The following is a 144,179-nucleotide window of genomic DNA, read 5'->3' on the forward strand; positions in this document are numbered from 1 at the left end:
CCCAACCCTAGCTAAAATCAGCTGACCTGGGACCTCCCTCAGTGCAACATCAGTTGGTGCCTTGACCTATGTAAACTTTCAGGGAGTTTTTTTTTAACCTTTTTCTGATAAATCTACTTGTTAAGATCCATGTAGCTGAAGCTTCCAAGTAGCTGAAAGATAATTTCTGAGTGCGGGAAAAACTAAGATGTGGCTTTGTCAATCTGTGGGAGAAATTAGTACATCCTCTCTTACTGATAGAGGGGTTTAAAATAATGAAAGGGTTTGATCGGGTAGATGTAAAGGTGATGTCTCTACTTGCAGGGTAGACCAGAACTAGGGGCCATAAATAGAAGATAGTCACTAATAAACCTAATAGGAATTCAGGAGAAACTTCATTACCCAGAGTGGTGACAATATGGAATTTACTCCCACATGGAGGGATTGAGGTGAATAGCATAGATATCTTTAACTGGAAAGCTAGATAAACACATGAGAGAAAGCGATAGAAGGGTATGTTGATAGGATTAGATGAAGAGAGCTGGGAGGAGGCTCGTGTGGAGCATAAACACCAGAATGGACTTGTTGGGCTGAATGGCCTGCTTCTGTGCTGTAAATACTTAGCAATACCCAACTGACAGCTCTTGCCCAGGGCAATTTCTAACTAACCCACAGGATTGAGGGTGCAATTGCTGGCTTCTTTTTGTTGATTATTCCCCTCCCCTCCTGAAAGTAGTATTTCTTGATCAGCTGTAGTTCTACAAGTGGCTGGGCCAGCATTTATTGCCCTTCCCCAATTGCCCTTGAGAAGGTGGTGGTGAGCCGCCTTCTTGAATCACTGCAGTCCGTGTAGTGTAGGTACACTCACTGTGCTGTTAGGGAGGAAATTGAGGATGTTCATCCAGTGACAGTGAAGGGACAGCAATATATTTCCAAGTCAGGATGGTGAGTGACTTGGAGAGGAACTTCCAGGTGGTGGTGTTCCTATCTATCTGCTGCCCTTGTCCTTCTAGATGGTAGTGGTCGTGGATTTTGAAGGTGCTGTTGAAGGAACCTTGGTGAATCCCTGCAGTGTATCTTGTAGATGGTACACACTGCTGCCACTTTGTGTCGGTGGTGGAGGGAATGAATGTTTAAGGTGGTGGATGGGATGCCAATCAAGTGGACTACTTTGTCCTGAATGGCATCAAGCTTCTTGAATGTTATTGGAGCTGCACTCATCCAGGCAAATGGAGAGTTTTCTACTGCACTCCTGACTTGTGCCTTGGGGAGTCAGGAAGCGAGTTACTCTGTGAAGAGTTCCCAGCTTCTGACCTGCTTGTTAGCCATAGTATTTATATGGCTGGCTCAGTTCAGTTTCTGGTCAAAGGTGAAGCATTTATTAATAAGCTGGACATTAGGGGTTGATTAATCACCTTTGGTTAGTTTTAGCAGATGGATAAATCTAGTTTCCTTCTTAGTATGAGGTAGGGGGACAAGTGGGGTTGTGGGGACAAATATCCAGACTGGGCTTTTCCCCTCAAAGTTTAATGTGTGTGGTGTGCTAAAGAGGAACATGTGACTTGTTAGGCCCCAGCTTCCTCACACCTGAAAGAAGGTGTGCGATGGTGAGAGATTGCAGGGGGACAATATAACAAAAAAAACATTTACAACCCACAAATCCCATCAGAATTGCTGCTCATTTTCTTAAAAACATGTCTTCGTGCCCATAAACAAAGATGATGGACAGCCAGTAATTCCTAAACAATGCAGTAAGGTTTTGCAAAGTTTCTGGTGTTTTATGAAGTAAATCACCTGCCTGCTTTGGGCCCTATTTACCGCTTAAAGGGGGCAGGCTTCATTCCTGACAGCTGTAAAAAGGGCACTGGCTCATCTGCTGCTGTGTAGTTACACTGTGACTGTGCATTCTGGCAAGGTTTCCTTTTTTGTGTTTAGCACAGCCACACTGTCAACCCAAGTTCAAGTTTCCAAACAGAGAAATCTAATCTACATTGTGCCCCTGTTTAAAACATTTTTTTTTCAATGGGTGTGGGGGGGGTGGGGGGTGGGGGCAGGGATGCTTTGCGGATTAAAGCCTCTTGCTGCACCTTACAAAATCAATTAAAATGTCTGGTGTCAACAGCAAAAGCAATGGACCGGATAAGAAGGTGAACCTGGAGGCTGGTCGATGTCGGTGTACAGTAGTTGCCAATTGGTGCCCACCTGCTTAAGTCCAGTATTGCTGTGTGAATTAGCACCTTCCCTTGTTTAACATTTGACATTAGCGGCTCCCGAGATTTGAATCTTCTATGCTTTTGTCGATGTCTGTCCGATCGAGCCGTTCCTGGCTGCCATGGATTCCTTCCTTTTACGGTAAGCGCTTTGGAAAAAGCCAAGCTGTGGGGCAAAGAAGTGACAAGAAAGGGTTAACCTGAAGGGGACTCGTTCAGGTCACAGAATTAATGTTTTAAGTTTCAGCCTATCCCACCCTCTCCTGCTCACCTCCATTATAAACAGCGGTCTTTAGTTTAATGGCCCTTTGCCTGGAGACTCAAGGGGAGAATTTTCTGATTACAAAGGGTTGACCATTCAGTCCCTCAAACCCCATTGAATTAGATCACTGCAGATCTGTAACTTCATTCCGTTGACTTCCCTCAGTCCTGTAACCCTTAATACCCTTACCTATCAAATAGCAATCTTACTTTTGAAATTTTCATTTGACCTCAGCTCAACAACTTTTTGGGGGAGCGAGTTCCAGATTTCCACTCCCCTTTATGTGATGAAGTGCTTCCTGATATCACCCTGAACCACTTTGCCCCAAGGTGAAAGCTATGGCCCCTTGTTCTGGTCTCCTCGTTAGAGGAAATATTTCCTCTCTATCGACTCTATTAACCATCTTAAACATCTCAATCAACTTGCCTTTAATCTTCTGTAACTCAAGGGAATATAAGTCTAGCTTATATGTAACCTGTTCTCACAATTTAACTCTTTTAGCCCCAGTATCTTTCAGCATTGCCAAAGATGAACACCTCCTGCCTGTGACACCAATGCCCTCCCTGATATTTTGGTTTATTGGTATCACTGGTCTATACGATGTGTGGTCTCGATATAACCCACTCAATTTTCATTGGAGGCAGTCAACTGCAAATAAAACTTTCATTTACACATGTAATGAAGTAATATACTGAATGTGTAACAAAAACAGAATTACCTGGAAAAACTCAGCAGGTCTGTACGCTTTTGTCACAATCCCTGCCCTCCCCACTGGAAATCCATTAGTGGCTGAATGCATAAACTTGTCTGCAATGCTCAAAGGTATATTATTCAATATTCAAGTGGCATTAGAATACTGGACTTACCTTCCATAAAGCTAGAGTTAGCAGTGCAAGCAAAAGAAGCCCTCCTAACAAACTTCCGATTATAATCCAGATGGACACCTCTGACTCGTACTGCTTGGTCATTTGAAGTGTAATCTGTAAAAAGAGGTACAAGCATATTATGACGGTTTCCATGACAGTATCTTGTCCTTTCCATCAACAGGGGGTTTCCCTTTTCCATACTGCATTGACTTCCCTATTCTCATCTTTGTTTTTTGTCATATCTCCTCACAGTCTTGCCCCGCCTTATCTGGAGGATTTTCTCTTGCTTATCTCTCAGCTTGTACCCCTTTGCTCCTCAAGCGGAACTAAAGCTTGTTCCTAGCTCTCTCCACTTGACCAGAGAAGTCTAATCCTTCAATCACTACATGATTGGGGTTTGGAACTTTACACTGCTTTTGGATGCTAAGAAACTATTTCTCTGGTGGCAGAATCAAGATCAAGGGGACCTGATCTTAAATTAGAGCTAGGCTATTCAGGGGTGAAATCAGCCAGCAAATGTCCTGCATAAAGTTTGGTAGAAATTAGGAATTTTCGTCTCTGAAAGGTGGGGGATGCTGGGGGTCAAATGGAGCTTCCAATACTGAGGTCAATAGACTTTGTTAAGCAACAGTATCAAGAGACACAGAGCAAAGGTGTAATGGGATTAATATCCTGGAACGATCAGATGAAAATTGACTGATTAGATAACCTTTCTTTCATTCTTTCATGGGATGCAAGAGTCACTGGGAACAGTTAAGAGTCTGGAGTCACATGTAGGCCAGACCAGGGAAGGACGGAAGATTCCCTTCCAGAAGGACATTAGTGACCATATTGCCTTTTGTGGGAAATTGGCTGCCACATTTCCTACATACGAACATACAAATTAGAAGCAGGAGTAGGCCATTCGGCCCCTCAAGCCTGCTCCACCATTCAATAAAATCACAGCTGACCTGATTGTGGCCTCAACTCCACATACCACCCTACCTGATAACTTTAGATTCTTGATGGACAAGTAAGGTGATCTACCTCTACCTTAAAAAATATTCAATGACCCTGTCTCAGTCTCTGGGGATGAGAGTTCCAATGACTCGTGTCCCTCTGAGAGAAAAAGATTCTCTGCATCTCCACCTTAATTGGGAGAATTATTTTTCAACTGTGTCTCCTAGTTCATGTCTCTCCCACAAGGAAATCTCCCACATTACAACAGTGTCTACACTTCAGGAAAAAAAGGTACTTCATTGATTGTAAAGCACTTTGGGATGTATCGAGATTGTGAAAGGTGCTGTAGAAATGTACGTTCTTTAATTTCCTGTGATTAGGCCAATTTCATGCATTTGAGGTAATGTTGAGATATCCACTAGAGGTCAGCACTGCACCACCTGAAACCATGTCAGTAGAATGGAGATGGAAGTGGGCAGTAATACTGGAAATGGGGTGTGGGGAGTTGCAATATCATTACTTTGGGAATTCCATGGATTATTAAAACTTAATTTCCTTCCTTGGGCTTGTCTAAACGCAAGTCGAGGAAAGGTACTTGTTTAACCTAAAGGCAGGATATTAAAAAACAAAAAATTGTTACAGACAGGTCTCCTTTTCAAATGGAAGTGATGTATTAAAGATATGACTGAGAGTGAAGGTGCAGGTCAGCAGATGTGGTTGTCATTTTATCATATTCTGGCGGACGCATTGTGAAGAGGGTGCTGGGCAGATGGTAGATTGGAAATGCCTGTGACACACTTGTTGATGGAGTAATTGTGCTCCCAGAAGTAATACCTCGGAATGGGTGTGGGAAATTACCAGCTGCCTTAGGATGTAATTTAGGGTCAGACCCATCTGTTGGTTCAATGTCCAGTGACTGCTCCACGCCTGCCCATTGCGTATCTGACGCCTGCTCTTCCTGGGACGCCCTGCCAACACTCAGGGTGCTCACTTTGGCTTCAACTGCACCCTCTTTTTCCTTTCCTGCGCCATTGTACTCTCACTGCCCTTTCGCAGCGAGAATGATGAACATGGGGCTCAGCAGTTAGCAAACGGAGGCAGAGGAGATGGACCCGGAGGCCCCCAGCATCACAGATGCCAGTCTTCAGCGAATCCTATTCACTCCACGTGATATCAAGAAAATAGCTGAAGACACTGGGTACTGCAAAGGCTGTGGGCCCTGACAATATTCCAGCCGAAGACCTGTGCTCCAGACCTTGCCGTGCCTCTAGCCAGGCTGTTCCAGCACAGCCACAACACTGGCATCTACCCGGCTGTGTGGAAAATTGCCCAGGTATGTCCTGTACACAAAAAGCAGAACAAATCCAACCCAGCCAATTACCGCCCTATCAGTCTACTCTTGATCATTAGTGAAGTAATGGAAGGGGTCATCAACAGTTCACTCCCTCTACCACCGACACACAGTGGTAGCAGTGTGTACCATCTACAAGATGCACTGCACGAATTCACCAAGGCTCCTTAAACAGCACCTTCCAAACCAACGACCACTACCATCTAGAAGGACAAGGGCAGCAGATAGATGGAACACCAGCACCTGGGAGTTCTCCTCCAAGTCACTTACCATCCTGACTTGGAAATATATTGCTGTTCCTTCATTGTCCTAGGTCAAAATCCTGGAACTTCCTTCCTAACAGCACTGTGGGTGTATCTACACCACATAGACTGCAGTGGCTCAAGAAGGCAGCTCAACACCACCTTCTTGAGGGCAACTAGGGATGGGCAATAAATGCTGGCCCAGCCAGAGAAGTCCACATCCCATGAATGAATGAAATAAAAAACCCTGGAGGCAAGCGAATATTGTTCTTCATTCTGAGATCAGCTAAGCCCACACTGACAGCGGAACCTGCCACTCTTTGTGGCTAGGCACAATATTGGCCAACGATTCCCATTCCTTATATCTTCTCATCGTTCTTTGAGCCCATCATATCTGTGCTGTTCCTTTGGTAGAATTATCCAATTAGTCCTATTCCCCCTGCTCTTTCCCCATACCCCTGCAAAATCTTTCCATCCAAGTATTAACCTACATCCAGTTTCTTGCATTGGGTTGCCAACCCTGCATTCCTGGAGGTTTTGTCACATGACTGCCTCCCTCCAATTGCCCTGCCCCCTTGCTACCATCATCGGTCATGTAACATGTCCATCCTCACCTTCCCAGGCCAATTGGAAAGCAAACAAACCCAACAAAAAGTCCTTGCCTGTCAATCAAATATCACTTTTTATGACTAATAAACCAAAATGTTGAAAGAGAAACAATGGTTTTGAATTGCCCCCCTATGATTTTCCTCCTGAGTTGTCCTGATGATTAAAGTTCAATTACTGGAGACTCCAGGACATTCCTGGCAGGTTGGCAACCTCCGCTGTGGCTATGAGATGAACCTCGGGCCGTTCCCCTCCCTCCTGTTGCTGAGGAGCAGCCGAATATTGGTCAGCTCCACACCTCGAGAGTCCAGGCCGAGACCAGGACCTCGCTACACGTTTTCCATGAGTGTTTGTAGAGAGAAAGCTGATTCACTCACCTGCCGGCTCCTTGCTTCCTTCTTTATAAACATGGCATTGGGCTCCCGAATGTCAATTGTTGCTGTGGTTATGAGGAGCAGTGACTTAAACTTGAGCTGAAAATAAAACAACACAGAAAAATTCAACATTGGAAAGAAAATGAGGCCAGTTTTCATTCTGCTCCTCCTCACCCTCCCCCCTCCCCCGGCTCCTCCCCCTCTCCCCTCCCCCTAGCTCCTCCCCCTCTCCCCTCCCCCTAGTTCCTCACCCTCCCCCCTCCCCCGGCTCCTCCCCCTCTCCCCTCCCCCTAGCTCCTCACCCTCCCCCCTCCCCTGGCTCCTCCCCCTCTCCCCTCCCCCTAGCTCCTCCCCCTCTCCCCTCCCCCTAGCTCCTCCCCCTCCCCCTCCCCTGGCTCCTCCCCCTCTCCCCTCCCCCTCTCCCCTCCCCCTCCCCCCTCCCCTGGCTCCTCACCCTCCCTTCTCCCCGGCCCCTCCCCCTCCCCCTTCCCCTCCCCCTAGCTCCTCCCCCTCCCCCTCCCCCTCCCACTCCCCTAGCTCCTCACCCTCCCCCCTCCCCCGGCTCCTCACCCTCTCCCCTCCCCCGGCTCCTCACCCTCCCCCGGCTCCTCACCCTCCCCCGGCTCCTCACCCTCCCCCGGCTCCTCACCCTCCCCCGGCTCCTCACCCTCCCCCGGCTCCTCACCCTCTCCCCTCCCCCAGCTCCTCACCCTCCCCTGGCTCCTCCCCCTCCCCCCTCCCCCAGCTCCTCACCCTGTCCCCTCCACACCCCCTAGCTCCTCGTCCACAAGATGTGTGTTTTCCCCTTCAAGTACGTTTCCAATATGCTTTTGAAAAAGTATGAGGGAGGAGCTGGAAAAAGAATTGCCTGACTCTCACACTGAAGACAGCAGAAGGTCACAAAGAAGACTTGGTCAATGCACGTGTTTTAATAACTCATCATCTGTACCATCTTGCAGGCTGACAATTCCAGGCAGCCCCTTAAATATAATATTTAATATTTATCCTGTTTAAAGCTATTGTTCCCTGAGTAAGGAAGGAAAGCTCATATTGAGTTAATTTGATAAATTCCACTGATTTTAGCTTCAGTGTTGCAGATGTAAACTGAACTTAAAGCGGTTTCCCTATCAGTTTTGATGATATTTCAGGATTGTGGCTTTTATCATGAAGCCTGTTTTTCTTAAACAGCAATAATGATACCTCACTTTCAAAGAAATTGTATGTCGTGTTGTCTCATTTGGGATGAAGCAATGCTGAAGGCATTTGGAATTGTAAATGAAACCCAGACTTCGTTAACCCCTCTGCAACTCATCCTGAAATTAGATTGCCTGAAGATTCTGCGTGAAACCCCAATGATTTTATGTTTTGATATTTAGAAAGCAGGGTGAAGGTTCAGATCTTGTCAGTTCAATTGGTAACTCCCCTGCCACAGGGTTTGAGACCCAATCCTGAGACATGAGCACCAAATCCAAGCTGACTTCACCGAGGGAATACTGCAACATCTGTGGTGTTGCCTTTGGAATGAAATGTTAAACTGAGGCCCACTCTCTGCCCACTCAGGTATGTGTAAAGGAAATACTTTCATTTATATACCACTTTCCCCCATCTCAGGGCACCCTAAAGCACTTCACAACTCATTTCCTCTTCTCCCATTTTGATTGGTCACAAGTTGGGGATGTTTTCCCTATTCAGGGGCTCTTTGAGGACATCCCTAAAATGTTTCCACCTTCCTCCTGGGAATCTCCTTCCATGACGGAGTTCGAGTCGAGCATTTGCTTCAGGAACAAAAACAAAAATAGCTGGAAAAGCTCAGCAGGTCTGACAGCATCTGCGGAGAGGAACACAGTTACCGTTTCGAGTTCGTATGACTCTTCATCTGATGAAGAGTCATGCAGACTCGAAACGTTAACTGTGTTCCTCTCCGCAGATGCTGTCAGACCTGCTGAGTTTTTCCAGCTATTTTTGTTTTTGTTTCAGATTTCCAGCATCCACAGTATTTTGCTTTTATTAGTTGCTTCAGGAACCTGATGTCAGGCATATGAATGACATGTCCCCCACAGTGAAGCTTTTTTTAAGTGATTAGCACCTCAATGCTGGGCATGTTGGTTTGGGAGAAGATGCTTCTGTTGAACCACCTTTCTCTCCACAGGATTTGGAGGATCTTGCGAAGGCAGCACTGGTGGCAATTCTCCAGTCCTTTGAGGTGTCCAAGTCTCCAAAACATCTAAGAGCATGGGGCATCACTGCTATCTGGTAAACCATGACCCTGGGCTTGGGTTTGAAATCCTAATCCTCAAGTACTCTTTCAAATACCCTGGCTTGTGATCGATCAAAATGGAGAAGGTTCATTCAGGAAGGCAGCGAATGTGTCGAGAAATTTCATTGGGAACATGCAAAGATAAAGCTGGAGAGAGTGCACATCTCACCTACCCGACCCTTCAAACACCACCTGCCCCACATGTGGTGGGGTCTGCAGATCACACATTGGACTTAGTAGTCAGCTCGGAACCCACTGAACCAGCGTGGAAGCAAGTCATCCTCGACCCCCAAGGGGCTGTCTAAGACAAGACAACTAATTCATTTGAGAATTGAGGTAATTGCTGTAATGTGGGAAAAATGGCAGCCATTTTGTGCACAGCAAGATCCCACAAACAGCAACCAGCTAATCTATTTTATTCGTGACGCCAGTTGGGGAATTGAGCAAGATACCAGAGAGAACTCTCCTGCTCTTTTTCCAAATGGTGCTGTGAGATCTTTTATTTCTATCTGAGAGTGCAAAAGGGGCCTCAATTTCATGTCTTATCCAAAGGATGGCACCTCCAGCAGTGCAGCCCTCCATCAGCACTACATTGGGAGCATCAGTCTGTATCTTGTGGTCATGTCTCTTAGAACCCCTATCCTTCTGAATCAGATGTGACAAAGCTTTGCCAATGAGCCAGAGCGAACACAGGCAAGTGGGACAGATATTACCTATTACAAAAGAAGATGTTTCTAATCGAAGAGCGTGAAGAAGATAATCTTTAAAACTGATTTAAGTTTTGGATGAATCTGGACTGTATAGAGACTTAAAGAGCTCACTTCATTTATTATGGAGGTAGATCATGCACTTACTGCCATCAGTGAATCAGTCAAGAGTCTTCCAGAGATGTGAATGGTATATTCTTCACTAGTTTTAAAATTCTTCACATCACACATTAGGAGGGTGAACTTAGAGTTGCTGGCATCCTGTCAGATAACAAGTACTCAAGGTTAAAACTTACCAAGTTAACATAGAATGTAGGAAATGCATCAATAGAGACTAGAGGTGGAGTGGCAATAAGTAGTCTCCAGATCCAGACTTTGAAGATCATTTATTAACAGGAAATTGAGACAGCTCAAACTGATTACAGACTTTTGGATACTGGTTATGATTCTGGCACGAATTCATTATAAATTTATTTACAAGGAGAAAAAGAGAGAGAGCTTTTTTTTTTGGTGAATGATCTTGTCTCATCCCAGGTTTTTATTTTTGGCTTCTCTCCCCTTCCATTTTATATCCCTTTCTGAGCTCCTGAAGGTCACTGACTCATGTCCGGGTGCAATTCCAGAGGAAACAGGATAACTGCTAGTTACTATGGCCAACCAGACATCCTTCATCTGTCGAGTCAGATGTTCAGCCTTGCAAGACATCACCACCACCATCCTTAATTGAACTCCACACATGCACACACACACCCAACCACACACACCCACCCAGCCACAGACACACACACCCAACCACACACACACACCCAAACACACACACACACCCAAACAGGCACACACACACCCACACAGGCACACACACACCCACACAGGCACACACACACCCACACCCAACCACACACACACACACCCAAACAGGCACACACACACACATACCCAGCCCCACACACACACACCCACCAAGCCACATACCCACAAACACATACGCACACCCACAAACACATGCGCACACCCACTCAGCCACACACACACATATGCAAACACCCACACCCTCACCCAACAACCCACACCCACACCCCTGAAACACAGACACACACACACACACACACAATTACACACACAAACTCACACATACGCACGCTTTGAAAAGTGTCATAGAATTCTGAACTCCTCCAGCACAGAAGGAGGCCATTTGGCCTGTCCTACCTGTGCCAGCTCTTTGAAAGATCTAATCAACTAGCCCCCCGCCCCCCATCCCCCATCTCCTCTGCCGTTTACCCATAGCCTCATTTTTTTTTCCTTTTCAAGTATTTGTCCAATTCCCTTTTGAAAATTACTTGTGAATCTGCTTCCACCACCCGAGCAGGCAGCACATTCCAGACCATAACAACATGCTGTATCTAAACAACATCCTAGCTGCTTCTTTGGCTGCACAGCAAACAGGCAGGATCCCTGGTTGAGTTTTCTTCTCAATAATCTGTGGTTTGAGACTTAAAGCTAATTCTAGCAACATGATTAGTGGAGTTTTATTGCAGGATCTTAGCAAAAGAATTTCACTGCTTACTCTTGAATTATTGCTTGACCCCCTCCATGGTGCAGAATTGTGGGGTGTGGTTTATGCTGAGGCATTGTATGGTCGCTCACAGACTATTGGTTATAATTAAAGGTTTCTGACTCAGTTTGTCCCTGTCCCTGTTTGGATTGCTCACTGGAGTGAAGGATCCCTATATCATTATTGGATATACATTAGCAAATTAGGAGGTTGAAGGGCAGACAGATGGAACATTTTACACGATAAAGGGTAATAGATTAATTCAGTAAGTTACCAGTGAACGTCATTAGAGGGGGAATGGAGGGAGAAACAGCCAGCAGGAGTGGATTCAAGATGCAATTAAATGTGTTCCTGGTGAGACAAATGACCAAAGGATATGGTGAGAAGGTGCAACTGATAAATCAAGAAGTGTTTGGCAGCAGGGCACATGCAGGGTTACGAGGAGAAGGTAGGGGAATGGGACTAGGTGCGTTACTCATTCAGATAGCTGGTGCAGACATGACGGGCTGAATGGCCTCCTTCTGTGCTGTAACAATTCTGTTTCTGGCTGCTCATAAATTCCTTTCCCTGAAAATTCTTATTCTTGAAAAATTCTTGAAAATGCTGATATCACCCTGTGGGATAACATTTTATCAGGATTATCGCCTATGTTAAAGAGGTGGAGGGAGGAATTTCAGATGAACGTACTAAGCATTCCTAGACTACAACAACCATTATACTTACACAGTGCCACTAATGTAGCAAAACATGCACAGATGCTTCCGAGGAGAGCTATCAGACAGAATATTCCACAAAGAAATGTCACACCCTATGCTTAATTCTGTAGCTATCTTCCAGGTCCTTGTCTATCATTAATTAACTGTTCTCATTGAGGGGTCATTTCAACTGTCCTCAGCACCCAGGGGTGGGATGTTGGCCAGTGCTCCTGATCCCTGCTGGAGGGCGGGTTGTGTTGGCATGAGATTGCAATGGTGGGATGACACTGGGAGAAAACGCTAGTAATAGGCATGTGGGCGATGGCTGGAGGGCAAGGATGGGGACCCCCCCAACAAGGGTCAGTGCCTCCGGGAGAGGAGTTGGAGTGTGGGGCAAGATAACCTGAACAAAGGAAATACACGGCAGAAGGATTAGAAAAGAAATTGTTTGCAGAATGTTCCTCTTTATGAATAGATGAAGGACCCTGGCTGAGATCAAAGCTTCCGACTTCAAACAGCTTCTTATTCACATTAAAGTTCTGATTTCACGAAACAACAAAGCCTTGTTACCAGCTTCTCATAGTGTCTCAGATCTTCTGCGAAAACTGCTTCTATGGGAGGCTGCCACTGCTGCATTTCTGAGTGACCGGTCACACTGCACTGGATCCCATCTTTCTGCAAAGCATCGGACACAGCAGCAACGTAAATACATAAAGGAGTGCAAGTGTCAAAACACTGTCATCGCCAGTAATAACAATCCATTGTATAGTGGCAAAATCATTCAGGTTGGAGAGGTTGACCATCGAGTGCTACAGTTAAGAAGTTTAGAAGAGATGTGCGAAACACGTTTGAGTCTGAGGAGGTGTTTTAATAGCAGGCAGAGAAGCACTAAAGTGGAGGCGATCAGAAAGAGGAGACCAGAGAATGGGTCACAAATGGCTGAGGCAAATCAGTACAGATGGGAAGCTAGATGAGTACACAAGAGAGAAAGGAATGGGAAGATATGCTGATAGGATCAGATATAGTAAGATGGAGGAGATTTAGGTGCAGCATTAATACCAACATAGATCTGATGGGCCAAATGACCTGTTTCTATGTTTTAAATCCTGTGTAGACAGAATGCCATAAGACATAGGAGCAGAAATTAGGCCATTCGGCCCATCGAGTCTGCTCCACCAAGGCTAATGCCAGTCTTTTTTTACCTTCCTGAACCCAAACTGTTGTCAGGGTCACCATCTGCTTATAGGAGTTACTAGGAAGCTCCTGAACAGTTTTTGTGCCATTGGCTATTGTCAACTGGGTTGAGAACATCTCAACCTGGTTCGCACACGACCAATCACAGCTCACCATCCTGGGCAAGGTTTGAACATGAGGTGAAAAGGCAGGACACACTGCACCACCCAGTGAAAACAGTTTGCAAAATACTCAGTTTAGGAAGTGGATTGTCACCAAGATTCCTCCTCCTGGTCAGTAGTTAATGACTCAGTTGGGCATTTGGATGTCAGTTGAGATCAGGGCCGTGAGACTGTGAGGCCCCAGTTGCTGAATGGCATGCTGACACTCACTGCTCAGATTGAAATAATAGCCAGTGGTCTATTATTCTCAGAGGAAGTGTACCACATTGAATCAATCCCTTCAGGAAACAAGGAGCAGAATTGGCAAGAAAAAGAAAAATAAAGCTTTAACATTATCAACACATAAGAATGTTGAATCTTATTGCAGGATACTGGCAGATAAAATGTAAAACACACCACATTAAAGGAAGAATATATCATCTGAATAACATTTATAGAGGAGAGTGTCACTATCAGGATCTCTCTCCTAGAAAGGGCATTTAACCATCGGCACCAGCCTCATTCACAGAAAGCGGCACAACACAGATCCATTGGGCTGAAGGGCCTTTTTCTTTGCTGTAAATATTAGGTTGCTATCAGGACCATTCTCATGGAGCAAGTCTCATCACCAGGAAGCCTATTCTCCCTCTCAGTGTATTACCATCAAGACCCCAAACTTTGAAAGGAGTGCTACCATCAGCACCATTCCCATAGATGGAATGTCACTAGTGGGATCCATCTTGTAGAGAGAGATGTCACCATTAGGGCCCCTCTTATTATTGTACTGTCACTCTCAGGAACCCCTTTGGGCTCGGCACCTCTGCTTTTTGTACTCACCGGACTGGTGGAGTTGTTGGTCAGGACCAAGAGGAGGTTGTTGCCTTTGGTCAGTGTCGGAATGGTCACTTTGACCAGCAAGTGGCCAACAGTGAATTGCCCCAGATTCTGAAGCTGCGATTAAACCGAGATGAAAACATGAGAGGTTATAGAAACAGGAAGTGGCCAATAAGCTCAATAAACTCATCCGATTTTCATTGACAAACTCACCTTCTCACTTATTCAAAAATACATCGCACAGTCTCTTAAATCCATCTTCTCTTTCCTAATCTGGGGCAATCGTACCAATTTTATCTCTTTCAGTGGCAACAAGGCTGAGAGCAGCTATCCCCATATAGATTGAGCATTGACCCTGGGCTAACCCTAGTCTATATAACTTAGTATGAGAGTATTTTTGAGGGTATACTCCAACTTGGCTTCGTTTGCAACATTCTTAAATTGGAGTTGGAAGATTTATGGGTTCATGCCCCAGTTGAGCCTGTGCTCTGAGTGTGTGTCACTTTTACCTGCAGGTGTAAAGAATCCCATGAGTACTACACTGAAGAATAGCAGAGACTAAAAACAGATTAAGGATTCATTTGTATGTTTGTAGGATCTCACTATTGCTATTGGTTGCTGCTTTTCTATGGTGCATTACATGGACTGGATGGGCCGAACAACCTCCTTCTGAACCGTAATGAATCTACATGGTTTTGCAGTGCTTTCGCACCTCCTGAGGATGTGATAATTTGCTATAGCCGTCTATCAACATACCTAAGCACAACCTTTCTCTAGGGCAACTAGGGATGGGAAAAAAACGTTGGCCTTACCAGCAAAGACCTATGAATGAATAGAAAACATAGCCTAGGCTGATGCTCCAGTGCAGTAATGAAGGAGTGCTGCACTGTCTGAGGTGCCGTCTTCTGGCTGAGATGTTAAACAGAGGCCCATCTGGTGCACGCCAAAGATCCAATGGCACGATTTTGGAGAAGAGCAGGGGAATTCTTCCTGGTATCCTGACCAATATTTATCCCTTAACTAACACCACAAATGACCAAATCTGGTCATTACCATTTTGCTGTTTGCGGGAGCTTGCTGTGCTCAAATTGGCTGCCATGTTTCCTACATTACAACAGTGATTACACTTTAAAAGTACTTCATTGGGCTCTTGGTCCTTTGGGATGACCTGAGGTTGTGAAAGTTGTGAATGGAATGCAAGTCCTACTCTCTCATGTTAATCAGCCACTGAGGAAGTCTATGCATTCAGAACATCAGTAGGTGCAGAGCTGAATGAGGATTACAGAACAAATTTGACAGTAAATCTGCACTTAGACCCAGGTTATCTGAGTACAATCTTTGTGGAACTTTGAGTTTATGTGCTGCACCTGGTTTGAATTCATTAAATCCCATTCATGTACCAGTTGTCTCCAGCTGCCCCCTACTTTATCTTATTTGACCCATAAAGGAATATTTAATTACAATGATTAAGAAATACAATTTGACTTTTAAAGTTTCATATTCTGAAGATAAAAATATGAAAGTTGATCTGAAGGGCATGTTAATACCAGATGGAATCTTTAGACTCCAGAATCCATTCCAATCTCTGTAGTCCCCCTTCTGTTTCCATCAAAGCAGCAGAGAGGACTTTGCCAGAATTTCCATGCAGGCTCCTTGGGATATAGTGTGGAAATTCCATTCTGGTTCCTTAGGGATATGCTGCCAGAATTTCTGGAAAGGGCAACTTTGTTGGAAATTCCATACAGATTCCTCAACATGTATTGTCTGTGTTTCCATACAGGTTGCTCAGGATACTGTGCCAGGATTAACTCACACAAACCCTGGCTGGAATCTCCATACAGATTCTCTGGCATATCACTGCCACAGACACAGTTTAAGACTTCCTGGGGCCCTGGACACCAATTATACCTGGGGCTCCCCTGCACCACCTGCCTCCACCCTCTCACGTTAAAATGCAAGTGTGCAGTACAATGTGTGAAGAGAGAGGTCTGTTGAATATTTACACATTGTGTGAATAATAGAGCAAATTGTATCACAGTGCATTATGCTGATCTAGCAGGTGTCTGCAGTTTCTCTGCTAAATAGTAGTGATCCAAAGAGACTTGGAGGGTCTAGGTGCACAGATTATTAAAATGTCATGAACAGGTACAGAAAATATTCAAAAAGGATATGGAATGCTGGCCATTATACACAGAGCACCAGAGTACAAGGGGCTCGAGGTACTGCTTCAGCTTACACAAAGTCCTGGTTAGACCACACCAGGAGCCACTGTGAGCAGTTCTGGATAGTAACACGTTAGGAAAGATATAATGACCTTGGAGGGAGTAGACTCATCAGGATATTATCTGGACTTCAAGAGTTAAGTTACGAGGGGAGAGGAAACAAACTAGGGTTGTATTCCCTGGCATCTAGATGGTTAAGGGGTGATTTGATTGAAATTTCCAGGATATTAAAGGGAACAGATAGGGTTGACAGAGAGAAACTGTTTTTGCTCGTTGACAGGAAAGGACTAAAGGACATAGGCCCAGAACTTCCATTCCACGGGTGGGGGTCTTCATACCCCAGAGGTCCACTGGGAGACCCTCTGGAAGACTCCATGCAAGGACTGAGGAGGAATTTCCCAGAAAGTTGAAAATTCCAATAGGCAATTACCTTGCACTTGGAACCATCCAATACAGTGATTTAAATCAGGGACTTCGGATGGTTCTGACTCCTTTAGCAGAATAGTTACCCAGGAAAAGTTAGAAGGATTAAAATCACTTCTAACTCCTATGTAACTATAGTACAGATTGTACCCCATCCCCCTGACCACCCTCTGGACCTCCCCCAACTCCTGACCACCCTCTCCACCCCTCCCCTCACTACCCTCCCAACCCTCCAATTACCCTTCCCACCCCTGACTACCCCAACCCCTTGACTATCCTCCTGAACCTCCCCCCACTCCTGACTACACACACACCCCCAACTACCCTCCGCCCACCACACCCCTTGGCTACCCCCCTCCCTGACCACCTGACCATGACCCCAAAGAGGGTGGCCCAACCACCCTAACCCCTGACCCACAGACTAAGGTAAGTAAAAAAGAGAGTGGCAATCTGATGGTGATTACCAATCCACAGAAGTTCTGGCCCATAGTCTAAAGATTAGAGTCAGGCCTTTCAAGAGTGAAATTAAGAAACACATCTTCATACAAAGGACAGTGAAATTTACAACTTTCCCCCATAATTGGCAATTGATTTTAGATTAATTGTTAATTTTAAAATTTGAGATTGATAGGTTTTTATTTGCTCAAGATATTAAGGGATATGGGGCAAATGTGGGTACGGAGCTGGGTCACAAGTCAGTCAGGATCTAATTGAATGACGGAACAACCTCGAGGGGCTAAATGGCCTCCTCCTGTTCTTACTGTGGTCAGTTTTAGAGGCTGCGTCCTGGGCCTGTGTGTTAGAAACTTCTGACAGTGCAATGACTAACCCTTATAAACTCACAGCCACGCAGATAGCAATCTATTCCACTTTGCAGCTCTAACCTTTTGTAAAAGTTCCACTTCTTGCACACAAGGCTCCCACAGTTGGTTTAATAGAGTTAATGATTAAGACAGTGTCTAAGGCTAAATTCATCAATCCTGTGTCTACCTGAAGAGAGCATGAACTATTGAATTGCAACTACTGTGCTATCTGTAGCCTTCCCTCTAAACTGGACTTCCTTTAGCTTGCTACCCCCATTAGCACCAAAAGGAACTGATGAATTTGCTTTATTGTCTCCAACTTCTGTCACAGGCTCCCTCTCTCCTCAATAATGGCCAGTGCTTCCATGATCTCTGCTACCTTGATCCTTCTTAGCTGGAAACACCTGGTCTAACAAACTCTTCCGCCGCCTCCATTCTCAGGTATTGAGACCATCTCAACACCTCAACAACAATTCTTTGCCTGGGTCTTCAGCTAGGAGTCAACAGTGTCGGTGTGGGACTGGAGTCACATAAAGGCCAGGCCAGGTACGAATAGGATTCCTTCCCTAAAGGGTATCATTGAATCAGTTGGGCTTCAAGACAATCTAACAGCTCATTGTCAATTGACTGATACTGGCTGTTTATTGACGGCTTTTTTTGTAACAATTCAAATTCTCAAACTACCCAAGGAAAGATTTGAACTCACATTCCCTGAATTATTAGACCAGGCCCTGATTACTAATCCAGTAATGTAACCACTAAGCTACAGTACCCAGAGTCATAATCTCTTCCTGGAAACAGTTTACTTGCAAAAGTCTGGAAATAAGGTGGTTTTATTGGAATATGGACCACATCGGAAGATCCTGGATACAATCCCCAATTTGGGCTGTTTGGTCTCAGTTCCCTCGGGCCCAGGCTGATGCTTCTCCTCCCGATCATTGTCAAATGATTCCTGCTAGAATTTGCACGTGAGATAAAAAAGGACCTGCAATTATATAGCACTTTTCATGACACCAGATATCTCAAAACGCTTTACGGACAGTGAAGTGCTTTTTCAAGTGCAGTCATTGTTATAATGTAGAAAACGCAGCAGCCAATGTGCACACAGCAAACTCCCACAAACAGCAATGTGTTTGGCCTGAGGATACCATGGAGAACTTCCCTGCTCTTCTTCAAAAGAGTTCCATGGGATCTCTTACATCCACCTGAGCAGGCAGATCAGGCCTTGGTTTAACATCTCACCTGAAAGACAGCATCTCCCATAGTGCAGCACTCCCGCTTACCACACTGGAGTGTCAGCTGCAATTGTTGCAATCAAGTCCTAGAGTGAGTACAAAGAACCTTATAACTTAGAGGTGAGTGTGCTATCCACTGAGCCATGGCTGAATGTATGGACATATGTGACAAGACCTGACTTGAATGTGATGCTGCCACCATTGCATACTTGGATGATTATCACTGGCATGAGCTTCCAGCACCAGTGGAACTACACTCCAGCCTTCCAGGGAGCATGGGATGCAAATGCAGAGAGAAACAATCTGGCAATAAGAAAAAATAAACAGAAAGGATCTTACCTTAAATGTGAAGTTAAATGAAGGATCGAGACCTCCATTTGCCTCCAGCTCATCGACTGATTTCAAGTCGTAACGTTCGGGACTGGAATCCCTGTCACAATGAAGTCAGTTCATTAAATATGCCAGCTGAAACTCTTCTCAAAATACAGGAAGAATCACACACCATGCTTAGAAAACTGAAAATCAAGAAACTGGGTCAATAATTTAATAATCTGAAGTGCCTGAGAATCGCAGAAGCTTCACTCTCAATTTAAATCCAGCTCTTTGGATCTGCTCCTTCTACCAATCAAATCCAACTCTTTGGATCTACTCCTTCTACCAATCAAATCCAACTCTTTGGATCTACTCCTTCTACCAATCAAATCCAGCTCTTTGGATCTACTCCTTCTACCAATCAAATCCAACTCTTTGGATCTACTCCTTCTACCAATCAAATCCAGCTCTTTGGATCTACTCCTTCTGCCAATCAAATCCAACTCTTTAGATCTACTCCTTCTACCAATCAAATCCAACTCTTTGGATCTGCTCCTTCTACCAATCAAATCCAACTCTTTGGATCCACTCCTTCTACCAAGCAAATCCAACTCTTTGGTACTCCTGGCAATCAGATACAAAATATTGTATCCACCCCTTCCACCAGTCAGATACAGCTCATTGGGATTTTGTTCTAGCCTGTATCTTTCAGTTTTTTTAACCCTCATGGGCCCGAATCTTCCGAGCAGCAGCAATGATGGTCGGATTCTGCTACACTTAAAAATTCTTCCGACCCGATGTTGCTGCGCTTTTCTACCGGGGTCTTCTGTGCCCAGCTTTCTCAGAAATCAGCAGCCTAGCGTCTATCAGGCGTGCAGTAGAGTCGTGGGAAGACAAAAAAACACCCTCTTTTTACAGCTCTGGTTGCCATGTGGTAAGTTTAACGGTCCAGTTTGAATGTTGATGAATGCGCGAGCAAATGGGTGAGTGAATGGTTAGGTGGTGAGGTGGGTAAGCAGGTATGTTGGTGGGGTAGGTGGGTGAGGTAGATAGGTGGGTGAGTGGGTAGAGGGTATTTGGGTGAGATGGGCATGTGGGTGAGGTAGGTAAGGAGGTAGGTGGGTGAGTGGGTAGTTGGGTGTGGGGGTAGTCAGGCCAGGGAGTAGCCAGCTAGGCGGAATGGTAGTCGGGGGGGGTGGGGGAGGGGTAGTTGAGTCAGGTTGGAGGGGGTTGGGTCCAGTCATGGGGTAGTCAGGGGTCAGGTGGGTAGTCAAGGGGTCATTTGCGTAGTTACCTAAATGTTAGACTAGATGTTTTACTGCCTATAATTTCCTATGTAACAATTCAGGTAAGTACTAAGGAACTACCCCACGTCTCCGACTCCAACTCAGAGTTGGAGATATTTGTGGAGGGTCCTGGGGAGCAAGGGGATTGCCCATTGGAAGTTGGAACTTCCTGGGCAATTCCCTTGGAGGTTCATGCTTAGGGACTTCCACAGGGTCCTGACACACATCCTCTGTCATACGTCTCATGAAAAAACTGGACATGGTCATTTACAATGGAAAATACTTGACACAAAACTGTGGCAAAAACGTCACTACAGGAAGTAAATTTTTGTGTACAGAAGTTATGCATAATCCCATAATTTAAAATAAATGATAGACTTACCTTGGTTTATAACAACAACAACAACTTGTGTTTTAAGTAGCGCCTTTAACACAGAAAAAGACTCCAAGGTCCAGCACAGGCAAAAATGGATGTCACACCAAAGGAGGAGATATTAGGATGAGTGGCTAAAATGTTAATCGAAGGAAAATGATAAAGGAGGAGAAGAAGTTGGAGATAGAGACAGAGAGGGAATTCTAGAGTTTAGGCCGAGGCTACCAGTTGCAGCTAATTTGGCATATTGAGTGATCAGTTAAAGAAGCTGACCTGTCCTACTAGAGTATTTAGAATGAAGAAAGGTGAAACCTCCCTGTACCTTGTGAGGAGGAGATCTGCTTCATATTGCACAGGAACATACAGATGATAGGTGTTGTCATGAAGCGTCTCTTCTGCTTCTTCACTGTCACTGAATGAGATAAATATGTATAAATATATGTTGGATAACCGTGGACAACCTGCCTAATTCCTGTCATAGTAAAACCCAACAGAGGTTCATGGTACAATAGGCATTTAAATAGGAATACATAGGATATATAGCACAGAACAGGTCCATTTGGCCCAACCAGTCTATGCTGGTGTTTAAGCTTTTTTGGAGCCTCCTCCCATCTTTCCTCATCCAAATCCATCATCATATCCCGCTATTCCCTTCTCCCGCATATATTTGTCTAGCCTCCCCTTACAAAACATCCATATTATTCACCTCAAATGCTCCCCCTGCAACTCTCTGGCCTTAACAATGACGTTAACAACTTCAGGCCTCAACTTTAGCTCTCATTTTCTCTCTGGCAGGATGTGCTGATGATGTGGGATGGGTGTCTGGACATTTCTTTGGATGGGGTAAAGGAGTGAGTTGTTGATTGTTGGAGTGCAGACTGTCACTCCTGAACAGCGTGCTGAAGAGCTGTTCAAACCTTTGGTGTCGTCCTGCCTTTTCCATCTCCCAGGGTCCTGTTACTATGGCCTTTTCAAGGCCACAGTCACAATTGATGCCTTGGTTGAGTTCCGCTCTTGGCAATGCTGCAAGGTGTTGCACCATGACAGGTCGCAGGGTTCTCACTTCAGGCAGTGGGTCCAATTTCAACCACACCAATGTGGAGGCAGTGCCACTATGTCAAACTGAGGCCAGGATCAAGGACCTTTTCATTTGCCATCAGGAAGCTGGGATAACTCTGCCTTCTAATATCGCTCCTTGTTTCACAGCAAAGCAGCATTAAATCCAGGTTTAGTCCCCTTCCCGCAGCTAGAGAAAGGGAAAAAGAATGACTTGCATTGCTAAGGAGCCTCTCAATATTGAAGGCCGTCCCAGAGCACTTATAGCCAATGAACTACTTTTTGAAGTGTAGCCACTGTTGTGAATAAATGCTGATGCCAATATATGCGCAAGTCACCATAAACAGCAATGTGCAAATGACCAGATAATCTGTTTGTGATGTTGGTTGAAGGATAACTATTGGTTAGGAAAAAAGGCAGATCTCTCCTGCTCTTCTTTGAAATAGTGCTATAGGATCTTTTACATCCACTTGAAGATGGGGCCTCAGTTTAACGTATCATTTGAAAGACAACACATATGAACATATGAACTAGGAGCAGGAGTACACCACTCGGCCCTCCTTCTCTGCTATCCAATAAGCTCATGGCTGACCTGATTGTGACCTCCTGCCTGCCCCTGATAAGCTTTCACCTACTTGTTAATCAAGAATCTATCTAGATCTGCTTTTATGACACCGCCGATGGTAAAGGCTGAGCTGTTCAAGTCCCAGAGGGAAATTTGAAACAACTGATATAATCTATCTTTGCAATTTGTAATTTCGAGATGCAACTTTGAACTCAGTAGGAATAAGACCACTGAGTCGCGTGGTTTTTATATAAAACTAAATTAAACATTTATTAATTTAGCAACACGTTAAACACATACACATGGCTACAAATTAGTACTATAATAACTTTTTAACAAATCCCCAAATTAAGCACTCCCAAGTAACTCTCCACTAAGACAACAGTAACCCATAAATGTTAAATAGACACCAGGCAAAGCACATTTGACCTTATGAATTCCAAATGAGGTTTCTTTGCAAGTTGGTTGGAGGTGTACAGGCTGGCTAGGTCTTAAGTACCTCTACCTTACACACACAAACTCCTTTCTTTATATACCTAGCTTTCCCTTTGAATGTAAATTTTCCATTGTATCACTAGGTTTTTTGAACTTCAGCTCTTCTAATGATAAAACCCGTTTCATAGCACCAATTTTATTAGTAAACTGAAAAAATAAACACATTGTTTGGCTTCTTCTAGCTAGGTGCAAGATTTTACCCCCAGTCTTGAATGGGTTTATTCAACAAATGCAAATGAACACTTTAGCTTACTGTTCTCCTTACTGTTCACCCAATTAACATCTCAAAACCACTATACATCAAAGCACCCAGACTAGCTGGTTTTAATCCAATTAAGACACACAAACATACACCTGAACGCAGACTCCACTAGAATTCTATTTTAAAATATAATTTCCAATAACATTATACAAATTAATATCTCTTCATGACACTGCCTTAAAAATATTCAAAGACCCTGCTTCCACTGCCTTTTGAGGAAGAGAGTTCCAAAGACTCAACACCCTCTGAGAGAAAACATTTCTCCTCATCTCTGTCTTAAATGAGTGACCCCTTATTTTTAAACAGTGACCCCTATTTCTAGATTCTCCCACAAGAGGAAACATCCTCTCCACATCCACTCTGTCAATACTCCTCAGGATCTTAAAGATTTCTGTGGCCTCTTACTCTTCTAAACTCCAGTGGGAACAAGCCTAACCTGTCCAACCTTTCCTCATAAGACAACCCGCCCATTCCTGATATTAGTCCAGTAAACCTTCTCTCAACTGCTTCTAAATTATTTATATTTACTTTCCTTAAGTAAGGAGACCAATACTGTACACAGTACTCCAGATGTGGTCTCACCAGTGTCCTGTACAACTGAAGCATAACCTCCCGTCTTTTTATTCAATTCCCCTCACAATAAACGATAATATCCTATTAGCTTTTCTAATTACTTGCTGTACCTGCATACTAACCTTTTGTGATTCATACACTTGGACACCCAGGTCCCTCTGAATCTTAGAGGTCTGCAATCTTTCAACATTTAGATGCTTTTTTATTCTTCCTGCCAACATGGACAATTTCGGATTTGCCCACATTGTATTGCATTTGGTCATTGCCCATTTGCTTAACTTGTCTATGTCACTTTGTAGCCTCCTTACGTCCTCTTCACAACTTACTTTCTTGCCTATCTTTGTGTCATCAGCACATTTAGCAACCATACCATCTGTCCCATCATCCAAGTCATTTATATAAATTATAAATAGTTGAGGCCCCAGCACTGATCCCTGTGACACAAATGACAAACATTTGTTACATCTTGCCAACCAGAAAAAGACCCATTTATGGCTACCCTCTGTTTCCTGTTAGCTAGCCAATCTTCTATCCATGCCAATATATTACCCCCTATACCATGAGCTTTTATTTTCCACAGTAACCTTTGATGTGGCACCTTATCAAATGCCTTCTGGAAATCTAAGTAAAGTACATCCACTGGTTCCCCTTTATTCACGGCACATGTGCCTTCAAAGAACTCCAATAAATTGATTAAACATGATTTCCCTTTTACAAAACCATGTTCACTTTGCCTGATTGCCTTAAACTTTTCTAAGTGCCCTGCTATAACATCTTTAATAATAACTTCTAACATTTTCCCTATAATAGATGTAAAGCTAACTGGTCTGTAGTTTCCTGCTTTTTGTCTCCCTCCCTTTTTGAATAAAGTTACTTTTGCTATTTTCCAATCTATTGGAATCTTCCCCAAATCTAGGGAATTTTGGAAAATGAAAACCAACTCATTAACTATTCCAATAGCCACCTCTTTTATGACCCTAGGATGAAATCCATCAGGTCCTGGGGATTTATCAGCCCACAGCTCCAGCAATTTGCTGAATATCACTTCCCAGGTGATTGTAATTTTCTTCAGTTCCTCCGTCCCTTCTATTTCCTGATCTACAGCTATTTCTCAAATGTTACTTTTATCCTTTATAGTGAAGACCGAAGCAAAATACTTGTTCAATTCATCTCCTTACTTTCCATTGTTAATTCCCCAGACTCACTTTGTTTAAATATCTATAGAAACTCTTACTTTCTGTCTTTATATTTCCAGCTAGCTTACTCTCATACTCTAATTTTTCCCTCTCCTTATTAATCTTTTCGCACCTTCAATATTGCAGCATTCGCTTGGTATTGCACTGGATTATGTGCTCAAGTCTCTGGGGTGAGACTTGAATCCACAACCCTGTAACTCAAAGGCAAGAGTGTTACCTACTGAGCCACAGCATTCAGGTGTGTGATGGAATGCTCTCCATTTGCCTGGATGAGTGCAGCTCCAACAACACTCAGAGCAGCCCACTTTATAGACACCCCATCCAACACCTAAAACATTCACTCCCTCCACCACTGATGCACAGTGGCAGCAGCGTGTACCATCTACCAAATGCACTGCAGCAATTCGCCAAGACTCCTTCGACAGTACCTCCCAAACACTCAACCTTGGCCACTTAGAAGGACAAGGGCAGCAGAAGCATGGGAACACCACCACCTTCAAGTTCCCTTCCAAGTCAGACACCGTCCTGACTTGGAAATATATTGGCGTTCCTTCACTGTCGCTAGGTCAAAATCCTGGAACTCCCTTCCTAACAGCACTGTCGGTGTACCTACACCACATGGACTGCAGTGGTTCAAGAAGGTGACTCACCACCACCTTCTCAAGGGGAATAAGGGAATATGAGGTGGATAATAAATGCTGGCCTAGCCAGGGATGCCCACATACTTTAAATGAATAAAATAAAATGACAGGTCATGAATGGAGACACAAATGGAGCAGTCTGCCAAAGGCCACCACAGGCAAAGAGGAAGCTGATTGTTGATTTGAACTAGTACTGCCAAATACTTCAGAGTATGTGTGGTTGTGTGTGTGTGTGTATATGGACCAGGACTGTAACTGACATACACAGGCCAAGGAATACTAGATGCTGATGTTCAAATATTCCTGAAGTGTTCATAATATTGGACAGTTATACAAGGATTCCAACAAATTGCATTTATATAAAGTGAAGGCTTTCTTTAAAATGTTAGCATTATTATTAGTTTTAATTTTATTTTTGAGAGTGTATTACCTGCTGACAGTCAGGCTTATATCCACATTGTCCAGGAAGATGAAGCGGCTGAACTCAAACTCCATTCGAAAAGCCACCTAAGGAGATCAGAAAAATATCAGCAATTGCCAAAAACATAGAGCTAGCCAGTAGCAGTGATTCAACACACCAGTCCTGTCAATCTCCCATAACTTGCAAACAAAGAACATTGGCACATTAATCTGGCATGAGCGGAAACCAGGCAATCTCAGCTGCCCCTGCCTCTCTGCATTCTTTTCACTGTGTTATAAATCTTCCCTCGCCACAGTTTCCAAAAGTAACTTTTTTTTTTGTTTAGTTTTCGGAAAGATCGGGTTGAATCATTAACTTTAAAGACCAGGAACAATCTATGGCAGCAGCACAGCTAAAGCCTATTCCATGTAAGAGCCAGAACAGTCTGATGTAGCTATGGGCTCCACGGTTGATTTGACTGAACTCTGGCACTCATTACAGATCCCATTGCCACGCAGTTACATTCTTAGCTGCTGATCATTTGAAATTAAATCCAGAAAAAAAAATGACAGGGATTTGTTCATGCAGCTGAGGTTGTCATTCCTGAGAAGGCCCAAACCAATATTAACGGAAAATTCTGGTAACTCCATATGTGCACAGGACCCTAAGCATCTCATTGAGATTGTTGTTACACACATACTGTTATATCAACTTCTCACTGTCTCTTCCTTTCCAATCAAGTTCACTTCTTTCCGGAAGACATTGATTCTTACTACTTATTTAGTTGTGACCACCTACTGTCACCTGAATCTCTCCTCATTCATGCCTTTGTCACCTCCAGAATCAAAATTTCTAAAAACCCTTCATTTCTACCCCTTCCCTCCAAAATTCCAATCTAAGTAACCTCCAACTCCATCTGAGGTCTGCCATCTGCTTCCTATCCCCCACGACATGCTCCTCACCCACTGGCCAGTCCTTGCCCTTTTCCCAAGGCATCCTATCACCCATCTTCAGCAACTTCAAAATCTTCATTCCTGTCTACAAGCCTCTCCAAAGTCATTCCCTGCTCTATCCCTGAAATTCTCTCCAGCTTTCTACCTCTGCTTTTGATCCCTGCTCCACCAACCCCGGTCTATTGTGCACTGCACCAGCAACCACCCCCGCCCACTGCCAACGCCTGTCAATGCCTCTATCATCCGTTGTAGAATATTCAACCATCATAGCTTCACACTCTGGAACTCTCCCTAAGACTCTCTGCCTTGCGTCATCTCTTGTGCCTTTCAAATCCTTCTTAATATCTACCTCGTTGACTGCAACTTCCCTACATCCATCTGACCCATCTGTGCAGAACTATTGGAATGTCTGTGGTGATATTATCTATTTAATGGTTTCACTGGAGAATTCTGCTTGTTGGTGGCTTATTCAAATGGACATTCAGCATGGGTGAGCCCAGGGAGTAAACCTAGAAAATTGATTTAATCGTGAGAACATTGAAGATGAATACTGGTTTAGACATCAGGATGCTCTCTTTCTAGAGAATAGTGGACATTGGAACCGGCTGCTGACAAATATGATGGACACTAATTTGCTGATTTCCTTCAAGTGAAAGCTATACCTGTTTCTGACTGGGTTGGAAATCACCTCGTACAAGAGGTCATTACTGTAACTCAGGGCCAGAGTGGTCTGCTGGACTGGTTTTCATCAAAGTCTGAGAGGAACTCCCCAGATTTTTTTCCCCCAAATTGGTGTGGTTTTTAATCTGTTTTTTGCCTCTTGCAGGAAATCACCTGATTTCTGGGTATGATGTGGAGGCTGTTTATTTTGATACAAAGGCATCATATTTATCTGGATGGCCCAGAGGGTCTTTTCCTCTCTGTCATTGTTCGTACAGTCATAGCATCTGCCTTAAACTTTTTGGCAGAGATCACTGAATTGCAATCCGATGATGGAAAACTGTTGTGACTGCTTCACCCCCAAAACCCAAGGATAGCTGAGGTTATTGATGCCATCTCCAACTATTGCCCCGGTTCCCATCAGTTCATTCAGCATAGACCAGCAATTGAACCTGAGGTCTCCCAGGTCTCTGTGGCTTATTTTCATGAGAGCACAAGAAATAAGAGCAGCAGTAAACCTCTCGAGCCTGCTCTGCCATTCAGTATCATCATGGCTAATCTTCTGCCTCAACTCCACTTTCCTGCCTGCTCCTCCTATCCCTTGATTCCACCTCAGCCTTAAAAATATTCAATGATGGAGCATCCAAAACCCTCTGGGATGGAGAATTCCAAAGATTCACAACCCTCTGAGTGAAGAAATTACTCATCTCAGCCCTAAACGATCACCCCTTATCCTGAGACTGTGCCCCTGTGTTCCAGATTCTCCAGCAAGGGTAGTAACATCTCAGTGTATACCCTGTGAAGCCCCTTCAGAAGCTTGTATGTTTCAGTGAGATCACCTCTCACTCTTCTAAATCCCAGAGAATATAGACCCGATTTACTCAGCCTATCATGAATCTCTCATCGCAGGAACCAATCTAGAGATCTAGAGAACCTCTCGTGTATCCATAAAGACCTCACTGGGGGAAGGAATTGGGTGGGGGGCAGGGCTGAGTAGGTGGGTGGGGGTGGCATTGCTGAGGGGTAGTAATAATGGAGGGAAAGCTTTGATTCATAAAATCAGAATTTCAAAGCACTTGGAGAAACATTTGGAACAGTTTGTGAGAGAGCAGTCCATATCTTAATAACCTGTGGAGACGGTGGTGAAGTTTTAATGTCACTGGCCTACTAATTCAGGCTAATGTTCTGGGGACACTGGTTCAAATCCTGCCATCACAACTGGTGGAATTTAAATCGACTTAATAAAACCTGGAACATAAAGCTAGCAGGCATGAAACATCACTGATTATCATAAAAATCCATCTGGTTCACTAATGAAGGAAATCTGCCATCCTTACCTCATCTGACCTATACACGACTCCCAATCTGTGATTAACTCTGAACAGTTCTCTGAGATGGCCCAGGCCCAGCAAGCTATTCTGTTTGAGAACAACTAGAGCTGAGCAACAAATGCTGACCTTGCCAATGATGCCCAATGAACAAAAACAGGGTAAAATGTAATACTCCAAATCTTTAATGGTGATGATTTTAAATTGATCCCCTCTAGTCACTGTCATCAACCAGTGGAAATAATTTTCCCCAATTTACCTTTCCAAAACTTCTCATTGTTTTAACCACCACAATTAGATTTTCTCTCAATTTTCTTTAATGAAAAGAACCCCAGGCCAGGATTTTCCAGCTCCGCTATGGGGGGACCCACCAAGGGGGATGTGATGGGCCGGCCAAGAGCCCATTAACTTTCGGCGGGACCAGAAAATCCCGGCAGTGGGCAGGGTTGGAAAATCCAGCTCCCAGTTTCTCCTCACAACTAAATTCTCCTGTCCCCTGGACAAATCATTTTAAAAATTAATTCTTGGGTTTTCTGGCATTTATTTCCCATCCCTAGCTGTCCTAAGAAGGTGGTGGTATGCTGCCTTACTGAAGAGTAGAAGTTTGATACAACAGAGTGGCTTGTTTTCCCACTTCAGGGGGCAGTTAAAAGTCAACCACTATTTCCATGGCCTTGATATACTTTCTAAAATAATTAGACCCAAGACGGTGTAGTATAAGGGCCTGGCACAGAAAGGGCTAATGTGGGACTTGGTATGGCTGTGATGTAAAGGAAAACATGGTACGAGTCTGGAGGACAGTCTTCTACTTGATAGAGACGTGTGTCGAGGCAAGCATCGAGACTGCTCCTGGCTTAGACCTTATACTGTATATATGTATATAGTTACTAGTAGTTAATAAACACTTACTACTGAACTATATGACTCAGAACCACTTCATGAGACCTACCGAACTACACACAACATTTTACAACAGACTGGACACCATACTCTAACTGCGGTCTCCCCAATGATTTATGTAGGTTCATCAGTATCTCTTCGCTTTTGTGTTTTGTGCCTTTGTTCATAAAGCCCAGGAACCCATATTCTGAGAGTCCAGGTTTGGATTATGACATATTTATTGCCCACTTTTTGAAAGAAACATTTCTTACCTTGGACTGAGACCTGAACACTGGGTATGCAACAGTGCATGCTTTGCTATTGGGCCATCTTGCCAAATTGTTGCAGTCAATTTTCACCTCAGTATCATCCTGTAACAAGATAGGCACAATTGGCCGTCAATGTCCATGGCTCATAATGAGGAGTGATCACTTGGATGAGGTATCACTGGATTGGGAGCAACAGGCTTCCCAACTTCCTAAGCTGAAAGCTGGAGGGGAGAAAATTTGGTAACTGCAAATGAATTCACTTCTTGGCCTAATGTCATCGAGCCTCGAGAAAAAAAAGAGTGATAAATTTCATTTGTAAGACTGTTGCAGTGCCATAATAACTTAATTTCACTTTCCTTGGTGGCTTGGTGTCTGACTCTGATATACTGAAATAGAGTGGGAGGAGGTGCCTGTGGAGCATAGACAGCAGCACAGACCTGTTGGGCTGAATGGCCTCTGTGCTATAAATTTGATGTAATTCTAGGTCTCTAACCTTTAAGAACTGAAATTGCTCCACAACTGAACCTGAGCCACAGCACTGTGGTCCTTCTGAAAGGTGCATCAGCCCACTGTAAACATTGCACATCATATTCTTGTCAGTGGAGGGGATGGGGTGGTGGGTTGTGTGGGTGGGGGGGGGGGGGGGGGGGGGGGCGGGGTGTGGTGGTGGTGCTTGGGGAATGGATCACTTTGGGTTAACATTCAGCAATGAGCAGGATGTGGTGTTGACCTGGTGTCAGTGTCTATTGGCTCGTTCAGCAGCAGATGTCAGCAGAGTGACTTCTCAGTGACTGCGGAACCTAAAACCTCAGGTTGCCACGAGGAGTCTGGAAAGGATTTAACATGAGGGGCAAGTGAGAGAGTTTAAAACAAAAGTTACACTGAAGACCAAAGAGGAGAGTGAAATATATTTTTGCATTGTAACTGCTCCCCAGCAGCGTTCCCCTTGATTGGGAAACAATCCATTCCTTTCAGTTCAAGCTGACTTTATGCAGGAATGCAGCACAAAGTTCATGCACAGTCTGTACATGAATGAATGCCCAGGTTTTTAAGCATTGTTTTACTCTATAATACCAACTGTCTTTGATTTCAACACTTGATCATCAAGGACTAGAGGGCACAGTTTCAAAATAATTGGCAAAATGAGTAGAAGCGATGTGAGGAAAAATTTTTTCACCCAGGGGGTGGTTGGAGTCTGGAATGAACTTCCTGAGAGGGTGGTGGAGGCAGGTTCAATCGAGGTATTCAAAAGGGAATTGGATTGCTACCTGAAAAGAATGAATGTGCAAGGTTACGAGGATAAGGCAGGGGAGTGGGACGAGGTAGAACGTTCTTTCAGGGAGCCTGTGCAGACTTGATGGACCAAATGGCCTCCTTCTGCACTGTAAAGATTCTGTGATTCACTGACGAATGTTATAGTCAGAATTCTGAGGCTATGGTACAATGGACAAGGTGGACTGTGCTTGACAGGGAGCTTTACTGAGTGGTAGAATTCCAGGTAGTAAGATGGTTTCCTGCAATGTTATGACCTGACTGGGCAAGTGTGAGTGGAGGGTCTTGAAGAACATCTTACCTTCTGCACAAGGGTTGCAAACTGCAGGTTCCTGGAGAAGGTGACATTGAGGATGGTGCTGTATGCATTCTCCTTCTTATTCTCCAGCCAGGCATCCACAGTGATTCTCCTTCTTGTGTTTTCAGCAGTGAATGGAAATTGGCTGAAAGAGAGTCAAGTTTTGCTTGGGTGTCAGATCACATCACTGTTGTTTTATGATTCTCTTATTTCAGGTCTCAGGAGAATTGTTCTGCAATGCAATACACTTCCACCATCTCTGGCCAACATGTGGCCCTATCCTGACAACTTTTAGAATTCCAGATGGTAACAGAGGCCTCATTCTCTGCTGCTTTCCTCTATAAATGTCACCTGAGGCCACACGTGAGATGTGGCAGCTTGCCTTACAAGTTAAAGCAGCCCCATGGTAAAGTCTTACCAGGCTTAATGGGTGAATGTACCACCTGCTATTCCCTGAGGTCTAACCCCTGCTCGCTGATTGTAGCACTATGATACAAACACCCGTACCCTCAGTGTTCCTCTTCTCGGGAGGGACCAATGTCAGCCAGGATTCCCATTCCTGAAAATTAAGTAGTGAGCCCTGCTGTGAGCATACATGCTGACATTAACTGAGCACAGGATCAGGCCCAGATATGAGGCTTCCCACAGGTGAATAGCTAATTAATCCTCATTATCTAAGGTTATAAGTGTAAAATGGCCATGTGGCTGCAGTACCAGAGGAGACCTTTAACAGAGGAAGGGAGGGGAGGAGAGAAAGTTGTTTCCAAAAGGGTTCCATAAGAAATTCATGATTGGCTGATTGCCATATTGAAAGATGTTGAACTCCCCTACCAAATATTTTAGAACTAGCTACTCACCTAGAGCCATGAATATCAGCGCGAGCTCGCAGCACCAGATCAGGCACACAGTTTTCATCTTCTCCACAGTCACTCCAGAAGCTGAGCTGTTTTGAAACCAAGGAGAACCAGTGAACCAGAGCCATTCTTGATATACTCATGATGTGCTCACCTATCAGAGTGCAGCAACTCACTTAGAACAGATCTACAGTGCTCAGCTACCCCCATGGTAACCGGCCTCTAAAGGCCACGGGGACACAGTGTATTGATTCATCGTGGCATTTTTCGGTTCAGTTCTCGTCCCTTGTCACTCCAACCCTGACCCACTACTGGCACGTAATGGGCCTCGCAATAATGAACACGATTACAGGAAAGACTTGCATTTATGTAGCGCCTTTCATGACCTCAGGATGTCCCAAAATGTTTTACAGCCAATGGAGCACTTTTGACATGTAGCCACTGTTGCAATGTAAGAAATGCAGCAGTCAATTTACACACAGAGAGATCTCACAAACAGCACTGAGATCAGTGAATATTGGCCAGGACCTGAGGGATGGTGCATCATCAAAATAGTGTCATGGCACTTTTCACATCCACCTGAGGGAACAAACAGGACCTCAGTTTAATGTCTGATTTGAAGGGCAATCTGACAGCGCAGCACTCCCTCAATACCGCACTGACAACATTGGCCTTGATGTTGGTGCTAAAGTCTCAGGAATGGGACTTGAACCCACAATCTTTGGCCCAGTGAGGCATGGCTCTCCACTGAAGTCCAACTGGAGCCACTGAACCGCAGATGAGAAGTGGGAACAAAGGGGGGATGGGCATCTTTATCCCAGACGTCGTGACTGGAATGCCCTCACTGCTGCTCTAGGGAATTCCATTGGCGTACAGGTCAACATTCCAAGAAAAAAGACATAGTTTATCTCATCACTCTTTCTGGTTGAAAAATGGCTGCCATTTGTGCCCAGCTTGTTACTTTGTACCAAGAATAATACGCAGTTCTTTGAGATATTTTAAAGAGGTGTTGAAGTGTTAAATAAATCCATGTATTATGTATTAACTAAGATCAGCTAACTCTGCATAAACTGGGATCAGATTTAGGATTTTCCTAGTCTGAATGGCTCAATGCCACGCCACAGGGTGCTTCTAAACACTGATCTATCAAGGGAATGATTAAAGGACGCATTGACTGCAGAATAAATGTTAGACATCAATCAGAATGTGGCTGTAAAATTCAGGCATGGGAAGAGTGGGGTGAATACAAAGTTGGACATCTGCCTCACTTGATGAAATCAGCCTAATTCAGCTTGAAGCACTTTAGATTCTGGCACTTGAACCTTTCGATCAGTCAGTGATCAGGGATCTGGGGCACCATGGAGACAGGTCCAGCCCAGCTGTGAGGAAGGGAGGGTGGAGAGGTGGTCGCAGAGGAATCACCTGCTTAAAGGCTGAGGTGATGGTTTGAATAGCTTCGCAGTGTCGAAGTCATTCTGCAAACATACTCACTTCCTGCGTCAAGAGACAACCCATCTTTTCTTCTGCGAGCGAGTGACACATGTTGCAGTTTTGTGGTGGGATAAATGTTTAGGGTTAAACCATTGCTGGAGACTGAGGCTGAATTCCCTTACAGAGGGCATTCCGTTAATTTTGTGCTGAGCTACAATGTTGTATTACCAAGTTGTGGTGACTGACTTGTTGGACTTTATAACTTACAGCCTAAAGGGGATGCTCAACTTCCTGCCTCATCTGAATTCACCGAGTTACCGATCAAGAGAGTGCACGTTGAATTTATTACAAGTCACGAGGTTTAATTCATTTTTAGCATTAAAGCTTCTGGATGCATTAAAATTTATTTGCAAGTTTAAAAACAACCAGAATGTGGGCGCCACTGGCAAGGCTGACATTTTTTAGACCAACCCTATCCAATTGAACAGTTTTCTCAGCCACTTCAGAGGACAGTTAAGAGCCAACTATGTTGGTGTAGGACCTGAGTCTCGCATGAGGGCAGACAGGGGGACAGTAGGTTTCCTACACTGAGGGTTTTTACACCATTGTTAGAAACTTTTTATTTCCATCTATTGAAGAAACTAAATTCAAATTCCCATGGTGGGATTGGCACTCACGCTGTCAGGATTGATTAATCCAGGGCTGTGGATTACTAGTCCACTTACATAACCACGACATCACCACACCCCTGTTTTAGAGTCAGGCTTCTATGTGCAGCAACATCCTAAACATGTTTGTGACTATCTGCTCTATTTAGTGTTTTTAGCAAAATAATTACACGTTCCTCTCCACATCTGAGCGCTGGAGTACCATTCAATAGTGAGAGCAGTTTGATGTGTGCCCATGCCAGTGTGCTAGGAAAGAGAGTGAGTTCATGCTGTCAACCAAAACGTAATTGTAGCTTCCTTTTAGTGAACGTGTGACTACAAAATGCAAACCACGCCTCTAAACGGAATAGAACACGAGCACTATAAGTGGCTATCAGATCACCTACTGTGGCTTTGGTTGAGGTTGGCCACCCATCATCCAGTACGGGGCCATATTCTGGGTCCAAGAGGCCAAAGTCCAATAAAAACCCAATGGGTCTCACGTAATCCAGTGTATCCTGGGGGAAGAAAACAGTTCACAAGGAGATTTGGATATGCAGAAAAACTACAAGGGCCAGGATTTTATGGCCTGGCCACGGTGTGTCTCCCCCCCCCCCCCCCCCCCCCCCCCCCCCCACCCCACCCCACCGATGCAGCGAGCCATTTAAGTCTCCATTTGGTTCGGCGGGACCGTAATATCCTGCTGGGGGGAGGGGCCGCAAAATCCTTGCCAGGAGGTAGTAAGGGAAAGAAGTGATAGAGATAGAATGAACAAAAGGACTTAGAGTTATATTACGTTAAAGCACTTCACCACCAATGAATGTCATGCAAGTTATGTATGCAAACTTGGCGAGATCCCCTAACTAGCAGATTGGGTGAATAAGCAGTTAATTTGGTTTTGGTAGTATTGATTGAGGGAATAATGTTGGCCACGACACTGAGGCAAATGCTCCTGCTCCTCTTCAAATAGTGCTGCGGGGGTTCTTTTACACTTACCTGACTAGTGACACAGGGTCTCAGTTTAATGTCTCATCTGAAAGGCGACACCTTAAGCACTTCCTCATTATTGCACTGAGAAGTTCCAGCTTAGATTGGAGCAAAGTGATGCTGAAGTTTGCTGAGGAAGCTGTGTTGTGCATAGTAATGTGACAATTTAATCAATACCTTCAGTACACTACTCCAGGCAAGGCCTGCGTGATTACTGACACCCTCAGGAACTGTAACTCCACCTGGCTGTGGTTCTGAGTGGCCGAAAGGTCATGATGATTAAGGGTGGTAGAAATAGCTGTTTTACCCAAATCCTATTTCTGAGAAACAAAAATAAATGGTCAAGGTCCATAGTGTGTGGGACACCACTGAGATTGACAACAGGCAAACAGAAGACAAGGTCAATCAGGCTGAAGTGATCATGTGATGCCAAGCTAATTGGTTGTAGGATGATGGGAAGACTGAAGAGGGTGAAGAATCTCACAGCTCTTAGGTCTTGAGAAGGCGTGAGGCAGAGGACATGGTGTGACAAAGCCAGCATAAACAAGAAGGAAGAAGAATGTGTAGAATAGCTGAGGAAGAATAATTGCCAGGCCACTGCCTGGTACTTACTAGAACGTGGAAATTGAATTGATCACAAGTCTCCAACTCAGGCTCCACGCTGATGTTGCTGTGGACGTACTTCTCAAAGTTGTCATCAAAGAGCGCCCTGGGTGTATATCGGCGTTCATCAATGGAAATGTTGTACTCTATGGCTGAATAAAAAACAGAATAATTTCTCCAGTTTCAAACACAACATGTTTTCCTCAGAGCAGTCAGGTATTGTTTTACTAAGCATTCGGTGCAAAATGCTGGGACCCAGCAGTGTTGATGGTTCGTGATCAGCAGGCAGCTGTACATATCGGGAAATCACAGCCATGCAGATTATCCATTTAATTACCCTTAAATGTAAGCAGAGCCTAAAGAAGTGAGCTGAGTGGGAGCGGGGTGGGCAGTCTGGGTGGCCCAGTGGGTCTGCACATGTACTTTGATCTCTGGGAAATGAGTTCAAATCCAGTTCAGGTTTATAGTAGGAAAAACACTCTCCCCGCTTGCCGTAAACACATGAAATGAGTTTAGGTGATTTTAAACCAGTTCCCAGCCGACTTGTATAAATTGTGCTACTTTTTTTATTCATTCAAGGGATGTGGGCTTCATTGGCTGGGCCAGAATTTATTGCCCATCCCTAATTGCCCTTGAGAAGGTGGTGGTGAGCTGAGGAGGGAAAGGCTGGCAAGTGGGACTTGGTTAGCTGCTCTTGCAGAGACCTGGCACAGACACAACGGGCTGAATGGTCTCCTTCTGTGCTGTAGCCATTCTATGACAAGTAGGCAAGTTAACTCAGAGAAGTCCACAAGAATGGTTAACTGTGGAAAATATCACACTGCTGCATCTCTACGGAAGTTGGGGGTAAGGCACATTGATGGGGAGAAGGAGCCAATATTTATATAAAACTTTTCATGACCTCAGGCCATCCCAGGGTGCTTCACTGTGAATGAAATATTTTTGAACTGTGGTCACTCCTGTAATGTAGGGAACAGCAGCTTCTTATCTGAGCACAGCAAGATCCAAAACAGCAAAATTCAAAAATAAACTGTTTAAAGTGATGTTAGCTGAGGGATGTAAATATTGGCCTGGACATGGGGAGAACTCCTGTGCTTTTCTTTGAAAAGTGACATGGGATTTGTTACATCCAGCTGGTTTAACATCTTATGCAAAAGACAGCACCTTCAATAGTGCAGCACTCCCTCAGCACCTGCATTGAAGTGTAAGCTTCAACCATGCACTCAGGAGTGGGGTCTGAATATTCTAACCCCAAAGCTTGCTCTACCACTGGGCTATGAGAGATTTAACCTGCTTCTAACTGTGCCGTTTTTGTATCTGGAAGTGGCTGAAATGGGAAAGTGTGCCAGTCTCAGCACTAGCATCCTCATTTAACTTCTGTTTTTTACCAGGAACAAAAGGTGCTTAACAGCGTACTTGCTCGTGTGGTGAAGAGGCAACTACCACAGAGACAGACAGATAAGGAAATTCAGCTGTGGTATTCAGAAAGGAAATAAACAGATTCCTAAATAAGAAAACGTGGAGGCATAAAGACTTATTGCCAAGCTTGGAGAAAGGTGAGTCCATGTGACCCCTGTGTAATAACCTGAAAACCTGTGTGAGCTCTAGGGTCTTGTACTGTGCTGCCCGCCAGACCAAAGCTGGGATGTGTGGTATGTTTTGTTATGGAGAATCCCAACTGCAGGGGCAAGGGTTATGGTGGGGAGCATCACCAAGTTTAAACAAAGCAGGAAGCAAGTCAAGGGAATTAGAGGATTTCAAGTTTTATTCACCTGCACATTTCAGGAGGATGGGGAGACTGAGGGAGGTAAGGAGAGGCACCACCTCTGGGAATGAATGAAGTAGAAAATGAATCTTAATAGGAACATAGTGATGAAAGAGAAGGAACATGTAAGATGGCATGTGCGGGGTATAACAACAGAAAGAAGAGGAGACTTTTAATCATTTAACGTTTCAGAGAATGTGCACACTTAAGGCTCTCCCATTTGTCCTAATTTCTCATTTTAAAGAGCTCAGAAATGGGATTTGATTGAGGCTGTAGATGATGAAATGAATAGTTAGGGATGGCCAGTCATCACAATTTTAAGGCCAGATCTAGATTAGATGTCAATAGATGGTTCTTTTCCCAGAGAGCAGCGGGTGTGTGCAATAGGCTCTCGGCCCATGTGGTGAATTCTGATTCACTGAATTCCTTCAATCGAGAGCTGGAGCTGTGACCTGCTTTGGGCTGAGGCAGAGATTACCTTGTACAATAGAATTCTCCGAGGCCAGGGTGATCTTCTGGGATAATTTTAAGGGCGGCGGAGGGTGGTGGATGGGGGCGTTGGAGAGGAATTTCCCAGATATATTCTTCCCATAAATTTGCTTGGGTTTTTAATCTGGTTTCTCGCCTCTGCCAAGAGATGACATGGCTTTGGGTGGAGGAGGGAGTATAGATAAGTGACACACCGGACATCACAAATTATATAAGGCAAGCTGGATGGATGAGTGGACTTTTTCCTGTCTGCCAAGATTTTTTGTTCAGAAACTAGCAGGTTTTGAAAACTGTACTAATTATCTGTCACTGATAGCGTTGCACTTACTCAAACTGGCATTCTGAAGTCCAGGTGTCTTGGCCGTGACTGTGAAACAGATAGACACGGACATGCAGCTGCACTCTTTGCCATTCCTCTTGCAATCCTTGTTGAAAATGTTGATTTTCGGTGGTTCGAACCTCATGCTGGCATTCACCTGGATTATGCTGCGCGACCTGAGGGGAATGGAGGACATTGCGTGGGTTACATGGCACCTCTGGAGTAACAAGATGCTATTCTTTGAACTGCAAATCCAAAAGGAGTCAGATTAGCAGGAAACTGCTGGATTGTGAGGTTAGAGCACGTTTCTTTCAGGCAGAGCAGGAGGTGGTTGGGATACATTACATAGGAACGCTGCATTGGATTATTGGAATGTCACCACAATGTCCAATTGCGTGGGTGGTGATTTGCAACAGTCTCAGTTGCCCTGTCCTGATGGAGGCTGTGTCAAATCCTTCCCAAGGGGAGGAGGAGATGTATTAAGCAGCTTGAATTGAAATCTGCTAACTCGTTGCAGGCTAGGAATCAAACCTTGAACTCTCCCCGGCCCATATGGGATTGCTACCAAGCCAGACAGTGCATTTAGCTGCAGAGCCATCGAGGGTCAGTGCAGGCAATCCATGTGAATGGATCAAACTGTTGGAGAGTCAGTTATAGCAGGACACACCGCGTATAGATAACAGTGAATGAACAAATCATGGTGAAAGGCTTAGCAAGTATAGATTAACAAACCATAACTGAACAGCACTACCGAGTGCCCCCACTGCCAGATCCACCAACCCATCGTCATTCATATCTAACTGTGCATGAAGACTGCGGCCAAAGTACAGCAGTCCACGACTGACCTCTGAGGCTCCAATCCTCTGTAAAACAGCAAATACAGAAAGAGATAAGTTCATTATATTGACCAGGACTGAAGTAAGCGGTCACATGCTGGGTTCCTTTTTTTTAAATGAAGAAAGCAGCTGATGGGCCAAGGGAAATATTGATTTACATCAGCAAGGTTGGAAAGAGGGACAAATAAGATGAATAATGAGTGGTGATGAAGTGACGCCATGCTTGGTTGTAAAATTTTGTAAGAGGTAGCAAAGAGACACAACTTGTGCTGGGTGTAATGTGCTTGGGAGGAACAGGTGACTTTGTACCTGTGGTTCCCAAAATTCTCCACCACTGGGCATTTTCCTCATCTCATGTCTGCATCTGTTGTCGAAGAATTGAAAAAGACTGATTGGCACCGTTAGTCAACAACTCTATTATTATTGTACCATGTGACCAGCAGAACCTTAATGGGCAAATCAGACAGACCTTGGTCTAGCAATTGGGGGAGATGGTGGCATAGTGGAAATGTCACTGGATCAGTGACTCAGGGTAATGCTCTGGGGACAGGGGTTCAAATCTCACCATGGCGCTTGGTGAAATTGAAATTAAATTAATAACTTTGGAATTTGAAAGCTAGCCTCAGTAGTAGTGACTATGAAACTATCATTGATTGTTATAAAAACCCATCTGGTTCACTAGTGCCCTTTAGGGAGGGAAATCTGCTGTCCTTATTTGGCCTACATATGACTCCAGATCCACAACAATGTGGTTGCCTCTGAAATAGCCTAGTAAGTTACTCAGTTCATGGGCAATTAGAGATGGGCAACATTGCCAGTGGTGCCCAGATCCCATGAAAAAAAATTCCAATTTTCCTGTGGTAGGAGAAAGAATTTCGGATTGGGATCCTCTCGGACCTGCACCAATACAGGTTGTGGCCAAGACTACGTTTAACTCTGGCAACCATTGGAGCTTGTGACACAGAACATGATAACATTGAGCTAAAAGTGGGCCTTTAACATTCTCCACAAACTAACTCTGAAAGAGTACTGGCGATCGCAGGTTAATCCCCATCTAGGTAACCCCGTGAGAGCACTGCTTTCAACTTTATCTACTTCCAAATACATTGAGATGAAGAACATTGATGAAGAAGGCAAACTGAAGAAGGTAGAAATTGAAGGTGATGAGGTGAAAGGAGATCTTTTCCTGGTAGGCTATGTGATCACTTTGGATTAAAACTGTCAAAACTGATTCCAGCTGCAGTTGTTAAATGATGTCATGGATAACACTACAACTTCAGCTTATGACCACCTGGCTAGAGTGTTGGCGCTGTAATCTCAAAGTAACTCAGGTGGCTAAACCACTGGAATTTATGACTTACAAGCCAGTGATGGCTGCTTATGGATAAACTGTCGGCCACACAGTCACTGATATTTGGATGGTGCGCAGGCAATACTGTCATCGAAACCAATCACCTTGTTTAAAAGTCTTCAAAACAAGCAACTGAGAATCCTCCAGTGCTAGATCATCTGTTTGCTCAGAATGAAGGAACAGGAATAGCCCATTTAGCGCCCTCGATGCTGTTCTGCTATTCAATGAGATCATGGCTGATCTGCAACTTAACTGCCTTTTTCCCATAGCCCGTAATACGTTTGGTTAACGAAAGTCTATCAGTCTCAGATTTAAAATGAACAATTGATCTGCTGATAAAGGCAAAATACTGTGGATGCTGGCAATCTGAAACAAAAAATTGCTGGAAATACTCAGCGGGTCTGGCGGCATCTGTGGAGAGAAAGGCGGAGTTAACGTTTCGAGTCCGTGTGACTCTTCTTCAGAAATTGACCTGTTGTTTGTGGGACAGAGTTTTAAACTTCTACCGCCCTTTGGCCCAGAATTTTCCAGCACCCCCCCCCCCCCCCCACCATCGTGGCAGGGCTGATGAGCTATTGAAATCTCCATTCACATCTGTGGGACCGGAACTTGCTGCCGGTGTGGAAGGCTGGAAAATTCCGGCCTTTGTTGTGTACAAGTGTTTCCTAACTTCAGTCCTGAATGACCTGGCTCCTAATTTTTAAGTTATAACCCCTGGTTCTTGGCTGCCCAACCCAACCCAGTGAAATAGTTCTAGCCCATCAATTCCCTTTAATACCTTGAAAACATAGATCAAGTGATTCTGTAATCTTCTAAATTCCAAGGAATACAACATTAATTTGTGTAACCCATCCACCAGCCTGCTTAGGTGTGGGGTGGGCTTCCTAGTGTGTTCAGCAGTGGGTACTATTAGAAGTCAATCAGCTAAAATCATGTAACTTACCAATATAGTTTTCCAGATGGGGCATTGACGTGCAGGGTTATCTAGATGTGAGTGCGAATAATCTCAACTCCCAGTGACAGGTCTAACCTTATCTCTTCCACTGGCGAGTCAGACTATCTGATCAACAGTGCACCGGACCACTGCATACCCGCCTGGTTCAGATAGGAAGATAGACTTGCATTTATACATTGGGCAGGATTTTCGGGTGGTCAGGCGGGTGGGAAACGGGCAGCCACCTGTGAGAAAGGCCCCCGACTGCAATGTCAGGCTGGCTGGCCAATTCAGGGCCACCCAGCGTAAAAGGTGCGCTGAGAAGCTCAGCATTGCTGGGGTTGGGGGGGTGGGGGGGAGGGGGTGGAGGAGGGTAAGTGCAAAAATCAGTGCAGGCGTAGGGGGGAGCGCACGGTGAAAGCCCCTGGAAGGCAGGGAGCTGCCTCAGGGAGCTGAAGAATTTTAAAATCCAAATTAAAGATTTTGAAAATCAGAAAATAATTGTAGGGGAAACATTTTATCAACATCTACTAACAGATATATTAAAAGCCTAAAAGTACCACAGAAACATAATAAAAATGAAGTGAAAACATTTTTTTCCCACAATTAATGTCGGAAACCTCATCCCACCCACGGACGACGTTTCCTAAAAAAAATCCAAAGGTTGCCCTGGCCAATTTGTCCGCCCGCCAACTGTAAGGTTGGACAGGCAGTGAAAAGTAGTGCTTAATTAATTGGTTACTGGCCTTAATGGACCTCTCAATCGTCGGCAGGCGCGTTGCCGAAACTCGCCCACGCCCGCCGACCAAAATATCGCACGAATGCTCGATGATGTTGGGACGCTTGCCTGACGACATCACACGCTATTTCACACTCAGGTGTGTTGGGTGCCTGCCCGCAGGCTGAATAGAAAATCCTGCCCAGCAATTTTCATGAACTCAGGACTTTGCAAAGCACGTCACAGCCGATGAAGTATTTTTGAAGTCATATGGAGTATTTACAGCAACAGAAGAGGCCACCCGCGTAGTCTCTGTTGGATTCAGATATTTGATGACTTGGTCTGAAATGCCCGTCAGCTGTTGGGGTCATCAGGGGAAGGAGGGGGAAATAGATCGGTGACGGGGGTCATATGTCACTGCGATTGGCCACATGTCAATGGGATTGGTTGTATTAGTCACTGGGATGGGTCATGACAATCGCCGGGATGTCACCTGCAAACATAACAACGATGTCCGGACGCGATGGCTTGGGCTGGGATTTTCTGGTCTTGTGGTGGGCGGGAAGTTTGGCAGCCCAGCCAAAAGTCCATTGACTTTCAGCGGGATGGCACGATCCCAGCTGCGGCCGGGGCCGCAAAATCCCGCCCTTGGTTTTCCTTGTGAGTTATGGTTATTGAATTGCAGCTGCCGCCATCATCATGCCCTGTGCGTGATAAATATCACAAATAAACTTCACTTTTGCCCCTTTAACATCTTCACTTTCTCTAAAAGATGACAATGCACCTTGAACTCTTTAGTTACCTCTGCCACAGCTTAGGTAGCAACCATTGACCAGAATAAACCAACTAAGAGGACCACAGCAATAAACACCTGCTCTACTTTCAGTGCTTCAATTTTAATCAAAGTAAGAGTTAGATTTTGGTACAAGTGGCTTCATTGTTGCTAGGTTAGGGACAGCAAAACCAACCAGGGCTCTCACTCCTGATCATTGTCAGAGAGTGAAAATTTAAAATGGAAGTGTTTTTTAAAAATTCATTCAGAGGATGTGGGCTTCGCTGGCTAGGCCAGCATTTATTGCCCATCTCTAGGTGCCCTTGAGAAGGGGGTGGTGAGCTGCCTTCTTGAACTGCTGCAGTCCATGTGGTGCCTAACAGCACAGTGCTTTTAGGGAGGGAGTTCCAGGATTTTAACCCAGCCTCAGTGAAGGAACGGCGATATATTTCCAAGTCAGGGTGGTGAGTGACTTGGAGGGGAACTTCCAGGTGGCAGTGTTCCCATGTATCTGCTTCCCTTGTCCTTCCAGATGGTAGTGGTCATGGATTTGGAAGGTGCTGTCTAAGGAACCTTGGTGAGTTCCTGCAGTGTGTCTTGTAGATGGTACACACTGCTGCCACTGTGCGTTGGTGGTGGAGAGAGTGAATGTTTGTGGATGATGCCAATCAAGTGGGCTGCTTTGTCCTGGATGGTGTCAAGCTTCTTGAGTGTTGTTGGAGCTGCACTCACCCAGGCAAGTGGGGAGTATTCCATCATACTCCTGACTTGTGCCTTGTTGGTGATGGACAGGCTTTGGGGAATCAGGAGGTGAGTTACTCATTGCAGGATTCCTAGCCTCTGTGATGTGGTAGACTGGGAGCCAGTCATGTAGGTTTGTAAGCACTGAGGTAATGGTGACTGCGGGAGTAGATATGTGGCCCACCATTCACTGATAAGTCCTGTAAATCTCTACAATTACTGTGCCCGCCTGGGTACAAACAATTTATGATTGTAAATCCCAGACACTGTGTTATATCCTGGCTTCTGAACAGATCTGCGCATTGCCAAATCGCTTGCTTGAAATATTGGAAAGGGAGGAATAAAGGAGCAATGAGAAAAATATGTAAGGGTTATAAAAAAAAGCAATGGAGTTCTTTTTGACTTACATTATTCTGCCCATTTAAGTTATTAAGAACATTTGTTTTCACTCAAGTAAATACAGAACCTCATAATTACTGGCAGAAATTATTAAATACTAACAGTCACAGCAACATAACTCATTCACTGTTCAATTACACCTGTCACTGTCACATTCTATTAATTGAGAAATTGTGACATTGGCGCAAAATCCTTTGGTACTGTGAAAGTATGTTTAAGAATATTTATTGGACACTAAGCTTATTTTTTAATTAAATAAAGAGACTTGCATTAATGTAGCATTTAACCTCAGATGTTGCAAAGCACTTCACAGGCCATGAAGTATTTCTATATTGTAATCACTGTTGTAATATAGGAAATGCAGCAACCAATTTGTACATAGCAAGCTCCCACAAACAGCAATGAGGTAATGACTAGATCACCCATTTCTTCTGGGTGTTGATTGAGGGATAAATATTGGTCTCGACACAAGGCAGAACTCCCTTGCTGTGGGATCTTTTATATTTACCTGAGAGATCAGATGTCTCACTCACTACTGTCCTTAGTGAGACATTAGGTGCCTAATGTACAAGGAAGGTTGGACCTAGCCAGTATATTCCATTGATTGGATTGAATGGAGAGATTTTTCAGTTGAGTTACTGAAGAGAGGAGTGAGGACCCTATTTCACATGTGAAGGCCCAGCCCCCTTGCTTTCTGAGACCTCAAGGTCCTCGATTCCTCAGGGAAGACTCCAGCATGTGTGATTCCTCACGATGGAGGCCCAGTATCTTCAGTGTTTCAGAGGCAATGAGACTCATTGCAGAGACACCACTGCCACAGACCCTCAGGTACACTCAAACCCTCTGGTCAGCATGTCTCCAGCACCCTGATTTTTACAATCAAAATCCCAGTACTGGGTGCAAAGGGTGAAAATACAACCATTGGATGGACACATACAATGAACGGGAACCAAAGAAAGAGAAGTGAAGAGCCTTGCCTCAACATCTGGGTGAGTTAAAGCACAGGCAGAATCAATTACTAGTTTCCAGTAAATATGCTGGATTAATGTGAAATTTCTTCCGTCTTAATCAGCTCCAGTAAATCACATTGCAGCAAACCGAGGCTTCACACTGGAACAATCATGACCTTACAATGTGGTGTATACACTGCATCTAATTGTACAAATTTCCTTATATGATCAGCTCTGGAAGTCCCTCTCCAAACCTTTTCTCCTCTCCCCCCTCTCTCTGATTTAAGATGCTGTTTAAAACCTGTTTGATCAAGTGTTTGGTTAGCTAGCACGTAAGAGTTCTTCGAGTTGTACCTAACACAAAGGAAGGTGGTTGTAGTTCTTGGTGGTCAATCATCTCAATATCAGGACATCACTGCAGGAGTTCCTCAGGTTCCTAAGGCCAATCATCTTCAGCTGCTTCATCAATGACCTTCCTTCCATCAAAAGGTCAGAAGTGGGGATGATTGCACAATGTTCAGCACCATTTATAGCTCCTCAGATACTGAAGCAGTCCATGTCCAAATACAGCAAGATCTGGACAATATCCAGACTTGGGCTGACAAATGGCATGTAACATTCGCACCACACAAGTACCAGGCAATGGCCATCTCCAATATGAGAGAATCTAACCATCGCCCCTTGACATTCAATACCATCACTGAATCCCCCACTAGGCCAGCATTTATTGACCATCCTTAATTGCCCTTGAGGAATTGGTGCTGAGCCGCCTTCCTGAACCACTACAGTCCATGTGGGCTAGGTACACCCACAATGCTGTTAGAATGGGAGAACCAGGATTTTGACCCAGTGACAGTGAAGGAACGGCGATATATTTCCAAGTCAGGATGATGAGTGACTTGGAGGGGAACTTCCAGGTGGTAATGTTCCCAAGTGTCTACTGCTGCCCTTGTCCTTCCAGGTGGTAGTGGTCGTGGGTTTGGAAGGCACTGTCTAAGGAGACTTGGTGAGTTCCTGCAGTGCAACTTGTAGATGGTACACACTGCTGCCACTGTGCAGCGGTGGTGGAGGGAATGAATGTTTGTGGATGAAGTGCCAATCAAGCGGGCTGCTTTGTCCTGGATGGTGTCAAGCTTCTTCAGTGTTGTTGGAGCTGCACTCATCCAGGCAAGTGGAGAATATTCCATCACATTCCTGACTTGTGCCTTGCTGATATGGACAGGCTTTGGGGAGTCAGGAGATGAGTTACTCGCTGCAGGATTCCTAGCCGCTGAACTGTTCTTGTAGCCACAGTATGGCTAGTCCAGTTCAGTTTCTGGTTAATGATCTTTCTATTATTATTTCCTAACATTATTATTTAAAATTACACGTCATCAGCATTTGAATGGGGATGGAAATTCCACGGTGGTGGGGTACAAATTTAGCTTGGGAAGAAGCAGAATTTACAATAGCACGTTGGCTAATTAAAATGTCCTGAGAAACTGAAAGGAATATTAAAACTGTTGTAACACTTCCATTTAAATATGAGGAATTGCTGCATTGCTGTAATATGTCTATCAGGTTACTAAAATAAACCACAAGTCATGGGCACCAATTATAATTTAAATCTCACTAATTATGCTCACCCTGTCATCATTTCTCCCAATCCTTCTTTCACGTTTACTCTCTGTCCTTATTTTTACAACTGTTTTCCGATATAATTTAAGCTAACCTATCTTTTCTACATTTAGCTTTCCTTAGATAATCTTTTACAAGCCCCTCTTTCTCTGCTTTCTGGCTCACATAATGTGTAAGTGGGAACATCCTTCAAAACTGCCCCCTTGTTAAATAGGGATTCGGCTGCAGAAACAGTCCCACCATGTTCCAGCCCACTCTCCGCCCTGCATTCCCATCCACGAGGTGCCAAACTGGGGACCGAGTGGCCCAAATCAGGTCCCTAAGTGTTGGAACTGGAGGAGGAGGAGGCGCTGTTCGCTGTATGTCTTACCTGTTTGTAGTCCTTGAGGATGTTTTTCTCATATCCGTGAAACACATAAATTGCTCCATGATGATCATCCTCCAATGGTGCACCAACCACGACATCATTGAACGAGTCATGGTTGAGGTCACGAGCTGCAGCGATTGCAGAACCAAAGCGAGAGTTCTGGGATTTGTCAGAAATTTCCAGAAAACTACTGAAAATGAAAAACCTCTGTAAAACAAACCAATAGGTTCTGAATGTTAATGTAAAATCTTGCGTTAAAATTGAAGATACAAAGAATATATCCCACGGTGAGTCATAGCACTGTACGTACTTAAGCATAATATTAGAAGGGGTTGAAGTCACTAAGAGAAGGGGGTTGTCACTCTGCTGGATGTTACTGTAGCTGTGACTCTGGGGAATTATTTCATCTTCCCCTGGCCTGGTCCTGTTTTTCTAGCTAAGCTCTGCTGTCCTGCCCGGACACTCTAACATTGTCCCTCTCACCCAGGCTCCCTGTCTCCCTCTGCTCTCGCTCTCGTTTCTCATTCTCAGGGTCCACATTCAGGGTCCCTGCACCACCACACCACCCTCCAATGCCCCAGAGGGAAAAAAACGGTAGAAAGGGGAAAATAGGAATATTGGTCCGAAATGGTCTTGTATACCTTAAAATGGAACACCAGTAAAAACTGGTGAGTACTGGTCCAAACTGTCCTTTTCCTTCTGGGGCCCTTCCTCTCTTGGGCTTCCAGTCTCACGTTCCCTTCTCTCCTGATTCCTGTCTCTTGATGCCCTCTTTCCACCTTCCCTCTCCCTGGATCCCCTCAACCTCCCCAACACCACCTCCCGTCAATGATGTCAGTGTGTGGAATACTGAATGCTAATTAAAACCGATTTCTACAGACGCCTGCAGAGACAGAGGCCATCCTGACCTGTGGGGATGGGCAAGTGGGAGAGCTGCACAGTGGCACCTGCGTGAACCTCTGGCTGGCACAATGCAGCAGTCATGGAGAAGAGGTCATGAAAGGGCCCACAAAAAATCTTCTTTGCATTCCCCGCACGTGATGGGATAAGTGGGCTGCCTGGATCAATTAACCTCCCCTAAGTTGAGAACTGAGGCTTCTGAATAGCCCCCGAAAAGCTCATGTCAGGGTAGATTAAATTCCTCAGGGAAACCTTGGATCTCCCCCAGTCATGGCCTCTGACAAAGACCTGCTCACAGCTCCTCACCCCCCGCCAGAGTTTAAAGGCCCCACCCTCCCACCACTAATGGCAGAAAATGTCTTTTCCATTTCCTTCTAATTTAGGGTTTTTAAAGATAAGTGTTCTTGGGATATGAGCATCGTTGGTCAGGTCAGCATTTATTGCCCACCCTTACTAGAAGGAGGTGCTAAGTCACCTTCTTGAACCACTGCAGCCCATGTTGTGTAGGAACACCCACAGTGCTGTTAGGAAGGGAGTCCCAGGGTTTGAAGGAACAGTGGTGATATAGTTCCAAATTAGGGTGTTGTGTTCACAGAATCACACAGTGCAGAAGAGGCCCTTCGACCCATAGAGTCTGCACCGACACATGAGAAACACCTGACCTACCTACCTAATCCCATTTACCAGCACTCGGCCTATAGCCTTGAATGTTATGACGTGCCAAGTGCCCATCCAGGTACTTTATAAAGGATGTGAGGCAACCCGCCTCTACCACCCTCCCAGGCAGCGCATTCCAGACCATCACTACCCTCTGGGTAAAAAAGTTTTTCCTCACATCCCCCCAAACTCCTGCCCCTCACCTTGTACTTATGTCCCCTTGTGACTGACCCTTCAACTAAGGGAAACAGCTGCTCCCTATCCACCCTGTCCATGCCCCTAATAATCTTGCACACCTTGATCAGGTCGCCCCTCAGTCTTCTCTGCTCAAATGAAAACAATCCGAGACTATCCAACCTCTACATAAGTTAAATGTTTCATCCCAGGCAACATCCTGGTGAATCTCCTCTGCACCCCCTCCAGTGCAATCACATCCTTCCTATAATCTGGTGACCAGAACTGCACACAGTACTCCAACTGTGGCCTCACCAAGATTCTGTACAACTCCAACATGACCTCCCTACTTTTGTAACCTATGCCGCGATTGATAAAAGCAAGTGTCCCATATGCCTTTTTCACCACCCCACTAACATGCCCCTCTGCCTTCAGAGATCTATGGACACACACGCCAAGGTCCCTTTGTTCCACAGAACTTCCTAGTGTCATGCCGTTCATTGAATACTTCCTTGTCAAATTACTCCTTCCAAAGTGTATCGCCTCTCACTTTTCAGGGTTAAATTCCATCTGCCACTTATCTGCCCATTTGACCATCCCATCTATATCTTCCTGTAGCCCAAGACACTCAACCTCACTGTTAACCACCCGGCCAATCTTTGTGTCATCTGCAGGCTTACTAATCCTACCCCCCACATAGTCATCTTTTGTTTGGAGGGTTTCAGGGCCCTCCATTATTGTTTTCTTCCCCTCCTCTCTGAAGGCACTGACTCCTTGCTGGTGTTTGGTTCAAAGATGTCAACTGTCATCCAGCACCCTATTTGAATGCCCATTTTCTCATGTGTTATTTTAGAGTTCGAGTGGTAGGCTATTTGAACGCATAATCCAGCAAGCCAAACTGCTATCCACACGGAGCTAGAGCTACTGCAGAATAATCAGTATGGGAAGTTTGACTAATTTCCTCCTTTCCTTCACCGACCACCCCCCTACCCCTCCACCACTCCCCCTCCCACCCACCCCACCCAAAACTGACCAGCCTGAGGCACTGAGACCAATTGTTGCATGTCCCAACTGCATGCCTAACTTGGGACATGTGGCAGTGCAGTCAAACCCACAACCTTCTGGCCTGGGTGGAATGTCTATACACTGAGCAGCCTCTTTAGCCTCCAGCCCGGTGAGCTCAAAATTAACCCAGGCTGGGAATTTCTTCCAATGGGCTCCTGCTCCATCGCTGTAACTTTTCTGGAAGTGCTATGGAAAGGTAATGGAGCCACAGCAGATCCCAGGAGAGTCCAGGCCATACAAAGAAAACATTCTAACAATTACCTCGTGGAGGGAGTAGATGTAGACTTTACCCTTCTCTCTACCATCAGTGAAATACATGGGAGCACCGACCAATAAAACATCTGTCACCCCATCAGCATCCACATCCACTGGAGCTATTTCACTTCCAAAGTATGATCCAATCTGAAATAAATGTGGCAGGAAAATGATTAATCAGTGATTTATAATCTCTGTTTTTAAATGTTTTGCCAAAGTAAACATTGCTGTCAAGTTCCAGCCTCTGGGATACTAAACAAGGAGGTGAGGAGGACATTGTATCAGGCAATGCTGAGACCAGTGATGTGGCACTCAGTCCAGTTTTTGGGTACAATTATGAGAATAGTCGGAATGTGCACAAGGTCAGAGGCAGGAAGGACTGGGAATGGAGAGAGCGCAGGGATAGTCTAATTTAATTAGTTCCATATTTCAACTGACTTTAGCCTGAGCTGCAAAGAGAACTGCTGGTGCGCTGAATGGATTAATAATTAGAAAACATCAGGAGAAGATCAAATGCAGAAGGTAGCGAGTGTGAATGCATGAATTCCCTTGAAGGAAAACTATTGCATGAAATTTATTAAAATTTATAAATTTATTAAAAATGGGAGAATTTTTCCCATTTTTCCAGACATCCCAGGGTTTACAATAACATATGTCAGCACACAGCAATGCTCGCCAGGTAGATACAAGCTCGTTTTTACACTGAAGCAGGTTGCTGTCAACCCTTTCAAGCAGAGTGGCAGATATGTACTACAATAATCTGGGTATCAGCTGCAACAGAGGAGGGTTGGGATTGGAACTTTGATGAGCACAATAACACTTGTCCTATAACAATACAGACTGCACACAATTGATGTAGGCATGTATTCGGGAATAGACTTGCACGCATGTGATCCACATCTGTCTTGCACATGTGTAGAAAGGCTGACATGGGATGACAACATACCCTAAGCATGGATTCAGAAGCTTCACTAACCTGCTGCCCCTTCAGAGACTGTTGAATTGTGACACTTCCATTGTTCTTCATTGTGAATATAATGACTTTCCCGGTGTGATTGAATCTGGGAGCACCTGACACGTACCACCTTTTGCCTGATTTCGGCATCACTGAGGTAATGGTGTAACCTGAAAGATAAAATACAGAGTACTAGGATCTCCTGGGTATTAAAGCTTCCTTTTGCCGTAACTCCCTCTGAGTCAGAAGGTTGTGGGTTCTAGACCCCACTCATGGAGAGCTGTGTGCACACCATCTGGGCTGACTCCAGTGCGCAGTACTGAGGGGGGTGCCGCACTGTTGGACCTGCCGTCAATCGGTTGAGACTTTAGACTGAGAGACTATCTGCTCACTCAAGGTACGTAATCGATCATCATGGCACTATATGAGGCAGAGCAGGGGAGTTCTCAACATTTATGTCCCAATCAACAACTAAAAAAGATGGTCTATAGGGTCACTGTGGGATCTTGCTGTGCACCATTTGGCTGCTGCATTTCATACAGTACGAAGCTCATGTGTTTGAAATCAGAACTACGGAACCAAAGTTTTTTAAAGATGCTCCAAATTGGTCAAATCACTGAGGCTTTGGAACATTGTTTCTCTGTTAGACATTTGACAACATTCTGCTAATTAACAAGGAATGTCCTGATAGAAACAAAATAAATCTTGAGGGAAAGAAACCACATTTAACAACTGCCGAGCTACAAGGTCACATCTGAAGCTCCATGGTGCCTGCTTCTCATTGTTTAGCAGCATTGCTCAGTTTCAGGTCTGCAATGTGCATAAAGAATGCAGATTTCAGCGAAGGAATTGACTCCCCCCAATCACGCACATTTTTACAAACAAGGGGAAGAAATGAGATGCAACAGTGAAAGGCAGGGAGATAAAAAGCACTGAACTCAATAAGATTACACCTAGCAATTAACTCCAGATAAAGACAGTTCTGAGGAAAGGCAAAGGATCCAGGGGTGAGAAACTTCAGTTATGACGATAGATTGGGGAGGTTGGGACTGTTCTCCTTGGACAGAAGGCTAAGAGGAGATTTGATAGAGGTGTTGGAAATCATGAGGGGGCTGGATAGAGTAGATAGAGGGAAGCTGTTCTGCTCGTAAAAGGATCAAGAACGAGAGGGCACAGGTTTAAAGTGATTTGCAAAAGAAGCAAACGCGATGTAAGAAAAAGCTTTTTCACACAGTGAGTGGTTCGAGTCTGGAATGCACTGCTTGGAATTGTGGTGGAGGCAGGTTCAATCGAGGCGTTCAAGAGGGTATTAGATGATTATTTGAATAGGAACAATGTACAAGGATACGGAGAAAAGGCAGGAGCACTAAATCATAATGCTCATTTAGAAAGCCGGTACAGACATGATGGGTCGAATGGCCTCCTTCTGCACCTTAACAATTCTGTGATTCTGTGATATTGTGTATCTCCAATATTAACTTGTGTTCTCTCAACAGATGCAGCCTGAATCATGGATCGGTCTCATCACAGGAGGAGGCCATTTGGCCCATAGTGTCTGTGCCGACTCTGCATGAGCAATTCACCTAGTCCCACTCCCGTGTCCTGAATGTCACAAATCTTTTTTTGGTATTTTATTCAGCTAAAGGCAGGCTAGTAACAGAACAGGATATGGACCAATCCATCTCCCGTCTGTGTGGTACACAATTCCAATGGATAAACCGTTTTACTGTTACTTTCCATTTCTTTCTCCCATGCAAGGAAATCAATGGATGAAACCATATCCCCCAAATTCCCATGTATGGAATTATAATGGATCAGACTGTTTCTCATTCCCTCCCATTACACTTTCCTGCATTAGGATGGTGATTACACTCCAAAAGTTCTTCATTGACTGCAAAATGCTTTGGGATGTACTGAGGCTGTGAAAGGTGCTATATAAATGCAAGTTTTGCTCTCTTCATGAACAAAAGATCCAAGTTCACCTTCATTGTTATATCGTTCAACAATATTACATCAAAGCATGTTTCTGTAATTTACATGGCACCATTGCATGTCATGAGTAAAAACCAAGATGCAAAGACTTGTCTAACCACTAACCTTACAAGGGTGACAATGCCCCTTTATACCAGCGTTCAGTGCTCCTGCAGCAGGCAGTGATATTGATGATTAACGATGTGCTCTGCCCAGCTTCAGTAGTTTAAGAAAATCACAGTGGACTTCACAGAACAAGTTACATCTGAAAAGTAGTGACAATTACACAGGCAAGTGATCACGCTTACCAAGATAGGCCCCATGGTTCTTCAGTTCCTCTGGAAATTCCTTCATGTAGGCGTCCTTGGGAGGGATCACCCGTCCATGACTGGTTTGTTTTAAGATGGCACCTGTCCAATCATAGGCCCCCACAGCGCCAAGTAGTATCCCATCCTGCATGTGGGAGGTGGAAATAATTGAGGTCATAATTAATACAGCAACCACTTGCATTTATACAGCATCTTTTAACATAGTAAAACATCCCAACGTGTTTCATAGGAGTGTTACCAAATGAAATTTGACACTGAGCCCCTTAAGCAGATATTAGGACAGATTGGTCAATGATGTAGGTTTCAAGGATCATCTTAAAGGAGGGGAAAGAGACAGGGAGGGGTAGGGAGGGAAATCCAGAGCTTAGGACGCAGGCATTGGAAGGCACAGTTGCCAATGGTAGAGCGATTAAAATAGGGGATTCGCAAGAAACCAGAATTGGAGGGGCAAAGCAATCTCAGAGGGTTGTAGAGCTGGAGGAGATTACAGAGAGAGGCAGGGTGGAGGCTGTGGAGGGGTTTGAAAACAAGGGTGTGAATTTTAAAATTGAAGCATTGTCAATGTAGGTTAGCAAGCACTATTGAAAATATTGAAGGACCAAATCATTCCCCTTTCCACCAAGAATTGGAACCAGCCGCAGCAGAATGGCAAACAACCCAAGAATGTCTGAATGATTGGGTACAGTAATACCAACAAAGTGACCAAAATGCCTTTCTTCAATTGTTGCAGGACAACTCAAAAGAAAAAAAAATCAATTTCCCTTTTTAAAGCTACAGTTTCAAAACCAGAAAGAACCATATACCGTACTTTCTTTTGCTGAATTTGTTCCAAGTGCACAATTAAATCAATAAATCTTTGATTATGTACATTTTTCCATTTGAGGAATCCACTCCACAGAGAGCTACATATAATCTTTTTTTTTAAAAAAAAGGAGCGATGCACATTTTAAAAAGTTGGAAGAATCTTTTACTGTTGCTTGGATGAAAAGGATGTCCCACACGCATGAGAAATGTGCCAAAGTGACTATTCTTCTTCTGCAATCCATCTGGTAAGGAAATGAACTCCTGATAGGTAGACTGATTAAAAGAGTTTTTCCCCTTGAAAATGTAAGTTGACCTTCCTAACAGGGTCTCACTTTCTTGGCGTTTGAGCTGAGAGAAGGGGCCAAAAAACATAGCCATGTCACCACAAGCCTTGAATAAATATGGCAAATGTTCTCATCCTCTTTTTTATTTTAGCAAGATATTTGTGGGTTTAATAAAACAGAAGATAATGAATGTGAACTGGACTGGGGCAAACGGAAAATAGATTGAGGATCCTGCTTGAGTCCTTTAAGGAAACTGGGGTGCAATTGCCAAACTCGTGTCCTGCTTCTTTGTTTAAAATTGCCTGTGGAGGGGCCCAGGAAACAGGAGTCATTTCAAACCCTGAACAGAGGATGTAAGGAAGAATGGAAGAGGGGAGAAAAAGTTATTTGTGAGAGCTACAGTGAGTACAGTGTCTCAAATCCCACTGTCCAAAAACTGGATTGTCCAAAAACTAGACATTTTTAGTATGTGCCATGCATACATCTTAATTGAGTAAAATAAAAAAAGACTTACCTGGACAATTCAGTTAGGTGCTGCCTTAGTGTGATGTAGCGCCTCCCCTGACTAGCTATCCCCTTCGCTGCTTGCATGCCAGTCAATTCCCACGGTCCAAGTGACCCTTGACCACGCCTGACCTGAATCACCTATGGTCCGAACTGCCCGGCCTGAAATCCGGCAGGATCAGAATCCTGGCGTGTCCTTGGTCTCGAGGTTGCCGTTTTGAGACACTGTACCTTTTTATTCTTAGTTGGCTCTTCATGCTTTGCCTCAGGTTAGGAGAGCAGGGGTGGGGGGGAGGGAAAGGTGCTCCCGTGATATTGGTATGCACAGCAGGTCAGCTAGCATCTGAAAGAGAGAGACTGGACTTGGACGCCAGGGCACAATATATACTCAGCCCCACCAGGAATGCTTAGGTGTCCCTGGCCAAGGATTCCCCATCCACTTCCCCACCAACCCTGCGCTAACTCCACGTAGCGATGGTAACCTCTGTGATTTTCCACCACTTCCACTTCATTAACAAAATCTGGCCATGTTTAAAATTGGAGGTCCTACTTTTTCTTCTTGCTAAAATTAGCGGAAGGAGAATGAATGCCCATAACCTCCCTTTAAATAAATGTTTATTTTCTCTGTAGGTTGGCCTCTTGCCACCATTCTCTCTCCTTCAAATGGGAGGTTGGAACAGTCAGTTTCTCTGTGATTTGGCCACCACAGATAGATTTCTGTTAGCTGAGGCCTTCTGTTTAAAAATTAAGAAAGCAAAAAGATGAGACAAGGCTGCTGGATAACAGCAAGTCTGAAATAGTAGGTGACGCAAGAAATATGAGGCAGAATTTTTACCTCAGTGGGTGGGCGTGCGCCTGACCCACTCGAGCGTAAAATGACGTGTGTTGACATCGGGTGAGTGTCAACGCACAGTTGTGCGATATTTCGGCCGGTGGGCACGCACAGGAGTCGGCAGCGCGCCCACCGATAATTAAAAGGCCTATGAAGGCCTTTAAAAAGATAATTAACCTACATTTTTTGCTGCCCGTCCAACCTAATGGTTGGCGGGCAGGCAAAAAGCCCAAGCGGCCTTTGCATTATTTTGGAAACCTCATCCACGGGTGGGATGAGGTTTCCAACATCAAATAAAAATAAAATAAAAGCTTTTAAAATTCATTTCTAACATGTCCCTACTCATAAGGGACATGTTTTATAACATTTTAAAAATCTTTATTTGTTACTTTTAAAACTCTTCATCTCCCTGAGGCAGCTCTGGGTCTCAGGGAGATTTTCAAGCACTCAAGTTCCCCGCTTGCCCCACACACCCTCCTCCCCCGTCCACACAGGCAGCGCCTTTGGCCCTAAGGCAGCCTTAATTGGCCCACAGGGTGAAATTGCGGCCTGGCCTTGATTGTGGGTGGTGGTTGGCTTCCTGACCGCCCTTGTCTGCCCCCCCGGCTGAGCCCCCCACCCCCGACAAGGGCAAGATTCTGCCCCTAGTGACGGGATCTTCCTGATCCATTCAGGTGGCACAATGTGTTAATCTGCTGCAATCTTGTCTTGGCGAGGCCGTCAACAGCTGACAGGAATTGGCCAAAAACAGAGTTTAAAAATTAAGCCGAGGATTCAAAAATCGAAAACGGTAAATACTCGGCAGACCAGGTGGCACCTTTAGAGAGATTTGATGTTTCTGGTCGATGACCTTTCTTCAGAGCTGGAAGAAGTTAGTGCTGACAGTTTTTAGTACAGACCCTGGGAAAAGAGAAGTCTGTGATCAAGTGGAGGGCAGGAGTGGTTAAATGGCAATAGGGATGATGATCCAAGACAGAGGGAGGCAATAACAGGGCAAGTTTGGAAACAAAGCATGGGTCCAGAAGAAGGCTAAATGGCAACAGCAGAATAGGAGAGATGGTGGAGCGAAGAATGAAAAATCCAGCAAAGTGTAGAGGCTCCTTTAGGATTCAAAAATCACATGACATTGGTGTAGTACAAAGGGCTAACAAGAATGGATATGCTAATCTATGAGGCACATGATGATGTAGCACTTTTTAAAATTCATTCACGGGATGTGGGCGTTGCTAGCTAGGCCAGCATTTATTGCCTATCGCTAATCGCCCTTGCTCAGAGGGCATTTAAGAGCCAACCATGTCGCTGTGGGTCTGGAGTCACATGTAGGCCAGATCAGCTAAGGACGGCAGATTCCCTTCCCTAAAGGGACATTAGTGAACCAGATGGGTTTTTACGACAACCAGCAATGGTTTCATGGTCATCACGCTTTTCATTTCAGGTTTTTATTGAATTCAAATTTTGCCATCTGCCAAGGTGGTGGGATTCAAGCCCGGGTCCCCAGAGCATTAGTCACTATTCCAGTGACAATATCATTATACCACCGCCTCCCCACATCAGGCAGTCATTTGCTAGGTACTGTAGGCAGCTGACAGCCCTGAAGAGAGATATGCTTCCCCTGTAACCCACTATGTACATATTGTAAATAAACTAGCTTTTAAGTAAATATACTGATATGACTCCAGCTCTTCTTTACTAGAATCCTGGCTTAGTCCATTCTACAACACTGGGTGGCACTACAATGACCCACCAGTAAAACATTATAAAAACCCTAACAATTTTTTATCTGTCAGAGAGGTTCATTTTACAAATTTCTGTCTATCTTACTTGATTAGGTTGTAATGACTTAGGCACCACCAATAAGAACATAAGAAATAGGAGCAGGAATAGACCACATGGCCCATTAAGCCTGCTCCACCAATGCAAAAAAAAAAACATTAAGAACTAGGAATTAAGAGTACAAGTCCAAACTGGTCTTGTATACCTTAAAATGGAATGCCAGTACTCTTATTTACCAGTTTTTACTGTTTTTTTTTCCATTGAGCTGCCATTCAATACGATCATGGCTGATCTCCATCAACACTGATTGAACCAAGAGCAAGAATGTGAGTCAACGCTTCTCTCCAGCCAACTCCAGTGACTACTGAGCTAACAATAGGAAACGTCAGAAATACACAACAGGTCAAGCCAGCACCAGGAAAGAGGCAAGACAGGATCTCGAGCTTTGAGGCCAAATCCTTCGCCAAATTTCGGATGAAGGGAACACACCGGAAATGTAATGGGCCTAGAAATTGGTTTGTGGCAGCCTGCACCAAAAAGAGTAAGCCTGCACAGCACTTGATATTGGGCCTCTGGCCTTACTAATTGAGACTGGAACAATGCATGATCCCAGGCAACTCATTGGAAAATTTGGGCCTCTGTGTCAAGCACAGCAGATATGAAATAAAAACAAATAACCAATTTGGAGAAGAAGAAAAGAACCGATTCAGACCAGGGTTCTGATGAAAGGGGCATACTCAGCATCGGCTGTGACTCAATGGGAAGCACTCCTGCCTCTGGGTCATAAGGTTATGAGTCCAAGTTCCATTCCTGAGACTCGAGCACAAAATCTGGCTATCACTTCAGTGAAGTACTGAGGGAGAGCAACTTTGTTGGATGTTGTCTTTCAGGTGAGATGTTGAACTGATCGAGGCCCTCTCAGATGGATATAAAAAAAACCCACAGCACTATTTGAAGAGTTCTCTCTGGAGTCCTGGTCAGTATTTATTCCATAACCAATGGCACTAAAACAGCAACTATCTAATTATTATTACATTCTTGTTTGTGGGAGCTTGCTATGAATAAGTTAGCTGCCACATTTCCAACATATACAACAATGATATCAATTCAAAAGCACTTCATTGACTGTAAAGCACTTTGCGACATGCTGAGCTCATGAAAGATGCTATATAAATGCAAGCCTTTCTTTTAATCTGTCTTCCCTCTTAATTTGCCAGGCATCGAACAATCTGGTGCATCTTTCTATATTTTCTGGTTCTATTTCAGTTCATGAGCTGATACAGTTTTACCTCTTCATTTTTCCAATGATTACTGACTCACTGTCCCCTGGAAGCTTGGAAAGTGTAATTTAAAACTGAGTGTCCCATTGTTTCCTTAATGGAAAGAGTGTTAAATTGTCTCCAGATAAGTGAGCAAGAAGGAGGAGGAGGCCAGCTGCATGTTTTGGATAAGAAATTGAGTGCAGAAGAATACCTCAAGGCAGCCAACAGTGGAGTGAAGCTAGGGTTTGGAGTGGAGCCCCTTAGCCATGGGAATGCAGCTGCACTTGTCTCAATGTCTTGGACCAATTGATCGAAGACATAATCCAAACAGTTCCATTCAACTACAAATTTACATCTTGTCTTGAGAACCGAAAAAAAGGGATTTTTCACTCTCTTTGAAGATGAACCAAAGAGGCTGTGACCTTTCTTCTTTTGAGTCAGTTAGAAATATCAATAATCTTTTAAATTACCTTGCGGGATATTAGAGTAGAAAGGTCTGAGCCCATTTCAATCCTTCCAAATAGCCCCATTCCCCTTTCCCCATACTCCTCTAATCATTTCTCCTTCAAGTATTTATCCAGTTCCTTTTCAAAACGGCTATTGAATCTGTTTCCATCTCCCTATTGGATAGTGCATTCCAAATCCAAAACTCATTATGTCTAAAGATTTTTCTCCTGATTACTCTGGTTCTTTTATCAATCACGTTAAATCTGCGCCCCTTGGTTATTGAGCCTTCAGCCACTGGAAACGGTTTCTCTTTATTTATTCTATATAAATCCTTCATGTTTTTAAACACCGCTGTCAAATCTCCTCTTAGCCTTCCCTGCTCTAAGATGAATAACCCCTGTGCCTACAGGCAGGAGTTAATTGCTCCACCTGCATTTTGATTGGGTGCAAGTCCAGGGGTGAAAGGTCTTTATCTGACTCATTGTACCTCATCTCACATCACCTCACAAGTGGCTGCTGCTGTAGTGTTCAATTGTTCTGTGTTTATGTGAGTCTGGTAACTGATCTATGCTCGCTTTGCTTGATTAGTTAAGCTTGCATGAGGACTCAGAGAAGAGTAAACAAAGGTGTAGAAAGAGCTTGAAGCCAGAGCTAGAAGTATAGAGTTGACATTTTAAAAGCACTATAAATAATGTTCCTACACACGTAGAAGCTAGATTATTGCTCAAAAGAGACATGCTATCAAAGCTTTTTGTCTTGCACTCATCAGGATAAAATAGCAATACCAAATCTCAAGGGGAACAACAATTTATACTGCATGAGAAGAGCGTACTGATTGTTTTGCAATTGGACTCTGATTAGTAGAGGAATTGGGAATGCACCAGGGAACAGTTAACTGCCAAACTTTTGTTTAAATTCAAACCAGGCAAGTCGACTCTGATTGGTCATGGCATTGCCATGGGGAATGACCAAGAGAATGGCTGTACCCAAAGCTTTGTTTAGTTGAAAAAGGTGCAATGAGTGGACATGTGCTTTCTGTTTGTAAAGGTCAGGGCTCTGTGAGTAAATATATGTAGCTTCTAGCACGCATAAGTGAGCCACATTGCAATCTTCATTGATAATCTTAAATTGGTGTTAGTGTAATTCTTAGCAAAATCGGGATTGTTTAGTTAATGTTGGCCAATCATGGAATCACACCTCATATTGGGCACTATGTTCTGAGTTTTGCAAGCATGGCTGGTTGCGTACAATCAGTGCTTTGCCTTTTGCAAGCAGCTGAAAGGATGATCATATTTGATATGATCCACCAGTCATTGAGACATACTGCCTACATATCTGGCATCACACCAGCACTGAAATTCACATGCCACATTACTCAATTGTGTGGTAGTAGAGCATCTTTTTGGCTTGATAGCAGCATCCTGTTAGTGGAGAATGCCACTCATACTGCTACTGCAGAGTAACAGTGTGAAACGGCGAGCTTCACATGTTGCTCAATTTTTTGATTGTTCCCTTTGAGATTTGGTATTCTTGCCATTCTGTCCTGATGAATGCAAGATGAAAAACTTTGACAGAATGTCTCTTTTTTCATCGAAACTCAATCTCTGTTACTGCCAACTGATTGCACATAGAAACTAGAGTCATCTCTGCATTGCTCTGAGATATACAACAGGTGTAACCTCAGGCTTTAACAGAGCATCTCCTCTTAAACAGGTTAACAATATTTCCTGCAACTATCGCTAGGCTAGAGATTACGTTGTGAAGTGTCACATATTCCAATGAAAATAGGCACCGAACAGCCCAATATGGCATGACATACGTCCAAAAAAATGAACTTTTTATCATCAGCGGTCTCTACCTGTCCGTTTAAGAATCATCAGTTTAGGCTGTTGTAAATGCAGAATGCTCAGTGCATGTTGCACCCAGCTGATGCCAAAGTTGGCAGCAGTTTCCTAAACCACATGTTAGGCCCTTGATTAGTACATTCGAGGGACCAAAAACCTGTTTCAGGCAGATGGTCTCAGAAGCTACTGGCTTCCAATTTGTTGGTAGACCTCATTCTGGGGAGATTCAGGAGTGAGCGATCGTGCCCGGAAATTGGTCTCCTCCGTATTTATTTTTCACTGAAAAAAATAGCTGTTAGTTACCCAAGGTCTGATTTCTTCTCCAAGGTTTCCTCATTGTCTGCAAGAAGATTTTACACAAGGAAAATTCGGAGATTATTCATATTATTTTGGCTGATTTACAGCGATGGTGAGATTTATTTTCAGCTTTGAGCACAATAGTTCAGGTTTTAACACAATTTGAAGGATGGGTAATTTTAGATGTCATGAATTTAATACTTACGCTGTTGTCAAGAATTTACTGGAATCCTAAAAAGCCAACATTAAATCAAAACAGTTTGATTTCTCAACCAATTTATCACAGAAATTCTAAAGAGTGAGTTCCACGAATATGTATAATAATGCTGGCAATTTGTGGGTCATTGGATATACTGGTCTTGTGATCCAACTAGCGATTTGAACATGATTTGCTCATATTTGAGCCCCTCCCATCCTTTGCTGCAGCTGCTCTTTCTTGCTGGATATGGTTCATAGAGCATTGGGCCAATATTCATCCCAGGTAGCGAGTGTCAGAGACTTTTAGACCATGGGGTGGGGGAAGGACAAACTCACTTGTCTTTCCACAAGTGGATGCTTCAATGAGGAAATGCTGGATAGCAATCAGCTCTTTGAATCTCATAGTTGCGTGTCACTGTGTTGTACCTCATTACTGTTTGTGGAAGCTTCCTGTGTGCATTTTGGCTGCTGTCTTTCTTGCATTACAGCAGTGACTACACTTCAAATCTCTGTTAAGTGCTTTGGAACATCCTGAGGTTGTGAAAGTTGTTATATAAATGCAAATTCTTTCCTTTCTTTCCCTGGCTGATCTCTGACCTCTTTAATCCAGAAGTGCTGGCACCAGTTATGCCCCCAAATTTAGCCCTGATTCAGACCCTCTTATTCAGCTGAATCTGGGATCTTTTGGCCTCTGACTGCTCTTTATCCACAGGGGGATGTAGGCTTTTTTTTATTGTTTCGTGGGATGTGGGCATTACTGGCAAGGCCAGCATTTGTTGCCCATCCCTAATTGCCCTTGAACTGAGTGGCTTGCCACACCATTGCAGTTAGAAGTCAACCTCGTTGCTGTGGGTCTGGAGTCACATATAGGCCAGACCAGGTAAAGACAGCAGATTTCCTTCCTTAAAAGTTGTTAGTGAACCAGATGAGTTTTTACAATGGACTATGGTTTTATGGTCATCATTATTGAGACTAGCTTTTCAATTCCAGATTATAACTTGAATTCAAATCCCACCTGCTGCCTTGGTGGGATTTGAACCCTTGTCCCCAGAACATTAGCCTGGGTTTCTGGATTACTAGTCCAGTGACATTACCGCACTAATCTGGTCAAAAATGATAACAAACAAAATGGTTTGATTAAAAACAAAAACAAAACTACCTGGAAAAACTCAGCAGGTCTGGTAGCATCTGTGGAGAAGAACACAGTTAACGTTTCAAGTCCGTATGACTCTTCAACAGAACTAAGGAAAAATAGAAAAGGGGTGAAATATAAGCTGGTTTGTTGTGGGGGTGGGGTGGGACAAGAAGAGCTGGATAGAGGGTCAGTGATAGGTGGAGATAACCAAAAGATGTCACAAACAAAAGGACAAACAGGTGTTGAAGGTGACGTTATCTCTACCTATCACTGGCCCTCTATCCAGCTCTTCTTGTCCCACCGCCCCCCCCCAACCAGCTTATATTTCACCCCTTTTCTATTTTTCCTTAGTTCTGTTGAAGTCATACAGACTCAAAACATTAACTGTATTCCTCTCCACAGATGCTGCCAGACCTGCTGAGTTTTTCCAGGTATTTTTGTTTTTGTTTTGGATTTCCAGCAGTTTTTTGCTTTTATCAAAATGATTTGATTCTTGCTTACCTCCACAAAATGTGTTGAGAATCCCGCTTGTGACATTTCCAATTGAAAAGATGTTTCGTTCTGAATACTGGTTCCTAATATTAAAACAAGAGGGAACCGTTCGTCAATATTAACATGTCCAATTATTATTCTGATTCAATACATTTACTTTTTTGTGTTAATTAAGGTGAACAATGTCAAAGTGACAAATGGAGGGCTATTCTATTTTTATCCAACAATGTCAAAAAAACATTCAGGCCCTCCACTGACGCACAGTAGCAGCAGTGTGTACCATCTACAAGATGCACTGCAGCAACTCACCAAGGCTCCCTCAACAGCACCTTCCAAACCCGTTACCGCTACCATCTAGAAGGACAAGGGCAGGAGATGCATGGGAATACTGTCACCTGAAAATTTCCATCCAAGTCACACACCATCCTGACTTGGAAATATATCATCGTTCCTTCACTGTCACTGGGTCAAAATCCTGGATCTCTCTCCCTAACAGCACTATGGGTGTACATACACCACATGGACTACAGCGGTTCAAGAAGGCAGCTCACCACCACCTTCTCAAGCATGGGATGGGCAATAAATACTGGCCTTGCCAGCAAAGCCTGCTTCCTGTCAATGGAAAGATTTTTTAAAACCTCCTAGAACAGGTGGAGTATGAATCATGTGCATAGCAAAGCTCCTTCAACACTGACCCAACAATGCACCATATCTCCAACCTCAGTGTGTTCTCTACTGCAGCAGTGCCACATTGTGGCACTGCCTATAGTTAAAGGATTCTATCTGCTGTCATGACTCCAACTCAGTTAGCTGGCTCAGGGAGGTGTGTTGTGGCATTAGACATTCATGCTAGCCTCCTGGTGAGATCTCTGGCAGCATGTGGGAATGCCAGTAGTCAACCGGAGTATCCAGATTGGAGCCAATATAAATAGAGACAAAGAAACATCCTGAAGATTGCAATGCTGAAGGACACGGCCACTGGGGTGAGTCACTGGTGGACTTCCACTGATAACAGATCTGATCCCCAACCTGTTTGTGGGATCTTGCCCTGTCCGAACCTGCTGCTGAATTTCCTACATTACAACAGTGACTGCTTTTCAAAAGTACTTCATTGACTGTAAAGAGCTTTGGGTTTTTTTTGATCTTTCATGGGACGTGGGCCGCTTGAACCGCTACAGTCTGTGTGAGGTAGGGATACCCAAAGTTCTATCACGTGTCCCGAGGTTTTGAAAGCTGCGATATCAAAGCAATTATTTATTTTCTTTTAAAGTTTACCAAAATCCCACAGGAGTACCAAAGAGTGTTTACCTTCCAAGCTGAAGATTCGTGCTCCGAGTGCGTCCACAATATCCTTCAGGGCTGACTCGTCAGAGACGTTGAAGAAATGCTTTTCATCCGGGTGGCTGGCAATTGATTTAATCTCCTTTAGGAAGTCACTTGGATTGATTCCTCTCCTGTTGTAATATCCAAGCACCTGCAGAGCAACATGAAGGTTTTACTAATTGAAAGAACCTTCTCTGTTCCTCTCCTGAAGCCACAGACAAAGGAGGTACCTTCCCCCAGGTGCCCATTCCTCATGCCAGGTGGCAAGTGCCGGTTTGCTATATAACTGTGGGAGCATCATAGCAGAGCCCCATCTTTACGTACTGCACTCTTCAACAAGATGTGAAATCTTGGATTACTTTGCTACATTAAAGGTTTTATACAAATGCAACATGTTACAACAAGAAACAAAACAGGAGCAGGAACCCTGGAGGATTTTCTCCATCCTTAAATCAAAGGTGTTGAAGCAAAGCACAGTGTCTGTATTGCTGTCCTGGGAAAGACGTCAACTTGTCAACTCAACCCAGGATTGGCCCTGAAAACTCCCCAGTGTATGGTTCAATTAACACTGCATGATGCAGCGATAGCCACTAACCCAGTGAGGGACCTCTGTCTTGACAATGTCTAACAGCGGATCTAGCATTGTGTATATTGCCTACCGCAATGGCGTATCTGGTGATGTTGTCTCGCTCGCTGTCCTCAATCACTTGTTTTAGATGTGGGCTGTCGTGTGATTCACCATCAGTTATGACAATCATCACCTTCTTGGCTTCTCTTCTTGCACCTCTTCTAATGCTGAATGCCTCAGAGCTGGCAGAGATAAAGAGAACACTCTTTAAACTGGTCATTCTTCCAACGAGATGTTAAACCAAGGCACTGACTGCTTGCACCAGCAGTCAAGTCTCATGGCACAATTCAAAAGGAGTAGGGAGTTCTCTTGATGTCTTCATCCACGTAGTTAGAATTGGTTAACGCTGGGCTTGTCTATTACAATGCTCTCTTGGCTGACCTCTCATCTTCCATCTTATATGACCTTGAGGTCACCAGAATTTCTGCTGCCTATGACCTAACTTACACCAAGTCCCAGTCACCTATCATCTCTATGCTCGCTGACCTACATTGGCTCCCAGTCTGACAACACATCGATTTTAAAATTCTCATCCTTGTCTTCAAATCCTTCCATGGCTTCTTCCCTCCAAGTCTCTGTAATCTCCTCCAGCCCCACAATCATCTAAGATCTCTGCACTCCTCTAATTCTGGCCTCTTAAGCAGCTTTGATGTTAATCATTCCACAATTGGTGACTGTGCCTTCAGGTGCCTAGGCCCTAAGCTCTGGAATTCTCTCCTTAAACTGATTCACCTCTTTCTCCTCCTTTTTGATGTTCCTTATAACCTACATTCCTGACTAAGCTTTTTGCAATTTATTGTAATACCCGCTCCTGTGGCTTGATGTCAAAATTTGTTTGAAAACATCGTTGTGCTATTAAGAAAATGTATAAATGAAAGTTGTTGTTGTCCTGGGCAACATTCCTCCTTCAACCTTCACCGTCAGGAAAAACAGGAATAGATGAACAGCTCGTTCATCTTGTTTGATGTTTAGGGGATCATGATGTGCACAAAATGGTTTGACTATGCAGCAATGGCAACTACACTTCAAAGCTCACTGGCTGTGAAGTTCTTTAGGAGAGGCTCTACAAACATGATTGACATGTAGATAGGATGATTCCCCTGGTGAGTCCAGAACCAGGGGACACAGTCTCAGAATAAAGGGTTGGCCATTTAGGACTGAGATGAGGAGGAATTTCCTCACTCAGAGGATGGTGAATCTTTGGAATTCTCTACCTCAGAGGGGTGCAGAAGACCAATCATTGAGCATGTTGAAGACAGAAATCAATGTGGGGATATTGGGGAAAAATGGTGTAGAGGCAGATGATCGGCCTTGTTCTGTTTGAATGGCAAAGCAAGCTGGATGGGTGGAATGGCCTGCTCCTGCTCCTATGTTCCTACGACAGCAACTTAGAAAAACAAGGGAGATTGAGTCAGATTTTTTTTATGCATCTCTCCAAATGGGGCGTCATGAATTAGCAGAGATTGGGCTACAACATTGATGGGATGTGTGCAGCTTTTGGATGCAGCTGTGAGCAGTATTCACCATAATTCTCTACTTTAGCTTATTTTTTCCAAGAAGCTTAACATTATGGAGCTCAGCCCTCTCTCCTTAATGTTTTTTACAGGTTTTTAAAACCCACACTTGACTCCCAATTACTAATTGATTTATACCACCTTCTCGCTCATGGTTTTCCACCCTTGCATTGTGGACTTAGGCCTTTTTAGATAATAACACAACAGCAATTTGGACAGCAGGTTTGGACATCACCTAACAAACACAAAATAAACTGGCAATGACGGAAGTGGCGAAAGGACAATTACATGTCACAATATTATTCATATCTGAAGATATTATATGAATTGTGATTCAACAATAATGTGAAAATAGGAAAATGGGAGTCTCCGGCCTTTCATTACATGCACTGACAATGAGATCACCAAAAATCTGCAAGATTAGCACTAGTGAAAATGCTTGCAGTGTGTTTGGGGTGAGTTTGGAATCCTGTGGTCAGGATATGTGCAGTACAGTTAACCCAAAGCATTCACTATTCCCACTATGGAATTGCAAATGAAAGCAGAAATTCAGGCAGGTTTATTTTCTATCAGAATTTCCGGTTCCTTCACTGCCGAACAATCTGTCCATTCAGCGTTGGACAGCTTCAATCATAAACTTGAAAATCGCAGGGCTCTGCTAAGGGAGCTTGGCCGCAGCTCAGAGAATCCATGTGCAACTCCTAGAGTATTTGCAGCTCTGCTGTGTTAGGAAGGTGGTGGAATGGCAGGGTGGTGGGAAGCGGGTGGGAGTGTGGGAGTGGGAGCACAGTTAGTGCCCTGCCCCTGATTGTTACCCAGCAACCAGAAAATTACCACTGGATAAGAATATGACTGGACTCAACTGTGATACTCTCCATGATAAGAAAAGAGAGATTTGCATTAATATAGCAGCTTTCATGGCCTGTGAAAAAGTGTATTTTTTTTAAAGGCAATGAAGTACTTTAGAAATTTAGTCACTGGAGGAAACACAGCAGCCAATTTATGCACAGCAAGCCCCCACAAACAGCAAAGATGCTGGAGCTGTTCTCCTTAGAACAAAGAAGATTGGGAGGAGATTTGATAGACGTGTTTGGTAGGGTTCAGAAAGAGCAAATAAAGAGAAAGTGCTTCCAATGGCTGAAGGATTGATAACCAGAGGGCACAGAGTTAATGGAATCGGTGAGGCAATAGGAGGTGAAATGGGAAAAGTAACATTTTCGTGTAATGAGTGGTGAGTGTTTGGAATGTACTACTTGATAGGGTGATATATACAGATTCAGAAATAGCTTTCACCCGCTGTATTTCGCCCATCTGTTTTGGAATTATAATAGGGGTTTGGGGAGCCATTACCGTGCGATCTCAATGCCATGCGCGGTGTTGGTTTCCGTCCCTCCTCGCTGTTGAATGTTTCTAGCGGCCTTGACAACGTCAGTAACAGACTTGTAGTCCCTGAGCTCAAACTCGTGAACGGCGGTCTCTCCATACTGCACAATGCCCAGCTGCGGAACAAGCACAGCAGGTATAAGAACACGGCAGAAGCAGAGGACACACTCTCTTTTCCTCCCACCCGGCGAGACCCTTTCCAAGCTTTTCCTCCTGATGATCACCTGAATTTCCTCTCCCACTCACTAGGCAGCTGCCCAGTGCCAATGTCACGAGTGGACAACTTGTTAGTTCTAAACTGTACAAACCAATCTTCAAGCTGTTGTTTATAAGCAAGCAGACGGCTTTTGTATGGGAAGTTGTTTTAAATCTTGTTAAATCTACTTCCTTATTAACAATTCCTATTTCTAATGAACCCCTAGAAATGTAAGAACATTACACGCTGACTGGTATGTATTGCTGAAATTTTCTGTTTTAATTTACAAAACAAAAGCTATTTAAGTTAGGAATGATTCGTTGTAAATCTGAACAGTATTAAAAGGTTTTTGTCACTCAGAGGATGGTAAGTCTCAGAGGGCTGTGGGGACTCAGTCATTGGCCAGAAATTTCCTGTCGGCGATTTGGGGGTGGGGGAAATTGACGCGGGATGACTTCGGGAGGAACCCCCGACGTCATCCTGGTCCCTTTAAATTTTCAGGAAGGCAGCGGGCAGCAAAATCAGCTGTCCACCCGCCGACCTGTCAATGGCCAATTGAGGCAGTGGACAGGGTAACTAAAGTAATTAAAGGCCCTGCCCGTCCAACCTTAAGGGGCGGGCAGGCCAGGAGCCCCAGTGGGCTTCTGATAACACATGAAACCACATCCACTGGCGGGATGAAGTTTCATGTTCCTTTTTAAAAACTTTAATAAATGTAATGTTATATTTATTAACATGTCCCATCTCGTGTGACATTGTCACATGAAGGGTAAATGTTAGTAAAATTTTTATTTTTCTATTTTTTTAAAGTTTTTTAGACCGTCACTAATCTCCCTGAGACAGGACTTTGCCTCAGAGAGCACTGCTAGCATACGTGAAAGAGCGCACTCTGACAGATGGGGATTCCTTCCCCCCCCAGCACAGGGAGCACATAGCGCTTCCTGTCGGGCAGGCCGCTGGGCGGGCCTTAATTGGCCTGCCCACTCAAAATGGTGGCAGGCCCCGTTTCGGTGGTGGGGTTGGCTGTCTGCCAGCCGCCGAGCTGGTGGGGCCCACACATCATCCAAGGGCAAAGTTCTGCCCGTTGAATATGTTCAAGACAGAGACTGATCGACTTCTAGATAGCAAAGATATCAATGGATATGGGGGTTGTGCAGGAAAATGGCACTTGGGTAGAAGATCAACCATGATCTTATTGAATGGCAGAGCAGGCTCGAGGGGCCGAATGGCCTACTCCTGCTCCTATTTCCTATGAATCTTTATGGTTAAGTTCCTGCTTGAATTTATTCCTCAAAGCTAAGCGATACAAAGTTTATAACCAGTGAAATTTCTGAGTAGAATGTTGCCATGAATTTAACAGGCTATCCTTGTACCCCTGGGATCTGGGTTTAAATCTGCTTCCACCATCCTTTCAGGCAGTGCATTCCAGATCACAACAACTCGCTGTGTAAAAGTATTTGCCTGAAGTCGTTTCTGGTTACTTTGCCAATCACCTTAAAACTGTGTCCCTCTGGTTACTGACCCTTCTGCCACTGGAAACACTTTCTCTTTATTTAGTCTATTAGAGCTCTTCTTGGTTTTGAACTCACTTATAGGGTTAACCTTTAACCTTAACGCTTAACCTTCTCCACACTAAGGAGAATTCTTAATGCCAGCGAGCTATTCATTGTAATAAGTGACAAATCTCATTCTGTTGATGAGTCAGACTCCACGCTGGATATACTATGAGTTGGAAAATCTCGTTTGATGCTCACCCGAATCTGTCCAGGTCCAATGTAAAATTTCTTCAGAATGTTTATAAGAAAGTTCTGGACTTCGTACCAGGGATAAATACTGTTGGAGCCATCTAAAACAATCACAATGTCCATGTATGTCTCACAACCTAGGGAGAGAAGCAGGTCAATGTCAATGTCATGCCTTGTGTGTTGGTTAAGCAGATGTCTGGCCAATAGGCATGCTGTTTCAAGCCGAGCACCTATGTGTTATTCCCTCTGACTGAAAGCAGATTATGCGACACAGGCAGGAAAGCTGTGTTCCTTTAACTACTTAAGCACGCATGCAAGTTGAGAGCAGTAGGGACTCTTGTCATACGCTGGATGGCAGGTGCAAAAGCCCGTGCACTTCTGAAGTTGGAGCTGATTTTGCAGCAGATCCCGGTGCTGTAGTAGGAGCTTCCGCACTCGTGGGACCAGAGCGGACCGCAGGTCTGTGAAAAAAGCAGGAAGTAAGGAGAAAAATGAGGACTTGTGCTGGAATTTGGACACTTTGTAAACTTTTCCAAGACGTTTCATTCCCCGTTAACCTCTACACGGCTGCTATCATTGTCATCAATTTTCTGCGAGGAATATTGATAATGAACCAAGTGTCACAGTCGCTCCTCAAATTCTGGCCTCCCAACCATCCCTAATTTTAATCGGTCCACCATTGGTGGCTGTGCCTTCAACTGCCAAGGCTCTAAGCTCTAGAATTCCCTCTCTAAAACCTCTCCAGCTCTTTTTTCCTTTAAAATACTCCTTAAAACCCCTTTGACCAAGTTTTTGTTCATCTGTCTGTGTGAAATGTTTGTTGTTAATACTTCTGTGAAATGCCTTTACTACATAAAAGTTGCTACATAAATGCAAACTGTTGTTGTTTTTGAAGTATTATAACTTGGGTTCAAGCTTTCTGGATTTGACCCATGGGGGTCACTCTAAATTGACTCTGTGTCACCAAACAGGACCATAAAGTTGGTAAGATAAATGCCTTTGGACATCACTAATGCAATGACCGAACAATGAATTCAAAGGAAATAGATATGCCCAGTGGAGCAACAGACCACAAATAGCAAATACATTCTAATATCATTGTGAGCGTATATGATATCTTGAGGATTTAAGGCTATAGTTTTAATGGAGGGTTTACACTATTACTGTGAATGCTAGAACAGGCCCAACTCCAAAACCTTCCTTTATTTTTTCTGGCTCTTGAGAAAGGAAGGTCTGGAGTATGCAGTCTTCCTCGTGATACTGTCGCAGAGTCCCCTTTTTTAATCTGCAGGGCTACATGAGCCTGAGGACTTCCCTTTGGCTTTGACCCAGGCATTTGAAATAGTCCATAAGATTCCTGTTTGGAATCATGCCCTTGTGTGAAGGATAGTGTTGCTGCATCTGACTGCTTCTCATGTTAGCCTTGGTCACTATGGCTGGTTAGTACCTCAGGGCTGGTCCCACTCCACCTAGGCAGGCTACTTTGTCAGGACCGGGATTCAAGCACGTGTCCAATGAAGGAATGCAGATTAAGTAGGAGGAATCTGCCAGTCTGTGATTTTATTCTGGAGTAATCTTCAATAATGTTTTTTTTTAAATATTGCTGAAACAAAAATAAAAATTGAAATCCAGGGACCATGACCAGCCTTCTCAGGAGGAGTCATATTCAGACAGAGACTCCCTAGGTCGACATTGTTGAGGGCCACTTTTCACACAATTGGTAAATAGGCATCACAGCCCAATCTGATTCTAATGATTGTTTTTCGGCACCAGTGATAGGTTCATAATCAGGAGGAGGAGCCCGAGAGATTGTTCCTCTCTCCTGGCAGGCCACCCCTATCGCCAACCCGGCTGAGATCAGCTAACTCAGCACAGATGGTCTCAGTACAACAACAACTTGCATTTGCACAGCACCATTAAGGTTGCAAAATTTCCCAAGGAGGCCTGCAGGAGCCATTCTTACATAAAATTTCACATTGAGCTATATAAAGAGACTTTAGGACAAGTGACCAAAAGCTTGGTCAAAGGAGTCGGTTTTAAAAAACCTCGTCAAGGAGGAGAGAGGGATAGAAACGTTTAGGGAGGGAATTCTAGAGCTGAGGGTACAGCTGCCAATGGGCCGCCATTAAAATCAGGGATGCACAACAAACTGGAATTGTGCAAGAAAATGCAACGGCTATTGTCTACACAGCAAATCCCTCACAAAGCAATAGGATGAATGTTTTAGGTGTTGGTTGAGGGAGGAATGTTGGCCAAGACATTGGCTGGAATCTTCCGGCCTACTGGTTGTGGGCATCGTCACGGGCAGGAGGGGAAAATTTAGAGAGCGTTTCCCATCCCACCCACGACAATGCCTGCCAATGCAGGGGCCAGGAAACCCCGCCCGTTGTTTAAATTCCCTCCTTTGATTAAAATGCAATAAATGGAACTTTTCACCCCACTGGAGCAAGGAGACCAGGCCCCGTTTTAACGTTTCATTCATCTCAGCTGGTATCTCTGACCGAGCAGCACTCCCTTAGGACTAGACCGGAGCATCAGCCTGGGTGATGCACTGAAGACCCAGAATGTGAACGACAAATTTGTGCGGAGACCTTGTCCGAGTGAAACTTTGCCACTGTTAATTATGGCAAGTCATTTTTGTTTAAAGATAGCGTCTGCTCATCAGGGTGCCTTTTAAATATCAATTAATGAGGGCCACTCTGGGCATCTCTTCAGATCAGCTGGAGTTCAGTGGGTCAGTCGCACACTTGGGTTCAATTCCCACTCCAGGGACTTAACTGCAAAAATCTAGGCTGACAATCCTAGTGCAGTACTGAAGGAGTGCCGCACTGTCAGAAATGCCATTTTTCGGATGAGATGTTAAACCAATATGTTAAACCTGCTCTCTCAGGTGGATGTAAAAAATCCCATGTCATAATATTGAAGAGCAGGGGAGTTATCCTAACCAGTAGGGAGTCCTGGCCATTATTTATCTGTCAATTGTTTTTTACAATTGATGATAGTTGTCAGGGGGCAGAATTTTGCCGTCGCGAGCAGGGGGCGGGTCCAGCTCGCCGACGCATAAAATGACGCAGGGTGATGTTGGGCGGAACCCCCGATGTCATCTCGCCCGCATTTAAATTTTCAGGAAGGCCAGGGGTGCAGCAAAATCAGCTGCGGGACCGCCGACCTGTCAATGGCCAATTGAGGCCATTGACAGGGTCATTTAAACAATTAAAGGACCTGCCCGTCCGACCTTAACATTGTCGGGCAGACCAGGAGCCCCGGCGGCAACTAGATAAAACATGAAACCTCATTCACTGGCGGGATGAGGTTTCATGCAGGGTTTTAAAAAGTTTAATAAAGTTATTATGTAAATTATGAACATGTCCCATCTCATGTGACATTGTCACATGAAGGGGACATGTTAGGGAATTTTTTTTTCTATTTTTCAAAGTGTAAGCGATCCTCCTGAGGCAGCACTTAGCTCAGGGAGATGTGTGCTCTTTCGTGCCAGAGATTGGGTCGGACCCACCCTACTGACAGACAGAAAATTCTGCCCATGGTCACTGTCAGGCCAAGCAGACATGAGGGCATTACAATTTCAAAAAAAAAACTTTATTCCCACTTTCAGTGACCCATGCCAACTATCATCGATTGTTGTAAAAACCCATCTGGTTCACTCATGCCCTTTAGGGAAGGAAGTCTGCCATCCTTACCCGGTCTGGCCTACATGTGACTCTGAAATGGCCTTACAAAACATTCAGTTCGAGGGCAATTAGGGATGGGCAACAAATGCTGGCCTTGCCAGTGACGGCCACATCTCATGAAAGAATAAAGAAATCAACATCACCAAGAGATCAGCTTATCTGACCATTATCACCTTATTGTTTGTGGGAGCTTGCTGTGCGCAAATTGGCTGCTACATTTCCTACATTCAGAAAAAGTCCTTCATTAGTTATAAACTTTTTTAAAGTCATGAAAGACGTTATATAAATACAAGTTGGTTTTCGTCTCTTCACTTTTTTTTTGTTCCAGGGTGAACCTCAGGTTAGGAGTTTGAAAGAGTTATTGAACCCAGCAGTAGAATTAGAGTCATAGAATCATACTACACAGGAGGAGACTATTCTGCCCACTGTGCCGATGCCTGCTCTTTGAAAGAGCCATGTAATTCGACCCACTCCCCTGCTCTCTCATCATAGTCTTGCTAAATTTTGCTTTTCAAATATATATCCAAATCCTTTTCAAAGTTATGATTGAATCCGCTCTCACCACCCTTTCAGGCAGCACATCCTCGATCATACCAACCTTACTGTGTAAAAACAAAATTCTCCTCATCTGCTGCCTGGGTCTTTTAATAATTTTCTTCAATTTGTTGCTTTCTATTTATCAACCCTCCCGCCAGGAAAACAGTTTCTCCCTGTCTAACTCTAGCTAAACCCTTCATCATTTTGAACACCTCTATTGAATCTCCTCTTAACCTTCTCTGCTATAGAATAAGGAACAATCCCAACTTCTCTTGTGAACTGAATTAACACACACACACACATACACACACACTCAGCTGAGGCTCCTGGTGTTAACAGTAGCATCAGTTGATGTTAGTTTAGCTGCCTTGCTCTGTCAGATTCGGGAACTCTGACAGTTTAGACAAATATTCATCAACAAAATAAAACCAGAAGTGGATGGAAAGAAATGGCCTGCATTTACGTCAATTTTGGAAAATAAATTCTTAACCATGGTGGCTCAGTTGTGAAGGCAGCGTTCAGGGTGGCAGTGAGGCACATTGTCCTAGCAATGGGCCAGATTCAACATCCAGTCACTGGTGCATTTGTTGGTGTCAGAGCCAGGGCTATAGTTCAAGCTATTACACTCAGTCTCAGTCTCCTTTGGGGCAGAGGGAGGAAATTTCAGCCGGGATTGTTTAGTTCCTGTTTGTTTATTCAGTGACTTCTACCAGAAATCATGTTGGGATGAGGATATGATGCCCTCCAATATTCCCTCAAGATTTACGAAGGAAGTATGGTCACATGGGCACAGTGTTAGAGTGTAGCTGATGCTGGTAGAACTGTTAGCTAAGAAGGGCCTGCACTTTAAGGGAAGGAAAAAATGTTGCAGGATATCTTGTTGGCAAGACTGCTTTATTAAAAGGAAAGCACTTCATAAACAAACGGGTACTTATGAAGCAATTGACCTCATTAGTCATTGTTATCTCATGTTTAAACAATGTTTCTTCATTTAGAAACATAGAAACATAGAAATATAGAAGCAGGAGTAGGTCATTCAGCCTATCAAGCCTTCTCCACCATTCAATATGATTATGGCTGATTCTCTATCTCAATGCTGTACTCCCTCTCTCTCCCCATATTCTTTGATGCCTTTAGAGTCTAGAAACCTATTTCCTTTTTAGATTTATTCAGTGACTTCGCCTCCACAGCTCTCTGTGGTAGAGAATTCAACAGGTTCACCACCTGTTGAGTGAAAATGTTTCTCCTCATCTCAGTCCTAAATGGCCTACTCCATATCCTGATTCTGTGACCCCTTGTTCTAGACTCCCCCCAGCCAGAGGAACCATCATCCCTGCATCCAGTCCGTCCAGCCCTGTTAGAAATTTATACATTTCAACGAGATCCCCTCTCATTCCTCTAAACTGCGGTGAATACAGGCCTAGTAGGCCCAATCTTCCCTCATATAACAATCCTGCTATGTCAGGAGTCAGTCTGGTGAACCTTCGCTGCATTCCTTCAATGACAATTATATCCTTTCTTAAGTAAGGAGACCAAAACTACACAATATTCCAGGGGTAGAATTTTCCGCTTGGCATGTGGGCGTGCGCCGGACACGCTTGAGCGTGAAATAGGGCATGATATTTCGGTTGGTGGGCGCGGGGGAGAGTTGGCAGCGTGCCTGCTGCCAATTAAGAGGCCTATTAACGCCATTAAAGTATCATTTAACAGGGATTTTTCAATGCCTATCCAATGTTACAGTTGGCGGGCAGGCGAATTGGCCGGATGGCCTATGCGTTTGCCAGGACACCTCGTCCAAGGGTGGGATGAGGTTTCCCTAATCAAATAAAATAAAAATCTATGCGCAGAATTTTTATAACGTCCACGCGCAGGTGACTCATCCTGATGCATGGACGTTTTTTCTGGATTTTAACTTCTGCCTTTATTGATTTTAAATTCGTCAGCTCCCTGGGGCAGCTCTCTGCCTGCAGGGAGCTTTCCTTCTGCCCTTCAGCGCTAGCCCTTTTCCTACCCCCACCCTGGCAGCACTGAGCCTTTCAGCGCTGAGCCTTTCACGCTGGTCGGCCATTAATTGTGGCATGCAGCATGAAATTGCGGCTGAGGTCCAATTGTCCCTGCGGTGGCCCGTTCCCCCACACTCCTGGGCCTGCTGATCGCGGCCGCCCGCTGACCTGAAAATTCTACCCCAGGTGTGGTCTCACCAAGGCCCTGTACAGCTGCAGTAAGACACCCTTGCTCCTGTCCTCAAATCCCCTTGCAATGAAGGCCAACATACCATTTGCCTTCTTAACTGCTTCCTGCACCTACATGCTTGCTTTCAGTGACTGGGGTGTACAAGGACACCCAGGTCCCTTAGTACATCAACATTTCCCAATCTATCACCATTTAAGTAATGCCCTGCCATTCTGTTTTTCCTACCAAAATAGGTAACTTCACATTTATCCACGTTATACTGTTTCAAAATAGTCCCTTCGAAAGGCAAAATATGGAAACACTTGCTTTTCAATAACTGCATCACATTGTCGAAACCTTTCAAAAGCCTATCACACACTGAGGTAGACCTTGACTTTGTATGATGGTGTAACACAGATGAGTCTGCAGCATGTTTATATCTCTCTGGATGAATTCAATGGAAATGCTCGAAAGAGACTGCTGATTCGCTGTCATCCATTTCACAGCCTTGTACCAAGACCTACCCCAAGTGTAGTGACCTTAGATAAATTGGCAAAAAGGTTCTGATGAAAGGTCATTGACTTGAAATGTTGACTTTGTTTCTCTCTCCACAGATGTTTCCTGAACTGCTGAGTATTTCCAGCATTTTCTGTTCCAATTATAGGCAAAAAGGCCATTTGCACCAGTAAGTCCCACAGACATCAATAAGATGGGCAACTGGTTAAACATTTATTTGTAGTGTTGTTGATTGAGAGTTCAATGTTAGTCAGCTCATCAGAAGAGTTCCTCTTTGAGTAACACATCAGGATTCTTAACATCCACCCAAACAGAGCCTTGGCTTGGCTTAACATCTCATTGATATGGCAGCTACAGGTTGGATATTGGCCAAGGGCTGGCTCGGGGTTCTGGTGTGATGCCCACATGGTCAAATACCACAGCAACCTCCCCACACTCCAACTTTATGGCCAGAATTTTACCTTCGGCGCACAGGTATGCGCCTGACATGCCGGAACATAAAATGACACGCGAGATGATGTCAGGTGTGCGCCCTGATGTCACCATGCACCATCGTGATATTTCATTCAGTCACATGAGATGAGACACGTTTCATTGAATTTTGATTGTATTTTAAATTTTTTTTCAAAAAGTGCTTCAATCTTCCCCGAGGCAGCTCCTTGCCCCAGGGATATTGAAGGGTTCTTTCGCGAATATGCACGAACTGTGCGCCAGGCCTGTTCTCCCTCCTCCCCCCCCCCACCCCACCACCACCCTCACAGGTAGCACTCAGCACTGCTGCTCGCTATCCGTGCAGGGCCGGCCTTAAATGGCCCGCCCGCGTAAAATGGCGGTGCGGAGCCAATCACGGGTGACGGTTGGTTTCCTGACTGCCCCGCCTGCTCACGCCGAGCCCGTCCAACGCCGTAAAAAATCAGGCCAATATATTGTGGTCAGTAACCCAAATGATTCTGTAACTGGCTGACCCTTACAGCCCATTCCCGTGATTCGATCCCAATGCTACTGCCGCTGTGAGTGATGCATCAGTCACTTTCCCTCTCTTTTCCCCAGTCCCAATACTTGGTTAAATTAATTCCGGGACACAGATTTGACTTGAAAAGGAGCACTGCTAAACACGAGCCAGCATTTTTGAACAGCTGGATAGCTTGGACAGTCAGATGTGCCTCATAGCAAGAATGCTCATTATACTGTGGATTTCCCTTAGCAATAAAATAAATGGATGGGAAGTTGTGTGGGCCGAGATCAGGTGCGATGACCTCTAGGCTCTAATCCCCCAGAACGCTACTATTGCAGGAAGCTCGATGCTGGAAATGCTGAATCATAGCTTACCCCATAGTATAATTACAAGTATTAATGAATACAACAGCAGCGGATTTATTTTGATCTTAAAAGCATCACTATTGGAAACTGTCCATCTTCCTTTGTATGGTGGTAGCAAAGACCGAATCAATATTTTTATTGCAATAGATCAATTTTATTTTTTTTATTTCTTTTGTCCCTACTCCCCAACTGCTCCCCCCTCCTCCACAGGACCATCAGTCACTTGTTTCTATGTTGTGCTTTTACAGAGCGCTGACCCCTGTTCTGCTATTAACACTTCCTGCTATCTTACCTTTATGGCACTATCAACACCTTCTTAAGTCTTTAACACTATCATTAGCAATCCCTTTGCCTTGCGTCCATGACATCTTTGTCAAATCTCTCCTGAGCTCCCACCTACCCCGACCTTCTATTTTGTTCCAACTGCTCCACCCCCTCTTAAACAGTATAAAATCCATCACATTTCTACTTCTCTTTAGCTCTGAAGAAGAGTCATACAGACTCGAAACATTAACCCTGTTTCTCTCTCTACCAGTACTGCCAGCTCTGCTGAGTTTTTCCAGGTTTTTCTGGTTTATTTCAGATTTCCATGATCCGCAGTAATTTGCTTTTAGCTTGAATCAATATCTAAGTCAGAAATCCTGGCCAAATATTCCAGTGTAAAAGTATGGATTACTTGCAAGGTGCTAGTGAGTTTTCCTGGATGGTATTATTTGGTGATGGGCTCCAGGGTCTGATTAGGAGCTCCATTAGGATGGAGATGGTGCAGGGAAAAGGGTGGCCCATCAGGAGAGTGGTGATGGAGTGGTAAAGTCATTGGACTAATCCAGAGGGCCAGCTTAATACTCTGAAGATGTGGGTTCAAATCCCATCCCTGCAGTTGGGGGAATTTAAGTCCAATTAATAAAACTGGAATCTAAAGCTAATCTCAGTAATGGTGACTTACAAACAGGGGAGGGAGACAGACTGAAGCCCACTAATTCTTTTGTCTGTAATCAGTGTGGTTTAATTTAAATGAGGCTGAAGTGTGTTCCTGAAACCCCCTGTCCGTGTGTGCTCAGTTTTTATGAAGTCACTAGCATCTTTTCATAAATATTTAAACCATGGGCATTGTTTATTCACAGATACTTATCCCAGAAAAGTTTATTGCCATTTCACACACACCACGTACACACAAGAAAGATGCAGTAAAAGAAAGGTGTTTCACTTCTACAAATATTAAACTACCAAACAGAGTAGTTAACAGTTTGAGTGTTTGTAGGGGTCCAATGATAGGGGCTTTTCCACTTGGGAGCTGAAGTTCAGACGAGTCCCGATAGCTGAAGACAGGATTTCATGGAGTTTCTTCAGAAATAAGAGATGCACTGCAAGTAGAGTAGACAGCTGTGATATTACTTGTAGTCAAGGGATCAGTTTCGCTTTTCCAGACAAAGTCGGGATCTTTTGGAAACAAGCTTTCAAGGAGGCTTTAAAACTTTATCCCTTGTAACTTGTTAGAAGGCTCGATGTTCTCACCTGGTTTCTGCAGTGATGTTCCTTCTGCTGGTGCTCCTGCATTTTGCAGCTGCAAAAAGCAATCAGGGCTTATAATAAATGGCTTTCAAAAATCGAACAGGTTAGGTCATGTGATGACTGACCATTGATGGAAAACAATTGATTCATGTTGACGAAAGAGCTTCCACCTCTCTTGGTCAAAAACCTTCAACATGCAATAGAGGAAGATATAGGTCCTTAGCACTTCCCTTGTGAGTTTTGTTAGATCTCCTTTGTTACCTGGTAGACCTGGAGACAGAAAATCTGATGCCTTACTGTCCTTGCTGTTTTGAGGTAAGTCCTGACAAGGGCAGGTGCAATATTCCACAAGGATGTGGTCTAGGCGTTTTCAGTGTAATCCACTTTGAGAAGCTTCCAGAAGCTTGGCCAGCTTGCAGCTCCAAATGTCAGGTGACCTCTGGCAGCTATCTTGCATACCAACAGTGCCCTTTTTAACGTGGGCATACAGGTTTTTTTTTAAAATTGTAATGTCCTCATGCCTGTTCGGCATGACAGTGACCATAAAAAATATCATCAATCGTTGTAAAAACCCATCTGGTTCTCTAATGCCCATTTCGAGAAGGAAATCTGCCATCCTTACCTGGTCTGGCTTACATGTGAATCTTGTAACTTCCCCCTGAAATGGCCTTACAAAACATTCAGTTCAAGGGAAATTAGGGATGGGCAACAAATGCTGGCTTTGACAGTGATGCCCACTTCTCATGAAAGAATAGAGAAAAACTTTGCATGATGAGGTTGTTTTAACCTTCCATCTACGCAGAGCATGGCAGAATCTACCATGACCGATTCTGAGGTGGTTACCCATTGTTTGCAGGGGAGGTTTGGTCTTTCAGGTTGTATCGTGAGGGCCTCTATAAGGAACCCATTTGGTTTGTCGCAGTTATTCCAAGCATTACCCCATTGAACATAAGGACTGAGCCGGGGAGTCACTGAAGGGCTTCAGTGATGGTCCCAAACTAATTTCAATATTTGAGTAGGTTTTGTGCTGATCGATGAAGTCAGCCTGAGTTAGCATATCTTCACTGGTGCACAGGTTGCATTCTCTGGAGGCTACATAATTGTGGTAGAGGTGTGGTGTATAAGAGCAGGCAGCAGGGGTGTTGGTGTTTACAAAACTGGACCGATTATAATTCTCACAGTAAAGATCAGCTGGACACCAATCGATTTGACCTGTGGACTCAATAGCCATGCCAGGGAGCAATACTCTACATGTAGATGACACCAGAGCGAATGATGTTGTACAGGGATCTGCTCCCCATGTGGATCCACTGAATTTCTAGATCACGATGACCTTATTGCTTAGTTTCTTCCCAATGTTCTGGCGATGCTGTCTATATTAGAAGGTGCAGTTGAGCGTGACTCCTAAATAGGAGGGTGTTTTTTTGGCATTGTTTAGCTCTATGGTACAGAAGGAAATTTAGACTTGGTTTGATTAATGGTGTTGAGGTGGAATGTCACAGTGATGGTCTTTAATGGGTTTGCTTGAGGTCACAGTTGGCAGAAGTGGCCTCCATCCTCTGTAAATCACTAGACAGGGTCTCCTAAGTGGCTGACAGATTGTTGTTTTGTGTGGCCAAGGCAAAGTCATCAGCACGTAGGAACCTGCTGGTGTAAACTTTGCATAACCAGAGTGCCTGTGGAAGTCCATTCTTCACGGTTCTATATCTTCTTTTCTAAGTGCCCGTGTACACATGATTGTGTTCATTGCTGAGTGTTGAGTTGAGAAGATGGATTATTGTTCTGTGAGGTAAGATGGCGGAGAGGTTGAAAAGCAGCCCATGCTTCCATACTGTGTCCTATGGGCACCACCAGGTCCATGAGCACCAAGATTCCTGGGTTGGCATTGAAAGCCTGCTTCAATGTATGTTGTTCATGCCATAACTTGGTAGCAGCACTCATGGCCATTCCAGAACCTTGCTTGCTGCATAAGAATTAGTTGGCTTGAAGATGGGGATAGTTTATGGAGTCTTTCCCTTTTTACTTTTCCTAAGGCAGTTCCTTAGGATTGAGGGTGACTTGCTTCCACTCTGGTTCGATGGGTTTTGAGATGGCGAATAAGTCAAGGCGTGATCTGCAGATTCTGTCAAATGTGGGGCAGGTGGTGCTCAAAGAATTGGGTAGGTCGGTTGTTTTGAAGGCTGTGCACTCCCTCTGACACCTTGACTTCACCTCTGCACGTTCCTGGCAAAGTGTAACAATTCTGGGCAAATATGTCTGGACCAGCAGCTTTTCCCGATTCAGTAACAATAGGTGAATGGATCAGAAATAGTTGACAATCTTGATGCTGTCATCAGGTTTCTCGAAAGCTGCCCTATCACTTGGCACCAAAGTCCTTCGTTCACCCGAGCCTTTGATGCGCGTATTGAGCAGGATACAATGGTTGCTGCAGATTACCACGTTTGGATTTTTTTGCTGAGTGCAGCTATTTACAGTGTCAGCTTTGTCTGAGTCAGAAGGTTGTGGGTTCAAGTCCCTCTCCAGAGACTTGAGCACAAAATCCAGGCAGCCCCTTTAGTACGATACTGGGGGTATGCTGCACTGAGTGGGTAGTGCCATTTTATGGAGGAGATGTTGTACCAAGGCCTCACCTGTTTTTGCAGGTGGATGTAAAAGATCCTGTGACACTTTTTTGAAGATGAGCTGGGGAGTGCGCCCTGGGGTCCTGGTCAATATTTCTCTCTCAATCAACCTCCAGATTAATTGGTCATGTATCTCATCACTGTTTGTGGGAGCTTGCTGTGTGGAAATTTATAGCTGTGTTTTCTACATAACAACAGCGACTACACTTCAAAATGATTTGTTGGGACATCCTGACTATGTGGAAGGTGTGACGTACATGTAAGTATCTTTCTTCCTTAGAAAAACATCTTTTAAAAAAACGACCGCCATTACTTACCACAAAGGAGTGGTCTTCGGCATTACTGGTTAAAGTCATTCCAAGCCGCATATTATCTTTATACTCCGACACATAAGGGAGGGATACTCTTCCTTGTGAGAATGAATTAACAGTAGATTAGATAAGCCTGAAGCCAGCAATGATTTATTTTAAATGGTTCTTGCCCCAAGTCTTATTTTAATCCCAATATTCTCCACCCAAAGATATCATTAGACAATAATAGTGACTTGAACATTAATTTAAATATAAATATCTGTTTAATTATTTTTGAACCAAATGATTAAAACCTTCTTAAGTCATTTTTATTTTGTATCATTGGGCTATTATATCTGTGGGGGATGTGGTAAATATACTTCATCATATATATTTTGGTCAACTAATGTATTTTTTTCAGTCAATGCATCTAATATTAACAGTAACGCATCCAAGTGACCATTCCTCGCTGCCTAAACAGCACAACTGATAGGCTCATGGACTGTAATGTCCTCACCAAGTGCACTTATTGGCAGCGGGTAAGTGAATGGGTGATGATGATCCAGATTTCTGGCTTTTTTTGCCTCATGTAGCCTTGGGCTACCAAACCCAATTCTTACATCGTAACAGCAGTGTCAAAGAATTGTGTCTGGGATCATTAGGTGGTTTCATGCCCCACAATGTGGCTCACTTTCTTAATATCCCATTCGGGGGAGCCAAGTCACATTACTGGAGCTAAGAGTGAGAGTGTTGCATGTTAAACCCCTGTGAACAGATGTCCACCTCTCTAGTGTGGCCCAGTGATCTAGAGTTGAAACTGTGCAAAGTTACTGGTTCATTCATTTTGAAGAGGGATATTTTTTCCAACCCAATTGGACACTTTACAATCAATGACACAACAAAGAATATGATACCGAGGTTAAGCTTCCCACATCCGTAGCTTGTCTGGTTTTTCACTGGGCACCGGTACACATCCCCAGTCTTTTTCTTTCCAACACCAGCCCACGGCGCGCCAACTAGAAGCCTGGCACAGAGCAGGAGAGAAAAAAAAAGACATATCTGGAATTGCGCCAAAAAATGTTGCATAGAATTGCAAAGAATTTACATTACAGAAACAGGTAATTTGGCCCAACTGGTCCATGCCATTCCACATGAGCCTCCTCTAACCGTTTTCATTAACCCGATCAGCATATTTTCTATTCCTTTGGTTATTTAGCCTCCCTTTAAATGTATCTCTGCTACTCGCCTCAAATAGTCCTTGTGGTACAGTGAGTTCCAAATTCTAATTCTAATCACCCCTGGGTAAAGATGTTTCTCCTGAATGCCCTAATGGAACTTGGGGTGGAAGGGGGAGTGAAACTCATGGCGGTAAGGTCTGGAATTTGGGAGGGGAGGGTGTGTTGGGGAGAACAATGAACAATGAAGAGTGAGGAGGGGCAATATCAACTAAATAGTGTAATTTTAAAAGGTGTCAGGAACAGAGAGACCAGCGGTTGAACATCAACAAGCTTCTGAAGATGGCAGGAAAGTTGAACAGGCTGTTGAAATGCTTACGGGATCCTTGGTTTTAATAACAGAAGCAGAGATTACAAAAGCAAGAAATTCATGTTGAATCCTTATAAATAGTGGCTAGGCTTCAGCTGGGGAACTGTGGCTAATTCTGGACACCACCCTTAAGGAAGGCTGTCAAGGCCTTGGAAAGGGTGCAGAGGAGAGTTACTAGAATGCTTTAAGAATGAAAGACTTCAGTTACATGGAAACTAAAGAAACTGAGGCTATTTACCTTAAAAAATGAGAGTATATTCTGTGTTTCTACCATTATACATTACATTACATTCATATGTTATTTGCCAGACTAAGTTATTTCAGTGTTTTCCTGGTAAATCTCCCATCTTCCACCCTGTTTGTGCTTGAACTCATCAAAAACTCTGCTCCTAATTTGCACAAGTTCTGTTCTCCCATCACACCAATGCTCGCTGCACTGGAGGGGGTGCAGAGCAGATTCACCAGGATGTTGCCTGGGATGAAACATTTAAATTATGAATTGGATAGACTTGGATAGTTGGATAGACTTGGGTTGTTTTCGTTGGAGCAGAGAAGACTGAGGGGCGACCTGATCGAGGTGTATAAGATTATGAGGGGCATGGACAAGGTGGATAGGGAGCAGCTGTTCCCCTTAGTTGAAGGGTCAGTCACGAGGGCGACAAAAGTTCAAGGTGAGGGGCAGGAGGTTTAGTGGGGATGTGAGGAAAAACTTTTTTTTACCCAGAGGGTGGTGATGGTCTGGAATTCACGGCCTGGGAGGGTGGTGGAGGCAGGTTGCCTCACATCCTTTAAAAAGTATCTGGATGAGCACTTGGCACGTCATAATATTCAAGGCTATGGGCCAAGTGCTGGTAAATGGGATTAGGTAAGTAGGTCAGGTGTTTCTCACGTGTCGGTGCAGACTCGTGGGCTGAAGGGTCTCTTCTGCACTGTGTGATTCTGTGATTCTTTGATCTACACTGGTTACGGGTTCAGCAATACCTCAATTTTAAAGTTCTCCTCCTCATGTTGAAATTCCTCCATCCCTCATCTTGTCCTATCTGCATTTGGCAGTGTGTGTGCCTTATGAATGTTGCTAATCTGGGAGTGTGAGCTCTGTTGGTCCCTCAGAGCATTAGTATTAATACTGTGAGCAGGGAATGCTGCCTATAACTGGGTAGAATGACGCAATGCAGGACCTCGGGCTTGATTCTTTGCCTTCACTAGGACTGGGGTCAGAGGCGGGCTGGAGCTAAAAATAGCCCCACTGGCTGGCATGCCAGTTCCCTGGCTCCATCGTGCCCCTCAGGCTATTTTTTTGTGGAGCTGGGATGGGGGTTGGGCTGCAGGGCTACTTGGCCGCACACAGCTCGTTAAGGGTCACTTCAGGCCAATTAACAGAGGCTGACTGAAATTCCAAGGCTGGCTGGGAATTTCAGTCAGCCTCCAGGTTCCTGCAGGTGATGGAGGCCCACGACTGCCTGGCTGAAACTGTGTCCCAATGCTAACCTGCTCTAGTGAGCAGCTCAGTGGATCTGGCTGGGTTCAGACTGGTCACCATGCGTCTGGACAATAATAATGGCCGGCGCTCAAGGACCCAGGCTCCCTGGGTTCACTGCCCGCTTTGGGTCTCACACACTTGGTACCCGTTCACTTTCAAACCAGTGTCTCTGCTTCTGCAACGAAGGTGTAATTGTAGCTGAGAGGGTATGACAGGGTAGACGCTGAAAGGCTGTTTCCTCTGCCTGGACTGTCTGGAACCAAGGCTCATAGTCTTAGGATAAGTGGTCAACCATTTAGGACTGAGATAAGGAGAATTCTTGTCATTGACAGAGTTGTGAATCTTTGGAATTCTCTATCCCCAAGAGCTGTGGATGCTCAGTTGTTGAGTATCTTCAAGACTGAGATCAATAAATTTTTGGGCACTAAGAAAACCAAGGGATATGAAGACACACCAGGGAAGTGGAGTTGATGTTAAAGCACAGTCATGATCTTTGTAAATGGCAGAACGGGATATCGGGCCTGCATGGACCTATACTCCTGCTCCGAATTTTTATGTTATACAGGCCAACGAGATATTTTGAGAAAACGGCTAAGTTTGTTTCCCAAGGAGAAAGTATTCTTATGTTTTAAACCAGACTGAGGTCAATCAACAGTAAAAGAAAAGTTCTAAATCCAATTCCCTGCCGAGAAGCCTCCTCAGATTAAAACAGAACTCGACTTTACCGCACAGTCTGGATCAACAGGTTTCCCACTGAGACCAGCTCAGGGCAGCATTAGGCTTTTCAGCTTATAAATAGCTTGTGCTCAACATTCAAACCTAACTTAGAAGCTGAAAGATATATTTCCAAAAAAGATCTTGGACTCCATCGTCTCAGCTGTGTAAATATACGGTAAACCCAAAGGAAATAATTCGGAGCATTAGAATGTTAACAGAAACCTTCAAATCACATAAATAGCTTACCAAGAAATTGTGTGTACCTCACTGTGTATCCTCCTCAGTGTGTGTCCTTCACTGTGTGTCTCCCTCACTCTGCACCCCCCAAGTTGTGTACCTCAGTCTGTGTTTTCCTGCTTGTTCAGCCATTCAATGATAGCTGTTATTTTCAGCAATGTTACACATTTTTGTTGAATAATGTCTGTGTGGATTAAGGAACAATTTTCCATGTTTAGAATTTCTTTTTCCAACTCGAGAAAATCATCCTAAGTGCACCGAGTGTGAACTTGGCCTGGGGACTATCGGAATTGAGGGTCAAAAGAGATTGCTGGAGTCAGTGAGTCTGGTCCCAGCTCTCAAACCTCTCCACCAGTTTCCCTGGCAGATATTGATCTGGCTCCTGTTTGGGCTTGCCAACATTGTCTGTCTCCAGCTGCTCCCTTGTTCTCCATATCCTCTGCAATCAAATAAACCTTGCTTCTGCAGAGGGTGAGACAACAATTGGAGAAGCAGGGGATGTGCTGCTTTGTGCAGAGCAGGCTAAGAGAAGATTTGATAGAGGTGTTTAAAATCAGGAAGGGTTTAGTTGGGGTAAAAAAGGGAAACTATCTCCAACGTGTGAATGAAGGCTCGATAACCAGAGGGCACAAATTTAAGGTGCTTCGCAAAGGGACAGAAATAACAAGAGGAAAAAGATTGGAATGCAATGAATGGTTAGGATTTGAAATGCATCCCAGTCCTCCACACCCACCCCCCAGAAGCTCCCAGGTAAAGTTTGCATGGCAAATGCCTGGGAAGTTCAAACTTCCATTGGGCAATTTCCCTGCACTGGGAACCATCCAATAATGCGACTTAAATTGCCAACTTTGGAGGGTTTGGACTGTGTTACACCAATAATTACCCAGAAACTGTTAGAAGAATTAAAACCACTTCTGGCTTCTTGGTAACTATTATAGAGACCACCCCACCCCACCCCCCTAACCCCCATGCGCTTTGTGACTCCCCCCATTAACTCCCACCATCCCCCCTCTGAAGTAAGCCCCTGGCCCCCCTCGACCCTCATGGGGCGTCCTGACCCCTGGCTACCCAACTATGCATACCCCTTCCCGTGGACACCCTGACACCCCAGACATCCACTGGACTCACTGACTACACCCCCACCATCCGACTGTCCTCCCCACCCCTCCCAACTACACTCCCATCCCCTTAATTGCATGCCCCACCCCCCCAGTTAGACCCTGGCCCCTTTCAACTGTGCTCCCACCACCTGACTGCACCCTTACCCTCCTGACCTTGCTCTCCACCTGCCAACTACACCTTCACCCCCAACTGCCATCCTCACAGCCTGACCCTGCCACTGACAGAAGGTGCATGCCTATACATTACACATTTTCCAACTAAACAAAAGGTTGGGGGATTGTCATTTCCTGGTTCAGTCCCCATGGTAATGCCTTGACCAATTAGGGTTGACCTGCCTGGTTTGAATTTGAAACAAAAGCTTGGCAGTTAACTGTTCTTTGCTACATTCTCCATGGCAATGCCTCTACCGATCAGAGTCTACATGCCAACTAATCAGCACTCTCTTCCCATGCGGTATAAATTGCTGTTCCCTTTACTGTTGGTTTATCATGTGTAGATGTCCTGATGAGGTGTGGCCTTGCTTTAAAATCACATCTATTCTCTTATCCCCTCAGGCCTACACTGGAATGTCAGTTTATTTTATGCGATGCACTCTGGATATAGAGCAAAATTCACAAGCTTCTGATTCAGAGTCAGGAGCACTTTCAAAAGCTTCGATAGTATGTCTCTTTGTCAGCAATATTCAAGTTCTGTACTACCAAATATCTATTTGAATGGATTAAAGTGACTTTCTATGTTTTTCTATGTATAGAACCAAACCACACCGAAGGAGACCATTCAGCCCATCATACTTATGCTGGTTCTTATGCACAATTGGTCCTCTGCCTTGATTTTTTTTCCAGATCCCTGCACATTTTTCCTCTTCATGTGTTTATCAAATCACTTTATTGAAAGTTACTGTTGAATCTGCTTCCATTAACCATTGGGGTAGTACATTTCAGATCATAACAACCTTCTGCGTGAAAAAATGTCTCCCCTCTGGTTCTTTTTCCAATTATCTTAAATCTGCGTCCCTTGGTTACCAACCATCCTGCTGAATCGCTCCTTATTCACCCTATTAAAATCCTTCTTAGCACAGCTTCCAGAAGCATGGCTAATGGCTTCACATACTTCAAATTTATTTGGGCTGTAATGACTGTTATTGGGCTGGGAAATGTTGTACACGGCAAGGGCCCAATACAACAAGAAAATAAATGACCAGTTAATATGTCCTTCAACGGTGTTCTTTGAGTGATAAATGTTGACCAGCACACTGGGTCGATGCCCTGCCAGTGTTCAAATAGCGGCAAGGAATCCTTAATGTCCACCTGCACAGGGAGGTGTGGCCTTGCTTTAAAATCACATCTACTCTCGTATCCCCTCAGGCCTACACTGGAATGTCAGTTTATTTTATGCGATGAACTCCGGATGTAGAGCAAAATTCATAACCTTCTGATTCAGAGTCAGGAGCACTTTCCACTAAGTTACTGATGGTTCTGGTTGGGTAAAGGGTTAACATCAGAAGCACATGATGCTGCTGCCATGATAATGTAATGATATGATAATGTAATGTAATGATAATGTCTGGACACTGAACACACAAGGAAACAACACTGATGCAACCATTTGTTTTCTGAGTATGGTAAGATACCTTGTTTTTTTTAACCACAAGGTGCTGCCCTTCAGTAATTAAAGTACCAATGCTGATGTGCTCCATTCCCAAGTATAAGAACTAATCTTGTTCTTTTTATGTCATCACAACACATTAATGGCACCACAGTGACCCTCTGAATGTGGTTTATTTTACCTCATGCCTAGAGATTTCTGCATTATTATAGGGACAGTGACAGGCCTGGGAAAACCTCTTTAGTGTTCCTGTGTAATTCCAGCAGATCCCGAATGGTAACTGCAATAAAGTGACATTTCCGTTCCTGTGCAACCACCCTCGCGAACTTTCCAGGTGATTCTGCCAAACACTAATGGAAATTTATGCCAAGTTATGCACGGATTTGTTCTGTGAAGTTGTGCCCGCCTGCCAGGGGCTGAATTGGATACCCAACCATAGGAAACAAAAACCTGGGAGGAGGCAGCTTTCATCCCATCAGCTGGGACTGCATTCCAAAAGATCAACCTCTTACCCGCCCAGCATCATCCAGACCAGCCCGGTGGGTTGACTGAAATCTCACACATGATTCATGTGCATTTTGAACAGGGATTCAGGTCGTGTCATCTCTTAAGCCACCCCACTATCACAGTGTGTTTACCAAACAGGGTTAATGTAGTATTGTCATGAAACAATCTCTTACAGAAAACCCTCCTCATGCCTTTTCCAACCATAAATAACCTGCCTGTTTATAGTAATTAACATTTGTGTAATAACAACAGTAATAAGTTAAAAACAAAAACAGAATTACCTGGAAAAACTCAGCAGGTCTGGCAGCATCGGCGGAGAAGAAAAGAGTTGACGTTTCGAGTCCTCATGACCCTTCCACAGAACTGCAGATCTGTGGAAGGGTCATGAGGACTCGAAACGTCAACTCTTTTCTTCTCCGCCGACACTGCCAGACCTGCTGAGTTTTTCCAGGTAATTCTGTTTTTGTTTTGGATTTCCAGCGTCCGCAGTTTTTTGTTTTTATCTCTGTAGTAATAAGTTAAAAGCGTGTACATGAACTTTGCTGGTCTGAGTTCCGCACTTCATGGTACCATGATTGACTCAGGTTTTGTGTACATTACTGGTGGGAATGCTTTCAATAAGGCTCTTCTAATTGCTTTCTCATGATATAACAACCGTCTGCGAATTTGGTAAAGAATGGCAGCCAGGCAGAGTGAAGCTCAGCAAATTCAGGATGCAACAAGTAAACAGAATTGAAGCCACTCGTGCTGCTTAGTGTTTTTTCCATGTCTGACCTTTATCAGGCACATAAATCAGACACATAGTGGAACTTGGCAGCTGTGAAGTGGAATATTCTTTAGATAGCCACAATGAGAGCTTAAGTAACATTGTCTCAAGGAGCATATGGTAAATAGGTTATAGCTGAAGAAATGCACTTGCCCCAAATGAAATGGACCATTTTCCCCGAGGTTGGTAGATTGAAATTGAGAAATCTAGATGAAGGGTCTAGGGCTACAGTGTCGAGCATCCTCTAGGTTAAAAAAAATTGGAGAGCAGATAAGGCTAATTATGAATCATTGGGGTAGATCTAATCTTTTTGCAATAGCGTAGAATGATGATAGCTAGTTCCTGGAAATAAAAATGGGGAAAGATGTAAATCAGGTTCACTCATTTCACAATATCACACCCAGTCCAAATCTACCACAGTGACTGGGTAATAGCCTAGCTGGAGTGTGAAGACTTGTAAATTATAGGGGGAAACAAAAACTGTAAGAGGTATGAAATGCCACAGCTTTGAGGTTCTTTGGAAAGTATGAGTTTGAATTAGATGCTTGATGCCTAGGTATCAGCAGCTGCTCATTGGGTAGCCCTCATGCCTCTGAGTCAGATGGTTGCAGGCTCAGGTACTCACTCCAGATACTTGAGTACCGAAGTCTAGGTTGATATTCCCGTGCAGCACTGAAGGAGCGTTGCAGCGCCAGAGGTGCTGTCTTTTGGATGCAAAGTTAAAACCAAAATCTCACCCTCACCGGTTGGTGCAAAAGATCCCATGGCATAATATTGAAGAAGAACAGGAGACTTATCCCCTGGTAATCCTGGGCATCATTCATCCCTCAATCAATATCATTAACAAACTGGCCTTTCTCACATTGTTCGTTGTGGGTGCTTTCTGTGTGTAAATTGGCTGGTACGTTTCCTCCAACACTGGATACACTTCAAAAAGTACTTAAATGGCTGTAAAGCACTTTCGGGGAATTTTACAGGTGTTATATAAATTCAGGTTCTCAATTTCAATGCAGTGGGGATAAAGGGAAAAAGAAATGATGTAGGACAGCATGATTTTATTTTTAGGAGGAACAAGAGAAAAAAGTTTAGAAGAGCAATGAGCACAAGAAATGATCAATGAAATGAAACAAGAAAGATTGGAATATAGAGAAAGTGTATGCTAACAGAGTTCCACAACAGACAACAAGTTCTTCTAATAATAAAAACAGAAAACGCTGGAAAATCTCAGCAGGTCTGGCAGCATCTGTGGAGAGAGAAATGGAGTTAATGTTTTGAGCCCATATGACTCTTCTTCAGAGCTAAAGAGAGGTAGGAATGCGATGGACTTTGTACTGTATAAGAAGGGATGAGCAGGTGGAGCAAAATAGAAGTACAGCAACACAGTATCTTTACAGTGCAGAAGGAGGCCATTCGGCCCATCGTGTGTGTACTGGCTCTCTGAAAGAGCATTCCACCTAGTCCCACTCCCATGCCTTATCACTGTAACCTTGCACGTTCTTTTCAGGGATAGGTGGGGTCTTAGTGCTCAGGGTTGGATCTGCCTTTGGGAAGAGAACTAATGGAGTAAGGCACCTCTCAGACATCTGCTGTCAAGTTGTTATTGTTGGTAACCCTCTTGCCTCTGAAGGTTTAAAATCTCACTCCTGGATTTGAGCAGATGACCTAGCATTGCACTCCAGTGCAGTACTGAGGGGAGTGCTTGTCTGTCAGAGGTGCCATCCTTTGTAAGAGATTAAACAGTGATGCTATCTGCCTGTTAAAGATCACAAGACACTAGGGGCAGAATTTTCTGCCTGTCTGGTGGGCAGAGCAGGAGCGGCCACGGACCCGATTGGCGCCCGTGATTGGGGCCGCGCCGCCATTTTGCGCAGGTGGGACAATTAAGGCCCGCCCCTTGCATTTCTGACTCCCGTGAATAGCGGGAGTGTGCAGGCTGTGGCGGGCATGCTGAGTCCAATGGCGACCTGGCAGTCTGTTTAAAGGAAGGCCTAGAAGCCTCCTGTAGGCCGCTCACAATGGTCACTTCCAGGTCGGCTGAGCAGGCCAGGCTGGAGGGAAGGGCAGAGGAGCAGGGCAGGCTGCAGTGTAGGCCAGCGGGGGGGGGGGGGGGGGGCCAATGTGCCCCTCGCTTTTCTGATGACTGCCTTGCTGCCCTCCTTGAGGAGGTGGCCGCACGGTGGGAGGTGTTGGTCCCCCAGGACAGGAGGAGGAGGAGGACCGTCCCCCACATGATGAAAAGTGCCTGGGAGGAGGTGGCGGAGGTGGTGAGCTCCTGCAATGTGGACCCAGCATCCCAAGTGCTTCAACGATTTATTGTGTTCTGAAAGGGTGAGTACCATGTTGGCATTAGGCATTTAACCCAGCAGGTAGCCTTAGCCTTTGAGGGCCACCCCCTCAATACTTACTGTTGTGACTGCATTGAATCATGTTGGGCATTTCTCGTATGCTGGGTGGGTAAGCAGATAGTGCCCATGCTCACATCAGCCTGAGTGGTTCATGAGGAGATGAGTTCTCCCCCGCATCTTAGTCACACATGGGGGCAACCTGCAGGAGATGCAGCTCGGTGCATACTCATAACTCCAACACATGTCCTATTCACGGTGATCAGATTGTGGAAGGGGAGCCTCAAGGTCTCGTGGCCAAGTGCCATCTGCTGCCCTCGATACTGCACGTAGTTGCGCTTCCTTGCTATGGGAGCTATGACCATGTGTTTCTTAAAGTGTTGGATGCAGAATGTGTCCAAGGGGCCATTGGGGGAGGTTGGGAGCAGGCGTACTATCTTTGTGTGACTGATCAGCAGTAGCGGGGACAGGAGGTACTGGAGGCCTGATATGGGTCACTGTGATTGGGGTGCGGTGTGCGCATGCAGAGTCCGTGTGCGATTAGCCGCAATGAATGGTCTTCTCTGTTTTTCAGGAGAAGATGCTCACGATGCCTCTGACCGTTCGTGGCCTGGAGGCGGCCAGGCCCAGCTCATGATTTTAAGCCGCTTCGAGCAGGAGGCCCTGGAGCTTGAGAGGCAGGTCCATTGGTAACGTGAGGCTGGGGTGGAGCGGCCAGGTATTTGAGGTCAACAGTGACATCCGCTCTGTCTTCCCACCATCCACAGCACTAACGATTGTTTGATTCATTATTGTTGCAACATTGCTCATTCACAGACTGATAGAGTCAGAGGTGTGGGTCATAGACAAAGGTCCCATGGCCTTTCAAAGATGCACATGTCAAGCACCTTCCAAAGTCACCTTATCCCATTTCCGAGCACTATTCCCATGGATTTGTATGCCATGGCATCGCAACTGGACATCCAAATGCTTATTACATTTTAGGAGGGTTTCTGCATTCACCACCCTTTCAGCCAGTGCATCCCACATTCCCAACATACCCTGTGTGCAAAAGTTCCTCATCACCTCACCTGTCAACCTTATGCTCCTTACCTTAAATCAATGCTACCTGATTACTCATCCCTCCGCCAAGGGAAAAAGTTCCTTTCTGTCGGCCCTATCTATGCCCACATACTGTTATAAAGCTCAATAATGTCACCCCTCAATCTCTTCTGCTCCAGGGGAAATAACCCCAGACTGTGCTATGTCTCCTCATAAGTCACACTCTCCAGCCCAACCAGCATGCTGGTCAACGACCTCTGCACTCTCTGCACTCCAATCACATCCCTCCCATGAAGCGCATATCACAACTGCATGCAGAACTATAGCTGTGGCCTAGGCAACATTTTCTGCACTTGCAACATGACCTCCCTGTTCCTATATTCTATTCCTTGACTAATAAAGGCAAGTATGGCATTTACCTTCTTAAACACCTTATGTACATGTCCCGTGACCTTAACTGGCCTGTCGACATGCCCAGCAAGGTCCCTCTGATCCTCCTTACTTTCCACGGTCCTACCATTCCTCGTGTATTCCCTCGTGTGTTTCTCCTGCCCAAGTGCATCACCTCCCACTTATCCACATAACATTCCATTTGGCATTCCATAGGCCATCTGACCAGCCCTTGCCTGTATCCACCTGTAATGTTAGGGTCTCCTCCTGACTATTTGCCACCCCACCAATATTCATCTCCATAGGTTCTGGAAGGTTGAGCGCATGATGAGCCTGGGGGAAAGGGATGAAGTGTGTCACTGTGTGCACACTAACTGATCCACTGTCCTTGTTGTTCATTTCAGCATCATCAGAGCCTGTAGGCCAGGAGCAATTCCAGACCTGAGGGCCCTCAACTGTCACCTGCGTCACACATTTCTGCGAGGCAGGCACCAGCGCAGATACTAGCACATCAGTGGGCATTGCAACATCGGCTAGTGTCCCGGGGCACAGTGGAGAGGGCACTTCAGTCGCTGGAGGAGCTGGCAGAGACAGAGAGTGCTGATGGCGCCAGCAGTTGGAGGACTGTAGGGGACCAGGCACGTGCTGAGTTGGGGCATGATGATGTGCCTCTGGATTCATCTGTGATGCAGCAGCTGCAGGAAACGCGGCTGGGTGTGTGGGAGCATTTGGGAGTGTTGCGTGAGACTATGCTTGGCTTGGTGTCCGTGGTGGAAGAATCCATATGGAGCATCAGTGATGAAATGAGCTTCATGGCCAAGCGTCATGTTTCCTCCATGGAGAGGGTGGCGACTCTCCTGGAGAGGGGCTTCCAGGGGAACAAGCAGTTTCTCCTGGGGATACACTCGGACCTGCAAGTCCTCACAGCACCAGTGGCCACAGCTGGTCTTTGCCAATGTGGGAGATGGTGTGGGCTTCAAGCTTCCCAGCTCATTGCCCATCCATCCACGGTGAGCAGGGAGGTCCGAGAAGACCTCACGTCAGCGCAGCAGCTGCCTGTGGTATCTGTGGGCTCCTCTCAGGGCGCTCCGGATGAGGGTGACAGCTGCTCCGCCCCCTCTCCCAATGACCACGTCATCGGGTGAGGCTGCGACAACTGGGGAGATGCCAGCTGTGGAACTGGCCGCTCCCTCCCAGGCGGGGCCAGCACAAGCTCCATGGGCCAGAGGACGATTGCCAAGGTCATCGAGGCCAATAGGACAGCAGAGTCAGCAGGCTGGCTCACAAGCCACTCCGAGCGATGGGGGTGGGGGTGGGGGGGGGGGGGGGGGGGGGGCACCAAGACGTAGCACCCGTAAACGTAAGCATAAGGCACCTTGGGCTCACTGGTGCTTTTGTGTTGGCCTGAGATTAGGGAATTATTATTTGTTTATGCTTGAAAAACGTTTTGGTTTGACTTTGTGTGACCTTAGGATGATGGTGAAAATTAAAACCAGATGTGTGACCAAGGCTGAGGGTGGTTCCTTTGTTCTGCATTTGTATGTTTTACAAACATGTCATGAGTGTTTGATGGACAATGAAGTTTATGTCCAAAGCCCTTAGTTGCAGCTGATGACCTGGCAGATTTAGCACTTAACTGCCGAGAATGGAAGTGCCAGGCAAGGCTGGTCCTCCTGATCCATGTGTGTGGAGCCAGCTGCAGGTTCATTGGATTAAAGTCTCCCGGGTGTCCCTGCCTCCTTGGTGTAGTCCCGGGTCAGCGTTTAGTCCCTCAGAATTCCCCTGTGCTTCCTCATCCCCAGAATTAGTGCTGGACTCATCATGTGCAGCCATAGTCACTGTGTCAATGTCTTCATCGTCTTCTGTGTCCCCCCCTTTCCAACGCAAGATTGCGGAGAACGCAGCAGCTACCACTATCACCAAGACACGATCTGGGGGGTACTGGAGTGCGCCCCCTGAGCGGTCCAGGCAACGGAGGCACATCTTGAGAAAACAGATGGTTCTCTCTATCACAGCCTTATGGAGGTGTGGCACCTATTGTACCGCTGCTCAGCTTCTGTCCTTGGATAGCGGAGAGGCATCATGAGCCACCTTCTGAGGGGATAGCCCTTGTCACCCAGCAGCCATCCATCCAGCCGGAGCACTGAAGAGCCCTGGAACCTGGGAGTGTCTGAGGATGTAGGTGTCATGGGAGCTGCCTGGGGACCTTGCACAGACTGTAGAATCTGCATCCTGTGATCACACACTATCTGCACGTTCATGGAGTGGAAGCCCTTCCTGTTGACGAAGGCACTGGGCTCACCCGCTAGCGCCTTGATGGCCACATGTATACAGTCTATAGCACCCTGGACACGGGGAAGCCAGCAATCGCCATAAAGCCTCTGGATCGCTGTGTCTGGCTTGCCTGGTCACAGTGGAAGTGGATGAAGGTGGATACCCGTCTGAACAGAGCGTCTGTAACCTGCTTGACACAAGTGTGGACAGCTGATTGGGAGACACCGCAAAGATCACCCACCGAACCCTGGAAGGAGCCAGAGGCATAGAAGTTGAGGGCAGCTGTGAGCTTCAGAGCCGCTGGCATGGGGTGTCCACCCACACAGTTAGGGGAGATCTCAGGCCCTATCATCTGACAGGTATAGTTGACTGTCGCTCTTGACAGTCGGAGCATCCTTCAGCACTGCACCTCAGTCATATTGAGGTAGCTGCTTTGCCGCCTGTAAACACTGGCAGCAGGATAGTGGCATCTTCCGCGGCTCCTTCCACCTTGGACAACCTCTTGGCCCTGCCCTCCTTGTGCCTGCGCCTGGCCTCCCAAAGATGGCTCCCCTGGAGGCTGATTGTGCCTCCTCCTTATTCTATCCCTCCCTTCCTCCTCAGAGGAGGTGCCTCCAGTGGAGATGTCAGAACCCAACCCAGGATAAAGGGAGGCCTCCGGAAAGCTGCAGGCCCGATAAAGATTCCTGACTGCAGAGTGCTGAGCTGAAGGTTTGTTCAAAGTGCACAGGAAGCTGCTGGAATTCATTCTGAACTGCTACAGATCACACAGGCAAGTTTAAAACACTTTCTGCAATAAATACTTCACAGACCAGGTTGACACTGAGCCCTCTTATCCCGCCTGCGGATGAGTTTTATTAAAGAGTCACTTACCTGCCTGCCCGTTGCGCCCGTGCGTTGACCCGAAGATCGCACGGGCGCCTGAAAATCACCGTCGATTGATGAATTAATGGCCTTAACTAGCCCGTAAATTAATGGCGGGCGTGCCTCGAACTCCATCACGCGGCCGCCCAACGAAATATCGTGATGGTGAGTGGTGACATTGGGGCGCTCGCCAAAGTCACCATGCGTCATTTTACACGCTGATGTGTGGGGCCCGCACCCCTCCCTCCCCTCCCCCACACGTCAAGCAGAGAATTCTGCCCCAGGTGAAGGGGCAGAGGGATTGTTCCCCAGTGTCCCAACCAACAACCACCCCCCCCCCACCCCCCCCTCAACCAGTATCTGTAAAAACAGATTAGTTGGTTGCTTTCCTGATTACCGTTTGTAGGATAATGACAAGCAAAATGGCTGAAATGTTTGCCCACATAAAAACTGTCCCTTCACTTCGGCTTAATTCATTACAGAAGTGAATCTGCAATCCTGCACACGCTCTGCATTTACAGACAGCATACGGCAAAGGGCTACAAATCTATAGGGACTCCAGAATCCCCCCTTACACGATAAACTTCGAGCTTTTTCCTGAGAGATCTAAGTAGGCACTATAGAAATGCTAGTCCTTCTCTTAAATTTTGCTCCATATTAAAATAATCCATGTATTCAGTCTCATTAAAAGTCCCACAGAGACTGTTTACAAGTAATGATAACATATGCTCTTTCTTTTGAAGTTGCAGGACAATTGCAGAGCTCAAAACTAATTTTGTAACAAACATATTGCAAACATCATTAGCCATTCCCAGAACTGTTCATAATGTGGTTTTTCTCTGGCCTGGACAGCAGTGGATTGTCTCCATAACAGATTGCTCTACTCTCGGGCCTAGTACACAATCGCATCTCCCAAACCTTAATGCCCAATCTGACATTAAACTGAGGTCCAGTCTGTCTGATCAGATGGATCCAAGGGGAACAGGGAAGTAAAATACAGACAATATTCTGTGGATGCTGGGAATCTGAAATAAAAGCAGAAAGTGCTGCAAACACTCAGCATCTGTGTAGAGAGAAACAGAGCTAATGTTTCGAGTCGAATATAAATCTTCTTCAGTTCTTCTCAAGTCCTGGCCAACATCTCCCCTTCAAGCAACACCACCAAAAAATAAATCAGATTAACCAGTCAATCATTTCACTGCTGTTTGTGGAATCACTGCAGTGTGTAAATTAGTTGCTACATTAATCTGTCTAACAACATTAACTAGATTTCAAAAGTAATTGATTGGCTGTCAAAGACTTGGGTTAACTTTGAGGACATGAAAGGCACAACATGGTTAAAGTCCTTTCCTCTTTTCCAATCCCATTAACAACAGTCATGGACTCACTTACACACTCACAGCCCAGCTAGATGCTCACTGTGATGTGCATTGCAGCAGGAGTTGAAGAGATAGCTGTCTCGTACTGCAGTAGAATATTGGTTTGCCTGGTACCAGGTACTACATTAGCAGCACTGTGGGCTGCAGTGGTTCAAGAAGGTGGTTCACCGCCTCCTTCTCAAGGGCATTTAATTAGGGGAAATAAATGCTGGTCTAGCAAGTGATGCCCACACCCTGTGAAAGAATAAAAAAAAATTACACCTGGTTCACTTCTTTATAACCTGTGATCGAGAATGACCACAGTTATTTGCATCATCATTGACCTGAAATGTTAACTCTGTTTCTCCTCACAGATTCTGCCTGGCCTGTTGAGTATTTCCAGCATTTTCTGTTCTTAGTTCAGATTTCTAGCAGTATTTCAATTTTGTACAGTTATTTGTGTTTTAGCAATTGATTTTACGGAAAGGATTTTTACTGCTACTTAACGTAGCCACATATGGATCAGCTTTTGATATTTGAACTATTCCAAGGTACACATGTTACTACATATTTATTTCCTATATTTTAGCAGTGACTACAATTCAAAAGTACCTACTTCCCTGTGGAGCTCTTTGGGACATTCTGAGGTCATAAAAGGCGCTATATAAATGTAAGTCCTTCTAATAGATGGTAAGTTGGTGTGTGTTCTGGACCTGTGTCCAGATTACACTCTCAGCTGTTTCAAATCAGGCCACAGAATACGTGCCAAATCTGATACACATGCTACCCACAGTCCCATCAATGTTGCAGGCGAGGGAGCCCAAGGTGAGAAGTGGTGCATGTATGTGACAGGTCAGAGTCTCAATCTGTACCATAAGTGCAAACGTGTGAGAGACAGGATGGTAAAGAGATAGTGGGCAATATGTATTGGGTTTAAAAAATGGCAAGAATACAAACAATTATGCTTGTTGATTAGCCAATTGGCAAACCAGCTGTACAGCTGGTTAAACTATTCCTTCAGTAGCCTCAAATGATAAAGCGCTTTACAAAAAGCAGCCAGTTTCTACAACAGCCAGAAGTACCTGGCTACATTCTATACAGTGAAAACTGCAAGAGGAAGATTAGGAGTTTTTGCATTCACTGTGCGAGTGTCGAGATGTTGGAGCATCAGTACACGCCAGAATTCACTAAGTACTGCTGGAGGGTCACAAGTGCCATATGAATCAGGCTTAATGAAAGCTATGATTTGGGAAATCCTGGTATCCACAGTGCTGGAGCTTTGGGCTGCCAAGTCGGACGCTCAAAGTTACATCCCAACTTTGAACTGTGCAGAAGTGGAATTAATTAAGTGAACTAAAAAGGATGTAAAAAGAAAGTAAACAGTGCACATTTCAGCACGGTTATCCAATCATTTGAAATACAGCAACAAGGGTTTCTAATTGGCCCCTGAACTTATGATAGTTACCAAGTGAAACACACTCCTGGTTGTAGGGAGTGGGTGCACATTCATTGGAGCAGCCTTTGATGTTAAACTCAAGGCAAAATTCCAGAAACTTGGCAATGACCATGCTTGCCACCACCTGTTCAACAACTACACCTTACATTTATACAATGCAAAAGTTCCAAAATGCTTCACAGCTGGAGTAGGATCTGGGCAGGAGGAGATTGAAAGCTGATGTGAGGTGACTGAAAACTGGGTAGAAGACGTAGCTCTTAAGGACGTTGCTGAAAGTTGGGAGAGATATGGGGAGGGGCAGGATTTAAGGAGAGAATTCCAGAGTATAGGGCTAAGATGGTTGAAGGAAGGGAAGGCTGTACAGCAGGGTGGAGTTGGATGAGGAGAGTAACAGTTAGAAAGAAAGACATTTAAATTGCACCCTTCACAATCTTGGGACATCACAAAGAGTTTTACAGTCAATGAAGTATAATGGTTTGTCTGATATCAGATTTTTGCCAGAGTCAGTTCTTATTGTTGCAGCCTGTCACCATAGCGAATGACAACAATCAGTGCTTTGGCAGGAGCAGAGCCTGCCAGTTAGCAATGTCATTAGGATTGCACAAGGGCAGGTGGCTGAATCATTGGAAGCTGAATTGGAAGAAGATTCAGAGAGCAGGTGGTGAGTCTCATGGAGGAAATAAGGGGCTGTGGAGGAGATGAGGGGAGTGCAGGGGGTGAGATGCTGTGCCATGTTGAGAGATTGGAGCTGTAATAGGAGGTGAGCTGGATTAGATAGACATAGCTGATGGGTTGGAGGAGATGGAGACAGCTAAAGGAATAGTTTCAGTCTTGAAGTGAAAGAAATCAATGGGTACATCACATCTGGCAAGGATGAGTAGGCAGGCGAGGAAGTCTAGAGGTGGCCGTTTGTTGCAAAAAGGAGGAATTTGGTGCAATCGTTCCTTTCAAGATGATCCAAGAACAATGAAATAATTTGGCTGTAGAATAGGAGAGATGAAATTGTTCCAAGTGATGGTGACAGATTTGATGATAACCATCCAGCTTCAGCATGCATCGTACACATTCCAGGCAGAGACCCTTGGATTTGAGAAGCTATTCTTCAAGTGTGAGCTTTGACAGGGCTGGCTATTTAACAGTGGGAGCATCACACTGAACCTAGTGCATTGTCCATAGGACAGTGCGGGGTTATTAGGCCTTCTGCAGCGTTACCAACTGCCCCAGCGGAGATCAGCACAGGCCTGGGACAATCTAGGCACTTCACATCAACCTGGCTTCATAAGTGAGGCAGCAATTGGGGCATCAGGAGTCCTCATATTCTTGTCAACAGTTACTATTCCTTTGGGAGTTGAAGTTAAATTCACTGGATTGAATTAACATATTGGAAATGATAACGATCTGAACTTTAATTTTGTTTTTTCGGCCAGAATGAGATTTGTTTGCGTTTCTCAGGAACAAAGTGACTGATTGGGAAAGAAGCTACATTCTTTCATCCCACTGCTCAGCAATGCGAGGCGATCTTAGCAGACAATCGGAAATGGGCTCTTCAGTGTATTCCCAGAGGGAACGCCGGTGCTGCCAAGGAGAAAAGTGTTTTGCATTTTGTTTAGCTTGAGAAAGCAAACAGAAAAAATACAAAAAGAATCACTTTCAAGGTCAGAATTAAGTGGCTTTGAAAAAAATTACGATTCACAATTCGAAAATCTCAAGCGAGAAGAGAAGCAAAAAAAAATAAATCTCAAGTTAACTGACTGAATTCCATTGAGATCACATTGTCTTGCAGCTTCCAGGCTATGGGTCCAGTTCTGTTATGGGGGTGTATCTGGGGATTAAGTTGCATTGTGGTGTTTGTCAGTCTTCATTTAAAACAATAACAATCTGCTTTAAAAGTAAACCTGAGCTTTTAATTGAATTTTGGCATCGATCTCAGACAACGTACTTCAGCCTAATGATGGAGTCTTGGAAAGAGCTTAGGAGGCAAAAATTCTAACGGTAGTCCCATTTCGCCAATCACTACTCATCACCTTTCTACTGGTTAACCTCTAATGAGGAATCCTCACTTTGCTTTTCAAACCTTTTAGCGAGCTCAAACAGAATATGGTGAATGAATCAGTATTTAAAAGTATTTTGTCCTTATTGGGATAACTTAAAAGAGGGGAACGTTATTGTTTTGGAGCCAGGACAACAGTGATTTTTCCACAGTGCTCCCCTTCATCCTTGAAGAATCCCGCTTCGGACACCATGTAGTACACTTCTAGTCTGGAGTATGTCAATGGCAAGTCTTTATTAACAACTCATAACTATGTACATATTTACAGTAGAAGGTACAAGTATGGAGCTGACCCCATCCTAGGTCTTAACCCAACTGTGCCCATCTCCAGACTGACCCTGGCTCTGGATCAAGTGTCTTCTTATGTCACTGTGTGGACGGTACTGTATTCAGTCCCACAATAACCCTTTTTTGTACCAGACCCTTCTATTACAATACAAAAACAGAATTACCTGGAAAAACTCAGCAGGTCTGGCAGCGTCGGCGGAGAAGAAAAGAGTTGACGTTTCGAGTCCTCATGACCCTTCAACAGAACTTGAGTGAATCCAAGAAAGGGGTGAAATATAAGCTGGTTTAAGGTGTGTGTGGGGCAGGGGTGGGGTTGTATTGGGGGAGAGAAGTGGAGAGAAGTGTAGGGACAAACAAGCAGTGATAGAAACAGATCATCAAAAGATGTCACAGACAACAGAACAAAGGAACACATAGGTGTTTTAGTTAGTGATATTATCTAATGAATGTGCTAATTAAGAATGGATGGTAGGGCACTCAATGTATAGCTCTAGTGGGGGTGGGGGGAGCATAAAAGATTTTAAAATATTTAAAAATAATGGAAATAGGTGGGAAAAGAAAAATCTATATAATTTATTGGAAAAAACAAAAGGAAGGGGGAAGAAACAGAAAGGGGGTGTGGATGGAGGAGGGAGCTCAAGACCTAAAGTTGTTGAATTCAATATTCAGTCCGGAAGGCTGTAAAGTGCCTAGTCGGAAGATGAGGTGCTGTTCCTCCAGTTTGCGTTGGGCTTCACTGGAACAATGCAGCAAGCCAAGGAGAGACATGTGGGCAAGAGAGCAGGGTGGAGTGTTAAAATGGCAAGCGACAGGGAGGTTTGGTCATTCTTGCGGACAGACTGCAGGTGTTCTGAAAAGCGGTCGCCCAGTTTACGTTTGGTCTCTCCAATGTAGAGGAGACCACATTGGGAGCAACGAATGCAGTAGACTAAGTTGGGGGAAATGCAAGTGAAATGCTGCTTCACTTGAAAGGAGTGTTTGGGCCCTTGGACGGTGAGGAGAGAGGAAGTGAAGGGGCAGGTGTTACATCTTTCACGTGGGCATGGGGTGGTGCCATAGGTGGGGGTTGAGGAGTAGAGGGTGATGGAGGAGTGGACCAGGGTGTCCCGGAGGGAACGATCCCTACGGAATGCCGATAGGGAGGGGTGAAGGGAAGATGTGTTTGGTGGTGGCATCATGCTGGAGTTGGCGGAAATGGCGGAGGATGATCCTTTGAATGTGGAGGCTGGTGGGGTGATAAGTGAGGACAAGGGGGACCCTATCATGTTTCTGGGAGGGAGGAGAAGGCATGAGGGCGGATGCGCGGGAGATGGGCCGGACACGGTTGAGGGCCCTGTCAACGACCGTGGGTGGAAAACCTAGGTTAAGGAAGAATGAGGACATGTCAGAGGAACTGTTTTTGAAGGTAGCAACATCGGAACAGATGCGATGGAGGCGAAGGAACTGAGAGAATGGGATGGAGTCCTTACGGGAAGTGGGGTGTGAGGAGCTGTAGTCGAGGTAGCTGTGGGAGTTGGCAGGTTTGTAATGGATATTGGTGGACAGTGTATCACCAGAGATTGAGACAGAGAGGTCAAGGAAGGGAAGGGAAGTGTCAGAGATGGACCATGTGAAAATGATGGAGGGATGGAGATTGGAAGCAAAATTAATAAATTTTTCCAAGTCCCGACGAGAGCATGAAGCAGCACCAAAGTAATCATCGATGTACCGGAGAAAGAGTTGTGGAAGGGGGCTGGAGTAGGACTGGAACAAGGAATGTTCCACATACCCCATAAAGAGACAGGCATAGCTGGGGCCCATGCGGGTACCCATAGCCACACCTTTTATTTGGAGGAAGTGAGGGGAGTTGAAGGAGAAATTGTTCAGTGTGAGAACAAGTTCAGCCAGACGGAGGAGAGTAGTGGTGGATGGGGATTGTTTGGGCCTCTGTTCAAGGAAGAAGCTAAGGGCCCTCAGACCATCCTGGTGGGGGATGGAGGTATAGAGGGATTGGACGTCTATGGTGAAGAGGAAGCGGTTGGGGCCAGGGAACTGGAAATTGTTGATGTGACGTAAGGTGTCAGAGGAATCACAGATGTAGGTGGGAAGGGACTGGACAAGGTGAGAGAGAAGGGAGTCAAGATAACGAGAAATGAGTTCTGTGGGGCAGGAGCAAGCTGAGACGATCGGTCTACCGGGACAGTTCTGTTTGTGGATTTTGGGTAGGAGGTAGAAGCGGGCCGTCCGAGGTTGGGCGACTATCAGGTTGGAAGCTGTGGGAGGAAGATCTCCAGAGGAGATGAGGTCAGTGACAGTCCTGGAAACAATGGCTTGATGTTCAGTGGTGGGGTCATGGTCCAGGGAGAGGTAGGAGGATGTGTCTGCGAGTTGACGCTCAGCCTCCGTGAGGTAGAGGTCAGTGCGCCAAACAGCAACAGCACCACCCTTGTCAGTGGGTTTGATGATAATGTCAGGGTTGGACCTGAGAGAATGGAGTGCAGTAAGTTCAGAGAGAGAGAGATTAGAATGGGTGAGAGGAGCAGAGAAATTGAGACGACTAATGTCACGCCGACAGTTCTCAATGAAAAGATCAAGAGAAGGTAGGGGGAGGGGTCCAGGTGGAGGGAAAATATTGGAGGTGGGTGAAAGGATCCATTGAACGGGGAGAGCACTCCTGCCCAAAGAAGTGAGCCTGGAGACGAAGACGGCAGAAGAAGAGTTCAGCATCATGCCAAGCCCTAAATTCATTGAGGTGAGGGCGTAAGGGTATGAAACTAAGTCCTTTGCTGAGCACTGAACGTTCAGCATCGGAGAGGGGAAGGTCAGGGGGTATAGTGAATACACGGCTGGGGCTGGGATTGGAAGATGGGGTGGGGACGGAGGGACAGGCAGGGGTGGAGGGTCCTAGATGGGTGTTGGTGTCGATGAGTTGTTGGAGCTTGCGTTCCTTAGCACTTGAGAGAAAGAGAAAAAGTTTCTTGTTGAGGTGTCGGATGAGACGAAGAATAAAATGAAACTGGGGGCACGCGCAGCTTTGAAAAAGGGTACGGCGGTGCTGCTGGAGGGAGAGGTCGAGTGTGCTACAATCCTCATCCTCAGGACTTAGCACTTTACAAACAACCAGATGAATTTTTTGAGGTGCCAGTCACTGTTGTGATGCCAACAAATTCAGCAGCCAATTTGTGCACAGCAAGATTCCAGAGGTGAATGGCCAGATAATCTGTTTTGGTTGGGAAAGGAACATTGGATGTTCAGGCAGGAGAGTTTCCTGTTCTTCTTCAAATAGTGCCATTGGCCCTTTAACACCCAGTTGAACATGACCTTGCTTTACAAACTCATCTAAGAGGCAGGTCAAGTTAACAGATGCCACAATAAGTTGATTCATAAGAAAAGATACTACAATGAATCCACTGTGAGAATTAAGTTTTTCTTGGAATAGAACAGAGAGCATTCTTGCTGTGATGTTGCCAAAGCCTGGCAGGCAGCAATGCCTTTTAACATCATTTCATGTTGTCATGCTCTCTGTTTACAAATAAATGGGAAAAGCAAACATCTGGTGAATATTGTTTCATAAATTTGCTGTCCAAATGCAGCAAGACCTGGACAATATCCAGGCTTGGGCTGACAAGTGGCAAGTAACATTTGCACCACACAAGTGTCAGGCAATGACCATCCCCAACAAGAGAGAATCTAACTATCGCCCCTTGATGTGCAATGGCATTACCATTGCTGAATCCCCCACTATCAACATCCTGGGGTTGCCATTGACTAGAAACTGAACTGGACTAGCAATAATAATACTGTGGCTACAAGAGTAGATTAGAGGCTAGGAATCGTGCGATGAGTAACTCACCTCCTGACTCCCCAAAGCCTGTCCACCATCTACAAGGCACAAGTCAGGAGTGTGATGGAATACTCTCCACTTGCCTGGATGATTGCAGCTCCAACAACATTCGAGAAGCTTGACACCATCCAGGACAAAGCAGCCTGCTTGATTGACACCACATCCACAAACATTTACTCCCTCCACCACCGACGCACAGTAGCAGCAGTGTGTACCATCTACAAGATGCACTGCAGGAATTCACCATGGGTCCTTCAACAGCACCTTCCAAACCCATGACCACCACCATCTAGAAGGACAAGGGCAGCAGATAGATGGGAACACCACCACCTGGAAATCCCCCTCCAAGTCACTCACCATCCTGACTTGGAAATATATCACTGATCCTTTACTGGCGCTGGGTCAAAATCCTGGAATTCCCTTCCTAACAGCACTGTGGGTGTACCTACACCACATGGACTGCAGTGGTTCAAGAAGGCAGCTCACCACCACCTTTATCAAGAGTAACTAGGGATGGACAATAAATGCTGACCCAGCCAGTGACGCCCACATCCCATGAATGAATAAAAAAATTAAAAGGAACAGAAAAGCAAAGGCCATGTTATAGTGATCTTGAATTTACAGGGTGACATTAGTATATATGAGTATATTATATTCACATGTTCGGTTGCAATTTCTTTGCATCTTATCTTAACAATGATTTTAAATTAGGGTGATGTACATTTAAAATATGGATGAAGGAATTTCAGACAAAACTATTACACATTGGTGTTAGCTGTACCATGTTCTCGCCTCTGAGGCAGAAGGTTGTAGGTTCAAATGTTTGACTTGAACACAAAATCTAAACTGATAGTCCAGTGCAGTACTGAGGGACTGCTGCAGTGTTGGATGTGCTGTATTTTGAATGAGACCTGCCAGTTCAGTTGGATCATTTGCTTGATTTGAAAAAGAGCAGAAAATTTTCCCCGGGTCCTGCTCAAATAACTCTGCCAAAACGGATCAACTAGTCACGCATCCAATTTCTCCTTGCTGTGCAAATTGTGTGTGTGGGATTTTCCCTTACATAACAGCGACTGTGGGTGGAGTCTCCCAGTCCCACCAGCAGCGGGAAGCTTGGCGAGTGGGGGAGCTTAATTTGGCGTGAGGGGAAAAATCAGTTCCTTTAGCAATTACGTTCTTGAGACTTTATAGGCGGGTTAAAGGCGGGTCAAGGTTGCCGACAAACAATGTCGAGAGCTCTTTTGCATGCATTAGCATGTCATGCACGCTCTTTAAAATGCCAACTTGCCAGAATTAAGTTCTGCCTCCAAATTAAGCTCCCTGCCAGCGAGAATTTAGAATGTTCACTTTCACGCTGTGCATAGTGTCACCTGGCGAGGTAGATTTCCTCCATGACTGACGGTGAGTTGCTGCTGCATTGTCCTCTTTGGGGAGAGACTGTAAATGCCAGCCCCTGCTTGAGAGCGGGTGGCTGCAGTGCAAGGTGCGTGCAGGGTGATCAAGGAAGGGAGGAAGGGTTAGTGGGGAAGGGTGGAGCAGTGACGGGGCAAAGGTGGAAGGGATAGTGCAGGCTGCTCGAGTGCCCTTTAAATATGGTGCCCGGACCTTTGACCCCCATAAGGTAACGGCGGGGATGGTGATTTCCTGACTGCCCCCACAGTGAGGATTAGAGAGCTCCGAACGAATGCTTATGTAATGATCACACATGGGCAACTCCCACCCACCCAGCAGAAATCTCACTTCTGCGCCTGCGAACCTAGACTCCAGACAGGAAGATTCTAGCCTGTGCTTCAGAAAATATTTCATTGTTTGTGAAATGCTTTGGGGAGATCTTGTGGTGCAGTGGATAGCATCTCCACCTCTGCGTCAGGAGGCTCAGGTTTGAGTCTCACTCTAGGGCTTGATGGCCGTGGAAGATGCATTCATAACACGGCCAAACAGGTTGATTGTCAACCTCCAAATCCTTCTAGCATGCCTAAGGTGAGTGGAAGAGACTCCTGGTCAGCCATGCTTGATGTAGAGTGTTGTCCCTCAAGGTATAGCTCCAGCCTAGCAACCAGCTCCAAGAAAAACAAGTGATGGTAAGCAGGTGTAAGCACGTGCTTTGTTTGCCTCATGCCTCTCTAGATGCAGGAAGTCTTCTAAATCTAAGCTGTGCTTTGGGACTAGGAATTGTCATGGGGTCTCCAGGGATTAAAGATTAACCTCCTGGACACTAATGTGAGAAAAAAAAGTATGAGGCATTAAAGAAACATGTACTTTTCATTTTCTTTGAAAACTTCTGTTTAATAGGAAAGTGTTTCAGTTGTAATTACCAGGCTTTTGAGTCCTATTTTAACACACGGAAAAGAAAGTATTGATTATTTTCTGTCTTGACCGTGAGATACCTTGGGTCAGTATTGTTATGAAATGGAAATGAGAAAGCAGTATCAATAAATATAGTAAAGGCAACAGATGCTCAATGTATTTCCACAATACACCAATGGCAGGGTTATGATGGGCACTGCCAGACTATTGTGCCATGCCCATCTTTTCAAGCCAACCTTCTTGCCAAAAATAGTCATTGACCTAATCCCAATCTGTTTGAAGACTTGAATTCATCACCCAAGTTTAATTTAATTCCATCTCTGCTTGTCCTTCAGTGCAGTACTGAGGGAGTGTTGTGTTGGCAAGCTGGTGCCATCCTTCATATGAGATGTTAAACCAAAGACTGTTTTGCCTGTGCCTGGTGATTCTGGTGGTCAGGAGATACCATGATCACATTTGGACAAGAGCAGTGTCCTGGTCAGCATTATTTCTTCAACAAACACCCTCCAAAATGCATTAACCATGAATTAATCTCATTGCTCTTTGTGGGATCTTGCTGTGTGAAAAATGGCAACCGTGTGTCAACATTGCTGCATAATACAACTGATTCCAGATGAAGGTGTTACTGAGAGACATGACAAGGTGCTACATATCTTTACTTTCTTTTTGCATGCTGCTTTCAATGTTACATTCAATAGGAGTTTCCATGTTGGTATCCGCAGAAGTAAAAATCAGAGAGATGCAAAATGAGTTTGCAACTCACTATCACGCATTTTATATTATCTAACAAAGTCATAATCTACACCCTTGGTATATTAAGTAATTGCAACTCATGTTATTGAGCAGGCATTGCACAGGAACTGCACTTAATGGAGCACCAATCAAACCTACGCATGAATAAAACTGTCATAATAACACAATTGACTTAAGTTTTTATATAATTTATTGACTTGGTATGTGAGCATTGCCGGCATTTATTGCCTATTCCTAGTTAACCTTGAGAAGGCGGTGGTGAGCCACTTCTTGAACCACAAGTAAATAAACGTTGAATTCTCCAAGTCAGAAAGAAACAATAGCAGAGAGTAGAGTGAATAATAACATTAATTATGTGGAATTTGACCTGAAGAGATGTGCTTTTGGCATTTAGTGGAATGAGAGTAAAATAAAAGTGTATTGTCTACTTTCAGGCATCAAATGTTATTAGTTCCTCATGTATTTATTGCAGCAGTTTTTTTTCTATATGTTTCTGCCAAGAGATTTCCTGTGGCTGTATGTCCCTAGTCCTCTCCCTCTCTCTGACACTGGATTAACATTTGTCAGCAATAGCTCAGTTGGTAACACTCTCTGTGTCAGAAGGTTGTGGATTTGAGTCCAATTCCAGAGTTGCTCTGGCACTTCAGCACAGTACTGAGGGAGTTCTGCACTGTCAAGAATTCTGTCTGTCAGATGAAATGTTAAACTGAGGCCCTGTGTTTCCTCTTAGGTACATGGAAAAGATCCCATAAAACTATTGAAAGAACAAAAGCACAATCTACCAAATGAGCTGTCCAATATTTATCCCTCAGCCAACATAATTAGAACAGATAATCTGGTCATTATCACATTGCTGTTTGTGGGAGCTTGCTGTGCACAAATTGTCTGCCATGTTTTCTACATTACAACAGTGACCACATTTCAAAAGTACTTCATTGTCTGTAAAGCTCTTTGGGACGTCCTGAGGTTGTGGAAGGCGCTACGTAACTGCAAGTTGTTTCTGTCTTTCTTTATCTCCCACCCCTTCACTACAGTTTCAATCACTATATCTCTGCGCCTTGGAAATATGCTCCAGAATTATTTCACTTTGTTACCTTCGTTCAAAAGCCTTGTTAAAAAAAACCTTTCTCTGTAATCATACTGTCAGATCCTCCAACCCATACTCCCCACCAACCACCCCCTCCTCCACTTACCCCAATAAATCGTGTTTCCTCCTTAGTGATCTTCCATCAAGATGTTCCTCCTTGTGGTCTAAAAATGCTGTTACTTGCCGATTGCTAATTGGGAAGCCATGATGTTACAGCTTCTTTTAATTGTGATGTGAAACAGTGATGGTTAGTAAAAACAAATTAATAAATATCAGTGATTATCTATGTGATATCCTTTGCACTGATGTTGGAATGTGAAATAACTCATGAGCAATAAAAGCCATTAGCCACAGCGATTGCAGGGAGTAAACAGCTTGGGTCTGAAATGAGGACCTTGGCAAAGTCAAAACCTATAGTCAACCCTGCTTGGCGGTGCAAGTAATAAAATTCAGGATCATGATGCCAAGTAAAATTTCTTAAGTAGCAAGGTGGAGCTGAGTATTGATAACAAGCTAGCTCTGTTTCACAGGGCAGGGGGTGAGCCCTCAGGTCGGTTTTGGTACTCACCCTTGGTTTTAAGGGACATTCTTCTCTCCAGAAGGTGCATTAGCCAAAGATTAACTACCGTCCAGAACAGTATTCATGCAAAATTCTCTTTCTGTATTTTAAATATCTTCCAAAAGAAACAGATTATTCTTAAATATTCACATTTGATTCTTGGGCCATGGCTTCTGAAGCACTCTGAGGAGTGATAAGAAATATATATTCCTCTTTTCCAAGCTGCATTATGAGCACTGGCCCCTCAAAGATTTGCCTCAATAATTTTGTTTTTAAAACAAACTGATGCAGCTAAATTTTTGCCTGTTGAACAGGGAGGCAAGCATTTCAATGCTATGAATTCAGGCTCAGTGTGGCAACAGATGTCTTTTTTTGTTTTATTGGACAGTCCCCAACTCGGGTTTCCTTTCAGTGATTTGCATTTAAAACCAGACAGTCGACTGTGTTTAGGGACGATACAGTTCAGATTATGGCCAGAAACCTGTAAAGTACCAAAGCAGAAGGACTGTGTTCCTCATCAAAGCCCAAGCACTTGGGAAAGAATTTGGCTCCACACATCATCCTATCCAAGCAGCAGGTGTATCATTTCAAGTTAAAAAAAATTGACCAGTAAATTAATGGCTGTACTGCATGAATGTAAATCTCAGTAACATCACATTTAAACTGAAAGATTTAAGGTCCACAAGGCTTCCTTTCTGGTGATCAGGGAACACTGAACTGACCAATACCAACTAACTTTGCTTCTCTCTCTTTGCCTTTAGAGAAACCCATCTCCTTGTGCACCCATCACCGGACTTCCTCTTTCTACGTTGAAAAAATTGAATGCTTCAGACTTATGCATCTTGGGACATTTTAGTATCTGATTTTAAAATTCTCACCCTTGTTTACCAGTCCCTCTGGGGCTTCTTTGTCTCTTTAACTTCCTCCAGTCCTACAACCATGCAAGATCTCTGCACCCCTCCAATTCTGACCTCTTGCACATCCTTGATTTTCATCGTTCCATCATTGGTAACCATGCTTTTCAGCTAAACTATGGAATTCCCTCCCTCATCCTCTCCGCCTCTCTAACTCTCTTTCCTCTTCTCAGATGCTATTTAAAACCTGTATCTTTGACCAAGATTTTGGTTACTTGTCCTCAAATATCTTGAGGATTGGTGTCAAATTTTGTTTTAATAACACTCATATGAAGCACATTTGGGCATTTTGTTATGTGCTATATAAACAACAGTTTTTATTGTTGTTGGTGTAAAACCTGTTGAGTTCCATATATGCTTGAGGTGCACCTTATAACATTAGTCTGTTTTTTCAACTGAGCAAGGATAATTCACCATAAATCAATTAATCCCGAGGAAAAGTCATACGGACTAGAAATGTTAACTCTGTTTCTCTCTCCACAGATGCTGTCAGACCTGCTGAGTTTTTTCAGCATTTTCTGTTTTTAATTTCATGTTTCCAGCATCTGCAGTATTTTGCTTTCCTCGGTTATTTGGAACCTTCTTCAAATTTCCCCCTCCGTAGTCCATCCGTAAAGTTTTGAATGAATTAAACTGAAGACAGTGATATAATTATATTAGTCATTTAACTAATCCATGCTATGGGTCAACTATTTAGGACAATGATACGTCATGAAAAAATGGGTATGGGAGGCTCATGTGGAGCATAAACACCAGCATGGCCTGTTCCTGAGCTGTAAATCTGATGTAATTCTATGCAATCAATGGTCTTCTTTGAGCTGTTAATCCCACCAAATGTAATAGTTATTCTTGCCCACGAGCTGTGGAGTGTCAATTTCTGTTATATTGGCTCCAAACCAAGACAACTGCTGCAAGGGGAGCTAATCTTTTCATGCCAATCTACCCCTATAGACTACCTAGCAATGCTGGTTACAGTTTGGCAACTGGTTCGAGAGGCCCATTTAATCAAGTAGGAAATGTAGATAAGGGGAAGAATTCAAAAGACCAACCCTCTAATTGAAACCCCAACACTTAATCACTGAACCACTAACTCTTGGAGTTGGCCAGGAATAGCTTTTAAAATTTAACTTAAGCTATTCACCTTCTCTCAAGAGTCGAAATAAATGCGGTCGAATCCATGAGCACAAAAACTGCACAGGGTCTGTTGGAAGGATTAGGTTTGCTGAGCCAACTAGTCTCAATCCACAATTCGTTGGATTTTTCTGTCAAGTACACCTGCCAAGAAAGCAGCTTCTGTATTTTGGCTAAACCTCTCTGCAGTTAATCAGGAGCTGTTTATTAGCTAACACATGCCTGACATTGGCAGGAGTTATTGGCAAGTCTGGTCCATTGCTTTGGTCCAACGTAAGTCCTGGAGAGGAGAGGCCATCCCTCTCCTTTGTTACCAAAGGTCAGTGCAAGGGTTCAAATCAGATTTTCCTTCAAACTCTGAGTGATCTTCCTTGAGTGGCTTACGAAACAAAGAGTGAAATTTACCTTTTTATGTTCATTATGGTTGAGCGATGTTAGTATTGAGGCCTGAGCTCACTGAGCTCTATCACTGCTTGTTTGTCCCTACAACCACACCACCCCCCTCCACTTCTCTCCCCCCACCCAAACCCGCACCCCCTCCCCACGCCCCCCCCCCCCCACACACACACCTTAAACCAGCTTATATTTCACCCCTTCCTTAGATTCACCTAGTTCTGCAGAAGGGTCATGAGGACTCAAAACGTCAACTCTTTTCTTCTCCGCCGATGCTGCCAGACCTGCTGAGTTTTTCCAGGTAATTCTGTTTTTGTTTTGGATTTCCAGCATCCACAGTTTTTTTGTTTTTATCTTAGTATTGAGGCCTGTTCACTTTACATTTCAGGCTGCACACTTCAAGGTTAGAGATAGGCTGGGGGGCGTGGGGCAGTGGGAGGGTTGGGGGGTAGTGGGATAAAAGGATATTATAGTGGGTTTTTGGTGAAAAGGAAAAGTCAGCAGGATGCAAAATGGGGGGATGGTCAATCCCGTTCCGCCCATTACACAGCTTCTGCTAATGTTGAAAGCTTTACCCAACATGTTTAGATGTGCTGCAAAGTTCCCTCCTCCTTGTCCTCATAAGGTCCTCTATCCTCAACCTCAGCAGCACAGCTCCCCTCCTAGAGATGTTTCCATTTCCCTCAACATTCGTGTGGCCTAAGAATGAAAGAAATTGGATCCTATTTCAAAGCTCAAGAGGGAATACAGCTCCTGGAATCTGTTCTGCCATTCAATAAGATCATGATCATCTACCTCAACTCTCCTTTCCCATCCTATCCCCATATCCTTCTCAAAGCCAATCAGCTGCTTTTCACTTGTGCGCAATGAAAGTGGACAATGGTTGCGCTAAGGGTTTGACATTGACCTTTTACCCCCTAGAAGCTGGGCTCGAAGCTGGATTCACCCCTTTGCAGATGCCAATTTAACACAAAATTGGTGCAGTTTTGTGTTATCAATCTGTATGTTAAGGGGGGAGGGGGGGCGGTGGTGGTGGGGGGTGGGTAGTTTCAGTGACGAGTAGAAACAGGAAACTTTCAGCTCATCCACCCAGGCTTGAGTGACTAGTGTCTAGCCGTCCATGCGCCCATTGTCTTTATGTACTGTGCTGTGAGAAGCTGCCAACTGTTTGTCGAAGAAGAGCTGTTTTTGGATGGTATTACAGAAGAGTACAGTATCTTTGACACAGAACAAACATTTTTTGCTACTGGGAAGAAGCAAAAGCTGCCAATTCCGCCAGTCATCACTGGCAGCATATACACATGACGTGAAACCCACCAAGGATTCTGAAGAGCAAGGCCTTTGCGTTAATTCAGATTGCTAACTTCTCCAAGGAGAAGCTAGTAATCACAACTCATCAACTTATCCAATGTGGCCAAATGTGAAATTGTTCATTTTGCAGGAAGAATAAAAAAATAAGCATTTTATATAAATAGTGAGAGATTGCAGAGATCTGAGATTCAGAGGGATCTGGATGTCCTAGTGCATGAATCACAAAAGGTTAGTGTGCAGGTACAGCAGGTAATTAGGAAAGCTAATAGAATGTTACCATTTATTATGAGGGGAATTGAATACAAAAGTATGGAGGTTATGCTGCAGTCATACAGGGCACTGGTGAGACCAGGTACTACTTAAGAACAAACGAACTAGGAGCAGGAGTAGGCCACTCAGCCCTTCAAGCCTGCTCCACATTCAATATGATCATGGGTGATCTGATTGTAACCTCCCACCTACCCCCAATAATCTTTCACCCCCTTGTTAATCAAGAATCTATCTAGCTCTGCCTTAAAAATATTAAAAGGCCCTGGTTCCCACTGCCTTTTGAGGAAGAGGGTTCCAAAGACTCAGGACCCTCTGAGAGAAAAAAATTCTTCTCATCTCTGTCCTAAATGAGTGACACCTTATTTTTAAACAGTGATCCCTAGTTCTAGATTCTCCCACAAGAGGAAACATCCTCTCCACATTCACTCTGTTAATACTCCTCAGGATCTTAAAGATTTTGTTCAAGTGGCGTCTTACTCTTCTAAACTCCAGTGGATACAAGCCTAACCTGTCCAACCTTTCCTCATAAGACAACCCGCCCATTCCTGATGTTAGCCTAGTAAACCTTCTCTCAAATGCTTCTAAAGCATTTACATCTTTCCTTAAATAAGGAGTCCAATACTGCACACAATACCTGGTCTCACCAGTGCCCTGTATGACTGAAGCATAACCTCCATACTTTTGTATTCAATTCCCCTCACAATAAATGATAACATTCTATTAGCTTTCATAATTACTTGCTGTACCTGCATACTAGCCTTTTGTGATTTATGCACCAGGACATCCAGATCCCTCTGAATCTCAGATCTCTGCAATCTCTCACTATTTATATAAAATGCTTATTTTTTTATTCTTCCTGCCAAAAAGGACAATTTCACATTTGACCACATTACACTCCATTTGCCAGGTCTTTGCCCACTCACTTAACCCATTCACTTACTTCCAATCTTTGCTATTCCCTTTTCTCGCTGACAGTATATTTAATGCCATTTGATAACTTATCATAGATATCAATGTAAGGGTTCCTTGTTCTTACCATTTCTGTCCATTTGCTTCATGCTGTTGCACTGTGTACCCAAACTGTGCATCTGCTGACCCCCTGATGATTTTTGGCCACTTGGTGCCGATGTTAAATGAGTCACATGGAACTGTTGGATGTAAGAAGCACAATATTAGTGTTCACCATCTTCTACATGACCGGCACTAAATCACTCCCAAAAATAATTTGCAAGCATGCGAATGAGGCAAGCCATATCTTGCTAAGTTTAAACCTGGAGTGGAGAAGCACATAAAACACTGAGGTGAGATACTAGCTGGTCATGGGGTGAGATACCGGCTGGGCGAAGGGTGGGAAATGGTGTTGACACAGGGTGGGATAGCGGCTGGGTGCAGGGTGGGATACTGGGTGGGCGCAGGGTGGGATAGCTGCTGGGTGCAGGGTGGGATGCCGGGTGGGCGCAGGGTGGGATAACGGCTGGGCGCAGGGTGGGATAGCGGCTGAGCGCAGGGTGGGATAGCGGCTGAAGACAGGGTGGGATAGCGGCTGAAGGCAGGGTGGGATACAGGCTGGGCGCAGGGTGGGATAGCAGCTGGAGGCAGGGTGGGATACCGGCTGGGCACAGGGTGGGATAACGGCTGGGCGCAGGGTGGGATAGCGGCTGAGCGCAGGGTGGGATACTGGGTGGGTGCAGGGTGGGATAGTGGCTGAAGGCAGAGTGGGGTACCGGGTGGGCGCAGGGTGGGATATTGGGTAGGCGTAGGGTGGGATATAGGCTGAAGGCAGGGTGGGATAGCGGCTGAAGGCAGGGTGGGATAACGGCTGGGCGCAGGGTGGGATATTGGGTCGGCGCAGGGTGGGATACAGGCTGAAGGCAGGGTGGGATAGCGGCTGGGCTCAGGGTGAGATACTGGGTGGGCGCAAGGTGGGATAGCGGCTGAAGACAGGGTGGGATAGTGGCTGAAGGCAGGGTGGGATACTGGGTAGGCATAGGGTGGGATACAGGCTGAAGGCAGGGTGGGATAACGGCTGGGCGCAGGGTGGGATATTGGGTAGGCGCAGGGTGGGATACAGGCTGAAGGCAGGGTGGGATAACGGCTGGGCGCAGGGTGGGATATTGGGTAGGTGCAGGGTGGGATAGCGGCTGAAGGCAGAGTGGGGTACCGGGTGGGCACAGGGTGGGATATTGGGTAGGCGCAGGGTGGGATACAGGCTGAAGGCAGGGTGGGATAACGGCTGGGCGCAGGGTGGGATATTGGGTAGGCGCAGGGTGGGATATAGGCTGAAGGCAGGGTGGTATAACGGCTGGGTGCAGGGTGGGATATTGGGTAGGCGCAGGGTGGGATACAGGCTGAAGGCAGGGTGGGATAGCAGCTGGGCGCAGGGTGAGATACTGGGTAGGCGCAGGGTGGGATAGCGGCTGGGCGCAGGGTGGGATAGCGGCTGAAGGGAGGGTGGGATAGCGGCTGGGCGCAGGGTGGGATAGCGGCTGAAGGCAGGGTGGGATAGCGACTGGGCGCAGGGTGGGATAGCGGCTGGGCGCAATGTGGGATAGCAGCTGGGCGCAGGGTGGGATAGTGGCTGGAGGCAGGGTGGGATAGTGGCTGGGCGCAGGGTGAGATACTGGGTAGGTGCTGGGTGGGATAGTGGCTGGAGGCAGGGTGGGATAATGGCTGGGCGCAGGGTGGGATATTGGGTAGGCGCAGGGTGGGATACAGGCTGAAGGCAGGGTGGGATAGCGGCTGGGCTCAGGGTGAGATACTGGGTGGGCGCAATGTGGGATAGCGGCTGAAGACAGGGTGGGATAGTGGCTGGAGGCAGGGTGGGATACTGGGTAGGCATAGGGTGGGATACAGGCTGAAGGCAGGGTGGGATAGCGGCTGAAGGCAGGGTGGGATAACGGCTGGGCGCAGGGTGGGATATTGGGTAGGCGCAGGGTGGGATACAGGCTGAAGGCAGGGTGGGATAGCGGCTGAAGGCAGGGTGGGATAACGGCTGGGCGCAGGGTGGGATATTGGGTAGGCGCAGGGTGGGATACAGGCTGAAGGCAGGGTGGGATAACGGCTGGGCGCAGGGTGGGATATTGGGTAGGCGCAGGGTGGGATACAGGCTGAAGGCAGGGTGGGATAGCGGCTGGGCGCAGGGTGAGATACTGGGTAGGCGCAGGGTGGGATAGCAGCTGGGTGCAGGGTGGGATAGCGGCTGAAGGCAGGGTGGGATAGCGGCTGGGCGCAGGGTGGGATAGCGGCTGGGCGCAATGTGGGATAGCGGCTGGGCGCAGGGTGGAATAGCGGCTGAAGGCAGGGTGGAATAGCGGCTGGGCGCAGGGTGGAATAGCGGCTGAAGGCAGGGTGGGATAGCGGCTGGGCGCAGGGTGGGATAGTGGCTGGAGGCAGGGTGGGATAGCGGCTGGGCGCAATGTGGGATAGCGGCTGGGCGCAGGATGAGATACTGGGTGGGCGCAATGTGGGATAGCGGCTGGGCGCAGGGTGGGATAGTGGCTGGAGGCAGGGTGGAATAGTGGCTGGAGGCAGGGTGGGATAGCGGCTGGGCGCAGGGTGGGATAGCGGCTGGGCGCAGGGTGGGATAGCGGCTGAAGGCAGGGTGGGATACCGGGTGGGATAACGGTTGGGCGGAGGGTGGGATATTGGGTGGGATACAGGCTGATGGCAGGGTGGGATAGTGGCTGAAGGCAGAGTGGGATAGCGGCTGGGTGCAGGGTGGGATATTGGCTGGGCGCAGGGTGGGATACAGGCTGAAGGGAGGGTGAGATAGCGGCTGGGCGCAGGGTGGGATACTGAGTGGGTGCAGGGTGGGATAGCGGGTGGGCTAGCGGCTGGGCGCAGGGTGGGATACTGGGTGGGTGCAGGGTGGGATAGTGGCTGGGCGCAGGGTGGGATAGCGGCTGGAGGTAGGGTGGGATACTGGGTGGGTACAGGGTGAGATACCAGCTGGAGTTAGGGTGAGATATTGGCTGGACACAGGGTAAGATACTGGCTTAAGTTCCAAGAGTTCTTTTGCTGCCATTAAAATTCATTAAATTTATGACTTCAATAATCTAAAACACAGATGTCGATGGGAAAAATGGAATTTAAATATTAGACAGGTAGAAATCCCAATGCAAACTAAACACAATAATTCCCTGGCAGCTGTTTCCAGAGTTAAATAAATAACTTTGACAGACAAGCAGTAGTTTTATGAGTGAATGAGCCTCATTCAAAGAACAGAACATCTGAGGGTCAGTTTCATTTACCCTGCCCGTCCTAGCAAGCTACTCTTATGATACTTACAAGAAAGCGCCTGGTCAGTCATTAACATTGAGGTTACGGTAGCAATTTTTAACAGTAAGGAATCTCTAAATATAACCCAGGGAGGCCACTATAGGGCATCACTGTCTTACCTTATCTACTTGCTGGCCCTCATTGACACCATCTAAAGATATTAGGGTCAGCTTCCTGATACCCAACTGCCTCTGCCTCTCTGATACTGTGAAGGCTACAATATCATCACCGATTCCATAACCTTGCCACCAACTTCATTCCTCTCAACAGCCACCGTCTCAAAAGGACACAAGGGCAAGCTGACGCAGACTCTTTTTAATCTCACTGCTCTGTTCAATGTTGAACTGAGTTTCCAACACAGATGCTCCTCTTATACTGAGGCTGGTAGCAGAGTGGGAATGTTACTGGACTCCATGGTTTGGAGACAAGAGTTCAAATCCCACCAGGCACTGGGGAAAATTTAAATTTGATTAATAAACCAGGACTAAAATACTAGTCTCATCAATAATGATCTTTAAACTACCAGAGTGTCATGAAAACCCATCTCATTAATGCCCTTCCGGGGAGGAAATCTGCCATCTTTACAGGGTCTGACCTACATATGACTTGAGACCCATAGCAATGGTTGACTCTTAATTGCCCAATTGAATCAAGCCACTACAGATGTGGGGGTACCTATAGAACATAGACTGCAGCAGTTCAAGAGGGTGATTCAATGGCAATAACGGATGGGCAATAAATACAGGCCTTGTCAGCAACACTCATATTCCAAGAATAAATATAAAATAATGCTCCATTGCAAACACTGCCTACTTCCACATCAGTAACATCACCTTCTTTTGCTCAGTACATCTATCACTGAAGCCATCATCCATGCCTTTGTCACCTGTAGGCTTGACTGTTCAATGCCCTGCTGGCTGGCCTCCCATTTTCCAACCTCCAGAAGGTTCAGCTCATCCAAAAAGGTGATTGTCAAATTATACTTTGCCCACTCGTCACCCTGGTTATTGACTCCTGATCCACCAAAGTTTTAAATTTTAATTTCTTATTTTCATATCTGAATGCCTTCATGGCCTTATACCTTCATATCTCTGTCGCCTCATCTCCAACTCTGCCCCCACCATACCCCATGCACTCTCCATTAACTGAATCTGACCTTTTTGTCTATTGTCTCGCTCCTTTTCCCCACAATTGTTGGCCCTTGTCTTCAGCTGCCTGGCCGCATTCTGAGGAATCCTTTTCTCAAACTGCTTCACCTTCCCCTCCTCCTTTAAGACCTTCACTAAAAGGTCTTTGACCAAGCCTTTCGTCATCTCTCCTTATATCTCCTTCTTTAGCTCAGTCTCCACTTTTTGTCTGCTTTTGTGTCTCTACAGCATCGTGGGATGTTTTCCTATATTAATTACAACTTATAAATCCAAGCTGCCATCATAATTAATATTTGTTTCAATGTTAATAATTAAATTATTGGCGAGGCCATTTGTTATGCTCAAAATGGAGGCATGTGTTCTCATTGTATGTAGGTCAGATTACATTCCATATGACAGGCCTCATATATCATGTTCAGTTAAAGAGTGTTAGTTGTTATAACATACTGCAAGTTAGGATTTTATCAGTCAAATCTCATATTCAAACTGTGAAGATGTGAATTTGATATGAGCATATTCTAAACAAAAATATAGCTGTCAGCCATTTCCTGTCTACTGTTTTGAGTAATGATAAAGAATTGAAAAGCACAATTAAAGTTCGGACAGATGACAAGTTGGGCCCTTCTCAAAACATGTTTCCTAATATCACTGAAATGTCACGAATAACGATTTGCAGGTTGCCAGCAGGGTAAGTAGACCAAAAGGAATATCATGAGCAGGACCAGGACTGTATATCTTCCTGGATGACCGCTTTGCAGAACACCTTCAGTCTGTCCGCAAGCATGACCCAGACCTCCCTGTCGCTTGCCATTTCAACGCTCCGCCCTGCTCTCATGCCCACATGTCCGTCCTTGGTCTGCTGCATTGTACCAGTGAAGCTCAACGCACATTGGAGGAACAGCACCTCATCTTCTGACTAGGCACTTTACAGCCTTCTGGACTGCATATTGAGTTCAACAATTTTAGATCATGAACTATCTCCTCCATCCCCACCCCCTTTCCAATCCCCCTTTTTTCCCCAATAATTTATATAGATTTTTCTTTTCCCACCTATTTCCATTATTTTTAAATGTATTTCCATCCATTGTTTTATCTCTACCTTTTGGCCTATTTCGATCCCTTCCCTTCACCCCACCCCCACTAGGGCTATCTGTACCTTGCTTGTCCTGCTTTCTACCCTTAATTAGCACATTCCTCAGATAATATCACCACCTTCAACACTTTTTTGTCCTTTTGTCTATGACATCTTTTGGCTATCTCCACCTATCACTGGCCCTCTATCCGGCTCTACTTGTCCCACCCCCTCCTTAAACCAGCTTATATTTCATCTATTTTCTGTTTTTCCTTAGTTCTGTTGAAGAATCATATGGACTCGAAACGTTAACTGTGTTCCTCTCCGCAGATGCTGCCAGACCTGCTGAGTTTTTCCAGGTATTTTTATTTTTGTTTTTTATATCTTCCTGTTTTATTGGGATGGATAAGAAAGGAAGGGAAGAAGATAACTGAAGATTTACAGGCTATGTAATTCATAAGTTTAATGCAGTGTGAGCCTTGTTGAGTTGGTTTACTTAGGCCATTACAGAATAAAATCCTGTGCTGTAGCATTTGTCTGTCTGTTGGCTTCTTGCCTTTTCTCCAATAGTCACTTCCATTAAAAAGATGTCATTTTAATTTTTAAAAAGTTGCCCTGTGTGAAGGTAAATGGAATTTTCCTTCATAGTTCATGGTCTGCTGGTAATCCAACTTGACAGGGTTAAGGAAAAACATTTTCTCTTTAATTTTTTTGGAGGGACAGCCAGTTCATCCCAGAAGTACTGGATTAACTGAAGTAGTGACTTGGTGCTGGACTCTCTCCAGCTAGACAGCACTCCAATCCAAACCCAAACTAGATAAACAAATCCCCATTCCACAGTGCAATGTGCTGCTAGCCTCACTGAATTGCACTGTGCTATCATTTTCTAAAACTTATCATTCATTTCTTAGCTTATTCCATTCCTCCAGCTCCCCTTTCCCACACTGTATGAATTTAACTGGATTGCTCTGCAGCGAGCTGGCATGGATGCAATGGGCCGAACGGTCTCCTTCCATGCCTTAAGGACTCTGCGATGCAAAGAATTTCAAACAGCAGCAAATAAAAGCTGAAAGGAGGAATTAAATCAAAGTTACAATTCTTAAATGACACATCAAAAACCTTCAATCAGATCGTCACAGTCTCCAGTACCTAAAACACTGTCTAATCAGGTTTGTGCAAGTTCATTGATGCTGAGCAGGAAATCGTTAGTCGTGTTGACATCTTATGATGTGCTCAGCTGGCTAACAGGCAATTCACCTGTTAACAGTGTGACATGCCTGGTCACTGGCCAAAACTGATCCTAAGTGTGCTCGCCTCCCACCCACACACTTTCACTTTCACACACGTTCCAACAGACACAAACTCGCACACTCTTACTTTCAAGCACGTTCACACACTGGGATTTTAATTTTATTTTTATCTTTCAGTTGTCAATGTCAGATTGCCAGCCAACTCTGCAGCTGAACTCTTCAGTTTGAACCAGATGATTTGGCCAACGTACAGGCCACTTCCAGATACGCTCCACTGCATCCGTCAGTGGCACATGAACAGATAATTAAAGACTAGACCTTGACGCATGGTACCATTCCCAGAATGATACAACACCTTCAGGAGAGTAGAAACAGGGAAAGAAAGACTTGCATTTGCATAGCACCTTTATATAGCATCCCAAAGTGCTTTACAGCCAAATAACTACTTTCGAAGTGCAGTCACTGTAGGAAATGTGGCAGGCAATTTGCATACGCTATCACATTACTATTTGTGAGAGCTTAATGACCAGATAACCTGTTTTAGTGATGTTAGTTGAGGGACACATGTTAACCAAGACACTGAGGAGAACTCCCTGGTGCTTCTTTGAAATAGTGCTATGAAATGTTTTATGTGCATCTGAGAGATCTTTGGTTTTTAAAGTCTCATCCAAAAGATGGGGCACTTCTGACAGTGCAGCATTCCCTTAGTACTGCACTGGGAGTGTCAGAATAGATTTTATACTCAAGTCTTTGGAAAGGGACTTGAACCCGTTAACTTTAGGCTCCGATGGAAGAGTGGTACCAAGTTGCTGACACCAAAGTGAAAGGAGTTTTATAATGCTTAAATGTAACAACATTGCTTCTTGGGGATGAAACCACGATGAATAAGAGCGACAGGCCAGGAGACTATCAGAATGATGCTTGTCCAGTCAGCGTGTCCGCTGACTCTTTGGAAGTCTTATCCAGTATGTGCTTGAGCAGTTATGCATAGCTTGATTGGAATGATTCTCACACCGATTCGAACAGTCTCTCGGAGCGCCAGTCTGAATGAGCTGTGGCTGCAGAAACAGAGTGCAACTGTTTTCTGAGACTGTCACTGGGATAAGGAAGCGGGAGCGAGCAGCCAGAATGTCAGTTCTATGACATTGGTCTCCAAGACAGTTAAAGCCAACGAGTGTATGAATATTGTTGAACATTTTATCAAATGCAATGTAAATTTAACAGACAAAAGTGAGATTTGAAGCACATCCATACTGGTTAAAAAAAAAATAGAGAGCTAATACCATGCTCTTCCAGCAGATTTGTATTTCTATTTAATTTGTTTTTTAAAGGCAAACTGGACTGAAATTTCTCCTCAATAGTTTTAGCAAAGCAATAAATGTTGACAGATGGATTTTATCTCCTGTATCTTTTGGTTTTCATAAACAAACTTTCCACCATAGCAGATAAAGCTACTACCTCACTTGCACCACACAGGGTACATCAGTGAAGGAAATGCTATGTCACAAATAAACCAGCACATTATAGTCAGAAACACCAAAAGAACAACAACTTGCATTAATATGGCATCTTTCGCATGGTAGACTGTCCCAAAACACTCCACAGGAGCATCATCGAGCCACATTTGGAGACGTTAGATGACCAAAAGCTTTGTCAAAGAGGCAGGTTTAAAAGAACGACTTAAAGGAGGAGAAAGGAATGGAGAGGCAGAGTGGTTTAGGGAGGGTATTCCAGAACTTAGACCCTTGGCAGCTGAAGGCACGGCAGCTAGTGGCGGAGCAATATAAATCGAGGATGCTCAAGAGGCCAGAATTGGGGGAGTCCAAAAATCCTGGAGGGTTGTAGGGCTGAAAGAGGCTATAGAGATAGGGAGAGATGCAGGAAGGATTTGAACTCAAAGATGAATACTGAGGCGCTGCCAGTACTGGGAGTCAATGTAGGTCAGTGACCACAGGAATGATGGCTGAGTGGAATTTAGTGCAAGTTAGTATCTGAGCAGCAGAGTTTTGGATGAAACTGTTTCAGACAGCTCCTTTAGCTGTTGGCCTGCTGTTTTGATTTGGTGTTTGGACAGATTTATCGTAAGTCTTCTTCATGAACCGCTGTAATCCATGTGGTAAAGGTGCTCCCACAGTGCTAGTAGCGCATGAGTTTCAGGATTGTGACCCACTAATGACTTATCTCTCATCAGTTATCCAGTCAGCCTTGTGATTTGAGAGACGTTTATCAGATCTCTCTGTTGGCCAGGGTATGATTATACTGCTCCTGGACTATTAGTTTAAAATAACTGAGGAAGCCAAATTCTTCTGTTAATTCTTGGAATCCCTGGCTTTCTCCCAGCATTTTGGGGAAACCGCGTTCTGTGATTCCATCCTTTTTTTTTCCAATGAAAGTCACAAACAAATGGCCTTGGTGGTTTTCCTCTTTTCCCCTCCTGCTTCCTCCTGCACCTTCTCAGGGCACATCACTGGATTCCACAGCCCCCAACAGAGTTGAGTCACACAGGACTTATGAACAATAGTTGAACACACTTGGAGAAAAGTCACTTTCTGATTTGGTTACCTTCACTTCCAACAGCCGAGACTCTCAACCGACCTTGTATTAGGATTCATGTTGGCTCTTGGGCCAGCTCCAACTGTGCACACCCCAACATGCTCCCTTTGCTAACTCCTTTCTTTCCCCCACAAAGAACGATTAAGGACTGGAACAACCTCCCACAAACCTTAATCTCCATCCCCACTAAGGACTCATTTAAGGAAAATCTGATTGATTTTTTTTAAACAATGCAACCATTGACTATACTTGTTCTGCACCTCCTGTGAAAATTCCCCAGTGAAAGACTGTGGAGGGAAACCTTACCAAGTGCCAAGTAAGAGGAGAGCAATTTGCTGTAGAAAAGGCATATCAGGATTTTTGGATGAGATGCGAAACTCAGGTGGGCACAAACGTTTCCACGGCAACATTTGAAGAAGAGCAAGGGAGTTCTCCTGGGTGTCCATGCCAATATTTATCCCTGAACCAACATCAGTAAAACAGATGACCTGGTAATGATCTCATTGCTTTTAGTGGGATCTTGCTTTGCATAAATTGGCTGCTGTGATTTCCTACATTACAACAGTGACTGCTCTTCAAAAGGCTTCACCAGCTGTAAAGTGCTTTGGGACATCCTGAGGTCATGAAAAGTGTCACATAAATGCCAGCCCTGCCTTTTTCTCAGGTGATTCTATTAGTTGGGAAAGTGTTGCTGCTTTGGTGTTTAATGATGGGACCCCTGTCCGTCCTCCTAATAAATGGGGCTGTACAGAGACCAGCCAATGACCAGTGTGACTTTAGGCCAATTAAAAAGGCCTCAATGCCTCCAAGCTGAGTTGATATTTTGAACTAATTATGAATTAAGTTAATCAGAGTGAAATTTATTAGGCTTTTCACAGCCTGGTCAGAGTATATCCCAAACCACAGCCTGCACACACCACATCCCTTTCTCATTAAATGGATTAGTTTTGTGTTTGCTGCAGAGCCACTTTACATCTCATTCCAATTCACCCTCAGCATGTGTCACATTCTTAAGTGTTTGTGAGCAAGAAATTTGCCCAATTTATTTTTGTTAAACAGATACATTTTCCAAAGAAAATGGCCCTTTTGGGCATAATCCAGTGGGTTTGCCAAACACAGGGAATGGGTGAAGGGAATAGTATAGATTCATTGAAGGGGTCTCCAGACAAGCATAAGAGAGAGTGGGGAATAGAGAGTTATGACCGCAGGTTTAGGTGAGGATAGATGAGGGGAGACTACAGTGGAGCATAAATGCCAGCATGAACTTGTTGGGTTGAATGGCCTGTTTCTGTGCTGTATATCCTATGTAATCCTATGACGTGACTGTGCAGTCACCAAACCATGGGCCAGCTCATTCAATTACATAAGGGGCAGGTATGAAAATGGTATGGATAAACCCTTACCCTGCTTCAGGTCTGGAAATTCCTGGAGGAAAGGGGATAGTCCAGTTCCGGATGGGTGATTGAATTAACTGGTAAATGTGGGCGTACTTACAGTGGGAAGAGGTTGTGGGACCCACTGGGTTCACATTCTGCAGTGTGTGACCAAATCACATGGTTTGTGCATAAAGAAATGCCTTTGTTTATAAAATACCACTTCACACTGAGGAAACAACTCAAATCTTTTCACAGAGTGCTTGCGGAACACTGTGACTGCTACAAGGCTACACGATGGGGAAACGTTTTACATTTGGTCCTTTCCCCTGAATGGTACAGCATTTTTCAAAATTAATCCACAGGGTGTGGGTGCCGCTGGCTGGGTTGCCTTCTTGAACTGCTGCAGTCCATGTGGAGCAGATAGACCCACAGTGCCGTTCGGGAAGGAGTTTCAGGATTTTGATCCAGTGACAGTGAAGGAACGGCGATATATTCCCAAGTTGGGATGGTGAGTGGCTTGGAGGGGAACTTCCAGGTGGTGGTGTTCCCATCTATCTGCTGCCCTTTTCCTTCTAGATGGTAGTGATCATGAGTTTGGAAGGTGCTGCCTAAGGAGCCTAGGTGAGTTGCTGCAGTGTATCTTGTAGCTGGTACACACTGCTGCCACTGTGCATCAGTTTTGGAGAGAGTGAATGTTTAATGAGTAAATGGACACAAGTGTACTGCAGGTACAAGAATGGCCTGCCAAGTTTACCCAACTCACTCAGTGCTGGTCACTGGCCAGGAACAGATGGGTTGCAGCACCGAGGTCCTGGCTCACCACTATCTGAAAGGCAGGTGAATTTTAATGATAATGAAGAAAACTATGGACCATTAAGAAACTGCTGCTTGTTCTCATTCTGCAGCAGGTGTGAAGTTGAAATGAAAAGAAAGAAAGACTTGCATTTATATATCGTCTTCCATGACATCATGATGTCCCAAAGTGCTTTACAGTGAATGAATTACTTTTGAAGTGTAGTCGCTGCAGTAATGTCAAAAACACGGCACCCAATTTGTGCATAGCAAGCTGCCGTAAACAGCAATATGGTAATGGCCAGATAATCCTTATTTCTTATGTTGCCTGAGGGCTAAATGACCAGGACAATGGGGAGAGCCCCTCTGTTCTTCTTCAGAATAGCACAATGGGATCTTTAACATCCACCTGAGAGGATAGGCAAAGGCACGGTTTAACATCTCACCTAAAAGGCAGCACATGCAAGCCCACCACCTGCAAGTTCCCCTCCAAGCCACTCACGATCCTGACTTGGAAATATATCGGCCGTTCCTTCACTGTCGCTGAGTCAAAATCCTGGAGCTCCCTCCCTAAGAGCACTGTGGGTGTACCTACACCACCTGGACTGCAACGGTTCAAGAAGGCAGCTCACCACTGCCTTCTCAAGGGCAATAAGGATTGGGCAATAAATGCTAGCCTATAGCCAGCGACGCCGACATCCCATGAATAATTAAAAAGTAACATCAGACAATGCAGCACTCCATCAGCACGGCACTGCAATATCATGCCTGTTTTTATGCTGAAGTTTCAGCAGCAGGATCTGAATCCGTGAGCATCTGACTCAGAGGTGAGAGCGCCACCACTGAGCCACAGTTAACAATCGAAGTGATTGTGAGGTTACCCTGGGGAGAGGTGGGGGAGGAGTGGGTTCCACACAATGTGCCAGTGTTCTCTTTGAGTGAGTGGAGTTAGCACCGCAGAGTATACGTGAGGTGCCAAACTCCAACTGTTTTACAAGGAAATAAAATGACTGCAAATAATTTGTTTGGAATTTAAAAATTCTAACTATTTTGGCTATGCTTTTAACTGGCCCTGCGGACAGGGAAACCAGGCAGGCAGGGAGAGGTAGCTAAAATGAGGTGAGCCACTTACCCCCACTGATCCCGCTGTCTCCCTGCTGTAAGCCAACATTAACCAGCTCTTTCGAACGGGCAAAGAGGAAACTCACAGGGAGGGAGTGCGGATAGGGTCTACTTATGTCATTGGGGCCCAATTCCCAATTTCAGCCTGAGACCTGAGTGGGGAGTGTCAGCCTCCCTGTCAAGCAAGCCTACTGGGAACCACAAGAGGCTTAAGAGACATGTTTTGAAGTTATATTTCCAGTTTCTTTATCAGCTAGAAGGAGCAGGCTTGTGCCTGGATTCCTCCACCCCCCTCCTGATTGTGGCCATGAGCTCTCTGAACACAACCCATGATCGCTCCAACCGGCGTCTCCCCACCAATTCCCGACCCCTTCCAACATCCTTCCCCCCCCTCCCAATATTCTTCTCGCTCTCCCAATCTTTCCACAGCCAACCATATAGAAAACACCGACAACTTATATTTAAAAAGCACCTTTAACATAACAAAACGCCCATGGTGCTTCACAGGAACATTATAAAACATAATATGACACTGAGCCACATAAGGCTCTACTAGGGCAGGTGGGCAAAAGCTTGGTCAAAGAGAGAGGTGTTAAGGGGCATCTCAAAGAAGGAAAGTGAGGCAGAGAGACAGAGAAGGTTAGGGAGAGAATTCCAGAGGTTAGGGCCCAGGTCACTGAAGCACAGCTGCCGATGATGGAGGGGTTAAAATTGAGAATGCTTAAGAGGCCAGAATTAGAGGAAAGCAGACATCTTAAAGGATTGTAGGGTTCAAGGAGATTACAGAGAAAGGAAGGGCTGAGTCCATGGAGGGATTGAAGTCAAGGAAAAGAATTATAAGATCAAGGCATTGTCTGATTGTGAGCCAAAGTAAGTCGGCGAGCACAAGGGTGATAGCAGAAGGGGATTTGGTGTAAGTTAAGACATGGGTGGGAGAGTTTTTTGGGTGAGAACAAGTTTACAGAGGATTTAATGTGGGGATCCAGCCAGGAGAGCATTGGAATAGCCAAGTCTAGGGATATAAAAAAGGCATGGATGAGGGTTTCAGCAGCAGATGAGCTGAGGGACAAAGTCAAGTGATGTAATGGAGGTGGAAGTAGTGGTCTTAATGATGGTGTAAATATGAGGTCAGTCTGTTATCATCGTTGTGGGTCTTAGCTTGTGTTGACCTTGGTTGGGGTTGAAAGAGATTGCTGGAGGCAAGGCTGCTGATAAGCTTTACCTTTTATTAAACATTCTTCTAACTATACACAGGACAAGGCTTCACACAGAATCATCTCTCAGTATGCCCTGTTGTGGCCTTACATCACTGATGATGTAGACTGTCTCTTCACATATTTAATATTAAACTTTTACACTACTTCTCCCCTCGCCCCAAGTTTCTGACTCCATTCAATATATTATTTACATTATTTTACAGTCAGAAGCTTATTTCTGGGGCCAAAAATATGATACCAAAGTAGCAAAGAGACTTTGTAATAAAGGAGGTCAAAGAGGAAAGGAATAATCCCAGCATTCCTAAAGCACTGACACTGCAACTGTGAATGTGTTTCAAAACACTTGGTAAGGTGGATGGGGTAGTTATGATTCAAATTCATTAAAATAAACTTAAATGTCAGCTCTGTTCTGTGTACCTGTTGTGAGCTTTTGGGGTGTGGGGTTTGCTGCAGCCTGTGATGGATTTATTGCCCAAAGATTACATTAGCTGCACCATATTAACACCGATATAGTCACTATGAATTGTGAACTATGATTGTGGGTGCCTGCACTGGCCAAACCAACCAATGTGCAACCTACTCATCACACAAGAAGAACCATATTGTCAAAATAGAGACCCAGACCAGGCCAACAGTGGACCGAGACACAGATAGTTCTGGATTGCATGTCAAGAAGAAGCCAGTTAAAGCTTTATCTCCTCGGTGGCACACAGCGAAATGGGTCTTGCTCAATTCGCAATTTGACACCAGGGAAAGCATGCTAAATTCCTGGGCCTTTGTAGGAAGTGAGCTGAGGCCTTTAAAACTAACCCGTAAATGCTTTCAGGTCGTGTCAGCTCAATAATTCAGAAGCACAGGCGACGTGTGAACATGTTCGCCATCTTTCAGCAGCTGCTGGCGCCGTGTGCCACTGGCGCATCTGGACCATTCACGACTACCTGCAACCTCTTCTAGCCTGGGACGATGGTGCTTTGGACATGGGACTAGGGGGCAAAGTTGCTGAGACAGCTACAGATCTCTGGCAGTCGATTCTTTCAAGCCTGCTTCAGAGTGGCTACAATTAAACTGCAGTGGGTGCATTACTCAAGATGTGGGTTGTACCAGGACAATCTGAGGAAAGAGCTTCATTCAGAGGTTATAAGAGCACAGAGCACTTTGCCATATAGGCATAGGCATTGTATCATTTAAAGGAAAATCAGATCAACATTTGAAGCTAAGAATGATGCAGCAGGAGCAATGGGATTAGTTTTGGATTGTGTTAGCAAGGAGCTGATACAGACTCAATGGGCCAAATAGCCACCTTCAGTGCTGTAAGCCTCTACGGAAACTACCTCCTGTCTCTTCCCTAAATATGAATCTGACAACTCCATGTTCACATTGTACTGTGACAACGTGAAGCCAAAACTGACCTGTTATTGGTTGTAAAATGTATCATATAAGTGAGCTGTAAATCTCTCCGAGGCTCAATCTCTAAATGTTTCTTGAATGATTGAGGAACCTGATTCACAATTGATGATACGCGTGGGTAAATGGTGACACAGATGACGTCTCAGAGCACTGCCATGCTCCAGATGTGGGAAGACATCCTAGGGCTGAGAAGTCAGTAGAATTGTGTCTAATGCCATGGCAACCCATTCTGGTGTCGCTGCTGTCTTTAACTTCAGCCTTTCCTGTGGGGCGTTTTACTAAAGGGACATTTGGATTAGAGCCTGGGGTTGATGTTGATGCCTCAGTGAATTGTGCTGGGTGCTCAATAGCTAGGAAATGGTGAGCCAGATAATCAGGTCATGTGTTTTAGCGATGTTGGTTGAGAGATAAATATTGGCCAGGGCGCCAGGAGAACTCGCGGCTCCAGCTCTCACTCAGCCCAGAGATAAAGCTGTTCCATGCAGGGATGGAAACCTAAACAGAAAAAGAACTCTGCCCTCAGAGTATTATTGAAGAGACAGCTGGCAGTACTCTCTGCAATATCTTATTCCTGAGAGTTAGGTTTAAAGGCAGTGTCCATGTGATCGAATAGGCTACTTTATTCCTGCTTCCCAACCTCCACTCTTGGAATCACTGATCCCAACACTTTTTAAACAAGATGTCACACCGGGCTCTGCTACAACAGCTGTTTAAGTGATGAGAGACCAGCTTTTGGAGTTAGTCTCTCATCTCCTAGAGCTCCTACAGGTCAGATCAAAGACCAGGTTAGACTGGTATCCAAGACTCAATTGATGGCACTCTCGTCCTTGAATCAGAAGATGGGTTCAAGCCCCACTCCAGAGACTTGAGTACATAATCCAGGCTGACACCCCAGTGTGGTACAATAATGAAGGAGTGCTACACTGTCAGAAGTGCTATCTTTCAGATGAAACATTGAACTGAGGCTCCATCTCAGGTGGATATAAAATATTCCATGGCATTATTTTGAAGTATGGCAGGGGAGTTCTTCCTGGTACCCTGGCCAAAGTTTATCCCTCAATCAATGTTGTGGGAGCTTGCTGTGCACGAATCGACTTCTTTACAACAGTTACTACACTTCAAAATAGAACACTTAATTGGCTGTAAAAAGCTTTGGGACACCCTGAGATTGTATAAGGCGCTATATAAAATCTTTCTTTTACTGCCCTTAGATGCACAATTCCAAAATGATCAGTGTGTGTAGTAATACAATTCACCTAAGACTTTGAATGCAAATCTTTATTTTTATTCTCTCTTTTACCTCTGGTGCCTTGACAATTCTATTAAACATTGTCAGTTTGCTCCTATTCATCCCATGTGTTTAACTCATAGTTTACCGAGTCTGCCATATTGTCCCCTGGCCCTTCACCTAAGTGGTGATTTTTCATCCATGCACCTTGACAATGACAATGAGCTATCCATCCATGGGAGCCATCGCCTATGAGTCGAGCTTTCCCATCGCTGTCACACCTCCAGTTTTCAATTAGATTGTAACTAGGAGTCCAAACTCTGCTCAGCATAGAGCAGGGAGGCTGGGTTTACATTGGCAGCTGGGATCAGGCAGCTTAGCAGAGGTCTGAGACAGGGTGACCAAGTCTGAGACCAGGGTGTCCTGTACGTATTTTAAGGGATTGTCACTTATTTTGACTGTTTGTCCCATGTCTCTTAAGGGAGGCCTGTTTCTAGGGCTTCCTGTGGGAGACAGATCCTGGGACTCCCCAGCATGAGTTTGAATGATCTCAGTGGGACCCCAGCCATCATGGTGTCAGTAGCCCTCACTCCAACCCCCCCTCATGTTGAAACTCCCCTGCCCCCTCCACCCCACAACCCTGTCCAATGGTCAAATTGTTCCTTAATTTACTTCATAAGAGTTGGTCACTCTGATCAGGGATCAAACTTAGGAACTTCCTGACCTGCACCACTGAAAACAGTTTTTTAAATAACTATTAGAAAAAGACACAGTCTCTCAGGGCAGGATTTCACATCACGTGGGTGGGCGGCACCTGACCTGATAAGGCGTAAAATCGTGCACAATGAGATCGGGCAAGCGTCCAGACATCACGGCGCACTTGTGCGATATTTCGGTCAGTGGGGCGCGTGCGAGAGTCAGCAGTGCGCCCACCGACAATTAAGAGGCCTACTAAGGCCCTTAATCAATTAATGTAAACCTATTTTCTGTTGCCCATCCAACCTTTTGGGTTGGCATGTGAGTGGATCAGCCAGGCGGCCTTTTGATTTTTTTTTTTAGCAATCTTCATCCACGGGCAGGATGATGTTTTCACAATTAAATAAAAAATAAATATAAATTTTGGAGCAGAATTTGTATTCTTTTGATGTTATTGTGAGTGAGTCCCATGTCGGGACTTTTTTTCAGAGTTTAAAAATCTTTTATTTTGAAGTTAAAATTGTCCAGCCCCCTGAGGCAGCTCCCTGCCTTCAGCGAGTTTTCAGTGGGCGCTCCCCCTGCGCATGCGCAGACTTTGGCGCTTGCCCTCCTCCTGACCCCTTTGGCCCACCTTTCACGCTGGCTGGCCGCTAATTGGTCAGCTGGCGTGAAATCACGGCCAGGGGCCAATCATGGGCAGTGGACTGTTTCCTGGCCACTCTCAGGCCCGTCCACCCAACAACACGAAAAATCCTGCCCTCTGTTTTTTGTTGTGCTGTGGAGGTCATTTCTAATAACTCAAACTCAACGCAGGGCTTCTAACTTCCTGCCCCATTGATAAACTCCTATAGGCATAAATTAAAGAGCACACCTAGACTGCTATTTACAGAGTATCTCTCACTGTATATGCAGCAACAGGAATCTAGAATCAAGAGAGAACAGTGCACGAGCTCTGTATGTTGGTCTTATGAGTTGAGAGCCTTTAAAAGCCAAAAAGAAAAGCCAGGGACTGTTCCTTTAAAAATGGTCCCACCAAACCTAACACTATAATAACATAATCCAACCTCCTGGAAAAGTCTTCCAGTAGCCACATATGCGAATGCCTTAATAGTGACAGGAGGCGCACCACGTTTACTGGTGCTCCCTGAAGTGTGTACTGCATACGCCACTGGAGTTAAAACATTTTCTCTCTCCACTTTGGAATTTGGAATTACTTAATGAACGAAAGACTGTCAATTTGAGCAAGAGAGGGAGAGGGACACGCAAAGAATATGTTTAATTCGCCAACTTCAGAAAAGTTCTGCATGTTGTTTTTTACTTGTTCTATTTTTCCACTTTTATGTAAAACTTGGCTGACTTCAATGCAATTTCCCTATAGAGGAAACCAGGCTAATCAGAACCTTGCATCTCTCTCTCTCTCTCTCTCTCTCTCTCTCTGTTCACTAGCAAGTACACAGGTCCTTCCCTACAGCAAATAAATCTATTTGTTTTAAAAATTCTACTTTTTCAGGGAGACTGTTCACTGCTCTATACCATCAATCTCTGGAAAATATCTTTCCTCTTCTTACCTGGCAGCAGAGTAAAGATCCACACAACAAAGGCACATCTGTACAGATCCATGCGTATAGGAATGCTCAAAGTCCAATTGCTGAATCCCATGCTGCTACTGCCACCGATCTACACTTGATGAGGTTTCTTTCTCTCTCTGACTCTCAGCCACTGTCACTGTGGGAGGTAGGAGGGTTCTTGTAGGAGTGTCTCTAGGATTAGGAGGTCTTGAGGCTGCAGAGAGGTTTGTAGATTAGGGAACGTGTTTCCTCCCTTTCCCCTGGTCCCTCACGTTCAGCAGAAGCTCAGTGTTTTGAAGCAGCAGCAGCCAGTGGCTGGAATTAAGGAGCAATGAATTGAGTGCTTATTGCTTGCCTGCATGTGATGTCAACGAAATGGAGAGGAGGGGAAACCAGACACTGGCTGTGCACAAACTCTCAGAAACCATTAGCGTTCCTCTGTGCGCTTTACCACACTTTCACGATTTAACGTGACAGCTTGGAGGAAATAATAAACAGCAACCAGGAAAAATTAAAGGCACATGGTCTTTCAATGCCACCATATTACCTTTATTATAACTGACAAAAGCACACGGAAAAAATGTTTTAGCTGAATTCCTTTTAAGAAGTAAAAGTTACTGTTTACATTTTTTCTGAAGATGCTAAAAAATTTAGATATTCCAAAACAATACACTGTTCTCCCTTACCCAGTGCGTGGCTATTGACCTTGGCCAGCTGTTGACCGCTTAAGTTGAGTCTGGCAGAGGCCTACCTGCCCCATGCCCTAAACACTTCCCTGCATACACCCCCCCACCCACCACCCCACCATTTCTCCCCTCCTTTCTGCGGGGTAGCACCAAATCTTATTTGGTGCTTCTGTTGGACAGTCCAGACCCGTTTGACATAGGTTCTAAGGAGATTTGTGTAGTGAGATTGTACTTTACCAAATCAAAACCAAAAATGCTGGAAATACTCAGCAGGTCAGGCAGCACCTGTGGAGAGAGAAACAGAGTTAGCGTTTCAGATTGGTAACCTTTCACCGGGTCAGGTTAACCCTGTTTCTCTCTCTACAGATGCTGCCTGACCTGCTGAGTGTTTCCAGCATTTACTGTTTTTATTTCAGATTTCCAGCATCCATAGTATTTTGCTTTTGTATTTTACCAACTTGCTCTGCCAATGTCTGCCATTTATTTTTTGAACAGTCACTTGCTAGTACAGAACTTGAGTATTGCTGAAAAAAGAGACGTGCTGCCAAAAGTTTTCCTCTTGCACTCATCAGGTCAAAATCACACGAATACCAAATTTCAAAGGGAACAACACATTTACACTGCACGAGAAAATGGTAGTAATTGGTTGGCAATTGGACGCAGGTTGGTTGAAGTATTGCTGCATTTGCCATGGCAATGCCTCGACCAATCAGAGTCCACTTGCCAACCAATCAGCATCCTTTTCTCATGCAGTATAAATTTGTTGTCCCCTTCGAAATTTGGTATTCTTGAGGTTCTGTGCTGATGAGTGTAGGACAAAAAGCTTTGACAGCATGTCTCTTTTCTCAGAATTACTTATTTTTTTTTGGTGAATTTTGCATAAGGGCATCAGTAATGGGACCATTTATTCCCCCAGTCTCAGCCTTAAGACAGGTCAGATATGAACTAAAGTTCCTCATCCTCTACCCCTGTAATGTTTTATACCTCCAGTTTCAAAATGAAGGGAAGACTTTGCATTTTTATAGCACCTTTCATTATGTATGGATGTCCCAAAGCCCTTTACAACCAATTAAGTACTTTTGACTGTTTGAACTTAAGTACGATGTATTGTAGGAAATGCAGGGATAGTGATGTTTAGTGATGTTGGTTGAGGGGTAAATTTTGACCAGGACTCTGAGGAGAACTCCTCTGCTCACCTTTGAACTAGTGCCACGGTATCTTTTACTTTTTGTCAACTGTGACTCGTTGGTAGCACTCTCGCCTCTGAATCTGCAGGTTGTGCAACAAGTCTTAGTCCAGAGACATTAGTGCAAAATTCTAAGCTGGCCTTCTTGTGCAGTACTGGGGGAGTGCGGCACTGCTGGAGGTGCCGTCTTTTGGATGAGAAGCAAAACCAAAGCCCTGCCTGTAGCCAGGCGAAGGGCTGCGTTTGCTGCCAAAGCCATGCAAGCGCAGTTGTACTTTTTTACTCCGTGACACTATTGCGAGCGATGGAGTAGGCAGCAGCCAGAAGCAGATTTGCTTATCAAGCAGCTATTAAAGACGGTGATTAAAAAAGCCCCAGCTTCTCCGAGTCAGTATGGAGGAGGGGACAAAGGAGCTGTGGATCGAGATAGGGAGGGAGGAAAGGCTTCTGATCCACCCGGTATTGGTTGCAATTCCAGAATACAACCTCCGTACCCGCGTTTGCAGTGCCTGAGCTTCTCCCGGTTGGATCTTATCCAGATGCTGAAGCTGTTCACTCAACTCCTGAGCCCCTGCGGTGGGCTGGCAGCCGGGGTGCAGCCTCCCACCCACCCCAGTTTTTGAATCTCCTGCTCCAGAGCCTTTTCCCTTTAACCCGGGTCTGTCACCAGGAAGAAGCCCTGGAGTTGCAAACGCGGGACATGGAGATTGTAATTCGGAATCGTGGCCATCACCAGGTGCATCAGAAGCCACCCATCCCTCTCAATGCCTATCTCCAGAAACTGCGGGGAGGCTGTGCCCCAACTAGGTGAATGGCTTCAGGGTCTGAATACGATCCAACCGGCACTGTGTCACCTTCAACTGATATAATTGGTTTTCTGAGCATGTGCAGACGGGTATCAATGCCATCTTGTGCAGCCATCCTGTGTTGGCAGGAGACACAGTGCAGGCAAGTATAACAGATCCTATGGCATTACCTCAAAGAAAAGCAAGGGAGTTATTCCCAATTTTCTGCCCAACAGTTATCCCTCAACCAACATCACTAAAGCAGATTATCTGGTTATTATCACATTGTTGTTTGTGGGAGCTTGCTGTGCGCAAATTGGCTGCTGTGTTTCCTACATCACAACAGTGACAACACTGCAAAATTAATTAATTGGCTGTAAAGCTCATTGGAATGTCCTGAGATCATGAAAGGCTCCAGATGTAAATCCTTCTTGAGACCTGATAAGGTTTTTGGTTAGTTCTCTTAACTCTTTCTTTCCTACTGGCTGTGATTTCCCTCCCCACTTTACCCACTGAAGCACTGGAACATTCTTGATATTAAAGGTATATAAATACTAGCTCTATGTTAGGAGACAACAGCATTATTAAATTGCAACCACTGATTGATTATTCTGTGAAATGCAAAGAGAGAGTTTGACTTAAAAATCTAGCTCCTTCCGTCCCCCGCACTGTACAAGTTATTATAAAATAATTATATTTGATGTGTTTTTGAGAATATTTGTTTTAATAAACTATTACATGAAATGCCCTATTGCTCACAATCCAAGGCAACCCTGGTTTATCTTTTCTTAGCTCCCAGCTATTCACTGAGGCATTGTGTTGACTGGAGGCTCTAACTCCAATGATCCCTTCCAGGTGTGTGAGCGTTCATGTTTGCGGGAATTGGTTTCATCTCTGCGCTGAGTGAAAATTGGAGCCAGAGTTCTCCCCGATGTCCTGGCTAAGATTTATCCCTCACCCAACATCACTAAAACAGACGATCTGATTATCCAGCTCAGCTTTTCCACCTATTAACCTGCTCACACGATCCATAGAGGCATTGCCATTTACTACTATCGCTGATAGTCCCTACACTAAAACTACACAACAGGACTGGAGTTAATGGGAACATTGACTCCAGAAGGGGCTGCCTCACAACCTTACCTTTCACTTTAATGGCTTCTCAGCTTCAAAGTGCCTTCCTGAGGGATTCCACTGATTTCACTGCAGTGATAACAAGCAAAAAGAGAAAGAATAAATCCTTTTTATGATGCACCTTTTCACCTGGCTCAGAGTAATGCTTCACATAACAAGTTTAATTTGCCAATCCTGTGCTCTTGCTGTGCATTAAGGGAATACTGATCAGATAATCAGTTTCACCATTTCGCAGTCATGTCTCCACTGTCTGCTTCCTATTGAGTGCAGGTTTCTACCGGGAATGTGAGTGGCTGAATCTACCATAAGAAACGACCTTGAACTTCAGTAATTGCTACCATCTAATATTCTTCATATTGGGATTGTGCCTGATGTAGCTGGTCATAGCATGGGGCTAAATTCAGCAACACCAGAGCAGTGACAGAAACAGCAGCTAGTTCCATGTTTAGGGGCCTCCTACCCTGTCAGACATAATGGCTGATCTTGTGATGGAGGAGCATTGACCCATTTCCCTCTCTACCAGAAGCCCACCTCAGCTCCATATGCAGCCCTGATCCAGGGCGAAGGGGGGAAGGGGGAGAAAACACTACCCAAACTGCCCCTATCCCCCTCCCAAAGTAGAAAATCCCACCCACAATATCTCCGTAAGATATGGGCAACAATCTTAAGGAATTAGGGACATTTGAAGGGGTCAGCACAGCGCCAAGCAATACCGTATATGTTTAACATGGCATATCTGCTCCCCCTATGGTCCACTGGCGAATGCATTTTCTGCTGAACTATACCATATTTAAGTCATGGTTTGGTGGGTAGCACTCCTGCCTACAGGTCAAAGATTGTGGATTCAAGCCCCACTCTAAGTGCTTGAGCACAAATCCTTGGCTGATACTGTGGGAGTGCTACAGTGTTGGAGGTGCTGTCTTTCACATGAGCCACTAAACCATCCAACCAGGTGGGTATAAAAGATCCCAGGCACTATTCAAAGAAGAGCAGGGTCATTATCCCTGGTGTCCTGGACAATGATTATCCCTCAATCGCATCACTAAAAACTGGTTATCCGGTGATGATCACATCACTGTTTGTGGGAGCTTACTATTGGCTGCCAGCTTTCCTACAACAGTGACTGTGCTTCAAATAAAGTACGTGGTTGGCTGTACGATACTTTGGGATGATCTGAGGCCATGAAAGGTACTATATAAATGCAAGTTATTTCTTTTACCAACCAGGGATGACCCAGCCTCACTCCCGTTGAGCTTGCTCAGAATGGCAGTAGGGATGTAAGACTTGGTCCTGGGGTTGTGGAAAATAAGTCAGGGTTCCTACTCCCAGTTATTCGATGAACGAGGGTAGGGCCAGGTATAGCAATGCTGACCTCCCCACCCCCGCACCTCCACATTGATGGACTAGCTGCCTCCACACTCAACTGTCTGTCACATTCACACAGCTGCTGATAGGCTGCTTCGGGGGGTGGGGGGTGGAGTATGATGGGATATTCTCATTTGGAAGAGTGCATTACTTCACACACAGACTCTTACAACACGGCAATTACAAGGCACCTTTAAAAGCTTTGCTGAATGAAACTCTCCGCTACATTTCCCCAACCACTTTACCAGTGTGTAATAAATCCTTACGACCTCCTCAGCAAATGAGATGAACTCCTTTTTGTAAAGAAAATGGAAAAACGTCAATTTCCATCTCCCACCATTGATGCATTGACCTCACAAAGTCAAAAAACCTAAGTCAGCAAAACAACATCTTTCAGATCTTTACAGGCAGTCAGGGTAATATATAAAACAAAAACAGAATTACCTGGAAAAACTCAGCAGGTCTGGCAGCATCGGCGGAGAAGAAAAGAGTTGACGTTTCGAGTCCTCATGACCCTTCGACAGAACTTGAGTTCGAGTCCAGGAAAGAGCTGAAATATAAGCTGGTTTAAGGTGTGTGTGTGGGGGGCGGAGAGATAGAGAGACAGAGAGGTGGAGGGGGTTGGTGTGGTTGTAGCGACAAACAAGCAGTGATAGAAGCAGAATATCAAAAGATGTCAACAACAATAGTACAATAGAACACATAGGTGTTAAAGATAAAGTTGGTGATATTATCTAAACGAATGTGCTAATTAAGAATGGATGGTAGGGCACTCAAGGTATAGCTCTAGTGGGTTTTTTTTTTATTTTATATAATGGAAATAGGTGGGAAAAGGAAAATCTTTATAATTTATTGGGAAAAAAAAAGAGAAGGGGGAAACAGAAAGGGGGTGGGGATGGGGGAGGGGACTCACGACCTAAAGTTGTTGAATTCAATATTCAGTCCGGAAGGCTGTAAAGTCCCTAGTCGGAAGATGAGGTGTTGTTCCTCCAGTTTGCGTTGGGCTTCACTGGAACAATGCAGCAAGCCAAGGACAGACATGTGGGCAAGAGAGCAGGGTGGAGTGTTAAAATGGCAAGCGACAGGGAGGTTTGGGTCATTCTTGCGGACAGACCGCAGGTGTTCTGCAAAGCGGTCGCCCAGTTTACGTTTGGTCTCTCCAATGTAGAGGAGACCACATTGGGAGCAACGAATGCAGTAGACTAAGTTGGGGGAAATGCAAGTGAAATGCTGCTTCACTTGAAAGGAGTGTTTGGGTCCTTGGACGGTGAGGAGAGAGGAAGTGAAGGGGCAGGTGTTGCATCTTTTGCGTGGGCAAGGGGTTGTGCCATAGGAGGGGGTTGAGGAGTAGGGGGTGATGGAGGAGTGGACCAGGGTGTCCCGGAGGGAGCGATCCCTACGGAATGCCGATAAGGGGGGTGAAGGGAAGATGTGTTTGGTAGTGGCATCATGCTGGAGTTGGCGGAAATGGCGGAGGATGATCCTTTGAATGCGGAGGCTGGTGGGGTGATAAGTGAGGACAAGGGGGACCCTATCATGTTTCTGGGAGGGAGGAGAAGGAGTGAGGGCGGATGCGCTCACTCCTTCTCCTCCCTCCCAGAAACATGATAGGGTCCCCCTTGTCCTCACTTATCACCCCACCAGCCTCCGCATTCAAAGGATCATCCTCCGCCATTTCCGCCAACTCCAGCATGATGCCACTACCAAACACATCTTCCCTTCACCCCCCTTATCGGCATTCCGTAGGGATCGCTCCCTCCGGGACACCCTGGTCCACTCCTCCATCACCCCCTACTCCTCAACCCCCTCCTATGGCACAACCCCTTGCCCACGCAAAAGATGCAACACCTGCCCCTTCACTTCCTCTCTCCTCACCGTCCAAGGACCCAAACACTCCTTTCAAGTGAAGCAGCATTTCACTTGCATTTCCCCCAACTTAGTCTACTGCATTCGTTGCTCCCAATGTGGTCTCCTCTACATTGGAGAGACCAAACGTAAACTGGGCGACCGCTTTGCAGAACACCTGCGGTCTGTCCGCAAGAATGACCCAAACCTCCCTGTCGCTTGCCATTTTAACACTCCACCCTGCTCTCTTGCCCACATGTCTGTCCTTGGCTTGCTGCATTGTTCCAGTGAAGCCCAACGCAAACTGGAGGAACAACACCTCATCTTCCGACTAGGGACTTTACAGCCTTCCGGACTGAATATTGAATTCAACAACTTTAGGTCGTGAGTCCCCTCCCCCATCCCCACCCCCTTTCTGTTTCCCCCTTCTCTTTTTTTTTCCCAATAAATTATAAAGATTTTCCTTTTCCCACCTATTTCCATTATATAAAATAAAAAAAAAAAACCCACTAGAGCTATACCTTGAGTGCCCTACCATCCATTCTTAATTAGCACATTCGTTTAGATAATATCACCAACTTTATCTTTAACACCTATGTGTTCTATTGTACTATTGTTGTTGACATCTTTTGATATTCTGCTTCTATCACTGCTTGTTTGTCGCTACAACCACACCAACCCCCTCCACCTCTCTGTCTCTCTATCTCTCCGCCCCCCACACACACACCTTAAACCAGCTTATATTTCAGCTCTTTCCTGGACTCGAACTCAAGTTCTGTCGAAGGGTCATGAGGACTCGAAACGTCAACTCTTTTCTTCTCCGCCGATGCTGCCAGACCTGCTGAGTTTTTCCAGGTAATTCTGTTTTTGTTTTGGATTTCCAGCATCCGCAGTTTTTTTGTTTTTATATCAGGGTAATATATATCTTTGTGTTGCCCCTTGAATCATCCATTCTCCTGAGGCTGGTGCCTTTACAGGTTTATGCTGAGCTTGTTGTCCACTGGCACCTTTGGTTGCGTGACTGTTCTTCATGTGTGAGTTTTGATATTGAGGGCTGAATTTTCAGGCCAAACTAGGGGTTGGAACAGGGGTGCAAAGGGCCTGAAAATACCAGCGCCGGCCAGCATGCTGCTTTCCCAATCCTATTCCCAGTGTCGGCTGTTTCTGATGAGGTGGGTTTGGAGCTGACTGGGCTACACCACCCCCCCACCCCCACCTCCCCCCCCCACCCCACCCCCAACCCCCCCTCCCCCGCCCACTCCCCCCCCCCACCCCCCCTCCCCCCCCCCCAACACCCCTTCCCCACCCCCCCCACCCCCGCAAGAGGCGGGTAGCCAATTAGGCTGGCTAAGAGCCTTCTTAGGCATACATAACAGAGTCTGACTGGGATTTTCCAGTCAGCCTCCGGTTTCCCAATCCACCAGAGTGGGGGTGGTGAGGGCAGTTTAACTCCAAGGAGGCGGACACCTAGCCCGCATGCCAGGGTAGGGGGCAGACTCTGGCACAGATGGTCTGCAGGCCGTCCCTGCCAGCCTGGGCGGAGAGCTGAAGGCTACCCTGAAGAGAGAGTGGTCCCCACCAGCACCACAACAACAACACCCCTGCCCCTCACCACCGCCCCCCCCAACTACCCACCCCCACCTCCCCAATCCCCACAGTGGTGACCTAGATGTTGGATATGTTTTTCATTTACAATTTTAAAAATGGTTGTTGAGAGGGTCTCCAAGCTGATGTGCCCTCTCGGTTACTTACCTTCCTTTGCAGCCTG

At 45.0% G+C, this 144,179-nt stretch overlaps 1 protein-coding gene across 1 annotated transcript; it reads right to left on the reverse strand.

The window, feature by feature from the left end:
* Nucleotides 1-1,325: 1,325 nt before the first annotated feature.
* Nucleotides 1,326-121,294, reverse strand: itga11a (integrin, alpha 11a). The gene is made up of 30 exons (XM_041174901.1): nt 121,138-121,294; nt 116,740-116,851; nt 84,028-84,137; nt 83,141-83,232; nt 70,803-70,917; nt 70,466-70,593; nt 68,483-68,631; nt 65,650-65,800; nt 64,976-65,141; nt 63,677-63,750; nt 53,775-53,919; nt 51,517-51,665; nt 50,547-50,687; nt 47,493-47,696; nt 39,537-39,667; nt 38,814-38,980; nt 36,241-36,383; nt 35,049-35,159; nt 32,567-32,652; nt 31,713-31,854; nt 30,143-30,241; nt 26,081-26,157; nt 21,185-21,274; nt 19,231-19,321; nt 14,212-14,325; nt 12,611-12,715; nt 9,941-10,054; nt 6,833-6,928; nt 3,318-3,431; nt 1,326-2,355 (listed from the first exon to the last, which is right to left on the reverse strand). Exons 1-30 carry the CDS (start codon nt 121,292-121,294, stop codon nt 2,266-2,268), a joined length of 3,663 nt encoding a protein of 1,220 aa, XP_041030835.1. The 3' UTR covers nt 1,326-2,265.
* Nucleotides 121,295-144,179: the final 22,885 nt, after the last annotated feature.

The sequence above is a fragment of the Carcharodon carcharias genome, chromosome 26 (assembly GCF_017639515.1).
Source record: "Carcharodon carcharias isolate sCarCar2 chromosome 26, sCarCar2.pri, whole genome shotgun sequence".
Taxonomy (NCBI): Eukaryota; Metazoa; Chordata; class Chondrichthyes; order Lamniformes; family Lamnidae; genus Carcharodon; species Carcharodon carcharias.

Bases quoted from the DNA above. Each gene is read 5' to 3' on its own strand.
- itga11a (XM_041174901.1), bottom strand. From the start codon at position 121,294: ATGACGAAAGGCTTGGTCAAAGACCTTTTAGTGAAGGTCTTAAAGGAG. The intron at 36,384-38,813 runs GTAAGTGCAACG...TTTTTTATTCAG, and splicing joins ACTTCAGAATGCCAGTTTGA to CCATAGAGTACAACATTTCC. The intron at 3,432-6,832 runs GTGAGTGAATCA...CTCTTTTTACAG, and splicing joins AGGAAGCAAGGAGCCGGCAG to ATTACACTTCAAATGACCAA.